Source organism: Caloenas nicobarica, chromosome 1 (assembly GCF_036013445.1).
Source record: "Caloenas nicobarica isolate bCalNic1 chromosome 1, bCalNic1.hap1, whole genome shotgun sequence".
Lineage (NCBI taxonomy): Eukaryota > Metazoa > Chordata > Aves > Columbiformes > Columbidae > Caloenas > Caloenas nicobarica.
Genome location: NC_088245.1, coordinates 29,384,677 through 29,506,572, shown reverse-complemented (window position 1 = coordinate 29,506,572; position 121,896 = coordinate 29,384,677). Strand labels below are relative to the sequence as shown.

The following is a 121,896-nucleotide window of genomic DNA, read 5'->3' as shown; positions in this document are numbered from 1 at the left end:
AAAACAAAACAAAGAAGAAAGCGCCACTAAATGTTCATTGCACTCAGCTAGTCAATGTGTTAAAAACACTGCTAATGGTGCAGTGCCCTTCTCTGCTGCTCTCGACACTGCATTACCACTGACATGCCTGTCACCTCTTGTCACAGTTAACGCTCTGCTTCTCCTCCATTTCCCACCGCAGTCTTCGCTGAACAAGCCCCGGCTTGTTAAGAGTAACGCTGGGACTGTTTCATGAGGAGGGAGTGCAGGAACCCCCTCAGAAGTTGCTGAGAGGAGCAGTTGTGCAGATCTGTCCTCCTCACCATTCTGCAAGGTCACAGTTTCCTCCTGCTGCATCTCCAGGCTTGACCTCAGATGTGAACCCTCCATTAACCTGATCTTACTGGAGGTGACAAGTTTGACTAAATACAAATAGTCACGTAAATTAAGTCTTAGAGTAAGTCTCTATAAAATATTGTCCCCAACTATAAACAACATTTTACTAGCTTGTTGACTAAGTGGTGAAAAAATAACAAGGTGAAAGGTATTAATAATTTAAGCTAATAATTTTCATTTCTATGAAACTACGAATAATCCTTCGAATATTTTCAGTAAGCTCTGTTGCAATTTCTAGCTAAACAACCCCTCTGAAACAAGCTGTACAGAAAAAAAAATCGATGTAATTCAAGAGGAAGCACAGAAATATGGAAAGTGATCAAGGCATAAACAAAAACATGAAATGGAAATGAGCATCCAAACCAGCAAAATATATTTAAGTAATGTCACAAACACACAGACAAAAAAAAATCTATTTACAGATCTAAAATTGGTATGCCCAGTAAAAATTGTCCCACAGAAAGGTATTTATAAACAAGAATATTCACCCAGTCACATTGTCTACCGCTGGCAACAGAGATGCTTTACAGCTAGCATAGCATTAATTAGGCCCTTGCAAAATAAAGGGAAAACTTAATGAAGGTGAAGAAATTATTTCTGGGAAAAACTTGAACTGAAGGCTGGACAACAACAATCACGAGACATACAAAGCAGAAGCAACTGCAAATAGGTAACTCTGGCAGTGCAAAAATGAATGGCTTTTTTCCCCAATACTTGTTCAGAGAAAAACACTGTGAATTTGCAGTTTGAATTCCTTTTAGAGACTTACATTTGTAGGACTTAGTGCACTTGCATGTTTCAGCAAGGCTGATACTATACAGGAGGTAAATGAAACAAAGTCAATATAAAATTACTGTTGTGATATAAATTTATAATAAACTTTGTAACAAAATGCCTGAATATACAGTACAGAGATAAACCTCTAAAAAAAGGGTTTGATTTTCTCCACCAGACAATTAATTCCTAAGCATGTTACTGCTAAAGAAAACCAACTTGTACACAACTGATAGCATATGTAACATTCTTTGGAATGAGACCTAAATTTCTCTTTCAGGTATTGCCCACACAGGGAAGAGCCGACGGGAACTCCTTGCTCCTCACTGCCCTTAGGAGCTTCTGGTGTGTCGTCCCCCAGGTAGGTACCTGGGGCTGGGCAGAGACCGCAGAGGTGCCTGAGCACCAGGAGCCAGGGAAAAACTCCACCTGGGAACACGGGTGATGGTAGGACACCTTGGTATTCATCGGTGTAGAAGCAGGGAATTAATACTGTTGAACTCCTCTGGCTCATCATTCCCACACCCTGGGTTTTACCGTGTTCTGAAACACACAAGACAGTCTATCCAAAAAGGCCTCAGAGGTTTGAATGGCTGTAAACGTTTCTTTTTAGTTTAAATCAGCATTTTTACCATGCCCTTGCTGTTTCAAAAAAAAATAAGAAAATCAAAAGTGGGAATATGTTAGCTCTTGTTAAAACTATTTCGGATTCAGAAAACTAGAATTCTTTAATTGAGAAAACAGAAAAAAAATCTGCAAACACGTGATTAGTTTTGCATGTAATCTTTTTGCTGTATTTTTAGCTGACTCTCTATCTAACTTTCAGCAAACTTCTGAAGATCACCCAGTCTATCCTAGAGAAAATCTAACAGTATTATAAGTAAGCTTGAAACCATATAATAAACAAGAGGCAAAAGATGAGCACCAACTGTTGTGTTTGTTCTGCTCGCCGCTGCCATGCAGAGCAGATGCTCCACTTGAGGCTGCTCACAGTCCCAGGACAGGGTGGGAGACCCACTTTTCCTGTTCCCCTTGATGTACAAAAAGAAAGATACAGGTGATGTCTATAAAAATGTAACAGTAGCAGGGACAGACTAAGATTTACCCATTATAATTAATGGGAAGTGTTATGGTTGATAGTGAAAGTTTTTCCAAACCAGAATGGACTGACTTCTTGACTTTCCAATGTTCACAGGGTGACTATCAGGTATTACAGTATTGCTTTATGGGGACTTTGTTAAAAATTTCTAGTGCTCATGTTGGAACAGTTTATGATGTCATCAAAGGAACTTTTCCTGAAATAGCAGTCAAAATAATGGTGATTTTACAAACCAAATGATAGCCTTTCTGCAATCTTTCTTCTTTCTACTCAAGCGTTGTTAGCCAGAAACGGCTGAAAATCACTTCTGCAGAGGAGGCAGAGCTGCTTTTCTGCAACTTGACAGATGCTTGTTCAGCCTGACTTCAAGTATCCAATTTATGTGCTTGAACAAGGAGCTTATGCACCCAGCCCAGGCTCCAGAGGATGACTTAGAACAGAAGTGCTTTAAGATCATTCAACAGACACAAGGGATTTGTCTGCTTCGCCTTTAGCATATGAAAGCAAAAGCAAATCTAAGAGGCACAATCACAGGAAAATTCATTCTAAAACAGAGATCGAGTCTGCCTTTGGAAATATTTATTCATCTTTGTTAATGAGAAGTGGAGCACTTCAAGTCACTAGCTTTCAGACATCTGAATTTAAATGAGAGGACTCCTACCTCAGGCTCCCAGGTTATGAACTTAAGTTGGATACCTGAAGTTAGATGGTGCGATTACTCCGTCCATACTGGAAACAGCCACCTCTCGAATCTCTGACTGAGCTGCAATCACAGCACTTATCTAGAGAAGACCCAATACAACTGAGTTGTGGTTGGACGTCTCACCTCATCATCTCATCTCCTATTTCTTTATCCCCTTTTCACTTTATGGAAGGGGATGAAGAAAAGCAAAGCGGGATGGGGGTGGTGTCCGGCTAAACAAAGTTCTGTAATACACACTAATGAAGAAACTTGGTGGCTGCCACTTGTAAATCCTACAAAATCACCATTTTGAAGTTGGTGGGTGCAAATTACTCTGGCTATTGCAGATCTCATAATTTAATCACACATTTTATTTTCAGAAGTTACTAATGGGTTTAGTGTTAGCAGATTCTCTAACTTAGCTGGCTAAAAAGTTCAAATGGAATTAGAAAAAACCTTGATGGCAAAGACTTGAAGAGTCTTTTCAGTTATTTAAATACAAAAATTAATAAGTTATCAGCTAATGTCTAATATTTTTATTAAAATACTGATGGAAACAGGAAAAAGTAAAAATCTAGATCTACTGGACTGCACACATAAATGCAAAAAATCCACCACAAATTGTACTGTCTTAGCCACTTAGTTGTTTCACTCCTTATTTTCTGCACTTGAGAAAATGAGATCAGAAAGCTATACAGCTGCTCTGGCTGAAGGTGAAAGACCGGGGCAGGATTTCCGGAGACCCATCCAGCTCTGTAAGTGGAAGGATTAAGATCAGGAGAGAACAGAGTTGTGGCTGGGAGAACAGAGTTGAAGAATACTCAGGATTCACTCCTGTCCTAAGGGAACAATTTATTCTTTCTGAGTAACTTCACTTGTGGGTTTAATAGATAATGTACTCATTGGTCCAATCCTGTACTCAGCATTTTACAGAATCAAGGTCTTAGGTACAGCAACGACCAGAAAAACATGGAAGCAAGGCAACACTTGTATTTCCGTTTTTTATCTGCGGATTATTTTCTTTGTTAAATTCCTTGGGGGTTTTTTTGGGTTTTATGGAGTTTTTTTTCCTCAGGGTAGGTTTTCAAAATACAAACTAGGAAGAACCTGGAATAGACAGAAGTACTCTAACAGGTGAGGGAAAAACTCTCAGTGCACTTTTTATTCCATATATGCATTAACTACTGGGAATATTTAGAGAAAAAAAAAGGATCACCAGCAAGATATTGAATTTTGAAAATAACACTGAAAGTTTTTAAAACTGTACTCCAGAAAATGTTGTCTGAACAGCATCAGAACATTAGAAGGTTGTCTGATTTCCTTGTTTTCTGTGGCAAATTTCCACTGATGGCAGTAGAGACCTGAGGCGGGGGCTGAAGTTGTAAAAGCAAATAAAGGTTCTTAGCAGCTACTTACCCACAATGGCTATTCATTCTCTCTCTTTTTCTTTTTTTTGGCTCAGTACTGTTTTATAATACCCTTGATCTCACCATATGATTTCAAGGACATATATATTAATTTGAATATTAGCTTGGTTCCTTTCCTGCATTTGAACTTTATAGTGGACATACGGCAAATACACATGCTATAACAGAAGCTGTTGTCAATCAAACTGGTGACTCTGAATGAAGGCTGCTTTAAGTAGTGCGTATAAACATGTGATCTGTTTCCAAAATGCATGGTCATATTAAATAAGTCTCTTACATATATACATACAGACCTGTAATAAACCTCAAATTTTATAGTCCTACCCTCTCCTGCTCAAGATTGCAGTTTCTAACTGTTGCATATACTGTAGCTGCCCAAAGAGCTGAATAAAGTGAGCATAGCAGATTTTTTTCAGAGAAAAATAGTCATATAAAAAGTTGTAAGTACAGTAAAGTGAGAAAGTTCCCAGAGCTCTCACTTAATTTCCTCTTTGGTTCGTAATTAGGATTTGACGAGTTTGAAACCCTGCCCTGTGTCCAGCACTGTGGGAAGAAACCAACTCATTTTGAATCTTCTCAAGCACCTAAAGCACGCTTTACAGACCCAGAACAGATTGAGACCACAAAACCAGTTTGCCAAATGTACTAATGGGTAGGTGACACGTGGGAAATACATCATCCAGTGTTTGGCAACATCGCTTCCCGTTGGCAAATGCAAAGTGTAGTCGCTCCAGCGCTTTGACACACCGTACACCGCTTTCACCGTGCGGCCCTTTTCAGACCAGCTGATGTTGTTGTCGGGGTTACAGTTGTACTCAACCCATTGCCTGGTGAAGTCACCGAGCTGTGGAGGGTCTGCTTCCTCTATGTCCACAACCCTGGCCATTTCTGCCCCTTGCACAGCAACATACTGGTCATTTACTTTTCTTACTTCTTTAACCCAAGGCTGAGAGTTCTCACAGTCCAAAACGATGATGAGTCGAGAACAAACAGTGCCGTTCTTTTCTCTCCACCACTCCAGAAGTGTGTCAAGTCGTAAAGCATCACCTCCTGCCACAAGGGAAAAATATTTACGATTAGCAGAAAGAAACAGAAACCTCTGTGGAACTTTGACTGCAGGTTCCAGGAACCCCTTGTTTTAAGAACCTGGACAGAGATTACAGACATTTTCAACTGGTCCTCCCTGCTTGTAGATGTTGCAGATCTCCAGAGGGAAATTAACTGATTCCACTTGACTTGCTGTGGCAGATGATGCTGTCAACTCACCCTCGATTAAAAACCAAAGAAACAAAAAAGTAATTCCCTCACAGGGTGAGAGAAATTACAGCCTGTTGAAGAAATCTGGAAATAGCTAAACAAGGGAAGAAAATCTGAAATACAGTTTATTTTGTATTACATTCTTAATAATCTTAAGGGAGAAAAGGACTCTTTTAAATATGTTTTTATTAATATTAAAAAGGACTCCTCTTTTAAAGAAAGGAGAGGACTTTTGAACACAGAATTGCAGAATCACAGAATGGTTGGGGTTGGAAGGGACCTCTGGAGATCATCTAGTCCAACCCACCTGCTAAAGCAGGTTCACCTAGAGTAGATCTCACAGGAATGCGTTCAGGCGGGTTTTGAATGTCTCCAGAGAAGGAGACTCCACAACCTCTCTGGGCAGCCTGTCCCAGTGCACCCTCAAAGTAAAGAAGTCTCTCCTCCTATTCAGATGGAACCTCCTGTGCTTCAGCCTGTGCCCATTGCCCCTCATCCTATCTTTGGGCACCACTGAAAGGAGTCTGGTCCCATCCTCTTGACATCCACCCTTGAGATATTTATAAGCACTGATGAGATCCCCTCTCAGCCTTCTCTTCTCCAGGCTGAACAGACCAGCTCTCCCAGTCTCTCTTCATAAGAAAGGTGCTCCAGACCCCTAATCACCTTCGTAGGCCACCGCTACTCCAACATACAATACATACGAACAGTTTCTAAGCACAATGAGGAAGCCACCTACAGGCACAAGCATTGCTTTGGCTTGAAAAATTCGTGTAACCAGAAATGTAGAGGTTCACTCTATAGACACAGTTGTTTCAGAGCTTCAAGAAAATTAAAAATAGTTACGGATTTGCAGCTCATTGAAACAAAAATTTCATACAAATTTTTCTACAAAATTTATTTCGGTTTAGAAAACACTTGAAACTAGTGTCCAGCTTCTATGTTCCATCTCAACTCTTGCTCCAACAACACTCTAAAAGAGCAGATTGTAATTAAAGTTACTTACAGTGGGGAGTCCTGCTTAAGTGTAATGGATACTGCAGGATCTAGGTAGCTTTGAAAAGCAGGCCACTGCCTAAGGAAACATCTTACAAACAAGCGAATAAATCTCCATTGGCTGCACAGTGACAATGTGAAGAACTGATACATCTAGGTGTTGGCAGGTTAGAGCTATGATACAGACTCACAACAAAAACACTCTAGTTGGAAAATGTCAACTTAAAAGAAGAAGATTTGTAGATGAAAAGTAGAAAAATGTGATTTAAAATAACTGCATTTTAATTCCACAGTGATTTTCATTGTGGAATGTAAGTACAATAAGCAGTGTTAGTAGGAATTTAACTGCACAGATGAATCTCAAACAAAATAGCTGCATATTTCAGCACTCACGTTTCTACCTAAAACGGATGACAAAGAGTGCTTCAAATTAATAGTTCACAGTTAAAGCTTTGAGTAAGCTATCACATTTACAGTAAATGCAAAATTACTGGGCTACAACTTTCTCAAAAAAGTACAAACCTGGAAAATTTTTAAAAAGTATCAAAGAAAATCTTAAGAATATACAAACCTACAGTAATTGTCTTGGTACATTCTCCCCAAATTGCCATAGTTCGATGTATTTACAGCAGAGACTTGCACAGAAGCAGTTCCCCTTTTCTATGTAAGCCTTCTGTGTCAATAAGCATTAAAAATTTCTTTATTTGTTCACATTTTAAGGGCTTATAAATAAATTTTGCTTTAGTGTTAACTATGCAGGGGTACAGGTGATTTCAAAACAGTGCTGGATAGAACTGTCCAAAGAAAACGCCCTCATCCTTCGTACGCACACACAAACACGTGCTCAGCTTCTCAAACACACACATTGGCCAGCACAAGATTTAGGCCCCAGGACATGTAAGAAATCTGTCTCTGGCCACATCTGCCTCTTTGGCAGGTTTCGCAGGCCGTTCAGCTGACAGTTTCGGCAACAGAGACAATGCTTCATTAGCCCAGCACTTGCCTTTGCCTTCACTCAGAGACCACAACCTCCCCGCTCATCTGACTGCTCATACTTTATGCATGACTTGTTAACAGCTTGTTTTACACACCACTGTGTTACATCTCAGCTTCCAACAACAGAGAAACATCATTAGTGAACTAACAAATCCAGTAAGCTTCCTTTAAAAGGTGTCATTAGAGAGCAAAGACTACACTGTTACTGCTGTGCCGTATCACAGCGTAAGCCCACAGTGAGACACGGCTTTTCCTATTAGATCCTGATGTTATATTTCATTGTAGCCATCTCTCTCCATCTCCTCCAGAGGTCGGAGGACAGTACACATTACTGATGACCAAATGTTCCATATCTCATGAAATGCCACTATCCAATACATGCGGTAGAAGCTCACAATCAAACAGCCTTCATCGTTTCAGTTTATACTCCAAGTTACGTTCAGGAGCAGCGCTATCTCGAAGGAGTATCAGGTTACGTTCCATGATTTATCTAAAATTAATCACAAAAAAGGATGCAAGACATGTGACAGCTGCCTGTTCCTCTCGCTTATGTGACTAACCATATCTCCAAGTAGAAGCTGAAGATGTGCTTGGAAAGAGAACTAAAAGGAGCTTTGAGAGAAAGCTGACCACAGCTGCGTTTACACAATGTACCTTTTAGCACAGAAACTTTTTTTTTTTTTTTAATGGTTACCTTGGCTCTTATCCTAAAAGTGAAGACATAGTTTAATTTAGGCTACAGCTACCTGAATGGGTACACAGAGACCTGAGCTCCCCTGTCACACTTCAGGCTGGCCAGATACAAGCCAGGACTGGGCTGAAGCTGCCCAATTTTTGCAGGGATATTTGGCTCTATATATGCTGGTAGGCTAACTGTGCCTTGGCTGCTCACTGGCACATTAAACTGGCCCTTTATCTAGCAGTTTGTAGTCTTGAGGATACACTGTGCCCACAGTCACTCCCGAACTCTAGGATGTCAGCAAACCATAGCTGTTTTCAGGAGACAAGGTTTGCTAAAAGTTTGAAGACCTGCTTTTCTAACGTGCATTGTACACCTGCCTCCTATTTCTTTCATTGATTTTATCTTTTACAAAAGAGCACATCTTAAGGCCAGGAATGCAGTCCTTCCTGACAGCCTAACTGATGCAGTGGCACAGAACACTGTATAATTCACTCTGCCACATCCAGGGAAAAAGAAGATATTATGCTTGTTCATTACAGTGAACAAATAATTCTCAAAACACATGGGAAATCTGCCTTTAGAGCAGTAGCGGGTCATTTCCACTTGACTTTTCTGGATTAAAAAAGTGATCTTTAAATTTAACTCATTGAATTGTAAGGGGAATATGAAATCATGTTTAAACTTGTAAGCATACATTTGAGGTCAACAATATTTACAGAATTGTGAGAACAAGTGTAACATTAGTTAGTTGCGCAAGGGTTTTTATCAAAGTGACTAAACACTAAAATGACACAGAAGCTCATGAAGTAACATAGCTGACTGTCATACAGAGCAAGGTAAGGAAAGAGCTGCTTCTTTACAACAAGTTAACTGCATACAAAAGGGGCTTCTGCATTTCTCCATTCTCTCCATGAGCAGTGGTAGTCAGCCTGCAACCCTGCCTATTTTGATGATTCCTTTAGCCCCTGAATCTCTGAAGAGCCATGTTCTGTATATCACCCTTTCCTTTCTTCCTTCCCTGTCAGCAGCTTGTATGAACCTATTATCCAAAGATTGGTGGTTCTGCACCATTCTGGACTAGCAGATAATAAATGTGATGAAAACTTCCAAGTTTTGCAGTGCAGTATGATTTTTAAAGAAAGAATTAATTGACTTGGAAAGTGTATCAATACCAAAACTGTTAATAAAAAAAACCCCCGAACCAGTTACCTGCCAGTGCCCATTCGCCAGTGCCATGTGAGTGACCACTGTAATATAATATGTAGGTGTCATGTCTGGGTCCATCTGCTGTCCGAAGTTCAAGAAAAGACTTGATCTTGGAGTGAAGGGTATCAAAGGTCAGTCCGCTTGTAGAGTAGTCGCAACCATATGTCTCAATCATGTGATATGCAAAAAATCTTTGGATAGCATTAAGCATGCCAGTAGATCTCAGATTTAACTCTTGTACATGCTCAGGTGGAAGAAGAGTTGGTTGGCCATCAGGACTAAAGAGAAGAAAAAGAGCTATGATTATGATTTATGATTATTTCATGCTTAGTGGACTTCTAGTAATTGGCGATTTTTTTTTCCCTGTGCACATTTTCTCTGCTATGAAGTAGCACTGTTCTAAATTCAAATTGATTTGAAATGTATAGTTTATAAACAATTTGAAATACTGTGTTTGCGTGAGGGACCACTATCTCCCTCTCCCTTCTATCACACTTCACTTCAAAGTGTAGTCCTTACACAACCCCATGCTATTGCGGCTGCTGCAAGACAAAGGGAGCATGAGAGGCGAGCTGGGATGTGAACATGCTGGATGGGATTCAACCATTTCATTAAACCCAATGAGAGAGCGCTGCCGTCAGACACACAACTGGAAGGAAGCGCAGAGAGAATGAGTGTTAGGCTGCACAAACCATCATGCAGACTCCTTTCCAACAACAGAGAAATCTAAGTACACATTTTGCTCAGATATTTTGAATTAATTTCTCTCTGTTCCAAACAAGCCATTATTCAACACGCTACTCAGGCAAATACAGTAGTTCGTACTTGTGTGTGCTGTTCAGCTGCTGATCTTTCAGCATAAGAAATACGTTTCAGATGATGGTATTCACCACTTAGAAAATGAAAGTTCTAAGAAAATGGCAAACTAGACCTGGAACAAACCACATATATATAGATGTGCATGTGTGCGTATAGATACATGTCTGTGTGTGTCTATATATTGATATGAATATGCATATATAATAAGAGTCCCTGGGTTCCCAGAGTAATGGACAAATTTTGTGGATGAAAACACAGAGATGGTCTTACTCTACTAATACAAAATACTCTACTAATACAGAAATACACATTATAAAGTCATATTTTGTATCTATGTATGTATTTTTCGTGTATTTTGCTTGCAAGGCAGTGTGTAAAGCTACCTGCTTTCTTTTTCGGTCTAATTAAATTTTAGACCTCCTCGCCTGCCTAGTGCCTTCATGAAGGCTAATGTTCTGCTACTACAGTTACACTGAATAGACCAGCATTAGTGTTTGTTTTAGCAAGTGAAGAGTGGGCCCATTCCTGAAACAGTCAAGCTTTGTTAATAAGGAAGTTTAGTTCTGTCAGGTCCTAAACAGTCACTCAAGAGTATGTAATTCACTCAGAAATTAGAGGGACCTGCCGCAGCCAGAATAATATAATACAATGAAAGAATTAACTTATTGCCATGGAAACAAAAATAATTTCTATTGTAATGTAAATTTTGAAAATTCTTTTTTTTAATCCCTAACAATAATTGACCACATAGATTTTTTTTAAAGAGTGTACAGCTGAAGACCGTAGATCGAAGTTCAGAAAATTTGTTTTTACAGTATTTTACACTATTTAAAATACAGTGATTTGCCCGTTATTTTTTTTCCCTCTTTACTGAATCCATTACATATATTGCAAGTTGGGCAGTTTTCACAAATTGGGCAGTCGTATTTTTAAGCCTCTCATTTCAACTTACCATTCTGTTTCTATTGTAACTCAAACAGATAACTTACATAGTTCTTGTTTATCATGTACAAAAAAAATGCATACACAAGTTTAATTATATGGCTAAAGTAGTATTCGCAAGTTTAAGGCTTATAAGAAGATGGGCAAATACTAATAGTACAATCCCTCCACCCCCAAGCATTTCTCATATGCTAACATTCATATTGGAACAGAAAACACTCGTAAATTCACAATACCGATAACTGACATGTAGCCCAGTTCCAAATCTAATTGCAATGTCCTTCAAATGTAGACATGAGCTCATTTAATATAATTCAAAATTGGTTTAAACTGTTCTGTTTGGTTTATTAAATCTGCTGTAAAATATCTGCACTCAGCCAAATGCCTCAATGCTCCTTTGCACAAGGTACGGACTATTGAATCTGCCTATGCATGACTGGTGTGTAAAGCATTCACTGGCTTTCTAAAAGCAAATTAAATGCATATAAAAAGGTGGAGTTGGAGTTACTAATTCTTTTTGGAAGGTAAGGAAAAGGATAAATACAAAATCTATCTATTATTGAAATTTGTATTTAATTATTGAAAACTACAAGCAACAGCACTGCGTTGTCTCTATAAGCCAACAGTAAACTTACACTTACTGTGAAGCTGAAATACGTGGTAACTATACCTGCAAAAGTTTGTGGGAATCACAACAGCATACCCAACACATGTTCCTCCCAAGCAATTTCCCAGCTCATGGAAAAGCCCATGAGCCATGGACTCCAGAGGTAAAACGATGAGAAATGCACTCATGAAGATCCCATTGGTTGGCTGCAAAGAAAACAGAGAGATTTAAGTATTGCATGAAAAATCCTTCCTGTCTGTTGGTTATGGTTTTATGACTAATTCCCTGTGTCTGATCAAACATTACCAGGTCCTGAAACATGCAAGTTATTACATGTAATGTATGCTTATTTTTCCACATATTACACAGTGAAGTACTCTACAGACAAATAAAAGGCTTGGGGAGAAGGTAGCTGGTGAGCAGCTATGACTCTTCTGAAAGGCTGCATTTGAAAATACTAACAGCACAGGACTTAGGTTTAAAAGCTCTGATCATAGCTTAGATTTACCTATTTAAGCAGGAAAATCTGTAAAGTACAACACAGCATAATGGGTACTTAGCATCAGATAATAGTGTACTATACTTCATCATTAAAAATACAGATTTAATTCTTCTTGCTTTTTAACACAGAGAGTTTTTAAAATATTCTTTGTGGAATACTATGTATCACACGAAAGATGACTTTTGGGAATATTTATGAACATTACTGCAATTAAAGAAGGGACATCCACTACAGGACTTGGTAGCATTCACACAGCTAATATCCTACACTGAGCTTTCCTGTTTCATGAGTGAAAAGCAGTTTTGGAAAAGATTACACTCACTGATACATAGATGATGTCTGTAAAAAAAGAAGTTTCAAAAGTTAAGTCTCAACTGCCAGTACTACTAAAATAAAAATGGACTTCTGAAATGCCATATGTCAGTGAGAGGCAGAACAGATACAGATAAATTTTAATTATTTTAATATGACCTGAATGGGTTTAATGAGGTATTACATGCTTTAGGAAAGGTAGAAACAGTACTATAATGTATAATTAACCAAGAACTTTTTTATCCATGGTGCAGTTATTAATGTTTGTTATATAGCAAAGGAAATAAATTCATAGCTACAAATTTCTGTCTTGAGAAGAGTCCTGTGGCTTCTGACTACATCTAGGTTTTATTCGACCTCTTTGCATAAGTCTACAATATATATGTATATTTTTAAAAATCTGGATATTGTTTTATTGTTTAACACTCAGTGATTTGATGCGAAATGGTAGTTCAGCTTAACCCACGGACAACGCTATTAATAATTTAGAAAGTAAATTATACTGAAAATATTACACCTAAACCAACTCAGTTCTTTTTGGCACATGGCACTAACTTAACTGTATTCAATTTTTAAACACAAAAACATTATGTGACTTAGTCTGAAAGAACAATTTTACCCCTCAGATGTGCTTCCTGCCCTAAGGAAGAACAGTGTTTGCTACCTGTCCCTGTTTTAAAGTGTCCCATTATAGTTCTGATAGAAGATTTTCACCTGTGTGTCCTCGAAATAGTGACAGCGATACTTCTAACCACAAATAAACACCAGAATCTGATATTAACTGATAACTAACCGATAGCATTATCAACCAATAGCCCTGTTCTCAAATAACTGGTAACTGCTAACTGATACCATTATTCTCAAATTCCAACACCTGAAACCACTATAAAACTAAATCCAGCTCCTCCTATGCTTTGCATAATTCATGACAAATGAACAGTTTGTTTATTTAGCTTCTAGCTCTCAAGGACATGAGGACACGACATTGAGCAGACATTAAATCACTACAGAACAACCACGAAGAGCTTCCCGTATCGCAGAAGTGCAACTAATATGCTCATCGACTTGCTAACATTCAAGCTACAAAACTGGTTGGGATGTACCACGTCCATCAACAGTTGATAAAGCCAGTGTTCATACTGCAAGCCGATTTCACGTGCTGTAATGTAGTTTGACGTTTTGCTGCTAACAATTTGAAGTTACAGGGAGCAATGTATACCTGTGAAGCACACATACATCAGGGGAGGTTGACAATCACTTTTATGTACATCATTTTCTTCCCCCATCTCAGGAGGTACTTTGCATCATTGCAGACAGACACTTTTCCTGCCCCAGTTTTGCCTGTACCCAAAGGCTCAGGATCTATGAGAACACAGAATGTATTTAGGATGAGTACAGAGAGGCATTCACATAGTTTCCGATTCTCGAGTTATTTTCAGAATAATCTTTTTTTTCAGAATAATCTTCCCCAAATCCGTACAACTACCTGAAATCACCAGAGGACAGGAAAGCTTAAAAATTGTAACAATTATGCTGCAACCTCAACTTGTTTTCTGGTCAATAAGGAGAAAAAAAATCCTGTAACTAAGACAATATAATTTCTGATTCAAATGCATCAGCAGAAACTACATATTTTTGTTGCTCAGTTCCCCAAATGCATTCTGAAAATGAAAAGCACTCAGAGCAGCAGCAATAAGAATTTACAAAGGTTTTGTTAGTTTTTGTTCAATAGAAACCTTGTAAAATATAAGACATTGATGAAATAGTGGAACTCTCTAGTTAAATTAGTTGCAAGATTTGGAGACTTACTTTTGCAACTGTAGACACCAGAAAGATAACTTGATTTGAAAACAAACCAAACCAAACAAAACCAAACAACGACAACCAAACCAAACCAAACAGGAAGACTTGGATCCTGCAGAAACTGAAGGGCTTGTCTGGAAAAGCTTCCTATTCATGATCAGTTTAGTTTGAGGATTTTATAAATCTTGGAAAGACGGAACACATGGACTGGGAAGTATTATAATGCATTTTTATGATTAATTCAGGTTTTTAATCATATATAAATATGACATACATAAACATGACTTTTCTTAGATCTTGTTAGAGCAAACTGTTCTTACATTGCATTACTGTTTTGATCACAGTGAACATATTACAAAACAAAAAACGCACTTGCCCATAAAAACTACAGCTATCATAATATCCTAAAGAATACTACATTATTACTTTAAATGAAATTTATTGTAGAAGTGTTCTTACAACATACGATTTTGCTCTAAACATTCCCTGTATTTCTCCAACCCCCTAAAAAACCAAGTTATTAAGCCTATAGAGCGTTCTGCAACCACAGAACTTGATGAAGATGGATGGTTTTCATGAAATTTCTGATCTAGTCTAACTTCTAAAAAAAACCCACCACACCTACATTTAATTGTAAAAAGACTCCTACTAATATCAAGATACTGACAAGAAAGTTCACGAGTACTTGTGAGATCCTACATAGGATCCTACATAGAAACTGTAAGGATCACCTCGGTGATCCATCTTGCTCTGCATCCTACCAAATACCAAAGAGGAATGGGAAATATGCTCTATAATGTTATCAATCAACTCAGCTCCATCTGAAGTTTCAACTTCGTCTTCATATAATGGTCACCTTATGCTACAGAGTAGGAAAGTATTGTTAGCACGGACAGTTTATGTGTATACACATCTATCTTATGTAAAGACTTGCTGTCAGCACTTTTTCAACAGTTTTGGAAGATATATATCAGTAAAAAATACAAGAACGTTTCATGATGCTTAGAGCAGCCTTATAGTAAGGTAACAAAATATTTTTAATTCAGCTCTGCAAAAAAAAAAGGCTGGTGGCATTTTATAATACCTAAACTACAGGAACTGGAAATAACAAAATATAATGTGTAAATTAGTTGGCAATTTCTGTAAATCAGAAGATAGGTCCCTCTTTTAAGCTAACAGCCAGGTGGAGAGTGTCAGTGCTTTACTAAACCCTAAAGATTTGACGACTGGTCCTTAATGGAGCAGATGGCCACAGATGCACAGGCAGAGGCAGAAAAGGATTTTGTTCTTTCATCTGTTCAACCCATTTTCATTCTGTTTTCAAGTGCACTGGCCACCTCAGCCTGCAGCACATCCCTGCACTCTAAGTGTCCATTGATGCTAGACAGACTGCTCTAAAGGCACATGGAATCCAGGGACCATCTTGGCAACCCCACTGAAAACATGAAAAGCCATTTTTTCTCTTAATCTTTGGGGTTTTTTCACCTTTGCCCATCTTCTTTATAAATGAATATTTAGGAAATATACAGCGTGTCCTCATCTCAAATAACAGAAATGACAGACAATAAAGGCGGGTGAGGTTCGCTAGTAGTATTATCTTTCCACTTTTTTTAGCTTTTCAAGCAATGTTTATTGTTAGACGTAACTGTTAAAAAACCAGAAGAATTTATAGGTGTTTTACAGCCAAGATATATCATTTTATGTCCATGGATAGGACAGCTCCAGTTCCAAGGAGTAAACCACTGTTGGAAGTGGAATGATTCTGGAACTGTATTTAACAATGGAGCATTACTGATGTGACTGATGAAAATAATGAGGAAGCAAAGAAATCAGAATCATTAGTTTAAATTGGAAGCCAGTTACAAAGACCTATATAAAAGCCACTCTGATTAAAACAGAAATAAATTCCTCAACGGATGTCAACTAAGATGGTCATAGAATTGCCAAACGGTGCAGGCGGGAAGGGGCCTCTGGGGGTCATCTGGTCCAACCCGCTGCTCAAGCAGGGTCAGCTACACCAGGATGCCTGGATTATATGTGACAAACCAACAGCTGAGGAGGCTTACAAAGATGTCTTTGCATATTTCTAAGCAAAAATTCTGCCCTGCTTTCCATTATCCAAGCTGAATAATATTTACCTATTTTTATGTAACCATGTACACACACACGTGAGTAAATATAAAATAAACAGTTCTGCTCAGCTCCTCTGCAGTGATTTTGCAAAAACAAAGTATACACTCAATGACTGAGAAGGCTCAGGAGAAAAAGGATAACGTGGCAACTAATCTACAAATATTTGATGGACACCTTATTCCAAATGAAAACAAGATATGTGCATTACAGGTAAAAAGAAGCCTAAAGACAAAATTTGTAAAGTTACAATGCAGACCAACTACAGAGGAAACAGTCTTACAACAAATTATTGAATAAGAGTCTCTGGAGAACAATAAATAATCCATTACTTCTAAATATTAAAACGGCACTGGGAAATGTACAAAACAGTTTGCAGAAAACAGTCATCACATTCACTGGCCCAGGATAGTGGGCGAGTTTGAGAAGAAATGACAAGCGGTGAGCAAGTGGGATTTAGGATCCAGCTTAAGAGATGACAAAACAGTAGGGAAAGAGGGAATAAAGGTATTGCAAAAGAAACTGAACAGAGAAGTCTATAGATAGTGAGACAAAGATATACCTGTAAAGTTGTCAAGGAGGGGAAAAACTGACAGGGAGGAAAAGAAAGGAGTGAACTAAAAATGATCAGAAAGATATGAGAGAAAAATAAAAACAAACCAGGAGTGGCACAGCTATTTGAGAAAATATGGAGAGGCCAGAGGGTGCAGCACGTTCTCTGAGGAAAACAAAACACCACCACAAAAAACACCTCAACAAACTAAACTGGACAATCAAAGCCTGAGGACTGAATTAAAGATAGAAGTCAGGAAGAAAAGAGGGGGAAAATGAAGGAGGAAGACTGGATACGATTTGCACTCAAAAAAGTTTTTTAAGCTGTGATGTTAACAAAAGTACGTGCAGGTAAATATAGATGTTACTTAGGAAACTTCTTACTTTTCAAAAAATAATCATGGTTTTAGAGAAGTTCAAAAAAGCCACCATATTCAATTTTATTGAGGCATTGTGAATTGAGCTTTCAAGAAACACCAGCCAATCACGCCTCAATAAAGACTGCAAAATCACTAACTCTCCCCAAAACAAGAAAATACTCATACATACAATAAACTAACATTTCTTCCATGAGTAATTCAAGTTCAATAGTACTGTCCATTTAAGAACTCAAGCATATCGTCATACTATTATTTTACTAACGCATAAAATTCACTAAAACCAAGAATAATGTACTGAAAGTACTTCATTCTGTTACTCTACCTGTCTCTGACATAGTTCATTTTTCTCTTGGTAATATTAAATACAGGTCTTCCAGGGATAATAATTCTCTTTGGCTCATAATTCAGAAAACCTGTAGTTACCTTGGCACAGAGCACTTCACAAATATCTGATTTCAAGTTTCTGAGAAAAAGAGTCCTCCAAGCATTTCTAAGATCTTTGCTTGCAAATTTCAAGACCTTCATCAGAAATTTTTCATCATTTTATTGGCTTCTGAAAGAAGTAATGCCTGAGTCATTTGCATCACTTCTGCTGGATCTTGTCCCACCCAAGGGCCTAATTATGGACAGGCACGTGAGTCATTGCTGAAATGAGTAAGTTGGAGTTAAAGAGTCTATTGATCTGACTGAAATTACTCACACAACATAAAGGCAGGCGCAGAACACTTCCTGCAGATTTCGCAAGGAAAGTGTGAATGCATTTCTACTGACAAGGCAAGGTGTTTTTCCAGCTAAAGCAGGGATTATTCTCAGCAGCAGACCATGGCCAAACCGAAGCATGCCCCACTGAAAAGCTGTTACTCCATTTTTCAATGTAACCAGCTTTAACAAACTACTTTTACACCTCTCGTGCTTCCTGAGCTCAACCTCCAGGTTCAGACAGACCTGATGACTCTGCTTTTCACATTTAAAGCTTGATCTGTTGGGGAGAGATTCTGCTTTCAGGAGCCACAGTTCTTCTCAAGCACATACTGAAGTACCAGGAACAGAGACTTTCAACCCTCGGCTTATTACAAGGGCTAAGATCCCCTTAAAAAAAGGTCCTTGGCTAACAGGACCTCCAGCCTCAACAGTTCTGCAGGAGTCAGAAAACCACTGTGCATACAACAGCAAGTTGTCTGACCTCGCTTTAAAAGTCTTTCCACAAAAGGAGATTTGAAATTCTTCTGGCAACTGTAATCAAGTAGGATACTTCTAGCTACCAATTAGCAGACAACTGTCTCTTTAGGTCTTGACCTTTCATACACTTGAGATTTATATGATGCACAGATATTACAGTTATTAAAAACGTTAAAAGGGCATATATAATGTGCCTGTAACAAAGTTTTCCATGACACAGCACCACCTCCCCTCCATTACCCCATTTCTGTCTCTAACCTAACACACTCAGCTGAGCTAGACCTTTTATATGCCAGGGATAATTATTTACAGCTGACTGTTAGGAAGCATCTTTCCAAGGCTCAGGTTTTTAGCCAATTCTATTCATTATATAGGAGGTCAAATCATAGACCATGAAGTGATTTCAAGCCACCTCTCTTATCAAACGCAATATCATTAAATAAGCTTTCAGCACATCTCCGGAGTGAGGAAAGGTAGGAAAAAAATATGCTTCACCATCCAGGTGACACTTCACAGATTTCAAATATAATTAGCACTTACTAAAATGACTACAAAAATCCCAAACTGAAGCTGCAAAGACTGAAAATTGTTGATCTTACACATGCAAAAAATGTTTTACACGATTTTTAAAAGAGCAAACACATTTTCAGGAGCTGCTGACTGAGCAATACTTGGCATTCCTAAGAAGGAAAAAAATACATTGAAAATTTCAGTTAAAAAAATGCAATAACATAAGATGTAAGAGTGGCTGTATTAGGCTGCACCAAAGTCCATCTAGAAGAACGCACCGTCTCCAAAGAGGCCAAATGGATGCTTAGGAAAGACTGTAAGGACAGACCAAGCGCATGGTTCCTGAGTACTGCAACCACTGTTGGCTCAAGGACCTCCTGAAACAGACATGGTTTTCATACAGTAGGTAAACCTCAGTGAATTTCCTCCCATGAACTTGTCCAGCTTTCTCCTGAGCCTCTGCCACTGCTGGGCACTCCCCAATACCCAGCCCCAGGGCTGACCCAGCGCTGCGCGAGGAGCTATTCCCACCTGTCTGGTTCCAGCCTGCTTCTTGCCAACTTGATTCCCCTCAACTTTTGCACTGGAACTGATCATTTATCAGCTCTTACTGTTTATGTTCTCCGCATCACACATAATATTTTATATGTCCATCATATTTGCACTTAGTTTTCTCTTTTCCAGACTGAAGCATCCTTGTTTATTCATTCCCTTCATGTAAACTGTTTCATGTCTATAATGAATTTCATTGCCCTTCTCTGAACCTTCGCTTCTTTTCTCATCTGTAGGATGGCAAGTAAGAGTTGCACAGTTACTCAAAATACAGAAGTTATGAATTTATACAATGCCATAATGATACCTCCAGTCCTTTGCTAATAATTCCCAATATTTAATTTGCCTTTTTTGACGACCACTAAACATTAAGCTGATGTTCTGATGGAAAGGCATCTAACACATCCCTTTCTATCACACACTGATGTCGCCAGATCTTTTCTGTAGCAAAGTTTGCTTAAAACAAAACCAAACAAAACCCTGAAACCCCAATCCAGTAAGTATTTAGCGATAACTATTACATTTTAAAGAGGAAAGACAGAAAGCATTTTGATTGTCTCTTTAACTGTTACAAAACATATAAATCACCATAAGGAAAACACATATTCACTGGCAAAGCTTGTTTTCTGCATTACTGTTGAGCTTGTTAGGTTTCCTGAAACAGCAGACTCAAAAATCCAGCAAAAGCTTCTGAAGTAGAGTCTTGATGCCTTGAATTCTCTCTACAAAGAGAAGACATTAGGTTCCTTAAATCTCTCTAAAAAAAGGACAAATGCCCTGTAAGAGGGTAACTTGTGTGCTCATGCATCATCGCTTTCTTACTTCTAATTATTTTGAAACTTGACACTATCCAGAAAAATACAGAAAAGGCCACAGTTTTCTGCAATCACCGTAATAAATGATACGCCCATTTACTAAATTATGTTCTGGCCAGGTCTGATAAAATATTTCATTTTCTGACAACAGATGAAATAGGCACAGTGATCTGCAAGGCAAACATCACATCATCTTCTGAAGTAGAAGTTATTTTAGCTGGAGACAACTGCCTTCATCATCTCACTGATTACTATAAATAAATTATGAAAGAAACATAAATATAGTAAAAGAAATGTAAATGTAATTATCTACTTAAACTAAATTATTATAATGAAAACCTGAATTTCCTGACAAGTAAAAAGTATTTGGTCTGATGCCTTTCACTTTTGCCACTACAATTACTCCTTTTCCCACAGAATAGGCAAATACACAACCCATCAGACAGAGGTTATGAGCAACAGCTTATCTTATCTACACACAGGATGCTAGAAACTGAAATTAGTCAATAACAAATATTATGATTTTAGACACATTTCCAGTTTGCTTCTTGTGAACAGCCCTGCAGAAGTCATTCCACAGCACAACCACACTTCTTCAGATTTACAGAGGACTGAAAATGAACAGGCATGCAGCAAGTGGAGTTCTTTTGGGGCAGAGGACAGAGACAGAAAAAAATTACAATGAATTATCAATGCGATGAGAAAAAAGAAGATGGGCGAGAATCCAATCCTCCTTCTCACACAGCCAGCCTGCAGTAAGGAAGCAGCGTGATTTTAAGAACTGGTCTTCCAGAGGACATAGCATGTGGTGCATAACCAGATTTTAAAATAAGACACTTAGAGCACATGCTATACCAATAATTCACCAGTTAATCCGCTGATCTCTAACTCTACATTAATGGTTAAATGCAAAACAAAGTTAGTGAAAAATACATTCTTAAAACATGAATTTGATTTGATTCAATTAAAACAGTCAATAAGAAAAGCCCTCAATATAGCATGCATTATTAGCGTTTAACACTATGATTTACTTTCAAAACAAATTTTATGGCACAATTAATTCAAAAGCAAAATAATTTCATAAGGAAGTAAACTTAAAATACTTGGCACACTCTTGCCCTGGAAGTATTAACTCTTCCCATTCAACATAAGGAAGCTGGTGACTTCCAGCTGCCTTAACAGGCCACAGCCAAGGCAGCACAAAGTGTTAAATTTGAAGAGCACGCTGGTGAAACCAAAGGTTCCAACACTGAATTGCTGAGCCACAGCACACCATCAAGTGTCATAGGAATTTTCAAGTGCCAATAATTCTCAGGAGCATTCTCAAGAGAGAGATGAAGATTAAAAAATTATTATTTACCTGCCAAGAAACGGCTCCCAAAACAGCAGTCGCAACAAGGCTGAAAAATACTAGCCGTTCCGAAATTAAGCAGAAGTGACGCATTCCTTTAGATGCCATAACTCTGTCAAGGCTGCTGTTTTCTGCACGGTGGGTATAGTATACCTTGTGACAGTCATTCAGTTTTGTGTGAAACCCCCAAAGAGTTATAAAAAAAATCACATGACAGATCATCCAGAAAATTCCAAAAATAGAAAACCCAGGTATCACAAAATACCAGAGATCCAAATCACGGAGTTTAAAGGCTGCAAGAATGAAGAAGATTAGTTCAATGACTCCAACTGAGATGACAGAAAGCCTTCTGCAAATTTTACCACGGTACAAGTAGGGCTTCCATCGTTCAGTTACTGAAAGTCCACTGAAGTAAACATCAAGAAGGGGATCTGAAATCAAGCAGCTGAAGAAACACGCCAATGCAAATGGGTTCGTGGGGATTTGCAATGATGGAAAAAAGAGTAAGGATGCAATGGCTCCAAAAATTGCCAAATTTGGAATTGCCAAAAATGACTTCATACGTAAGTCAATAATCAACATGGCCAAAGCGATGACCAACAGAATAATACTCATAGTTCTTTCTACCACCATAGTTGTGCTCGCAATTGCAAATCCAACTAGCTCCAAAAATTCAACTGTTGTCAGCAGAGTTGGTCGATGATGGACACAACCACAAATCCGCTCAATCAGTGCACATAATATCCTTAAAACAATGGCAGAGAGGAGCAAATATTTAGTAGCTTCTTCTTTCACATCTGTTTTGAAGGCAGAATTGTTTAGAAAACAGAGAAGGCCAAGCAAAAAACCAAACCAAAGATTGGAGAGACTCAAACTTGCCGTTTCCATTGAAAAATAGTAGTACAGGATGCTGGCAATTCCAAGAACAAAAAGCCCCAGAATAAATATTACCAAAATCAGTGCATCTGCCGTTTTTTCCCATCTGACATAAAGGCCCATGCAAATGGCAACCAGCAAGTTGATTCTGGCAAGATAACCAAGGTATCTGACTGATGAGTGCATGTTCACTTCTCTGTTTGCTTCTTCCAGCTTTGTCATTGCTGCATAGAGACAATGACTAACACAGTAACGCAGTGACCTACACATGTAAACTGCAGTTAGGGGGTTTTACCCACTTGACTGAAAGTAAATATTTGGGTATCATCCAATAAATGCAATGCGACCACCGCCTTTTGTAATATCATTTCAGTAACAGTAGTCCAGAATCACTGAAGTCCTGGAAGAAGAATTTAAAAAGTTTTAGTGGCAAATAATTCCTTTTAATCATACACAGCATAAAACATGACACGTCCTTTCTCATCAAGGAGTTTAGCATCTAAATTAAAAAACCACATAATAAAGACCAAGTAAGTGTGTTGTTAAAGGTCATTCAAACTGAGGTCATTATTAAACCAATATAAAATGGGTTCTGCATAAAGCTTATTTCATAATTTGGATACAAGGAAAAGGTAAACCAAACCTGGCCTGTGCAGTTTTTCCACAAAATCCGTCCAATATGTATCTGTATTAGACATCTACGGTACCCAAAATATTGCTATGATACCCATTATCTTCTAAAATAGTTTAATACTGGTTTAAAACATTGTTTTACCTCACCATTACATTTGGTAAGTTCTCACTTTATACCGAACCTTTTCAATATGCTTTGAAAGACTTCTTTTTAGTAGTCAAATAGCTACAGGATTTACAAAAAGAACTTCTTAACCAGTTAACGGGCTTAACCCGCAGTAGTTAATGAAAAAGGGTATTATCATTACCTCAGTTTCACAGGAGTGGACACGAAGATGTATCAACTGATCTAGCAACATTTTCAGAGACTTTTCTTGATGTAAAATAAAAGCCTTCATTTTCACCCCTCCAAACCACTTCCCCCCCCCACAAAAAAAAAAAAAAAAAAAAGCAAGAAAAAGAAACAAACTGATCAGGACAAATCTTATATTTAGGACATAAGTGGCTCCTACTCTGATCCTTTTAACCACTCTGCTTTTCTTAGTAAGACAGTTCAGGAATAGATAGCAGTATTTTTAGGAGAATTTTGTAAGTAAAGGTGGCCAGGCGGATTTCACTGGAGATCGACAGTGTTTTATGGGACAAGCTTCTTCCTGGTCTTGAAACACAAGGGCCACTGTAATCCTATTGGTGTTTCACCTTACAGAGTTTACACATAAACAATACTACTAATTGCTATAATTAGGACAAAAACGTTCTTAAGGAAATTCTGTTTCCATGAAAATCTCAATTTCACTGTATTTATGTACTTTTCTACTTATCACAAAGTTGTCAGGGGCAGAGTTCAGAGCTCTCTAGTTAAAGGCAAAAGAGATTGATCTTTTGAAGTCACAACCTTGCTTTGTATGCAAAATGTGTTACAAGTGACAAACTGATAAGAATTACTCAGAGAACAAGCTTTCTGTGAAACTACATATAAAGAGAGCCACACGTACTTCTGATTTTTGATCTTTCTGTGCCTAGAAACTCTAAACCCAGAGTCACTGAATTAATAAAACAGAGCCTATGCCTCCAGAGAAGATAAAGCAGAAACCAACAGGTAGATCACAAGAAAGTACAGAAACAAGAAAATCAGCATCGATATTTTTTCATCTCTGATTTTCTTAAGAAGTGCCACAAATTATGAAGAGACCCAGAACAACCAGTTGTCCAAATTCCCTTAGTTAAAACTTACTGAAATCCTGTATACTATTTATATTTATGTATAACTTTTGCTTTTAAAGTTACTAATGAAAAGTTTATTTAAGACTATGATTACACAGATTATGGGCAGAGTCCCCAACGCACATACTCTCTGATAATTTTTTAAGTAATTACCTAACTGCCCATCTTACAGAGACTTTTGAAGAGTTACTGGTACGAGCGAGCAGCCAATGTATCAAGAAAACTCTGAGCTAGACTATGGTTTACTGCTTTTATTCATAATGCTCAGGGAAGTATGAAAGGACACCTCGACTGAAACTAAAAGCTGAGACTTTATACTCTCTTGATTTTTAAATTCTCATTTTTTAAACCAGTAAACAACGAAAGAAAAAGTGAATTGACTGATTTGCCTATAAGCTTTGGCTGATTTGAGGACCAACACCCAGTGTAAAACCAGCTTGAATAACTGGTGTCAAGAGAAATTAAGCCTAAGAAATCCTGGTTTTAAAATTGCGTAAGTTTGGTAACATGTATTTTCAAATTACGTTAAATACCTAACAATGCTGCAGATAATACTTGGAAGAACTCATGCTAAAAATCTGTTTAAATGAAATAGAATACATACCATATACTTAAAGCAAATGGTTATTATGCCATTGCAAGTTAAAGTTATTTGGATTTCAACTGTGCATTTTCATAGTACTCATTATTATTAATGTTTTATACATATAAACTTAATTCTGAGTTGCCTGGATGCTTAAGATCTTTTAATATTTCTCCCCTCACTTGTTAACAGACTTCTTTAGCTTACTGAATTATTTGGTGTACTACTTCTTATGGAACTTGCTTAGCAACTGCCTTTACCAAATTTGCTTAGCGTAAGTTTGTTTAGCATAACTTCTGCAAGCTGTGAACCTTAGAACTTTCTGCTTCAATAAGTAAAAAAACCCTCAGAGTCTCCACGCTAGAAGATAAGGGGAGCTGCGTCCCTGGAGATAAATGAAGGGACAGAACAGCATCTAAAAGAAAACAAAACAGAAGAATGTTTCGGTTTGGCAGGAACTTATTTTTCTCCAGCTGCAGGTGCAAAATAGAAACTGAAGGTCAGAACTCTGACTGACAGCCTGCCTGATGAAAACGAAGAGAACCAATAATAATGGGAAGACCCCGGATTCTAATTTTGCAATTGGCCCAGAGTGGGGCCCACATGTGGCAGGTGGGAGCTTGGATTGTGGGGGCATCATTGTCCAAGTTTTGGCTGGGGGTCCCTCTTCAGGAGGCACCCAGCTCAAGCTGCTCTACGCTGTACCTTGCAAATAAATTATTTCAGAAGAATTTCTGGAATCCACGCCTGAGTCTCCGTGGCGGGAAACCTGGGGAAAAGAAGCTTCCTCAACAGCGGGCAAGCAGCCACTCTGACAGAAAACTACTCTGACTGGTTCAACTCACGCCAAGTGGAGTTTTGCTGCTATCGCGGTGTGAGAACCACAGAAGAGAAGGTCCTGCCGCTGCTGCCCCACGTGCTGTGCTGGGTGCCGGGGTGGGGAACGCGCAAAACACAAAGTCTGCTCGAGTACCAGGCATTCGCAAAATGGGAGCACCGGTTGTGAATGTAACTTTCTCTTCCTGATCTTCTAGGCAATTAGCAAAAAGGTGCACTACTAAACTGCACTGTTAATCGGTAGTATTTTTCTAACCAAAACACAGGGTCAACTTTTGGGTGACGAGAGGAAAAGGTGGCATTTTCATGATTAACGTATCCCTTTATGCAGCTATTACCAAATAAATGTAACACAGCAATTACGACAATTTTAACAGGAAATGTTGGTATCTGATTTATTCTTTAAAACATTGCTATTTGTTACTAATTTCTGTAAAGACTTTGCCTGTTCAAAGACTGTTAAAGTCGGAGAGTGGGGGGGTGTTGTATTTGTTTGTTTTTTACACTAATAGTGTTTCAGTTAGCAACATCCAAGTTACATATTTGAGCAAATCACATTTAGATCCAAACCAAACAGGATGAAAGAAACATTCGTCAAGTTTTTCGAACACAATTTTAAGCAAAACTTGGCGTCTAACTATAGATTTAGAGAGTTTTTCTCCAAGAGTTTTTCTATACCTAAAGGAACAGTGTTGCCCAAGTAGTTTTTACCGCAATTTGTGTAAGAAAGTAGAAAAAGAACCAAAACCTGAAGATGGTTCAGTAGTTTAACCGCAGCTGATTAAACACCTCTGTGAGGCCTATCTAAAGCACTAGACCCTCCTTCTGTTTCACCCCTCCAGTTTAGTGCATTTTGTTTTTTTAAAGATGCAACTCCATGAGACTTTGAAAACAAAGAGTCTCATTTCGCCAACGCGTTAATACAGGGGGTTTAAAGCTCCGACGAACCACTCTGTCGGTTTTCAGGTGCTCCCAGAGGCGATGCCGGTGAGCGGTGCCAGACAGCCGGCGGGCGGCCGCCCGAGGCACCGGCCCGCCCGGGGAAGTTTAATGACGGCGCTCGGCTCCGCGGCGCGGGCGCTGCAGCCGCGGCTCTGCCGGGACAACGCCGCTCACCGCGGGCTGCCGGCCCGGGCAGCTGCTCCGCGCAGAGGCCGCGGCCCGCCCGGGGCTGCCCGCCAGGCCCCCGGCTCCATTCGTCCCCGCCTCGCCGCGGGGACGGGGCAAGTCCAGCCCAAGCCCCGAGGGGCCCCCGTCGTGCCCCCCGCCCGCGGGAGGTGGCCCCGGCCCCGGCCCGCACTCACCTCAACAGGCGTCCCGGAAACCTCCCGCCCCCCGGCGCAGCGCCGCCGCCATGTTGAGGCCGAGCGAGGCGCCGCGGCTACGGGCCGCGCCGAGGCTCAAACGCCGCCCGGGCGGCGGGGCCCGGGGCGCTGCCGGAGCGCAGCTCGCCGCGGCGGCCGGGCCGGGCCGGGCCGGGCCGGGCCGGAGCCGCTGACGGGGCGTTCGGCGGGACGGTGCCTGCGCCCAGGGGCCGCCCGTCAGAATGGGGACAGCTGCCCCCCGCCCGGGCTCCGGTAACCTCTGCCGAAAGGATGCAAAACCTCCGCGCGTTTAGCGGGAATACGAGATTTTGTAACAGAAACCGTGTTTGTATTTCAAAATACAAACCGGCAGCGGCTGGATCCTCGGACATCTCAACTCTGACAGTCTCTCCTGCCTACTTTTTTCAGACAAGTGACTCACAAGAACCCTGGTCATCTCCAAAATTCATACCCCTCTTCAAATTTTAAATAAAAGCGGCCAACAGGCCTAAAAGTTACATGAGGGAAAAAAAAAAGGCACTAAGGGGTTCTCCTTTAACAAGCAGATCGGAGCAGAAATCTGAGTTGCTTAATAAATGTCACCTGCTCCAGGTGCTTTACCAGCATCAGGGACAACACTTGGTGCTGCATCTGTCCAGCTGTGATTTAGGAATGCTCTTCAAGCAACTATTTGTTGAATTTCTTGGAGAATATTTTACTTTAAAAAGTAAACGAAACGAAAAAACCCCACCCAAGTTTCTGTGCAAGTTTGAGAAATGCAACCCCTCTAAAAACAAACAAACAAACCAAAACACCACAAGCAAACCAACCAACACACTTCCTGCTATTCTACAAGTAAAAAACAATGAATCGAGTAAATGAGGAAAAATGAGCAGAAAACCTGAAGATGTACATATCCCAAATGCAAGGAATCAAAAAATATGCTGCTGATTCCTGGAGATACAATTAAAGAGCCTTAGAAGGATCACTTTTACAGCGAGTCAGACAGCCTCCCTGATGTAGGAAAAGACAGAAAGATTCTGCAGGAACCAATACTGCGAATAGCTGTGAAATCAGGTTTTCTGGTGTTCACTGTCCAGTAAGAGGCGAGAAGACAGCAGCTAGGCGCTGCAGTGCCACGGACACACCTCCGTGCTGCTCAGATCTGCCTTGTTCCTTGGGCTTCCTCTTCCCATTGCCATCCTTTGCCAGCCACTCCAGTACCCAAAATCACCATGTAGAAAAACACCGCAATGACCTCAAATGGCAAATATTCAACAGGTGCTGCAATGGTTTTCAGGGAGATAGAGAAGAAATTAATAACATCTAGAGATAAAAGAGAGGAACTGTGTTAGAAAGCGGCTGCATCCTAAATGGGCAAAGAAACATGATACAGGATCAACTGGAAGAATTCCAAAAATCCTTCCGTAAAGCAAAGTCCCCAACTGAGATGTATAAGTTGAAACCCAAGTTCCAAATTTAACATCTTTACTATAATTCAGTTGTTTATAAAACAAACTGAACACAACTATTTTCTTGACAACAAGGAATATAACTATGCATTGGTTTCACTGGTGTTCAGCATAAACCAATTGCACAGGAAGAAAAAAGGACATCATCTCCAAACTCAAAGAAACCATTTTTAAAAAGGTTTTCAGTTCCGTTTTTAATAAATGTGCTTTGTTCACAAAAAGTAGTGACATAAAGACAACAGAAATGCGAATACACATTTTCTTCCACTTTCTCTCCAGCACCTTAAGAACGAGAGATCTCTTGCACAGTCATAATTTTCAAATATAACCTAGAAACATTCTTCTTGCACCAAAACCAAATATCAAACAACTCCTGATATCACCACTTTATTGTTCAGGGAGGTATAAGTATTTCTGTAAATCCCATTTTCCTCCTCCACAACAGTCTACTGTCCCTTGTAAAAAAAAAAAAAAAAACAAAACACAACAAAAAAAACAAAAGCAACAACAAAAAGCCCCCCCAAAACACAAACAAAACACTTCCGGTATTTAGAAAGAGCAGCAAGAAAACCAAGCTGTTATGAATCTCGGGTCTCTAAACCACAAATATAACAGTGTCACCAGCCTGCCAAAGAGGCTTACATTTTAAGTTTTGGGGAGATAAATCTTGGTCTGAATTGATTTTTTTGTATGAATCACAAATCAATTTACATTAACCAATGCCAACATACGTTAGCTAGCATATAACTTTTTAAAAAAAGGAGTATAAGTTAAAATGTTTGGTACACTTTGAAGTATGCACAGATTAAGTTTCCATAAACAGCTGAATTTATAGCACCAATATTTTACCTTTAACTTGAGCACTGCTGCAGTCAGTGGTTAACTGGGAAGAAGAAAGGCTTTGACTGACAAACATTTTAGTGAAAGCAAAGCGGTAAAGCATTAGGTACAAATACGGACTTACAGACTTTTTTTTTTTAAACACATCAGAATATAATTTTTTTGTTTGTATATAGTTATATCATTCAGATTGAATAACAAATTTGAATCGGGTATTAGGGTAAGCTTTAAATTTGAGAGACACAAAAAGCTTATGTTAAAAAATAAAGCGTGGCAGCCCAGATCATGTTTGAGTGTAAGCAGGACCGATGTGGAATGAGACTGTAGGAAACAATATGAAAGAAAAACAAAAACAGGTAAGTCAAACTGACACAGTGCAAAACTTCAATGGAAGGGGTAAGTTTCATTTTTGTAGCAAGTGCTGTAAAATCCATGCTACAACTTCAGTTTATCTGGTAGCTTCTGTATTATAAATACAACATGGTAGGTTAATATGGTGTAAGTTATATTTCATCATAACCATCTGCAAAACTATATATTAGTATTTTTCTACCATGTTGCTGAAGTCAGTCTTCAAACCATGATGTGGCACCTCATTCAAATCATTTATTATTAGGCACTTACATACAGATTTAACAGCCTAACATTCAAATCTGAAAATTCTGGCCATTATTTTTAAATGGAAGGAAATCTAAGCTAAACTAATGCTGAATCCTCTATTTTTACCACTGAACAGAATTGGTTCTTTCCTGCAAAACACTCAGAAATTTATTACACAAGTTAAAAAACTTAAGAGATACAAAACACTTCTGTTCCATCTCCTTACAGTGCAGACCAGCTTTCAGACAGCTGTGGAGTTTTTATTTAGCCAGAAAATGTTTCGGTCCAAAAAAGCAAACAAACAGTGTAAGTTGGCTTCACTTGTGAGGTGTGAATACACAGCTTTGTGCAAATATGTTATCCTTGAAAAACTTTTTACAAAATCGGTCTGTAGTGACCGTGTAACTTGGGAGGTCTAAAAGTAAGGACAATTAAAGAAGTTGTTTGTTTTTAAAAGGCATAAATAATTTACTTTAAAACATGACAAAACCCACCCTGTCCCCCAAAAAACACAATTTGAAGACAATACAGACAACCATCATTGGGAAAATACTGATATCTGTTAGTGCTTGTACACTCGTAAAACGGCAAAACTATGTTCCAGCTTTGAAGTGAAACACAATTGTCTAGACGTACCCATCCTCTGAGCGGGGAGATAACCTCCTTCGAAATCTCAAGTCTAACTACTACTTATCCATACTGTGTAATTCCATTGCGTAACTATGGATGAAAATATTCCAGTATTTTGGTGTTATTTCGATTTGATGTTATCTCAAGAGGGCTGCAATGAACATAAAATCAAATGTGCAAGCATTATAGTTCCTCCAGCCCAAGCTTAACCAGAGCGAAACAAATTTTGGAAGAAAAAGTTTTGTTCCATAATTAAGAAGAGACATGTGTAACCAAGTGTCTTAACCTATCTGCACGTTTAATTAAAGTGCAAATTATTTCTTCCTACATATACTTCTCAGAATCCCACCAACTCCAGTGCCTTAAGCTCAACCACATTGAGTTAAAATATTGAAACAACATTTAGCAAATTAAATAGAATTCACACTTCACAGCACTAAAGAAAAGAATGGTACCTTTCTGGAAAAAAATTAGTGATACAAATCTAAAGAAAGTAACAGCAATTTATGCTATGACATGAGTCATTTGCATAAAACTTGTATTTCTTCACTTTCATACAAGAATAAATTTTAAAATTCAAAAGTAGAAAAAAATAGCAAACTCTGTAAACCTTTGCATTTTCTTTATGCAAACCATTTTTGTGTGTTGAGCCCATGTTAGTATAGCAAAATTAGTTTAAGCAAGAGGTTTGACTGAAAGGGCGCTTCAATGACTACATTAACTTAGAAGCAATATAGGATCTTCTAGCTCATAGAAAGGAATTGAACTAGACTGGCTTTCTCCAGAGTCCGAGTCATAAGGAGCATCAGGTAGCTCCATAAAACCGTAAGCGAGCTGTTCATCTTCTGTATCCGAACGAATGTAGCAGGAAGTGTTGGAATACTCCTCATCCTCTATACTGTTGAAATCCTGTGGGATATACAACATTCCTGGGTAGTTCCTGCTAACTAAGTCACTTGTTGTTTGCAGGGACGTTTTCCTAAATGCCATCAGGTGCATGTGAGAAAACTTGGAATACTTGAAGCGCTTAAAACCCAAGGACTCTATGGCAATTTTCCAGCTTTTCATCATCATAGCCCGGCGATTCTGATGAGATGAATCAGGAGTTATTACAAGCAATAAGCCATTTAATACGAGAAGTTCGTGTGCCTTCTTGCAGCATATCCATCGCTGATAAGGCGACGGAAAGTAAGAAAGGAGGAGTGAGAAAACAACAACGTGGAACAGTTCTCCAGGCAGAGAATCAATGGGATTTTTGAGTTGCTTAAGAAAGGCATCAATAGCATCTTGTGCCAGTTGGAGAGGTTGCTGAATCTGAAGATTTAAGAAGTCACATTTGTATACACTCTGGTGGAATAAGAAAAACAGAAAACCAAACAAACATCAAGGTTAGTTGAAAGAGCAAATACAAGCCAAATCCATAGAAAAAAAATCAATGACAACCTCTCAATTCCCTTGAGGAAATGTCAAGCCTGCTGAACATTCCTCTTGCTATTAAATCAAGCAATCCAAAATAACAATAACACATATTGCTATAATAGCTTTCACAGTTGCAAAGCAAAATTTTAGATGTGCAGTAATTTACTAGAGATTGATAGTCTAGAACTGCTAATTTAAAAAAAAAAAAAAAAGAAAATGGAAATGGAAATTAGGCCAAGTAGAACAAAGTATCAAATCAACTATCTCATAAATGATTTAAGAAGAACACATATAAGCCTACATTGCTTTTGTTTCTCCAGATGCTGGAAACCTTTTACAGGTTTTTAAAAACCTGAAATTAGTAATTAGAAACTAAATTGGATACCTCAGTATTTCCACTAGTTCTTCAAAAAGAATCGAAGAAACTTAGCTTGGTCATTTGAGAAAAAAAGTGTCATTCTTTACTGGTACAGAAACAAAGCAGCTATGTCAAGGCAATATGCACTAGAAAATTACCATACACTAACTGCTTTGCAGCAGGGGTGCAGGTCCATGCTTTAACCTTGCTGTAGATGTGAAATGTAGTGGTACACATTTGTACAATTATCAAAGTAATGTAAGGCCTATAAATTAATCTGTTGATCATTTGTGCGCTCAAGCTGTCTATGACAGGAAATGACACCACAATACAACGTACAGAATAAAATTCTTCACATCCCTAATCACAGAGCCTTCAAAAAATAAGAATAATAGTATGCTATTCACTACATTTAAGTTTTGACACTTTATCAAAACCTAAGACTGACTTCATTAAAAAAAGGTATTGAGATACAAGGTTTTGACATGACAGCAACAAAAATTGTTACTAATGCCTAGAGAATGTGCAGTGAATGACGGACACTCTAAACAGGTAAGTGAGCAGACACAAAATATTCTGCAGAACACATGTGAAACATGGAGTTAAATCTCCTGCATTGTCATACAATGAAAATATGTATAGTGTGTTTTATGAAAGAAGATCCAAAGTTCACTAGAACACTATCGTAAAGGTATTCATAAAACAACTGATATGCACAATTGTTTCCAACTAGAAAAGAATGTTATTTCTGTTTATTTTAAAATCTCTGAGAGTATGCAGTAAATTAGAAAAAGTAATCAATGTTCAAAAAAAACTGTGATTCATTTTTTTCAGTAGCTTTAATCTTGGCCTCCAACATACAAAAATGAAGAAAGAGACTTGCATTACGTGTCTATAATAAAAAAAAAAAAAAATTGCAATCATTAAACCCGCAGGGCTATTTTCTGCTTCCTTGTAATACAGAACAGGAAATTAACAGTAGTAATTTCATGATATCTTCTAGTAAGTTTTTAAAGAAAGAAGTGCTTTGAAGAATAATTATTCAGAATAACATACTAACTTTACTTAGAAGCAAGACTCAGAAGTTATGCATATACAGTTGAAAAAACGACTCAGACTGCAAGTATTTGTGCGTAGTGGAAAAATACTCATAAAACAGTTATGTAGAAATAATGTTAAAGACAATTTCAGAACTAAAGTGGAATGTTTCAAGTGGAATCTGAACTTTGCAGGCAGTTTTAGGACAAAACTGGAGACTGCTACTAAACTGTAGATATACAAGTCTTGAACTGATGTTACAGTCCTCCTAGACACTGAAACAGCGCTCGTATCTCTGTGCATCCACTGACATTTAAGAACACAATCCTATATGTATATTCTAATTTTTAATTCCAGTACCCATGTAGCCTCTTTATTTGTCTCAGTCTGTATTTACTCCAATACTACATCTGCTGCATATTCAGCATGTTTCACAGCAGTATGAAATTGTATTTGGATTTTCCAAAGTGGAGATTCTCCCTTCATCCCAATTTTTGCCTTTTGGTTTTTTTTAATGCAGACAAATTAAACTAGTCTAAGAAAATAACCATTGCTAATTGTACTCTGGAATATCTGTTATAAGTAGAACATTCGAAGGAACAGCCAACAAAAACACTGCGCCAAGAAACCTGCTCTGCTTACTCCAGTCTCAGTTTCTCTTGTCCTAGTTGCTAATAGTGCGTGTTTCCCTCTGTGTACCTTACACCAACACACTGAAAACAAGTGAACAACACCCATCTAAAGAGAATACTAATCTTTTCTTTGTGCAGTTCCCCTGCCCCATAAAAGACAAAACCTTTCAAAGGAAATATATTTCTATAATCATATCTCTACTGTTTATATTCCCAGTATATGAAACAGGGATTCTAAACATTTTCAGGACATTAATTTTTTTATTATATAATTAACATTTCAGTTCGTCTCCTAGTTTTTCTACAACTACATCCTTCTTATTCCTCAAATTAGATGAAGCATTTTACTCAGCTAATTAATCTATATCCAAAGCATTTCTAGATGCAGAATATGGATTAATCCATTTTTATTAAATAAGAAATGATTTAACCCTCTATTCAACATTATTGAAGAAACCAGCTTCCTAAGAAGCCCTATGCTTCGATGCGTTTCAATAAGTATTTTGGTATCTTACCTAAAAAGATCTGCTAAATCAGAAGATTTTACCAGTTCATCTGTTTTCCAGTTATCAGATCCACTTTTCAAGCCAGAAGACGACATTCACTACCCTAAGAGCCCTCTGGCTGTTATTCTGAAATATTAAATCAGCCCAGGCCAACTGCTGGCCTAAAGATAAATTTAGTCAGGAGGTTATGGTGCTGATACAGCTCAAAAGTAGAGTAATCTTGAATACCTCAGGGCTTATTAATTCCGTTTTTGGAGGTGGGCCTAAGCTTATTCTAGCAGATGTTTTTGAGTGCACAAACCGCATTTCATGTCACCCCAAGAACACTTGCTAGTAGGGTTTCAAGGTGCCCTGAATACACCAAGGTATCCAAGCCAAGAGGATGGAAGTAAGAGAAGCTGGTGAGCCCGAGACACACCTTACAGTAACTACGTTGGTCTGTACTGTAGCACACCGGGGAGTTCCCATCATCAAGCCAGGGTACTAACGATGTCAGGTGACAAGAAACCAATTATCTTATCATTCCCTTGTACTGGGAGAGAGCCTGAAAAACTGGTTAGCACACAGAGATTGCAGCTACCTGGCTGCTCCCTCTCCTGTTGTCTGGCCTGGATTACTCATATTCCTCCATTACATCCATACAAGTAACTTTTCTGGGACTCTTCCAATAATGGTTTTGGTCACTGTACATTTAAATTGATTTTCATGAGAACAAAAGTAGTTTTCCTTATGAAAACAGCATGACAGACTAGATAGCAAAATATTAACTATGTATACCCAAAAAATTACTGGTTAGATTCAGCTCATGTAATTTCAGGTGCCTGGGCTCCCATTAGTCACTGGATAAGCAGCCAGTACAGCCCACGGCGTCAGAACAGAATTCACCTCAGCGTGGAACAGCAGGTGTTAAGGTTTCATTGACTGTTTTTAACACATCTCCACTGACTGTAACTAGAACTTAGAACCCCAGATGCAAACACCCACGATCTATGTATCCTAGCCAGAAATTTACTTGCCAGATATTACAATGCCATAGGCTGCCACTTCGGTGGCATGTGTCTTCTTTACACCCCGTGTCACATCCAACAGCCCTGTGCAGGTGTCCTACAGCCTCCTAAGTGGTGGAAGGCAATCACGTTTGGACAACTGATACCTATTCTTCAATTCAGGCAAGATGGAGTCCACTCAAGGTTTCTTTGTGTTTTAGATGAAACCAACATTGAATTGCTTCAGAAAGCAATTTGTCAGACTCATTTTTTTTTTCCCCTCAAGAATATCTTTCATTATCTCTAAGCACATACACAAAAGTAGAAATTAGGTGTTAGTGGACTCAACCTGGTAACCACAGCAAAATAGCATGCAAACCACACTGCAGCAAATAAGAGCATTACTTTCAAGTTGACTGTATTATTGTACTCGTACACTTCTTCTCATCTCTCCACTTCTACAGAGGGTTACCTTAGGCCACTGATTTTAATAGAGCCTAATTTTAAACTGTAAGTGGTCAAGATGTGTATGGTCAAAGGTTTTTCTGTTTTCTGTCAGAAATGTATTCCTTTCTGTATGTTTTCATTTTCATTCCACTTTGTCATTTTTCTTGGTCGATAAAATGCTATTAGGACTGACAAAAGTTGGGTCAAGAGCAAGAGACAGAAAGAACATATGATTGCAGCAGAATTAATGCGTTTGAGAACCTTACTACCTAGAGAAAATAAAGTAATTTACCCAAAAAGTGCTGATAAATTTGTCCTCAGGATTGTGGAAGTTCAGTAATATTTCTAGCAATAAACAGAAAAGCCCCCTTACAGCACACTTCTGCTTACTAAAACTCCCCCGAAAATCTCACCAAGTACAGTCACTGGTCATTTCCTTGTGTCAACAAATGTGAGTTTGGAGAGGTTCACGCCTAAATGTAAGCCTACTCAGTTTTTATTTATGCCTTTTAAAGATACAAGGACTCAACTGAAATGCCATTAAAAGATGGTTACTAAAATTTTCCCATTTTAAGATTCACAACTGCATTATAAAGCCATAACTCTTAAAAAAAATTTAAAAAACACATGCAGGCTAGAGATTGTTCATGGGAAAGGATGTTGTAGGAGGGCCACAGCTCCTATTAAAGCACAGATACTTAGGATACACACTTAAGCATTAAACATACTTTTTTTTTAACAGTCATTTGAAGCATTCTAAAATATCCAAGAATCAAATTTATATTCAGTTCAGCAGACATTACATACCTCAACAGCTGGAACAATATCTATGCCGACTGTCAGAAATTCTTCAAACTTTAGAAATGGATTAAAGCAGCTACCAACATCAAGTAATCTGATCTTCCCCAAGGAGTGGAGCAATCTGAGAAACAGCAAGAATTCAGTTTTATCAAATGTTATTTTTGAAGCTATATTCTGAATTACAATTTCAGATAACTCATGCAAAAAAATTTCTCATAGAACACCACAGGAGTGACTAACAGAAGTGAATGCCTTACTTTAACTGCTGATACACCTAAAGAACAAAGCTCTATCACTAAAGCAGATGGTCCTCAAGCAGAATAATTATGTTCTACTATGAACTTGTATATTTGTAGCAAGAAACTAAAATGGCAACTTATGTGTTCACTAGACAGGCTCTCTCTATTGCTTTGTGTTTCCCACTTACCTTCTTGTGGTATTTATTGGTGTTGAGGTCACACAAGTCAGAGTTAAAATTTCAGGAGTTTAAAAGAGAAATTGGCAACACTCTATGATCTATCTACTTGTAAGTCACATTTTAAAGGGCATCTGAAGTTCCATAATTGGTTTAATAAAGAGAACACATAATGGTCCTCCAAGGTAAATAAACAAACAAATCTAAAAATAAAAACTTTTAGTTATTCCCTACAAAAAATTTAAAATATTTTATTTGCTTTATGTTAGCTAATATTTTTTTGAAAATGGATGACTGCTGGAGGTTCACTCGAATTCTATTTTCAATGAATGCTGTGAAAGAGTTACACCAGTCCAGCCACAAACTTAAAAACTAGCTCCTCAGGTTGTAGGGAAGTTATTCTAAACATCTAAATGAACAGAAGTATTCCCTCAAAACTACTGGGGGAAAAACAAACAAACAAAAAACCAACCAAACAAAAAAACAAAACAAAAAACCAAACTCCAGTCCATGCCATGCAATTAGTTTTCTTTTGGAGTATCCAAAAGCTATTTAATGAGAAACAGTCAAAAATAGCCATCTGGTTTAGGAAAGAGTCCTAATCAGAGTACTTCTGAAGCACTCAAAAATTAAGATCTATCTCATAAGAATTCTGGAGAACACTTTAGTGAGCCAAAAATCTATCTCCTTATCTGCCACTGTGTGATGACCCTACTATTCAAGGTGAAATTACAGATAAGAAGGCCAATGGCTGTCATGCTAAATACTTAACTACGCTACTGAACAATAAAAGGTGAATGATAAAAAAAAGGGGGAGGGATTAACTTTAGAAATCACAATTTACTGCTTGGACTGATAGGGGTTGACAGATTGCTGAGGACACTTTAATATTTTAGTTCCAGAATGCTGCAGAGATGGATATATACCCTGCCAAAATGTCACTGAAAATGAAAAAACCTCACACTGAATAACTGGCCCATCACCTTTTCAACCACAGTCCAAAACCTCCTGGGGTAAAAAAACCAACTTTGCACGAGTGGGAGATCAGAAAGGAAACAGCAGACTAAAGAAACAACAAGAGGACATTCTTGTACTGTCTGGCAAAGTTCCCTTTATAGCACAGCAAAAGATATGTTAGAGGCTGGCAGATGAGATTTGCCTTTTCTTGGGAAGTTCTGACATCATCTGTGACCAACTGCCAAACCAGTCTGAAATGCCTTTGTGAAGATCAAGGTATAATTGTTCTTTTAAGTTAAATATATAGTTTAAAAAAAAAGATAAGATAAAAAGATGCCTGACGACCTTTGAGGATAGTGACTGCTGCCTTGCCTCTGAACATTTGTGGTCTTCGAGTCTGCAACCATGGGCATTTTCTTCATGACTAAGGTAGTTACCAGTATACATAATGTAGCACCACATAAGATAAGCCACCTGTAGAGAAGTACTAGCAGTCAGCTATCATGTCATCATTTAAAGATTTTGCCTCATCCTGGCACTTAGTTTGTCTAACCTGATATGCTGACCCTCTTAACTGAGTGCAACATTCAAATTGTAATTATTTTATCACTAATATCAAGGAATTTGCTGTTGAATACATCCTACAACCAAAGTCACACTTCTTTAGTTTTTTATTTTCCGTTCAGTCTGAATTTGGAGGCCTCTACTGTTTTTTCTTTCTTTGTAATTGCAACAAACCAGTAAATGCTGGAGTTAAACAATTCTGTTTAAGTCCACTAGTACAGACTTTACATCCACCTGTTCTTTAAAACACAACTTTGAGTGCATCCACGTATCAAAAAAAAAACAACCACCAAAAAAACCAAACCAAACAAACCTCCCCCAAACCAACCAACCAAAAAAACAAACAAAAAAACCCCCACACATACAAAAAAAAAAAACCACCACCAAAAAACCAAACCAAACCACCACAAAAAAGCCCCCACAAAACAAAACCAAACCACAAAAACCCCAGCAGTCAGCAATAACGCCTTAGACTGCTAGCACTCAAGAGTTCAAGCTCTTTCTATTGGATCCTTTACAGGACCGCGTCTCAAAATTTCCAGCAAGATTTTTAAGATATTAGAATACCCAGAATCCATTAATAGAGGCAAACAAACGCGAACTCACAGCTTTCACAGGGAATTCACAGGAGAGAGACCGATAAATTTTCAGTGAGCAAATGTTGCTTTTTGCTTCAAGTTTCTGTAGCCAATTCAAATTAGCATTTCCAAAATATCATTTGTCATCTTTCTGAGAAAGATTCAGCCCTAGAGAGACAACTGCAAAAACTTTCAGGAACAGATCTGCAGGGCTATGGAGTCCAACAAAACCAGACACAATATAGCAACAACAAAGCAGTATGGAATACTGCAGAAAAAAATAAGCAGCAATAAAGAGATCTGGGCTCTCTGTGCTCCTCCTAAACTCCCAGCGTTCTACCAAGGAGAGGATGTTGGAGAAGCAAGAAAAGATTTCTTGTTGCATTTGGCAGAATAATAATGCCAAGTTTAAGGATTTTGCTTCTACACAGGATGGAAGATATCCAGGGGATACTTCTGTCAGCATCACCAAGACAAATAATGCAACAATTTAAGTTAAAACTGCACCCATTACCAGGCTACCCTGTGAGTCAGTTAGCACTGAGTGAGATTTCAGAATGATGATGATAGCAACAATTTTTTCCCAGCTTGGATGCCAATCTCAATGTAAACTGTACATAGGAATTTGAATACTGCAGTGGGACCACTGACATCCTGGTGGCCACAAACCACAGATATGGGCTGAAGTCAGGTAGTGTCTTTTTCCACGTAAGGCTTGTATGAGATTTCTCAGACTAGCATGTCTCCTTGTCTAGCAAATGGAGACACTAATGGCAGATTCTTTCTTATTTGAATACAAAAATGTATGTACACTTGCATTCTACGTAAGAGTCCAATGGTAACAGCAAAAGAATAGAAGACACATGGGACCACAGAAAGCACAAGAGGGAATGTGACTCTATAGTGCAGAGAAAACTTCCCATAAAGAAGAGTGACAGCCCTTAGAGATCTTAACATGTTCCATTTTAAGTGTTTGATGAAATACTTGTACAGATTGAAATTCAGCAGCACAACCCAGAACCCTCTAATCTCCAGAAGAGCCCACTTCACCAACAGTAGAGTGAAAAAAAAAAAAATTCACTGTGATGTATTCTGTCTTCCTCTCTTATAAAACCTGCGCTCTTAGCTGAAGCATTTTTGATTGGGTTAAGTGAGACACAACTTCAGACTACTACAGTGTTGGGGCACACTTCTGGAAAGCTACAACTCTGGATTCCAAGCTGAGCAGAAGCTAGAGACTCCTTCTACACTGATGGTCAACAGATCTAAGGCATTCAATTCAGGGCAAATTCACTCTGATAGGTGTGTCTCATCCAAAGAGCCTTGTAGTCCAAGTTCAATGCAAATGTACTCTGAAACCTTAGAAGTAGCAGAGATTCAGATGCTCACTTGTGTCTTGATTTCCTGTTGCTTGTCAGGTTTCGCTGCCTCTCAGAACACAGGCGCAATGGATCGTCTAGTAACAATTCTCAGGCTACCAGTTACCAGTAGGAACAGCATCCTAGTTAAGTGCTTGAAATAATTTGGAAGCATTTTAGATTCAGTCACTGAACATATACAGAGGGCACAGACCACCAATTCAGATACCTATTTTTTCAGCACTGTGACTCAAGTCAAGATTTCGCAGTGAGAATGTAACTGTAATCCAGGTGACAGCCACTGATCCAGCGACTTTGTTAGAAATGTAGTCTTGCTGAATTCACCCTTCAGCCCCCAGTTTCTTGGTCATTTTTAGTCGAGACAACATTAAAACCAAGGGAAGTACTTTGCCACTGTAGGTAATTGCCAGACACATATTGAATTCACTGTTCTCCAATGCATTAGTGTACAGGTAGGAAAATGAAATGTGAAGTTAAACATCAGGAACCGGTAAAATGTACATAACCTAGGAAATCAGTGCAATTTAAATTATATCCCACACTTGTTTATTTCAGGAGCTTTATTAGATGGACTATAGCTCTTGATTATTAGCCCCCTTAAAAATGCGCCTATTATTCAACTAGGTGCTGTACAGGTTAAGTGACATTTTCTCCTGGAAGTAGATAGAGTAGCTATACGACTGTAAGGAAGGTCACTTTACCTCTAAAATTAATCACTTCAGGTGCTGATCTATTAGTTTACAGTTTTCAATTACTCTATTATTTATTGAGGATACAAGGGGAAAAAAATTCAGAAGCCTTATGCTGCTGTCAGAAGAACAGAACAAAGCTATACATCTGGTTCCCAGCGGGAACACTGGTATGCCTCAAATCTTACAAAACATCTACGCATAAAGATACTCAATGGGAAGTTCTAGCTTGCTGAAACACATATGAAAGAACGAATGACAGGTTGTACCTTAAGAGATAGTCAAACCATTCTGAGAAGAATCTATATCAAAAAGGTTATGATTTTTACCATTAAGGATAAAAAGTAAGACTCTTTTAATCTGATGGAAAAAGATAAACAATAGTCAAAAAGAGAACAAAGCAGGGACCGATTTATTGAAGGGAGGAGCTGTTAAACAGCAGATAACAGCTGCTTTTATCTTGCAAGTCTGAGCCACTTTGATGTCCACCTTCACAAGGTACAGTTGTAATGTTAGAGTTGTAATGTTAGAGACATAAGAACTCATTCTAGGAGGAAGGAAGTGTGGTGAACAATGTTACATTTCACCGAGATGAAAGTAAAAAAGGATTATTCACACTACTTATTTCTGTGAGGCTCACCAATTTTAATCTGGCAAAGCGGTGAGCAACATGAGGAACTAGAAATGGGTTCAAAGTAGCTAAGTGACTTTCTGAATTGCAGTAAATTTGCACTTCTGGTTTCCATGATGTTTCCTACCATCACCTTTCAGTGCTGGCTGAGTGCTTTCTACTTCTCTCCACATCTCCCACCATCTTTTTCACCACCTGTGCAACCTTTTATTCCTGAGCTAGCTTTCCTCCTTACCAGGCAACGTACAGTATCTCTACAATGGCTTGCCAGTAAAGGTAAGCTCAGAAAGAGCTCCTACATAAGGAACATGCTTTTAATCCTACTTGAGAGAGGATTATGTACGGGAAGAACAAAATTACTGTCTTTACCAGAGTAGAACAAAAAGTCACAGGCTTAGTCATACATACGGACAACTACACGACTCTTATCTGTAGCATTACATTACCAGAATGGAGTGACAGTATTTGAACAAGAGTGTGTGTGGGAGGAGGTCTTGTACCAAGACCTCCCCAAGATTCAAAGCCTTCACTAACTGGTCAGTGTAGACATGGTAGAAAAGCATTTCAGGAGAAAGGTACGCTTTGTGTAATATGCAATCCATCTTCACTCTGAAAAACTCTGTCAGCTCTTCTATAAGGCATAAAGGAAGAATCTGAATCTTGATTTCTCTGGGCAGCAATTTGGAAGAGCGATGCCTTGTTGCTTTATGGTCTGTACAAGTACTAAAAAAACCTTACTACCATTCGTTGCTTACTCATGTAAATATTACGAATCTTGTCTTTGCAGGTATGTCTTCATGGATGTATGTATTTTTAAAGTTTTGAGAATGAAGATAAAAATCATTATCACTCACTATATTAACAAATACTTTTAAAGTTATTTAATAAAAACTCCACTATTAACTACTTTCTCTACACACTAGTCAGAACAAAAGATAAGGCTACAGACTACTGTTAACAAGAGAAAACTCAAGTGAAGTGAGCTCCACAACAGCCATTATAAACTCTGTACAAAGTATGTAGAGCACATGCAAAGAGGGCACTAATGCTTTATCACAACAAGGCCTCCCACTGGAAGACAAATCAACTTTAAGTAGTGTGTGATCATGAAACCTATTATATTTAAAAAAAAACCAAAACCAAACAACCAAGAACCAACAAATTGCTATTTATAGTAATGGTAAAATTATGTGTTAACAAATGCCAGCATTATTCGGATGATGTAAGGTATTTGTACGTGAAAGTGCCTGGCTGTTCTCATTAAAAACGGATATTCATTTTGAGGCTGACTTGGCAAAATGAGCACTAAAAAGAGGAGTTGGTAGGGGAAGTCAGCTTATGAGAAGCCACTACCTTCATTTTGGAAGCATCTGTTTTGTCATAATAGGACAACAATGGGGAAAGTGTTTTCATTTTGCAGGTAACTATTCAACTATATACGCATTTGGGATCTTTATGCCTTTTGCAAATTACTCTACAAACATGAGAAACCACAAAAGATGCCAGCTCATTGAGACAGACATCTGCTAATAACATTAGTAACATGCTCATTCCTTTCCTAATACTATATGTAACTTAAAGTAAGTGGTGATCACAGAAGACATGCTACGCAATAATGAGAAAAATCTCTTCACAGAACAGAAAAAACACTATTGCAGACAGTTGTAGGAACTGGTCTATAAAGAATATGAAGCAAGTCATAAGTGTAACATTTAATGATAATATGCTTATGCATTCATTATTCCATTATACTTGCAAAATATCGAATTTTTTCCATTGCACATGGAATAGCCACAAACATGACCCATGTTATTTAGGGAAAAAAGGAGAGTGGGACTGTAACTGAAATAATAAAGCTACTCTTGAATGCCAAAAAGAAAATTCTTATTTGAGTGAAGGTCAAAACCAAAATTAAAACTGTTGTTAGAAAAACATCTCAAGAATACTACAACTTCTGCGGAGCCAGTCATCAGAAAGCTAGCACATTTAAAATTAAGGGTTATAATTCAAAATTGCTTTTGAAGTGTATAATTGGAATCAAGAGTTTCTCTGCAATTATTTATGAAGAGAAAGTTTTAAGTACTCTGATATTTACATTTGGCACTTAGTACTTACATAAGCAATTGACTTTTCAACAATGCTCAACAGCCATTAGATTCTAACTTAATTAATGTCTCCCTTATTTCACCTCAAGGTTTAATATAAATTGCATTGCACACCAATGACATACAAAAGTGAAATTGCTCTAACACTTAAATGAAGATGACTAAGTTGTCATTCTCAAGCAATTTTTTTTTTATGGTGTCCACCAAAATATACTACAATATAAATACTTCTTGAAACATGTATATACGTCCACATGAAAATGCCCTTCCTGAACTATTAAAAAGACATCAGATTGTTATGGAGAGAAAACATCCAGGTAAGTCTTATCACACATAGAAGGGAAAAAAAAAAGTCTGGAAAACAAGTAAAACTTACTCTTCTGTTATAGCTTCATGATTTGTCAAGCCAAAGTTTGGCAAGGGATCTTCAACCTTGGGAGCCTGGGGAACATTTAAAGCTGGAGTGGTCTTGGAAGCAAGAAGTGCTCTTTTTTCATCTTTTTCAAGTGCTTTTCTTTTCCCACCGTTCTGAAAATATTCTCGGCATACACTGAAAAGATAAAAAGAAAAATTCCCCAGAAAAACAGAATGCTATTTTTAGTTATTACTATAAAAAAGACACAAGACAGAGGTTTAAGAGATACAAGTACAGTCAGCTTTTAAACAGATCTGGGTTTTACTACAACTTTGTTATATCAGTTTTAGGAAACTGCACTACACCCAAAGACATAATTAAAGTTGAGCAGTGTTTCATTTCCAAAAGCTAGGCCATAAATCACAGCTGAGTGAACAGATTCAAAATAGTTTTATCTGGATAAACTTTTAGAGCAAGACAACAGAAGTCTTGTCAGAACACCACTAGACGGTAAACGTCGGCTGTCACCCAAGCAGCACAGTTCTTCACTAAGGTGCAAAACAGTTATTAACTAGCTTTCCATAAATGCAAAGGCCTTTGAAACATTTGCCTTGCAAGGCACGTAATGTGTGGGAAAAGAAACATAATCCAGGCTTATGGGCTAATTTACATACGCCAGTTTTTAATTTTAATTGAGTTTGCCTGGGGTGGTTTTTGTTTTTAAGTAACAGATATCTGCAGTAGCTGTATTATTGTGGAAGACTTAGTCTGGCTTTTAATTTTTCCCATACTTAATTATTTTGCTAATAGGAACCAGAACAAAATAATCTGCTCCTACTTGAACAGAAATGTTAACCAGTTTAAAAGGAATGCATGTTATAAAAAAGTTAAATTGCACCTGCATACTTCAACAAGTAGTCAGCATTAGCGTATGAGAAGCAAGAATCATGTTTAAGAATAACTGAATTTTATCCACAAAACAGAACTAGAATTGGAAACAATTTGTTGCAGTGAAATTAAAAAGCCTGACTCACCCTGCACAAAGCAGCATTTTTAATTAGATGTGCCAGCCAAGTATCTGCACAGAAAGTTTAATAGAAATAGTACTTGTTTGAATGTTGTTTTCATAACAATCCATTTTTATGATGCTTTCTTGAAACTCACTCAGTTTTCCTCTAACAGAAGTGCAGAGGTTTGAAGGAAACACTCCAGAAAACATAAGTTCAAGTGTAGTTTAATAACACCTTATACAAAGCAGGACCAAGATAACACCATATTTCACATCACAGATTCAGGGAAGGACATGTTGGTATAATGCTGTATTTAAACAAAAAATAGAGACAAGGACTTTGAATACACAGGCCTTAGATAAGGGTTGGCAATATCATAAGCACCGAACATATCTAGCTTCTCCATCATATAAGATGTGAAGGAAAGAAGAGTCATTGGAGGTGAGCTCCTTAAAGGGAAACATATGCAATCAAATAGGTACAGACAGAAGTTGCTTTACTCCAAGCTGGTAGGAAATAACAACTTTGAATCAGTAAGTGTATAATTACAGTAGCACATTATGTCCAGGTTACTAATTCTTGCTGTGAGGGAAAAAAAAATAAGTTATCCTGGAGACATTTCTGTGCTGACACACTCATAGGACCTCAAGATCAAAACTGACCTGTGTCTAACAAACTCAAAACACAACCAAGTTTCACTTTCTCATGCAGACCATTGGCATTCTTGCACTAAACATAAAAAGTCTATAATATAGACAATAACCTTAGAGCAGGAAAGACAGCCATACGAAAAAAGCTCAGTAAATGTTTTATTTTTAATCAAAAAGTTACAAATTCTCAGTAATCAGAGCTATTTTCAGACCAGAGAGAAGTTACGTGGAATAAAGAAATAAAATCCACATCTTAACAGTACGGAGCAAAATCACATGCAGAGGCATGAATAGCAGTCCAGGCTGCAAAACTCCCAGATATACAAACTGTGAAACCATACCAACTCTACCTATTAGACATTGCAAGTATGGAAAGACAGCAATTATAAAATTAACAAAGTTAAAGCAGAAGGAGCCAGTCATTTAACTTACCAGGGAAGAGATTAAAAACATCAGTAAACAAAAAAGAACCCTAGAAAAACACCTGAATTATTGCTGGTCTGATAATAAAATTTGTATTTCACATCTGTATTATTTGTTTATAAGCATATGATCAATTTGGAACTATTTATTTCTGTGCATCATTTTGTGAAAGAAAGGAAACTCAGGAAGGAAAAAAAAAAAAAACAAACTTTTTCCTCACCATTTATCAGCTACTTTACTACTTTGTTAGAATCTTGCAGTCTCGTTATTTTTATTCGCAGACTTGTTTTCTCATTATATCTCTTAAAACATCCAGAATCAATGGCGGTTTAAATAGTGTTGCACTGCCACAACCTTGGGAGAAAGTTATTTTTTTCTCTCCTCAACTATTGATGTTATCAACCTTTTCAGTCACTAGAAGCTGGTATGTTACCCAGCTTAACACTTAATGATCTGTTGCACAGGAAAACCATGTACTTGCCAAGTGTGGTATAAGCTCCTCTTGTCACTGAGAAGCCATTTCTTCCTCATTCCTGGTACTGGTGCAAATCAGTATTTTTTTCCATCCTTCTACCCCTGTCTATCATGTCAACCGAGCTCTCCTAATTGTATATTCTTCTTAACTGACCTTCCTTGTGTGCACATAAGACACTACCAAAGTCAACCATGAGGAGAAGCATCTCCTAGTCCTGGGGTTCTCTGCTGGTGGACAGAGGGGCCAGTACCACAAGAATGTCCAAAACTCGGTAAAATTGTTCACATTCAGATCCTAGTCTGCATCCCTGTGCACTACCATGGGGAAGAAAAAAAAAACACTCCACCCATCCAAACAAAAAACCTCAGGCAACACTGGACTTTAAAACCACTGAGGATTAACTCAATTTCACACCTTTATGAAGGTACAGTAATTTGGACAGAATTACTACCTGTTGCCCTTTCGGCTCCTGTGGCCTCAGAGGAGCTGTCTATGAAACCCTCCAGCTTCGACACCTCCATGGGGCACAGCAGCTCACCAGAGGTACCACGCTCGGGAGCTCATCCCATGGTCACTTGTTGATGTAGCCACATTTAACTTCATGGCCAGTAAAAGCCATCATTGATCACACTGTGATTTTGAGCATGCAGCTATACGAACATGACTACATTTAACAACTGTCTCAAGTAACAAACAGAACATCCCTGAATTACCCACAAAGAGAAATACAATTAAGGAATCTATCTTATAATTCTGAGAACTGACATGGCTCCATTTTAATTGACATTTAAGCTTTCAGACTTTGATGATCCGATATTAGCTCCACAGTTAACATACTTGTTTGTGCAGAATTATGCAATATAAATGCTACCTGAGCTAACACTACAATTTACATAAACTGAGAAATAAACATTTCAGGTCTAAACTGTTAAAGTTTGCTGGCAGAGAGACAAGTGAGCTACCCAGTTGATGTCTTTGCTTAAAAAAAAAAAAAAAAACAACAAAAAATTAGGTATTTCCTCAGTGAAGCTTGTTTTCCATACTCTGAATTTCAAATGGTAAACAATCCGCTCAAATTGACCCACCTGCTCTGCGATTTGGGCTGGACACATACAGGAAGTTTCAGTAAAAGCCAATATGAATACATATTCAGTAGTTAATATTCTCCAGCAATGAAAGAGAAGTTTCGTTTCTGAATACAGTGACCAAAACCTAGGGTTTCAATAGAATGTATAATAAAAAAAAAAAAAGGGAGAATTGCTAAAGAAACACCATATGAAATTTAAAAGCCATTAAAGATTCAGTAGTTAGTTCTTCTTGTTAAGTAATAATGAACAAGTACATGAAAGCTGGCATGGTCAGCTTTTACCATGGCAAAAAGCAGTTTCTAATAGCCATTATCAACACTCAAGCGTTTCAAGCAGCCAGTTTTACTGACTGCTTGAAGTCAGTAAAGAAGAACTGACACAGTCCATCTCTTTCCTTCTGCTTCATAATGAGGAAAGGTAAGGTTGACTTATGTTCCTTACAATATTTACTAACCAAAAACTAATACTGAAGATGAAGTGCACTGAGGGTACAGAGAAATAACATACTTCCCTTCAGAGCTGAAGGAAAGCCTGGACTTATCATCATGGTTTCTGTCTGCAAAATACTTCTCCCCTCTTCCCACACAGTGAGGAATAAGTTTATTAATGTCAACCGACAGAACTGCTGACCTGAAAAAAAAAAAAAGTGTAAACTCTTCTACAGGTTTAATCCACCCACCTCCCAACCTCCAAAGAAAAAAATCAAAGAGGGGAAAATTCACAATTTCCTTTGTACACATTAATCATATCTAGAAGAGCAGAAAAGTTTCCTCTGGACTGGAAAATATTTTGCTATTGTCATGAGCACCCAGCTATAGGTTAAGGAAATCCTGTATGCAGCCTAAGTGAGAGCACTAGGTTTCTCAGTCTAAAGTATTGTAACTTTTTCTCATCATAACATTAAACTTCAAGTTGAGAAACTTGTATACAATACATTTTTCCATTTTTGTACTTGTTCAGTTCTAGGATTTTGAGATATTTTCCTTTTGAGAAACACAATTAGGTCTGTAATCAGATGTTTCTCTGGTGTGGTGTCCACCCCTCCACCCTAAGCCAGCTTCTGGAAGCAATATCCTTAATTACCAGAGGATTCCAAGAACTTCAAAATAGCCAGCAGTTATCATATGACCACTGCTCTAATTAGTTGCAGTGTTCAACAAACAGATATAGTTTTGTCAGAATGAAGTATTATTTAAAAGCAAAAATGAAGACTGTCATACAAACATGAACAATGAACATTAAGTCTTTTTTTGTATTTTAAATGGTTTCCCTCCTCCTGTTTACATCACTTCCTTCTTAATTCCATTCTCCTGAAAGTGAATTGCTCAGCTCAGTGCATTCATCAAGAAAAGCTGCAAAACAGTGTTGAAAGGACTTCAAACATTCATTCATTCAGTCTTCCAGACCAAAACAGGATCAGCTTTCCAGTTCTAGCAGAGACCTGTTATTCTCAAAGATCCTGTAAGAGATCACTCAGCCTTCTCGTCTTTAGACGAGACAGCTCCAGCCAGTTTCTAGAAAGAATGAGAAAATTTTTGATAATTTCTTTATCTTTCTTGGAGTTAAGCTGCTGTTTGTTATTTTTTAAATGCAGTGGCCAAGGTGATGTTTTGGCTGAGAGCAATGCCAAAGAAAGTCAGAGGAGTACTTTACATATCTGTGGACAATCTGATTAACACACTCGAGTAGGATATTTGCCTTTATTGCAAAAGCATCCCATGACTGTTTTCATATTCAGCTTGTGGCCTGCTATAGAATCCAAATGCTTCCCTAAAGGGACTGACACCAATTACTCCCTGGCCTGTATTTGTATAGTTGATAATATTTGGTATAGTTAACAACACTGTCAAATTTATTCCTGATCTCAGAGTGACAATTCTTTTCTGTTTTATCTCGTTTGCAAATTTAATAAATAAGACTTTATTTTAGCAGACTGCTGAAGAAAATATTGATTAGTAACAGATGCAGAGACAGACACTGACAGAGTCCCCAGTAAATCACATTTTTAATGATAGGCTTCTAGCATCTATTCCCTGCAAGTTTTTCCAAACAGTTCTGCACTCACCTGACAGTAACTTCATCAGTCTGTATTTGTTGAGTTTGCTCATGAAACAGTCAAAAGACTTTTTTAAAAAACTGCAGGTCTAAATAGTGCTTTGTCATGACAGCTGTTTTTATAGTTAGAAGTGCAGATTTTGGTTTTTGTTGTTTAAAAAAATAGCCAAGTCAACACAAGTCTTAACACTGATGCAAAAGCAACAGAAAGAAGCAAACCTGCTGGTCTAGCTTATTTTGTTCTAACAAGAACCAGAACAGGCTGGCATTCATTGTCTATACAAAGGTTCACCAGCCTACCTATGCCAGCAAAAATTAAGAGTTAGGACAATTATTCAGGGTAAACATCATCTTATACCAGTTTGATTTTTGTGTTGTAATATAAATGAAACGAAATAGAAATGTTTGTTTCCAAATACCATTTGCTACTGTATTCGGTTTTCTAAAGATATATAAAGAACATAAGGGAAGGACAGTTGAGTGTTGCAGGTTTTTTACACCACCACTCAGGGGGATCATTAACCTGTATGTGGAAGTGACAAAGTTTTAATCCCTCTTTCCCTCCCTGCTCTTCCTCCTCACTAATTATTATATATGATGTTGCAGTGAACAATAAAACTAGCCCTTTACAACGCAGCATGTGGTCATCAGCATAGGCTATCATGTACTGCTTTTACAGTTTCTCAAATCTGGCTATGTGCTTGTTTAAATCAATAACTAATGAAGAAGTAAAATAATAAGTTTTATCTCATCTGGTTTGAGCATTGATGACAGAACAAGGATTCTTCCAGTGGCTTCAACTAAATAGCTAGAAAGACTTTCAAAATGGGAATGCTGCAAGAAAATATTTATTCTTGGTCCTGAGGCATACGCATGGCTTCTCTAGTGGTTATTCTGCATTCTCTGATTTACTTTATCAGGTGCTTGTTTGTAAGAGAATACAAGAAAAATGAAGAAAAGATTAAAAAGAAAACATCTTTTTTTTTGGTAACTGTTGGAAAAAACATTTCTCAGGTTCAGATCTCAGAAAAGATATATCTTCAATGAAAACCAAAAAAGCCCAGACTATGCTTTCTTCAGCAGGAATACACTAGTGATTCCCAAGTATTTTCAGCATTTCATTCCCAAATTAAACTTCATCTAATAAATCAGCTACCTTCCTGCTGTCATGGTGACAGTCAAAGCACTGAGCAAAAGCTTTCAGTGAAGTCCATGCAAGTCAAGGTCTCTTCCATGCAATCATGCACCCAGACACAAGGAGGAGCAGCAACAAAGGGAGCTGCCATCTGTATGGCACCTCTTGGAGCTTTGAGAAGGAACGAAACATTGCAGAACATAAAGTCAACCTGAAATGTTCTGGTATCCAGGCATCCAGGCCTCGGTTTAATCCAATACACACAGAACTGAAATGTATCCCGCTTTTTCTACTGATATAAAGCTCCTGACCCCTTGGCTTTGCAAACTGAAAAGGTACATTCTATTATAATTGAAGCTTTCTACTGAGACAGAGCATTTTACTGTCTCTTACCGGGTAGATTCTCTTAATATCAGTTCATGCAGCAAGGTCCAAACTGGACGCTTGCTTAAATGTTTATTGTGTAAATCTTGTAGGAACTACAAACAGAAAACAAGTGAGACACAAAGCCAAAAAACTTCAATACACAGGCTATCAACTGTTCCTCCCCTGTCCACAAGGAACATTATCCTGTCCTACAGGGTAATAGAGAACCTTGCCACAAGCTAAAGGGACACTGTTTACCTGAAATTAAAGCACACACAGCTCTACTGAAAAGTTTCACATATTAGTTGACAATCAAACTGTAAGAAAATATCAAGCAATGTTCCATGTGAATCTGCCCTGTGTCCAGTACAATTCATTTTTTTGTAGATAACCTGACCATAGTCAGTACTCCTCTTAACTGGCCTGCAATGCCAAGTTGGGGCAGGGGTGGGAGGAGATGCTGCAAGAAATCACAGTATTAGAATTCAATATGATTCCAGAGTGTAATTTAGTAAAGAGAAATACAAATACCAGCATTCCCACAGAAGTAATGAATAGCACAAATATAAGAAAACAACTAACAACTTAGGAAGCCTATAAAAAAAAGAAACGGGCAATTTGGGATCACAAATCAGCATAAACGAATCCCACATCAATTAAAAAAACAACCCAAACAAAAAACCACAGAAACCCCTCAAATAGGGTCAACAGCATAAACAAGATTTTACTACAACCTCAATAATATTTCTTTATTTTATTTATCCCTGACAAGGCCATTGGAACATTCTGTCCAGTTTTGGGCATAGCTCTTCACAACAGATTCAATTCTCTTGTAACTGGGATAAGGATATACAAAACACATCCAGAAAAAGGTCTATAAAGAAACACATAACTAGGTGTTTTAGTTTTGTTTTGGTTTTTTGAATGAAAGGATAAGAGATTGATATGTAAAGGAATGGGTTTCAAGTATTTAAGAGTCTATGGTAGAGAAAAAGGAAACTAGCTTGTTCTAACTCGCTCCATTTCCAGAAGCCACAGAACAGCTCAAGTTGCCACCAAGATATACTCTAGGTCAACTGTTTCACAGTCATTCCCCCCCCGCTTTTTTTTGTTTTATGGGTTTAAAAGACCCATGTAATGAATTTAAATTTAATGATACCACATCTGCTGTTCTTTGCTGCTTCTTGCTCTGCACTTTGTACTCACCTGCAGGACCTACAGACTGGCACACATTACTTTTCACTTGTCTAAAGTCATTCCCAAAGGCAGGACCACTGACAAATTCTCTTCCCAGTTAGACTTCAACAATATTTTGTTTTATTCTGCTGTACAGATTCCATAGTATACCTTAGATGCCAACTGTATGTAGGAATCCTGAGTGACCAACATTTTGCCTCTTTTAGTTTATTGTCCTCAAGGATTGAAATAGTTTAGCTGAACTCACTTCATGACTTTACAACTAGAATAACCCAAGAAAAATTAGATGTTTATGACTTACAGGAATTTTAAAATTTAAAATCAATTTAAAACAAGTTTCACAGAGGTTAAAATCTATTGCAGGAGATTAAGACTTGAAAATTAAGCACCAGAGATTTGCATTTAGAGATCAAATACTATTATATGCGCAAATCAAACCAAAGTCCTGAAAATTAAACTTGAGCTACAGTCACTGCATTTGCTCGGTTTAGGTTCAAATGCACGGAAAACTACTTCATAGGCTTACTTGCAAACAGCTTCATTATTTGAGGGGGAAAAAAAAACGTTGCTTGTTGAAGATATTTTAAAAAAAAGGGGTCACCTTATAACAAAACACTTCATAAGCTTTATTTTTTTTAGTTAGTTGGAACAGTAAGACAGTATATGTTTTAGGAAGCAATAAATCATTAACACGTTATAGAACAAAACTTTAAAGACCAAAAGAAAAAAAAGCCTAAGCCTTGTATTATAAAGAATTGCAAATAGAAGCGTGCAACTGAGTCTTTCAAGTACATGAAGATTTACCTGCAACACCATTCAATTCGGCCTTCCCCTTCACAAGTTTTTGCCCAGTGATTATCTGCAAGGTTTTTCATCGCCACAGCATATTCACAGAGGGTTTCCTCATCCTCACAGTGCTCACGCCAGATCTTATCAAAGTCTCCCACTAAACAAAACAACAGGGAAAAAAACCTGCACATTAGATACAAAGTGTCTCGTTATCTCCATGGCAAAATCCCCATCTTCCAATTAAAAAGTTACGTAACACACCAAGAGATTACTTTACCTGCATATAACAAAAACAAAGTCCCCTTTCTCTAGTCAAAGACAAAATTCCAGGTTTTGGAGAAGGGGCTATTGGGTACTTGAGAAACTAGCAATATTCACAGTGTCCTTATTTCGTTCAGTTTGTTGTGTGAAATTCAAGTCCCTGGGAAGTTTTGCTTTGAGGTTTCTGTGCATGAGCATTAACATGACAAACGTTTTAGAAATGTATGACTGAAAGGTTTCCTAGTAGCATTCATGTCCATGGCAAATACATCCAAAAATGCCTAAAATGGCAGTTTAACCTAGATTATAGATTGCTTTGGATACATTGGAAAAGGAATTCAAGCCTTCATTGATGTCTGCCTAATCTAGACAGTCTGGATGAGTTAGCTTCTAGCGGACAGTACCGAAGAGTCAAACCAACTACAGTCAGAAAATCACACCTAAATTTGTCTGCTGATCTCCAGGGGCAGATTTATTTTCATGCTCTTCACCTTGCTAAAAAGTCTTGCAGGTTAAATTCTGGTACTTCCAAGTAATTAAACATCATGATTTTCCCTCTTTTGCTGCTAAGTATCCACTTCTCCTAGCTTGCTTTATATAATGTACTGCTAAACAAAAACAGGATAAAGGCTATCATGGCTAGCCACAATTCCTATTGTGGTTTCTACAGCATGCAAACGCTTGGTATACCTTACTAAAAGGACATTTCTGCCCTAATACATGCTCACTGGTATGATCTTCACTAATTCCTCCTGTGTTTCTTAATCACAAATGTGTGCGCACATCTAGTATAAATATATATAAATGTGTAGAATAAAAATTATCTACTGATTCTGCACCTACAAGCCAATACAGCTAAAAACAAGTTTTCAAGAGCAGAGCTACACTTTAAGCTTTGACTAGGGCAATCAACATGCATTTCACAACGTGGTTCTAGAATCAGTTTTTGCAGCACCTTCATCTTACAAAGAAATATTTTAAAAGTGTATGAAGCATAAGCCAGCTATTAATGTCTGCTAAAGCCTGAAAGTAGCTTAGAGTATGACCTGTCCTTCTCGCGTCAGTAAGAGATTCTTGTTTCTAACCGACTTAGGACAAGTTCTTCAATATACTTTGTTTTAATCAGCAGTATTAACAGATTTCTTCCAGTGGCAACCTTTTTCTCTTTTTCCCCTCATGTGCAAAGCAATAACAATCCCTTACCTCACCTGTCCTTCACTTAGAGCACGACTGGGTACGATGGACAAGTATAGATATTTGTATACTGAGAAGATTTAATCCAACCATCCAGGTTACTCCCTATTTAAGTTTGGTTTAGGGATGTCACAGCAATTTTCTCCTGAAAAATACTCATTTAGCACACTCGTACAATCATCAAAATGAGTCATGTTTAAGGTTAGGTGTTTATACTCCCTTGTGCGAGATGGCAGATCAGATGGGACTGGACATGATTTAGTTTTAACAACATAGTGAAGCTATGCAAGAAATCACGTATTCTGCTTACTATTAAACAAGTATATATGAGAAAGTTATTAGACTGGACAAAAATTACAGTATATTTGAGTGGTATCCCTCATTATTTCCCAAATAACTCAAGTTTAGAGACAGATGCTTTATAAGGAAAGGTGCTGGTGTTGTCACCAGGTGACCACTGGAGCAGAGAAACACCCAAGCCACAGCAGGCAGGTCCCGTAGGGGTTTCTGCTAAAACTTGCCAGTTTTCAGAGATTTCAAAAAGGTCTTATGTGGAAACAATCATACAGGACAGAACATACTCTATTGACAAAAGAGAGCAAGAAACGGTATAGACAGTGGCCTACCAGCAAAGGGGGCAAAACAAGCACAACTCTTACAAATCTTTATTTCTTGTGTCAACAAAGCACAGAGCCCATGTAGCACCAAGCCAGAAAGCACTAGTCAACTTCAAAGTGTATTCTCAAAGCCAATAAATTCTGCTGCAATTTAGATAAAGTTTCATAGTTTGTCTGCCACAATACTATGAATCTCACTGTGTGCTCCAGACAACTGTGAAATGCTCGAGTGACACGCAGATGCTAAAGTTTTGTTTGAAGAATACACAGCTAATTAGAAAGGAAAAAGTAAATAAGTGAACACTCACTGATCGAAAACATCATAAATACAAAATCCCAAGTTTAATACCATTCTTCTTTTAGTCCATTACTTCATTTGGTCTATTCTTAAGCAATTATTCTATTACCATATATCGCTTTTCCTTAAAACTTCAGAAATAAGGCAGATGGGGAAGAAGATGTTCTTAACTAGTCAGTCCTTTCTTAGAGCACTGTCAATACTGGGTTTGAGATGATGTCCATTTGTCTGTCCTTTCATTAATGGAAGTTCCAAACCAACTGCAGGTAAGGTGTTTTCTTAAGATGGGCACCATTGGGCAGGGGCTTCCAAAGACGCATCTGAGGTCCAGTTTCCCTTGGGCAAGTTATCATAGTAGTGAGGGTGTTTTTTTTTGTTTTGGGTATGCGTGGGTTTTGTCGCTGTTTGTATGTGTGGTGTGGGGTTTTTTGTGGTTTTGTTTGTTTGTTTGTTTGTTTGGGTTTTTTGGCCACCCCCCCATTCTTCTCCAGGGTGAGCTTTGAGAAGGCACAGACAGGTGCATTACATTTACAGGAACTTTAATTCCAGAATCACGCTCCAATACTGAGCAATTGAAAATGCAAATAATGCTTCCTATCTGCTGAGATTTTGAAGCATTGACTGCAACAGGTCTGGCAGCATCCACTTGCAAACCGATACCCAGAACACAGTAAAGCTATATATTAATTTTTTTCAAACAATACATTATAATCCACTGTGTATTAATTTTTCAAACAATACATTATAATCCATGTGTAAATACTGCATTAATTCTGGTGGAATTAAACATTTATTTATAAATCATTGCTTGTGTAACCAAAAAGGCAGTAAAATACGCAGGCAGGTTTCACCGTAAAACTAATGGCTACTAAATAAATAAGATAAATAAAATCTTCTGTTAAGCATTCAATAATGCTGTAAATTAAATATAAGTTTGTGCTAGGTGAATCTAAAGCAATAAAAAAAGCGTCTTGCATCTTTGATCGCATCTTAAAAGTGAATATTTGATTTTCTGCATTAAACTTTTCCTCTAATGTACTCATGACCATACCAGAATACAAAGTTTAAGGCTACTTGACACTTTTACTTAGAGATCACCTTTTTTAATCTGATTTAAAACCTGTTTTGAGCACTGACTCTTCAGAGATCTTCATACGTTGCAGGTGTCCATCAAGAAGCCAGTTTTGCCAATGTCCAGCTGAAAAGTGTGATTAGCAAGACTGGCTCATAACGGGAGTTTCACACATCTCTCAAATCACTACAGTGACGTTATTTTAAAATTATTTAACGTTTGCTCTCCTCTGTATCTAGAATTGCATAGAAAATAAATACCTTACTTACTTTTCACCTTAAAAATTGACTATTCCTTTAAAAACAAAAAAGTCCAGTGAAAAATGACTAACCAACTTATAGGTTCTTTGTAACAGTCTTTTTCTAATGCAATAACAAAAATCCAACGCTCTTCATCTAGAACAGATGAATCCCTCTAAATAGTTTCTGCCCACATTAACATTGCCAGCAGAATAGCCAAATCATACCCCCAAACTCAACCACAGAGTAATCAGCAGTTGCTGAATCCTGTCACAGAGAGAACAGGTCAGGCATGTAGAAGTTATTTTTAAATGATCCTAATTACAAGATGGTTTTAATTGTGGGTAATAGCACTAGACACATAACGTTAGCCGTAAGTTTCAACAACTGACAACATTTTAATAAAGAAGAAAGAATCACACAAGTTCAGTAAGAATCTCCCTCATTCCAACATCTGTTTACAAGATCTCAAAGGTCTCTGGCACAGTGTGAGAAGAGCAGGTTTGCCATTCTTGGTGGGACCATCCTACACCATAACTGTTCTCTCCAGGCAGTTTATTTTAAGAACAAAAATGGAACCATCCACCCTATTTTTAATTTGCCTATTTTAAAGACATTTCTTTACAGAGTGTTAAATGGAACTGTCATTTAAGGTACATTTATGAAATACATAGAAAAATTTATTAGCCAATTATTCTTCAACTTCTGACAGAACAAATAATATCAGTTGGTATTTTAAACAAAACACAACCCTCTGTATATAAAAGAAACAGAGCTCAGTTTTGCTAAAGGCAGTATTTTTCAATTTGGAATGGGATAAAACTCCCAACAACTAATTTGACTCATTCTGTTTTATCAAGCAATAAAGTAGTTAAGTCATACAGAGTTAAAAGTACTATCTGCACCCACAAGACAAGTTTTGTAATTACTATTTTCCTCAGTTCCATCATTGCTCTTCAGAAAAACAGTGCAGTCATCTCTGACAATCTCAAAAACAAGTACAAAATACTTCATCCATGACTTAACAAGATCCTGCAACCCAGAATTTAGCTGACACCATGCACTTCAGCTTCAGGTGGATTCAATAGGAGTTTAGGTCTTAATCAGCAACTCCCCCCAAAAGAAGCAGTTTTTTAACACTGGAGGAAAACTGGAATTAGAACAGCCATTATTTCCTTTTGGAAAACAACAATTTTCTGAATTCAAAGTAGCTGTAATTGAAAAAAAAAAAAAAACAAAACAAAATAAAACCCCTACAAACACAAACAAAACCAAAATGAAAACACAAACAAAAACCAACCAAACGAAGCCACACAAGAGTTTAAGACTTTGAAGTTTTAGCTATCTACATGCTAATATAAATTGGTAGTCTAAAAAACCAGATTCAATTCACTCCCTTTTCAATATTTCTATTTAACAGCACATTGCCTTACTATGTCTACCTTTGATGGCTCTGGTAGCAGAGAAAATAAGCTCAACACATCGACAAACAATGAAAGACAAGCAAAAGTGACATGTTCATATTTGCAGAATAGTTATTAATAAAGCTCTTTAAATTGCTCATCATAAAAAGCAAACCTATCCTTATAGTTAAAAAGTATCCATGACAATGCTGGATAACTTCAGATGACAGGCTGCTGGCCATAGAAATGCCTAGCAAGATCTTTGAGCTTTCTTTTTTGTTGTTGATGGCAATGCACTGTGGAATGACAAAAATCCAACTCATTTTCAGCCTCTTAAGGGGGCCTCTCACTTACTTGCTGGAAACAGTAAGCTGGTTTCTACAACAGCCTAACAGTAAGTGGGAAAAACAACCCTACACTGTCCACTAGGCCCAAGCTGAAATCAAATTCCTATGAATATCCAACTAAATCTCCTCATTAATGTGTCAGTTGAAATTTAGCTGTACTACTAAATGTCTGGATACTGCAGCAATGATTAATAAAATTAATTACATAAGGAATATCAGCTAATACTATGCTATTTACAACTTTCCATCTATACAAGATAAACTAGAAACTTACTGAACATCTGTCTTACTAAAACAGCATATCCTGTATTTTTTTGAAAAACATTACGTATTTTGGCCTCACTGTTTTCCAATTTTACATGTCTAAATACAGAACATGAACTTCAACTTGGACAAAGTTCAAGCAGTCAGAGCTAATATTTCTCTTCTCTTGTCTGACGTTTGCTTTACATTTCTTAGGATTTACCTGAAATATTTCACAATAAAATCTTTAAAAAAAAGTGCAAGAATTGATTTTCTCTATCTCAAAACCAATGTTCTTCCCTCCTACTCACATGGAAAGGATTCATTTGACCAAATGCAGATTTCTACATCTGACCTGTCAGGTACACTTAGTATCTATCTGTTTACGCTAAACAGACTCCCAGGGTACAATTCCTCTTCTATCTAAAGCATCTAGTAGGGGTCAGCTTCTATCACCCCAAGGAATGATCTGTGTCTCTGATCCACTATAAATCTCCAATGGCTGTCATGCAAACAGCATGGAGCCTATTTAAGCAGTTTAAGTCTAATATAACAGTTTAATATAACAGTTTGAGCAACTACTGCCTCCAGGTGTTGGTTATACCCTACTGGAAACCATCACCCTTCTCTTCCCCAAACCTGACTTTGTGGAATGGACTATGTGCTGCACCTTAAGGACACCAGTGCAGAGATGAACACATTACAGAAACTATTGATTCTGGTAGATTTGTGCAAACGCAGGAGCAAAAATTGGAAGCAGGTGAGGCACAGGTATAGATTTCATCATGCAGACCCTGCAATAAGAACATCTTCCATGCCAAGGCAATAAACAAGCAGGGAAGGAGGTTACATATAGATGTTTGTTCAGTGCATTCAAGTCTGTGCTGTAGCCAGTGGGTTTTCCAAATTTGTCGGCTAGCTAAATGATACCAATTATTAAATACCCCAAACTGTAAAATATTATGGGATTTCTAATGTAAGTTTCACTGCAAAACTGTGGTGTGAAAACTGTATGGGCAATCTTAATACTTACATCAAAAAATAGCTTCAATTTTAATTTTAATGAAATTGAATTTAGTTTCTATTGCTTGAAAAGGTAACGGTTAGTATTACAAAATGTCTCCCTCTTCCAAGAAATGAATGCAGGTGAGGAAAGACAAATGGAGATCTTGAAAACTTAGGTTTAGTTCTACAGTAAACCAGTTATATTTAACAAAAACGTGTAACAACCGTTAACTTATCATGTAGAGTTCAGTGACAAAGTTTTCCTGTCCTGTGAAAAATGCCACTATTTCAAAATGTTTCCTGTTTCACACCAGGAAGAACTTAAGCTCTCTCAAGGTTTTTAATGAAAAACATGAAAGAGGAAGAAACCATAAAGCAACTGACTTCAGAACAACACTCTCACATGAATGTCTAAACCACCCACCTATTCAGGCTACTTGTTATCATCAGGCAGGTCCTGTAAATTCTTCTGAATTTTCTGGATCTGAAAAACCTCTTAATAAAGTCATCATCCATTTCTTTGAAGTTTCAACAAATCTTTCTTTTAAGGAATCAAACTCCCATGTAGAAAGATTTCTATCAGCTTATGTCGTACAGTAACTAATACCAGGACAAATACCAGTTCTTTGTGATTCCAAGCTTGAACAGCCTTAAGAGGTATACTGAAGGAGAAATGAAATGCTTAATGAACACACAGCAAAATATTTCATAAAATACCTTTACAGACACCTCGGCATTTTTTTTCCATTTGGACTCAAAGCAGGATTTCTAGGCAGAAGTAGAGGGTCTTGTAAATAATCTTTCCAGACTACATACAAAACCACCTATAACGAAGGGTCATGCTGCACAGAAAATGTTTTCTTGATAAATACAGCTCTGCATGACTACAAAGGTAATAAACAACTCAGAGCAAAAAAAGGCCACCTCTCTCTCCGGGAATGGGATTTTTATCACGGTAAAAATTAAACCTACTTGGCTGCCACAAGCAACTAGAAACAAACAAACTAATGTCACATAGCAGCTGTTCAATAGATCATGTTTAGTTCCCTACGAACCACTAAATCTGCCTTTATGAGCTTGTCTGTCAGGCTTGACAGACATCAGCATCCATGCCACATACGCAACATACATGCACATACGCAACTGATACAACATGCTCCAGCCCACAGCTGCAGCTGCCTAATGCATAGAGGAAAATCCTGTAAAATTTGGGTCACCTGTGGTACCAAGCAACAGAACCAAGAGCAAGGGGCTAAACCAAAAATTGTTTTTTCCCCCATCTCCATGTTGTAACAGGCTAGTAGGAGAAATTCAAGCCTCATGAAAAACCCTAATTTCTATACTTTGTAAGTGCTTGTGTCAACCATGCAGAACCCTGAAGTTTCTCATGAGTGAATAACTGAGCACTTGAGAGCTGTTTCAGCTTTTGGATTTTACCCTGGTGTGTAAGATAACTAAGATTAAACTAATTCATTTTGGACAGGAACCAGGAGTAAAACTTCAGAAAAACACAAGTCTTATGCTAATGAGAGGCACTCCTAAGCAAACACATTACACCTCAGAGTGTTTTCTTCTCACTTAAGGAAGTCTTCTTCATGAAGACAAAGTTTAGAGGCTAACCTGAGGAATGATGTGTATTTTTAGAAACCACTAGACAGGCTTTGTCTGTTTCTATCACTGCCTTAAAGTAGTCTGAAACAACATATTAATGATTAGCTAATCTAGTTGACACATTCACTCAGTGTGTACAAGGACCAATCACCTTAGTTAAAAAAATACACTATTTTTCACACTGAAAAACCCACACTCATTTGTTAAACTTCATTAAACCATTCTAAAATATGTGGCATATACTACTACTGTAGTATTCAGAGTAGATAATTTTATCTCCCACAGGAGATTAAAACAAACAAACAAAAAAAATAGTATCAATCGCAAAATCTACCATGGCATTTGTGATTATACACTTCCCTTCTTTATTTACTAATTAACAGCAGATAGGATGTAAGGGGAAGGGAAGGAAATCGAAAAGGATGAAAAGGAGATGAAAAAGGAGAACAAATATAAATATTCCCACTAGAAGTCACACTAGATTAGTAATACCCTCAAAAATAGGAAAAGGTAAGTACTAGTCATACCATAAAAAAGTTTAAATTGTTAAAAAAAAAAATGCACTTCAATGCAACCTTAACAGAATTTAAGCTGCTACATTTCAAATACGGCAAGTGCTCATCATAAATACACCGGCATGCTCTGGGGCCATTATAGGACACGAGCCACAGTACAGAAGTACGTAAAAAATCCAACAACCATACTTACAAATAGAACTGGTTCAACAAATGCAGAATTTAAAAAAATAAGCCAAGATTCAGCTTTGATGAATCAAGAGTCATGGTTTTTCACATCAAACCCTTTAGATGACATGATGCTGACTAAGCTTTAGTAATCTCTTAGTAACCACAAATAAATTGTGATGCATTCCTAGTTAAGAAATATTGCTCTTGCACTTTGACAAATATGCAGCTTTTTCAGAAATGCGTTAGCTTGCAGTTTTGAAGCATATTGTCTCTCTTCCACTGGCTCATCTTCAAAAAAGGAGGGGAACCATCGTGAGAAATGAAACAAAATTATAACAATGGTGCCAGTTATAAGCAAGTCAGATAATACCCTGGCTTGCCTTTTCAATTGCTTCTTGAAACTCAAGGCTTGCTAACATCAGCAAGGCAAATGAATTCTCAAATAAATCAGCTTATTAAAATCAAGCCTGTATGATTTCTATCAACAAACATCTCGGTGTGTCAAGGACGTGTCTATTTCCCTTCAACACCTCTAACAGAAGGCAGTAACTTAATATCATATTACAATACCAAGGGCTTTCTTAGACTTATCCACCACATAGCTTTCAGAAGGATACTCAACATGCTTTTCCCTCTACCAAGAAAATTAATATGCAATTCTATTTAGTATCTACAGATAAAGCACCGAAGTCCACGCAACAGCAATTCTAATACTGTTTGCTTATTTAGACAAAATGGAAACTAACTTCACATAACTCTAATAACATAAGAAGAGGCAAAGAAACCCAACATCAAGAATAACAAAAAACCCAACAACAGAACAACAACAAGAAGCAAAAAAATAACAGTACAAGATTCTGCAATAAAAGAGATAGCTCTGTTCCCACTTCACATGGAGGTGGGTACACTGCACTGTGTAGTCAAGAGGCTTTCCCTGAATAATAAGCTGTAAGCATATAACCAAGAATGTATTTTTTTTTCTCTTTGCTTTTTAATACTCAAGTTATAATTCAAATCATACCGAGAAATTACAGATCATTTGTTGCTTTTTTACTTCTCTTTAGCAAACTGTCACCTCTGATTTTGTCCGGGTAACATACTTGTCAGTCATTGTTGCCAAGTATTAGAAAACAAAAATATCCAAGAAAAGATCCTTCAGAGGTCAATCATGTCCTAGTATTACAATTTCAGAATGACATTGAAAGCATTTAGGAAGGAGATTCTCTAGCTTGCTTTCAGAAGCATAGAGAAATGTAGGGAGAAAAGACTCCAAAGATAAAATTCTGAAGCTGAAGGAACCTAACGTATGAAGTACTACAACCACTAATCGCCAGTAACTTGTGAAGAGTACTTACTACTGGATGAGTAGGTAATGGGTGGAGCCCTCCCTGTTGCATAGATGTGATGCGATGAACTGTTTGTTTTTTAACTCTCTCCATGAAAATACATACCATGTTGCCAATTCAGAGCCGCTAAAAAAAAAAAATCACTGTAGAGTTTTCACTAACACACGATTTACAGGACATATGAAATAGAGTAGTACTGGCTCTTTTGCTTAGCCACTTAAACTGAAGATAAAACACAACTTACCCTTGCATACTAACTTGTTCTTTGCTGAGAAGTGGGCTTACATAGACTTCCATGTAATTTAGGCTCTCATCTAAAAAAAATCCAGTTGCTACAGAGATTGCTCGCATTTTTTTTTTTTTAAGTTAACAGTGCCAATGTTTGTCTGTCTTAATCTGCAGGGACTCTGAAATAACAGACAAAAATGAACTGCTAAAACCTGGACTCCTTTGCCAGGATTTGAACGTTTAATCATCCTGTGTTCCTTCACTCAAGCACTGGGAGAACAAGGGAGATCCTCCCTCCAGTGTTGGCTCACCAAGGCTAAAATAAACAGTGACTCTTGATCAGTGCCTCCCTTCTGAAGTCCAGAAAGTAGAACAACCTTGTTACTTTAACAGAGATGTCATACACAGACATAGAGGAGAAGCAAGAACTAGTGCCAACAAAAGGAAGAGTTCCCATTTCATGGGTATCCGTCTTGAGGTATGCAGCAGGTCAGTAAAGAGCTGGGGGCTCACTGAAAGAGTGAACGGATGATTTTTTTTGTAGCCTCTACTACAAAGGTTAGACAGATCATTATAATCAATTTGAGGAGACTACAGACTTCAGCAAACAAATCTCAACTCTGACACTCATCTGAAAGCATTTCTGGGAGGTTTTAAGCATTCCAATACCACTCATAAGAACCTTGCATAAGAGCATTAATATTGATGACAAGGTAGATTTTTTTAAGGACTTATAAGAATTTATTTTCGGTTAGTGCTCCAGCCTGAAGCATTCCTCCACGTCTGAAAGACAGAAGGCACAAATAGTTCACAAAGACCTGTGCCACTCCAGATTGCCATTCAATCTCTCGGCATTCGGGACCTGCTGTCCTCCCCACTCCTGCGGATTTCCAATCTGGAAAACACTGCCGCACAACTTGGAAGCTGCCTGTGGTGAAAGGCCTCGCTGCAGAGCAGCACACTGAGCAGTACCGTCGGGCCGCACGGACCCAAGTCCATCCCCAGGTGCAGCAAACCTCCAGCCAAGCGTATGCCTTCACCTCGCAGCATCGCCCGTGCCCACCAATCCTCTTCTCCTACATCCCACGGGCAAAGCTCCTAGAGATGCGCCGTGAGCCCTCCTGAGCCAAGGGGTCTCCCACTGCCAAGAGCCCACGGAAAGCGCCAAAACCTCGGCAGATCCGACCGGGGCTCCTCGGCGGCAACGGTGCCCCGGCCGCCCGGGGAGAGGCAGGAAGCGAGCCCGGAGCAGCTCCCCGCTGCCGCTCCCCCGACACACCCCCTCCGGCAGCGGTCCGAGGCCCAGCCGGCCCGCGGCGCCCCGGTAGCGGCTGGGGGGCACCGGGCCGCTCCGCCTGCGGGGGGACACCCCGATCCGCGCCGAGACCCCGCGGAGGCGGCTCCCCTCCTCCCGCCGCGGCACGCCGGCTCCCTCCGGGCCGCCCCCCGCTGCCGGCCCGGCTCCCGCCGTGAGGGGAGCGGGGCGGCCCGGCCTGGGCGGCGCGGAGGGGGCGGCCCCCTCCCCCGCGGTTACCTTCCCGGTACTTCTTGCGCAGCCGCCGGTGGACGCTCTTCACCACCCCCGACAGCTTCTCCTGCTCCAGCTTCCGCTCCTGCTCCGGGGGCGGCGGCGGCGGCAGGGGGGCGGCGGCCCCGCCGGGCCGGGGCTGTGGAGCGGCCTCCATGGTGTTACCGCTGCTCCGCCGCGCGCAGCCCGGCTGAGGGAGGCGGGAGCGCCGCGCGCTGCGGCAGCGCGAGCATGCGCGCCCGCCCCGCCCCGCCGCGCAGGGCATGCCGGGACATGGAGTCCAGCGTGCCTCCTTGTCTCCAAATGGAGACACTAGTGGCAGATTCTTTCTTGTTTGAATACAAAAATGTATGTACACTTGCGTTCTACATAAGAGCCCAGTGGTAACAGCAAAAGAATAGAAGACACATGGGACCACAGAAAGCACAAGAGGGAATGTGACTCTATAGTGCAGAGAAAACTTCCCATGAAGAAGAGTGACAGCCCTTAGAGATCTTAACATGTTCCATTTTAAGTGTTTGATGAAATACTTGTACAGATTGAAGTTCAGCAGCACAACCCAGAACCCTCTAATCTCCAGAAGAGCCCACTTCACCAACAGTAGAGTGAAAAAAAATCACTGTGATGTATTCTGTCTTCCTCTCTTATAAAACCTGCACTCCCGCTGCAGCGTTTTTGATTGTGTTAAGTGTGACACAATTTCAGACTGGGGCGCACTTCTGGAAAGCTACAACTCTGGATTCCAAGCTGAGCAGAAGCCTCTGGGGTGCCTGGCGTCTGGTGGCCCCTGTCGGCCTCGCGGGCACGGCGGTGGCCGCACCGCGGAGGTGTGGGTTTAGCTGTTTCCAGCAGAAGTTCCACACTCCACATCTGGAGTAGGTCACACTGCGGTGCTCAATCAACTACTGGGAGAAACCGGGTGAAAAACACATTAAGAAGAGAATACAGGGGCAGCGCATCACCCAGGGCACCGCTGCGGTGGGGGCTCCTCTCTGCTCCTGGCGTTTCCCCAGTTCACACACGACCCCACGGACACCTGTGAAAGATCCGGGTGTGGATCCCCCTGAAGCAGGGTGACAAAACCCGTTCCCCACCTACAAAAGACCTTGCAGAAACAAACCGGATTCAAAATAAGGTAAAATGAACTTTGGTAAATTGGTGTCCATGGTCTGGACAGGTGCATTTGAGGAGCACAGTTTTGTACAGGCTTTTTTCTGTCTTCATGGAGCTGCTGGGCCTGTTTCTCAATGGAATACTGTTTCTGACATTATTTGGCTGGAAATACCCCTCCAGAGCAGGAGCAACACCCGCAGCCGACAAAACTGCCCTGTAGAGGGCAAGACCGTCTGCAGCTCTCCCCGCCTGGCTTCAAGCTTTCACCAAACCCAAAGTACTTCGGTTCTCTCTTTCAGTCCATGTTGGAATTAGGACAGACAAAACCACTCCTCACGAGATCATGGCAGGGAAATCTGCCATGGAGTTCCTTGCTTGTTTGACTTGGCCAGAAACAGCTAATTGTGTTCTCTGAAGATGTTCAAGAACATTAAGGAGGTAATTGCGGGTACAATTAAATGGGTGACAAATCTGACTTGGGTAGGGTCAAGATTTCATCCTAATGAGAAGCCAGTGACACATGCAGCTTTATGCAGTGAGGTGTATAACAGGTCCTGATCAGCACTGTGTCCATCCTGCCAAAAAGATTTTAAGAGCTAATCACAGAGCACGGTGGTGTTCTGCTTTTCTGATAAATTTTTTGAAGGTGCAATTATCAAGACAAAACAGCAACGTCCGAACAAAAGCTTTTTATCGTTATTGACTGCAAAGACATCCCTTTTTCACTTCACTCGGAGCTATGCAGGCAAATACTGTATCACACATTTCCCTGGAAGTAGATTGTGCATTATGACTAAAGGTCCAGCTTTTTCAGTACTATCCTTTTTCAGTAAGTGCTCAAAAAACTTGAGTGTAGTTTGGGTCTTCCATCACTATATTTACATGCCATTATGTATTTTATTGTCAAAATATTTCAGGTTTGGGGTTTGTTTTTCTCAAAACACAGGATAGAAGGAGAATTTACATTTTTGCTACTGACATCAGTACTAAGAAAGGAAAGTATAGTGACCTAGTTATTCTTTTAGTTATGTTTTTCTTTTAATTTTGAAATGGAAAAAAATGAGCATGTGTTAACTAAAAAAAACACCAGTGTATACTAATTTGACTTGGAAAACATCCAAAAATCAGCTTCTCTTATGGGTTATTGTATTTTATATTCACTGAACTGATCCATGAAGTTAAATCTGAATTAGAAAGAAGACTTGGTGCTGGGGTTAATGACAGCTTTCTGAAATATTTCTAGTTTTATATGCAAGTCCACATAGGAAGAATTAAGACAGTGTAAAAAGACATTACATTGGTAACCTTTTGGTTAAGGAGCAATCTAGACGATTGTTAATGTTCCTTTCACTTTTGCATTGTGTAGGATTTGGGGAAGCACAGAATGAAAAGGAAAAGCATGAGTCAATCTTCTGTGTGCGTCATGAGACTAGGAGAGCACTGAGGGAGCCTGATCAGAAGAGCAGGAGTATCAGAGTGACAGAAAAGAGGTGGAGGAATTTGGGGGTTGCCTAACAGATACTGCTGAGGCATCAACCCCTCCCACTCATGAGCCTTCTCTCTCGGAAGTGTGGGGTACACAGTCAAAGTGTATCTGTAGTTTGGAAAATTGGAAATTTAATGGTAGAATTGGAAGACTGGGGGGAAATTGCACTTATGTGAAATACGCTCTCTCAGAATAATAATTGAAAGTTACTATTTTAATGATGTTTTCATTGTTATTTTTCAGTTCTCAGGGATTCTTTCTAAAACTAACAAAGAGGTTTTAAATATGAAGTGGTTTTAATTTATCATGATTATTTCAAAACTTACAGTATTAATCTTATGCATACTTTGTTACCATGACTTCACACTGTACAGTTTTTACATGACTTTTATTTAATAAAAGTTAATGATGCTGATGCTTTATATTTTCCATATTTCAATTACTTTCTGATATTTTAAGAAATATGACAACAAGAGAAAAAATCCAACTCAGTACTTTAGTGTACAGACTGCTTTCATATCTAGGTGTATAAGCTACCATTAAAAACCAGTGAATAGAGGAGTATCAAATTTTTAACATAAGTGGTTCTATATGAAAATAGACAAAGATATAAAATACATTCTTCCTTCTTAAAGAAGTAACTTAGAAGTTTAGTTTCAATAAGCAAGTGAACAGCATTTACCAGATGTCAAGTTTTTCCAGGAACAAAAATGAAAGAGTACCCGAGGAAGAGGCTTTATGCTTTGAGGACACACAGATACTTACCTCAGAATATGCGGTGGGAGGTGGCTCCCAGTGACGGACTTCAAATGCAAAGCGGTGGAAAGAGGCGCTTCCCAGGGCGCTACACGGAGATACCGGGGGGTGGTAGAGCGGGCGGTTAAAGCAGGACCAGTTCTGGCAGGCCTGGAACTGATGACCCAGTGCTCTGTCGAGGCCAAGAAAAACACCTGTGCTCAATACATTTCTTGAACACAGCACAGGAGGAGCCAAGAAACAAATGAAGATGGACATAAATCTTGTGATTGTCCCTGAGGCGCAAGAGCAGAACGAGCGATAAGGTGTGTGCACTTACTCCAAGGGGATAAGACAATAAACTACCTGTGTCCTGATGGGGAAGATGGAGTTTGACCACCTGGGAAAGAATAGTTTTGAGCAGTTAGGCTTACTGTCTTAAGTGTAGAAAATGGCCAAACAATCCTCTATGTATTAATCATTTTCTTAAACAACAACAACAAAAGCCCACAAAACCCCAAAAAACTACAACAAACCCAAACAAACAAAACTATTTAGGGCCAACTAGAGCAGTTTCTTTTGACATTTCTGCAATATTTCAGAGCCTGTCACTTTTCATTAGTAGCTTTCAAAACAAAAGCTTGAATTCACAGGCCAGGAGGAGGAATAACCCCAGCCCTTTCCAGTAGTCAGGTGGCTGGAATATTCACTGAGATTCTGGGAAAACCAGTTCACATCCCCGCTCTGCCCAAGGGGATCCGTACCCACATCTTCACTACGAGATTATACAAAGTGGAAGTGATCTTCCTTCCTGAGGGAAGAGTGACAGCAACCTATATTTTCAGTCTTTCTCCTCAGGGACGCTGTGGAAGAAAAGTAACATAAAAACTTTATGGGCTGCGCAAATCAGCAGTGCTCCACTCCCATCTCTCTTTCAGTGGTACTTCTCACAGCCAAGTCTTCTGAGCCTCTTCATCCCTTGTGTCTTATAGATGCTGGTTGTTTGAAAAGGAACCGAAAAAATGGCACAGCATCAAAGAGAAGAAGCCTTTCTAGACAACACATTCTCTCCAGTGTGGTGACATCATCATAAGTCTCTAATGTAATCTGCAAAAATATTACCAAAAGCATGTAATTATTTTAATGGAATACCGAAACACTGTGGTAATTTAAAATAAATAAAGGGTTCTTTTGTCAGATACAGAACTGTTTTTGCTACGTGCATCCAAAGGGAAAGCAAACAGGCAGCAATAGCATATTTGGGTTGAGTTTAAGATTTTTCTTCTTCTCCTCATTGTAGAGTCCTATAAGCCACAAAAATAAGATAATTTGATTGAAAAAGTGGGATTCGCATTCCTGAATTTGCAATAAGGCAATTATTAAGAGCTGGTCCATTATTACACATTTCTCCAGACTACACACTTTAGTAATTTAGTAATTAAAACTACATGGTAATTAAAACTACTACCCCATAACAATAATTTTATAACTACAGATCCTGGATTGCATTCCTGGAGGTGGACACCTCTAAAAATAAGTTAACATCAGCAGTTCCATTACTCAATCCCCTGTGTATTTTCGTGGAAACATAGCCTTGATATTGGTTTCAGTTTATGTCTGAAGTCCCAATATTTACAGAAATGAGCATTTTGCTTCTGGAAAACAGAGGTTTCTTCTACTGAAGGACCAGTAAAAGTTGGTCCTCAAGTAGGCAGAGACACCCAACTTGGAGAAAGTGGCTGAGAAATCCTTCACACATGGGGGCGTATTGTGGATTCTAATTATGTATCCTCAAGACCACGAGAATTAGATACCAATAGGAGATGTTATTTATTGAAACTGTGTCTTTTGCTTGATAGCTTGTGTTGCAATAAGGTAGGAATAATTTTAACCGTAGCCATCATTTCTGATAAACAACACATTAATCGCTTCCATTGTGGCCAGCAGATACCAACTGTGTCTGTCTGTGGAAAGGAGATGGTTCTTTTGACACAGCAGGGAAAAGTTAAGACTTTGTTAATCCCTTCAGTCTGTCACTTGTTTAATAGTAAAGTGGGAATTAAATTCCATGGAACTAATGAAACGCTTACTGAAAACCAGCAAAGTTTATACTTGAGTTATTCTGAATCTTATGTGTATGTCTAGAAAGTAAAACGATCCTTTAGTGCTGAGAACAGATAAGGCATTTTTCTAATAAATGCTGTACTTCATTGTACAACTTCTTTGCAACATAAGCATCACAAACATACTTAATACTCTATTAATGAAGATCACTAAAGGTAAACATAACTTATTGAAAAGTAATTCCAAATTCCCTTAAAAATCTGTTTTTTTAATTGATTTTAATCCAAGCACTGAACACGTTCCTCTGTTATTTGCCATGTGTGAATTACTAAATGAAGAGAGTCAATATAATTATTGCTTTAAGAAAAACTACTAGGTACTATTTCTAGATTGAGTTTCATCTTAGCTGACTTCTTGCTGCCATAAAAGATTAACTCATAAAATCACTTTGATTTAGCAAGAGATGTCAAAACATCCAGCAGGTCTAACTGGTTTTATTCCAATGTCAGTCAAAATAGTATGTGGTTTGAGCACTGATTCATGTTTCTGTCAGCTGCTATGCTTAAACTTGCTGAGTAATCAATTCAGACGCAGTAACTTCAAGAAAAATCAGTACTAGTAGGAAAGCTTTTATGTTTGATTATTTATGAGTCTGTGGAACCTGATAGCCTTAAAGATGTTCTCAATTCTTGGAATTCAAGTTCCAGTCTTGCTGTATGGGTCAAATATGTATGATTCCAGTTCAGCTCAATAGCAATGTAGCTGTACATTAGGTCATTTTCATCTTGGGAAATCCTGCAGTATCTCTGTAATCTTGCATTGCAGGTATGATAGCCTGATTCATAAACTAAGATGACCTCACAGTCTGATTGGAGTTGTGGGTGCAAAAAAGCACCGAGGGAAAGAATAAACTGCATGTGAATTTCTGAGACAGGAAAAAAAAAAAAAAAGTATGGAAAATACTCTATTCCCGTGATGCCATGGATAGATCAGGGTATGCTGCGTCATTTCACTTTTGTCTTTTTTTCCCTTCCTGAGTCCTGAGAGGGTGTGGGAGAAGATATTTTGGGTATCATTAGATATGACCTATAAAGGAATACATCTCTAGTATGCATAAACTATTCTTGTCTATTCCAAAGATTACCCAACTCCTTTTAATCTCTCCTGCCTCTTGAATACTGTCATGTGGTTTATTTGGGACTCTACTGAAGTTCAAGTCAAGTTTTCAGTTAAGAAGATGAGAGAACAACAACAAAGTCTATTCATACGACATCAAACGGAGCTCTATCTTTGGGACAACATATTGCGGGCGGTATAATATGCTTCAGGAAGAGCAAGGAATGCCAAAGCTCTTACCCTGCATACACAATATTCAGTGCACAGTTCATGTTTAAGGTTTGAGTAAGTCTGGCCTCAGTGATGCTAATGCCTAAGATATTATCAATAAAATTAAAAGGTTTCATACTCTCTTCATTGGTTTGAAGGATCAGGACTTAGGAACCTAAAGAATGGTTTTAGGACAAATGAAACTACGAATATGAATGCTGTTTCAGAATTTTTGACAGTAGGCACACAAAGGTGTACAATAGTTTTCCCATACGAGCACCACAGATAAAGATTATCTACTGTTAGAAGAATGGTTTCTTTTCTCCCAAACATCTAATAAAACAACTGTGACACAAATACCATGAAGTGAGAATTCTCCACACTAGATTTTTAAAATTTTTTTTCTCCTACTACTATGGATTAAGAATGATCTGATAGCAGCTGCCCTGAGGTATGAATGAGACTACAGTCTGCAGAAGAAGAGAGCTATTCTGAAATGCTTATTTAAAGATAGGTAGACTTGTGATAAAATCAAATAACCATTTCAATTTGTTGAGGATACAGTGATAAAGTGTTATGTTCAAAGACTAGGAAATAGAACAGAAAGGTACTGTAACAGTTAATGGAGATATACATTTCATACTGACATTCAGATTTTAGTTAAGACTTGAGGTCTTTCAGATTTCTGGCTAATAAATATGTCTATAACCTTTCTCTATGTGTAAGAGTGTTCTTGGACATTAACCGTTTTGTTAACTCCTAGGAAAACTTTAGACTAATAAGCTTCCATTATTGAGTGCTATAATTATGGTTGAGATCTTAAGCCTTGTTAAAATAATGAATTCTCACACACTGAAAACATTTCAATAATAATTTAAAATATGTGTGTTTGAGCTACATGTAACAGAAATCATTACATTACATGCAGGTGAAAAAAATAAAAATGTCAATCAGCAAGGAAATACACATCTACCTTCAAACACGCTTCTTTCAATTCCCGTTGGAGGTTTCACGCGCGGGGGCCGCAGCAGCCCCTCTGCCCCAGCCCACGCGGGACCGGGAGCTGCCATGCAGGGTTTTTTGCTGCTCTGCCGTGTTTCCCCTCCGTGGCAGGTCCTGTGTGGCTCCCACCGTCTTCTCCACCTGAGATTCGCCCCCTGACAGCAATGCTGTGCCAGCCATCCTCCTCAGGCCTCATCCCCTCAGATCCCTCCAAGCTCCAAGTCTGACTTCTGCCACCCATTCCTGTCACATTTTCCTGCTGTCCTGTAGGATTTCCACAACTCGCATCGCTTTGTCACTGGGCACAGCTTCAGCCTCACTAAAAGCAGTAAAGGGCAGTACCTGTGCTGAAGCCTGAAGAAACATGGAGGTGAAATAGCTGCTATAAACCAATCTGTCCAAAATAGAAGGTGGCAGCCAAGTTGAGGAAGGAGGAGACACATGAGGAAGAGCTGCCATCTGCCTTGTGGCAAGGCTCAAATGTCTGCTGTCAGAAGAGATGGCAGCGCTGAAAACCAGAACGGCTCATTTACCCAGGGAGGATGGGGTGATGTGGAAATGCAGGCTGAGGGACACATCCAGCAAACCGTGGAGGAGACGCACACGTGCAGACACACACAAAGTTAGGGTAGCCACCAGAAGCCATGAAACTCTGCAGTGTGAGACCTACAGCAGTTCTGTGCTTTCTCCCCGGGCAGCTCCAAAACGTTCCAAAGGACGACTGTGATCTCACTGGCATCCTAACAGGAGGGGGAAGAAGCATCTCCAAGCCACATGGCAGCCTGCACCTTCACCTGGCTTTGGCAGAATCCCAGCTATACAATCTGAATGGCTCCATAATTACAGCCACAACATATTTTTCAGTCCCTACAGGTGTCATGTCTTTTTCACTAATTAAAAAAGGGGGAAAGAGCTAACTGCAAATACTTAATTTCTTCAGAGTTGTGGTTGTCAAATGGAACCTATGTCTTTACAGAAAACATAGTTCTGCTTTGCAAAAGCAGCAAAATTTTGCTGGGGATCCAGTACTGAAGTGCTCATATTTGCCATTTCTGCTTGCTCCTTGAAACACATTGCATGCAGATACTCTTTGTCAGAAAAGTTTTCAGACCGATGCAAATGCTCCTTATAAATGTTGATGGCGTCATACAGAAAAATGACATTAAAACGTTTTTATAATAAAAATGTCTGTTTAGGCTACTCACTTTTCTGCACTGGTCACCAAGGAAAAGACATAATTGTGGAAGTCGTAGTGACAACATACGGCAAAATGGGGACAATAATTTGCCAGCACACTGTAACATAAGGAGGACATAAGAGCCAGAGGCAGAGCTCCTGTTTGCTGGAATGTGAAAGGTGGATTTTTGCTGAATGACTCCTTTGAATCCAGGTGAAATGGCTGTCAGCTCCCAGGTCATATGCTCAGCAAGAACGTAATTTCGTATTATAAAGTGATAATATTTGCCTCTTTTTGGAGCCTGACGTAATCAGCAAAATGCAGCATGAGGCTTATCACACAGCCTAACAGGTACTTGAAGCATTACTGTCCTTGCCTTTTCAGAAGCTAGAATGGTCTCCTGGAGGCTTTTCTACATAAATAGAAACAGCCTTTTCTTAGAAGACATAGAAATAATTCTGAAGCATCAAAAAAAGTAATCGTGGCCAATTTTCTTATATAACGCATGACCTTTCAAGCTCTGTTTGTACTCATAAGGGTAAATTTTATCCATCATTACTTAAAGGTCCCTGAACCAGAACTAAAAGCATGACCAAAAATATATTTAAAAAATATTTTTGAAGCCTGCCTTTTAATTATATTTTTTATATTTGTTTGTTTGTTTGTTTGTTTGTTTTTGCTCGTCATTGTTGGTTTTGTTCGTTTGGCTGGGTTTGGTTTTGGTTTTGTCTTTGTCTTTTTCCTGAACAATATTAAAATCTGTGTGAAAAGTTGGAAGAGATTTTTGGTTTTAAATTATTGCAGGTTGTACTTCCCCTTGGTAAAAGGCTACCTCAATTTTTTTACCATTCAGGCTGAAGTCTAAAGACCCATAGATAAATAGAAAGATCTAGCTGACCTTACAGTCATTGGTGCGTTGTCCGTATGTGTAGTTATTTTTACACAATTTGCTATATCAAAAGAAGTTGCCTGTAAACCCAGCTGGGTGGGACAAACAGAATTCTGTCGCTCTGTGAAGGCTCTTTTAGAAGAGGAGCAGCTCAGATTAGATGGTAGAAAGACACTAGTTTGGGTATGGGTATTTGAATCACTTTTGGTGAGGACTCCTGGGGGCACTTGGAATTTCACCCTGTTCCCTGATCCAGCATGAGGCATCGTAAGAATGCTTGTTGACAGTTTTATTCAGGCTACCTACAAATCTCATTTATTTTATGTCCTTGATGTTGTTTAGGATGCCTAGGATTACCTAGGACGAGGTTGCATTCTTGGTCATGTTTTATACCTGATGATTTTCCTTAATTTTAGTCTGTAATTTGTGGCAGCCCAGCAGCTGCTTCATGAACTAGCCTTATAGTGGAGGCGGAAACCCCTGAGCAAGAGGCGAACATCCAGCTGTCAATAGCAGCTTCTGTAGCCACCCCAGTGAAAACTGGTGGAGCCAGACCGCTAAGAGAAACAAGACAAATGGCTATTGTACTTTAAATTCACACCTGACTTGATTGCTTTGCAATAGCTTCTTCATGCAGATGAACACAAATGGGACCCTGGCCAATTTTCTTTTTCTGGAGGCATCTTTTGCTCCCAGGGATTGAATGGATCTGCCTACATTAGTGGTTAAGAGCACTACATAAATATTTCTATGATGTGAATTGCCCTTGCCTGTGAATCTCCTACGCCTGATGTTCTTTAAGTCACTAAAGGCCATTGGAAGACAGGAACTGGATTTCTTCCTGAAGAAGCTTAGCTGGAAATTGCACACCAGGGATTTTTCTAATATACCCCAGAGGTAATGGGAACATGTAATCTTTGGGTTGTTGACAAAGAATACAGAGGTTGATCCTATTATTATTTTGAATTGTAGTCCAGCATCATTTGTTCTTTTATCCTGGACAAGAGAAATACGAACAGAAAGGTGAGCTTTTAAAGCTTTCCATTGCTGAGACTTTTATAGAAGTGCTAGAGTTTCCTTTTTGCAATCTGAGCAATGCGTTGAGATTTTTGAAACTGTAAGGAGAGGAGCTTTCCAAAACGCCTGTGTTATTGGTATGGTGTAAGAGACTTCCAAAAGAGTTACCTAATCCTCAGTGAGTCACATTTTTAATGGAATTTTGGTTTAAATAAATTATCTTCCACATTCTCTCCACTCTTGGGTATATAGTCAGTGACTATAATACTTACTGTTCTGATATTTCAAGTTACCAGGTCATCTGTGAATGTTTCTGAGACTCTTCTTCCTATAGAACCTGACACCCAAACGAAGGTGACAAGCAAATGGCTGTAGTCTGGAGTCTTCTTTTGCTACTGGGGGTTGCTGAATTCACATGTGCTTGCTGGGTCTCAGAGATGACTGACTACTTCTGACAGCAGTTGCTTATCAGGTCTAAATTTGAACCTCTTAAACATAGTGGCAAGGCTTGGGTCAATATGCTTCCATCACATTTTATAACTCGAGTCATGTATTTCATGTCAAGTCACACATTTTGTGTAGTCACTTGTGCACTGTTTAAATACTAAGAAAAAAAGTGACCCTTTGCATTATATAGGATGTTAGACCTGCTGTCTCAGAGGACCATTTATTTAAGTCCTCTGGTTTCTCTTGCCAGCTGGTTTCAATGTGGAGGTGAGGCAAAGACACTGATCCTTCAGCTGTTTTGGCACAGGGCAGCCCCTGCTAGAGTGCCACAGAGATCCTGTAATTCCCAGGACACCCTCTAAAACTAACCAAGGGGTCAAACCTGCATTGCAAGTTTTGAGCCAGCCCTTGTTATCTTTGAAACTTGAGAAAGAAGCTGCTGCCTGCTGATAGACCCTTAAGGCAGAGCAAGGTAATGAAGAACTGAGCCATAAGTACAGTTTTTGTTCTTGATACTGTATAGTTCCTGGCTCCCAGTTCGATATTTTAGTTGCAAAATAATACTTCATAATTGAAGAGTGCATTCTTTGAAATGGTAACGTTAGCCAAATATTGATTACCTTTTAAAAATTTACAAGCTTCATTGTACGTGATAGGAGGTGACCTACTGGATCACAGAAGAAAAATAAAAATTAAAACTTATAATAAATACCTGTCTTTTTAGATTTCACCAGATGCCGATAGGCTTAGTGAAGATAATATCTATGAGATTTCAGTTTCTCAAAGATTGACTTATTCTAGTGAAGCTGAATTGTAGTACTTGCAGATTTCCTGTAAGCAAAAAGTGTAGTTTTGTTACAGGAACCAATTACCAGTAAATGGGAAATGACCAAATAAATACAGCACTTAAGAGACAGAGAACATAACAGAGCATATATAACATTCTTCTAAAGCTCACAATGTGCTTAAAATAACAATAGATATTAAAAGTGCGATCTGCAATCAGAAAAAGGATTGTAAACTGATTTTTAATATGCTCTAAAAATTTAAGAAATAGAATCTATCAGGAGGAAAGGGCACATACCAGGAATACATTTTAATCCAATCAGCCAGTTAGGTTACCAATTAGACAACATAACAAGGGCAAACAGATCAATGGTTCTGTCTTCAAAAGACAACAAATGTGTTTACTTACCATCATTTGCATCTTTAAGATAAGCATAAGCTCCTTTCACGTCAGTTAAAATTCCAAGTCTTGTCGATGTTGCCTCTTTTTTCCCTAAATAATTACTTTTGCATTCACTTGTTTTGCCCTTACCTGACCTTGAGAAGAGACTGGCTGTCAGAAAGGAGTCAACTGTTGCAATCATGCAGCTCTCCTCAACATCCTACAGCAGAAGATTCACTCACAGAACTCTTTCTCCTTCAGCCTGAAGTCACAGATTAAGATCTAGCCTAATTGGAATTAAATACAATTAATTTCTCATGACTGCTTTTCAGTAGCTTGTTATCTGTCAGGGACAGTTCCTGATGGACAAATGCCTGTATGGCAGCAACATCACCAACAGCATCTGTGGATTGTTTTAGGAGTGGTAGAAGGAGCCACCGCCTTCACCAGGATTAATCCATCACAGTCACAGGAGATCCTGTGATACGTGTGTACTTCACAAGCATCCCCAAATCATCCTATTTCACGTGCAACTGTGAGTTTGCTGCACTTAAAACTGAACTGAATTAGACTTGAAGTAGGAGGTCAGAAAGCATAAGGGAGGAAGAGACTTGCAGTATCTAATGACTTTATTCTCTAAAATAAAGGAGTAAGACCTCAAGAAAGGGGAAAGTGCACTGCCACTTCCTGAGCCATTTCCAGAACGTGGTCAAGAAGAATCCGTTCCCAGGGGATGAACCTAAAAGCTTCCATCAGCCCTACATGTAATATAAACCGTCGCTTTGGTCCTTCTGCTGGTGAATTCAACAGGAAACTCTTCCAGTCATAAAGCCTGTGCAATGTGGAGGTGGTTCTTTTTAGCCTCGAGCTGTGCAAAGCAGGCATAAGATGCTCTTGTTCTGCCTGGTGTACGAGTAAGCAGTAACACGTTGTATATAGTAAAGACAAGAAAAAACAGGTTTGTCATTCTGGAGCCTGAGAAATCTGGGGAATGCTTGTTAAACCATACTTCTTGTGAAACAACTTCTTCCAAAACAAAAAGTGATATGATTAGTGACTATGATGATATTGTCTACAATGAATTAAACTCCCCTCAGAATCTAAGTGCTGTGCTGTTCGTTTACTCCAGGGAAGAAAACCAGCTGGAGCCATGGCTGCACTGGCAGCAGATGTCACAGCCATAACGCTCATTGTCTTTAGGTGTAAGATATAAGGAAAAACCTATTTGCATGGAGAAGCAAGAAATTAGTATAGTGCTGTCTGAGCTATGGAGACTAAAAGCTAGTATCCATAGCTGAAGGTCAAATGAAATACAGTTCAACTTTCTGGGTCTAATAAATATAATATTAAGTTTTGCTGATATACAAAACCATTGGCTCTGCAAAACACAAGTGGAAGTTTGAAAACAAACCTTTACTGCAAGACTTTGTCTTCCCGTTACTCTGGAAGAGCATGAACGGCCTTTTCTGGGTATATAAGCATTGTGAAAATGCGTGGCATTCTAAGTGAAATATGCCATCAGTACCTTGGTGCTTATGTGCAATTACAATATATAGTAACTGGACAAAAATAAGTTAATTGCAAAATCATCCTCAAATTCTGTTTCTGCTCCCCACATGAAAAAATTGCCTTTGTTTAATCTTTATGCTTGGTTTGTAAGTTAGAAGCCACAAGGAAAACTACAATTTTTGGTGGAGTACTTAGCTGAATGAGAAGTACAAGAACACGTTTCATACATTTTCTGGCTAGCAGTAGGTAGGTGTAAAGGTTAATGGGATCCAAAGACACTCTGAGTTCTGGGAAGAAAAGTCTTGGGAGAGATTCAGCTTGCTGCGATTCAGAGCAGCTGTGGCATGTGAGAGTGCTGAGATTTTCTCAACCTGCTTTCCCGCCACTTGGTTTTTAGCTGCTTTGCAAAGTCTGACTTTCAGTGATTGCTGTCCTCAGCATTATGTCTTATTGACAAAACTGCTAGGAAGAAGCCAGGTTCCCTCTTTCTGTCCACAGTCGCCTGGCCCAGGTCAGGGCTCAGAAGGCGAATTCACTCAGCGCTGACAGGAGCAGTGTGCAGAGAGTTCATTACTTGCTGTGAGTCACCCACCCAAGCTGCCAGAGAGAAAAACATCTTTTGTTTTTTTTCTGTCTGCTCCTGGCTCTTGTTGCTGTTGTGAGACAGGAAAAACAAGGCATCCTTTGACTCCGTTTTTATTTTTAGATGCATTTTCTCCTCTTCCCTTATTCAGTATTTGACATCGAAAAAGCACTGAGATACAACTGACTTTCCTGCTGCTTTCACAGACCAGATTCCCAGAAATGTTTGGAAGGAACCTGTGGACGTTATCTACCCGATCTCCTGCTTGAAGCAGAACTAAACCAGATCAGCCATGGCTTTGTCTAGCTGAATCTGGAAAACTTCCAGGGATGAAGGTCCCTTAGCCGCTGCCACTATGTGCAGTGTAATGTCAATAGAACCAGAAGCTGACTGTAGGCTTTCCTTTTTCACAAATTTGCTGCTTGGTAGGAATGCAATCAGCAGAAGAGAGACCAAGGAATGTGTCTTTCAAATTAGGAAGTTGATTTTGCAACGATGAGCCTTATTGATGCAAAAGAAATCATGCTGTAATGTAGTCCTTTTTTTTTCTCTTTTTGTTATTTTGGTGATTTTCATGAAGCATCAACTTTTATAATCATATCAATTAAGAATCTCATCTTCCTCTGCTTTATGTGGGAGTTTATAGTGATATTGATTGCAGAAATAGAATGTAAAATGTAACTTCAGCATACTCCCATATTAAATAGCTTAGAGCCCCTTAGCCATGCAGAAGAAAATGCCCACTTGCCACCAAGCAGGAGTTTTCCAGCTGTGTGGGGCTTTGAGGGAAGCCAGAGAAGGTAGAGAAATGCTTTAGAGAGGTGGAAAGACGCTGGAGCAGAGATGATTATAACGAAGCAGCAATTCTTATTTCCACCCTCAGGCTGAAAGAGTGGTAGGTTCACACCAGGTGCTGGAAGGAACACTTACCTTCCCCTAACAGGACTGGAGCCTCTGGCACAGTTTTTTATTTTCTTCTCCATTTCTTCTCAGTCCATAGCAAAGGTTTTCTGAGAAGTAATTGTAATAGGATTAGTGTGTGGTGTGAGTAAATGTGCTTATTTGCAGTGTGACTAGGGAAGATGGAGTTAGGAGACTAGAAGAATATTTGGTTGGATTATCTGAATTCTCAAAATTCTGGGTAAGGGCTCATTGAGTTGGTTATTTTTACTTAAGGCCAGTTCTCTAATCATAAGTTTTAAAATGCAGCAATGCAGAGGAGGACCTGAGGGTGATGGAGAGCAAATGAGACAGGAGTGCACAGTATGATGAAGTTGCAAAAAATGGCTACTGTACAAGATATAATAAAACATGACTTTTAAGGACAGGAAAATAATTCTGATTCGTGCAGCTTTGCTTACCCTTGTGAATACTGTGTCCAGTTTTAAAAAGATTTTGGAAATTTGATGGTATCCTAGACAGCCAACAGTAATCCTAAGGTTTAGAGGACTCCTGTGGATATAACAAGGGAATTTAAGTCTAGAAAGAAAAAGCTGAGGCTATGAGCCATTCTTCAGTCTGGAATAACCCATATTATTTCAGTTATGTGAGATAATTGCTGCTATAAAACAAAGGGAATGTCCTGAAATAAAAATGACTGCCCCACTATTTAATTCTAAATGAGCTTTCAGTGATTTACCCAGTTTCTAGAGTGGCCTTATGTACCAGTATAGGCCAGTGAGATATTTCCTGCATCACAGGAAATTGTCAGATGCATCAAAACCACGATGGTGGTAGGCACTAGACTCCCCCATATCAGCTTATCTGCCAGCATGTCTTTAACAAAAAAAAAAAAAAAAAGGTCTTTCTGTCTTTTCCAGAATTTTACAGCATATGAGTTACTACTTCCGAGCATACATAAATGAAGAATACATGTTTCTTTCCATGTATAGCCATGCACAGAGATACCAGTATATCAATCATGAAATGTGCTTAGAAACAGGTTTTAGTAGACTGGTAGGTTACTATGGACCCATACGTTAGCTAGCTCAAGGTATCTGGTCATTTCCTCAGCAAAGTAAGAAGTGAACATTGTGGATTAGAGAGGCAAACAACTGATGATGTAATTAGGAGTTGTCAGAGTGGATGCATCTGCTAGCTCCAAACAGCCTCAAAGTTTTCACATGTTGCTTGTTCACAGTGGTTTTAGTATATACTGCATAAAAATACTGGGTTTATCTGTAACATGTCAGCCCCCAGAAAAAGCAGCTTTACTTTTTGTGTACAAACTGTCTAATCTTTATGTTTGTCCAACTACTTTACAACTAGTTTGGGAAAAGCAGACCCCTACCTAGTCTGATTTCTGTCCTTGGGTGTTGCTCCTCTAGCTTATTTTCTGTAGATTGCAACCTCATCGATGTCAAAGAGCAACAGGATGTCAGGTACATCTTGATGCTGCTTTAATGTATGAGTAGAGGCTGGGTGGCTAATGCCAAGAAAAATATACAGTGTTTAAATTGCATGATATCGTAACCCAGTTTTGCTCCAAACCAGGTGGACTAAAAGGAGTTGATAACTGAAAGTAAAACTTTTTGCTTCTAGGTGTAAGTAGTTAGCAAATAATTATTATGTCTTATTAAATATCTATTACAAGGATTAAAAGACACTATTTTTATGGGTCTCTACATGAGAAAAGCAGCATGTTTCAACAAAGTTGAAACAAAGTTGAAAACCTGAACTAAGTTTCAATTACTGACTGCTCCTGTTGAGGTGGATGTTTTTTTTTTTCCCTAGGAAACAAATATTTATGAACATAATCAGACATAAGCTTTCTTTTATGTTATTCGTAGAGAGAAGCAACATTAAGTTAGGTTAGATGCATTCGAGCTCTACTGCCATCCTTTTCCTGGCGCTTCATCTGTTACACAGAAGCTGCAAGAAAGCTGGGGATAATGTCGTGAAAGATCTGTTTCCAGCGATGCGAGTGGGAGTGTTGCTGCTCTTCAGTGTTTTGTGCCCTCGAGGTGCCTTTCCATCCCTGCCGAAGGCTGAATCCCAGACAGGGGGTGCCTTTTATAATGCACATTGTGTTGTTCTCCTGACTTCTTCAGTGCTGTCACAAATGCATCTCATCTAGTACAGAAATTTCCATGAGCACGTGACCTGTCCTGCCTTCACAGTCTCAGCTCTCTCTGCAAAATAAACACATTATGTTCAAGATCACCTTCCTCTTCTCTAACCCCCTTAAAGACATTTTATGGTATGCATTTGGGTGAAGACAGCAGCTGTCAGCTCAGGTACAGTGAATCTGACTATGATAACAGAAACGTCAGGGGATGAGGCAGCACTTTCCTAGAGACAGATTCAGGATCACTTCAGATTTCATTACTCTCCATGCCAGGTAGAAGAGGAACTCGAGACCTGCCTTTGTGTATAAAAGCTCATAGACTTGATTATGAATGAACGCATACGCAACTTTTATCAGGAAAAATAGGATGGACTCTGTACATGACAGATACTGTGGAGTTTTTTGGTTGGTTGGTTGGAGTTTTTTTCTTGTTATGTTTGTTTTTTGTTTTTTGTTTTGTTTTGTTTTGTTTTGTTTTTTATTGCTGTGTTATGATTTGAAAGCGTGGCATGAAAAATGGCATGGAAACCTGAATGCTCCTTCATGGCCAGGGCTATGGTTAGTGCAAATAATCTTTTTCCAAAGGCCTCGTCCAAGGCAGAATTAAGGGGTTTATACATGCATATATATGTATAAACATCTTCTATGTATGTGGATGTATCTTTCCCCCCCCCGCAGTGTTCATTTTTAGGAGGGAGAAGACTTTGTGAGCCTTGTGGTCTGGAACCCAGTTCAGATCAGTACTGCCAGGTTCTGTTTCTTTGGTTTTGTACCTTTTCATATGGATTTTTTTCTGAACATAAGCCACATAGTAATTTATTGTCCTTTGTCACAAATGGTTTCCCAATATTTGGAGGCTCTTCTGGCTTCTCTCTTTCAATAACAGAATTTGATCATTCTTGGTATTTATCTGTTGCAACTTCATTTGCATAATTGTCCTAAGAGAGTATACAAAGAGAATTTAATGACCAACTTTTTAGCTTATGGTAGCCAAGTCTGACTTTCCAACTGGCCCTGTACAACACTAACCCCTGCATTTGTTTCTGACGAGTACAATTTGTGCTGTTCGCTGGGTTGCTTTTAGCCCTATGTTTGCCGTCAGCACATAATAACACAAGGCTAAAAAACATCTATGCCTCAACCCATTGCCTCGAAATCAACTGAGAAATCAGAGAAACCTATTGACCAAACTGGCTTAACTGCTTACCATACAGGCTTCAACCTTGGGCAGGAGTTTCTGTTTCAGGTGTCGTCACACATGGGAATATTTAATTACGCCTTCCTTTAGTCTGAATGAAAGGTACTTACCAGACCTATGTGAGTAATAGATTTTGTTGTGGGGCAAGCATAAAAATCAGATGTAAAATTGTTTGGATTTACTCTGTGTTAAATGTATCATTCTGACTGGAAATGAAATTGTAATTTTGAATGAAACTTGTTTTAATTTAAAAAGCATTAAAATTATTCACTTAATTCAACCCAATAGTAATTCTTTCCGGATTCGTCTTTCCTCAGCATAATTTCTGATCTCTGAAAACACCTCTAGTGTTCAGTATATCTGTTTACTTTAACTGTGCCTGATAAATTAGTGGCAGCCTTTTTTATGAATACTGAAAATAGGATTTGGGGGATCATAGCTTGAAAGTGTCTTTTCGCATCTGATGTTAATTTTCAAAACCATTTGTATTTTGGGGGTTTATTTTCCAGTTCTTCCTTTCACTGATTGCTCTCCCCAAATACTGAGCAGTGCAGAAAGCTGTCTATGCTCTTTCCCAGTGCTTCATCCAAATGTGAAGGTCCTCATGTTTTTCTTTACTTGCATTTATCTGCTTACCTTAGTGGCTCATCTTCTCTTACCATATGCTTGGACTTCCAGACTGTGTTCAATATCATAATAATTTTTGAATCATTGTTAATTTCTGCCCCAGTCCTATACCTACTTTTTCACATATGTACTTGGTAAAGCTCTTCATAATCCTCTTACCCATTTGCCCAGTATTACTGGCACAGATTTTTTTTTTTTTAATGTTCTTACTCTTTCTGAAATCCTTGAAATTTGCTTCTTGGAATATAGCTGCTTACATTCTGAAAAAGATCTTTTCATGTTATGCCAAGAAAACGGTGATAATTCGGATTAGATCTTCAGAAAGGTGGATTCTCTTGTGCTTGAAATCTTTGATTTCAGGATCATAAAATTGTAGCCTGTGTAATTTAGTCTTCTAAAAGCTTTACATTGGCTTTGACTCATGACCAGAAAAAAACATGCAGTTGGAGAGCCCACACTTAAATCCAACTTTCACAAATTCCCAGGGAAAGATGTGGGTTTTGCATATTTTAATATACTAGACTAGATAGTACTGACTCATGCGCTTAAGGCCTATGATGATATAGTTATGTTTACTGGTTTCTGTTGATGATTAGTCAGTGGAGCCATGGAGCCCTCCTGATATATAGGAGAACTCCTTGTATTTTCCTTTTGGAAGCTTTACATTGTTTCTCTTTTTGTAAATGGTATAGCTGTATTCTCTGCAGATGTAATCTGGCACCTTTATTACGCACTCAGCAAGACAGGCTTTGGGTCACTTTGCATGCTAAATTTTGTATAATCTTAATGTACTCTATAAACAACTCATAATCTAAAAAGAATTGAGATGTATAACGTTGATGTATAATTCATGCATTCATTTATAGAGGGTGCAATATGCACATGCTAGCAGTTTCCTCTGGGGCCTGCAAACTGAACTAAAAATTGTTTTGACTTATGTTCAGTGTAGTGTATAGAACAGTAATTCTCTAAGATATATCTTAATTGTCAGAGGAAGAAGTGAATTACTATCCAAAGTAGAAAGTAGGACAAGAAAATCTGTCATGTCACAGTCATTAGTCCAGTCAGAATAAGAACAAAGAGGAGGGACAATGAAAGTGCTAACCTTGTCAATCATAAAGGAGAACAACCTCAAAATTGAGATTAATCTCATAGCGATTATTTAAAAGTTATTAATATCTTCTTTTATCAAGGGTTGTCAACTCTTAAGAGTGGTGTCTTACAAAATATATTACAGATTCTAATGGATAATTGGTTGGGAATTAGAAATAATAAAATCATTACATATTGAAATAATATTAATTTATTCTTCAAATCCATGGGGCTAGAGGGAAAAGCAGATACCAGTCCATTCTAGACCTTATATGATATTTTTCCTGGACTTTTTAGCAAGAAGGATATCCATACTATACTCAGATTTGATTAATCAGTTCTTGTGATCTTAAAACTAATGTGCACGAAGTGTTAAAAGGAAGAATCAAGAGTAATGTGGGAAAGACCTCTTACAAATGTTTGGGGAGGTTTTGTTAATTTTTAAAAAATTATTTTATACTTTTTTCTTTTTGAAATTGTTTGAGTGTGTTGATTTTCTTCAACCTGTTTGTTTGTTTATTTTTTTTTATTCGTTATTTCCCCTCTAGAAAGGCTTCCTTCTCTTGGCTTTTTTTTTCCTTTCTCAGTTAACTGTTCGTACTTTTTTTTCTTCTCCCTTTCGTGGTTTTGTCTTTCCACTGTAGCTACATTACCTTGAAATGCCCTTGTCTCTGTAGCATTACCTCCTTGAGGTCAGGCATAATCTTTCTTTTCACTGCTCAGTATTTGTAACAACTTAGAAATACTTAACTAATTTCCACTATGATTCACACCTCATCCATTGATGCTGAAGTCGGCGATTAGGGTATGACAAGGGTTTACACTGGTCCACCGTGCTGTAAGTATCACATCAGCCCGATGCGGGCAGGTACCTGTTTTGTAGCTGAGGGTCCTGAGAAAGGAATTTAATTCCTTCAGTCAATGGCAGAGTCCAGTCAGATCTGGGCTTGGTGTGCAGTGCTCCCTCACCAGAGTATTAGTCTTTATTCCTTTAGACTGGGCCACGTCTTACCCTCTCCTGGTCACAACAGAGGTCATGTACAATCGCGAGCGGCTCCTGGCAGCTTTAGCAGGGAGCATGTGGTGGCAATAACAGCCCTGGAAATTTTAAAGTTACTGTCAAGCTGCCTCCAAGAAGCAGAGAAACTGTGGCCATAAACTGCCCTTCCTGCCTTGTCTGGCTATGTGGAAAAAACACTTAAATGAATTTTCCAGACATCTCTTTGTCTATTAAGTACAGAATATTATGAGAAGACATGTGAATGTGCTCAGAGTGAATTTCAACATTTCTAGCAACTCCAAAGCAGGAGAACAACTGGATCCCAAAGGTCAGCTCTGAAACGAGCGGTCTGGCTTGGGGAAGCTTTGGGACACCAACCTCCTCTTGTGTGTGCTCAGGTGAACTGGCACAAATGCCTCAGGCATCAGCCAGGTTTCCTACACTGCAACGGAATGTAAAAGAATAAATCTCAGTGCTTTGGAGCCGTATCTCTGGGGAAATTTTGTCCTAGTTCTGCTTCTGTTGTCGTTATGGGGCATCTGACTGCAACCACTACAATAAGCAAGGTGATGACGTTTAAGAAATAAGATCCCCTTTGTAAACTTTTCTATAGGGTTTCTTTTGACCATAGGCTTTCTTCTTCCTGCTCATGACAGCATGGGCAGCATGACGCTACCAGTATTAGATAAATATGTTAGTATAATGGATTAATTTTAGTGGGATGGTGAATTTAGGGCAGCATATGACTACCATAATTCGGGCGCGTTTGGAGATCTGAACCTCTTTGTTGGAGCCCTGTCTCAGACTGTCACTGTGCCCATGTTAGTCAAGGGCATCCAGACTAATGCCAGAGCTGTGCTGGCTCATGTCCAGCTGTGTCGGCTTTTCCTACTCTCTATCCTATGTGCTTCTGTCGCTGGGCTAAGCATGAGGGGAGTGAATGCAGATCTCCCTGTACCTCTCCAAGCAGGCACAGTCTAGGTGAACTCTTGGTTGTGCTAACTGTCCATTCAAACATACCCCGAGATAGGTCCACAAACCCTGTTCTCCAAGGGGAAGCATCTGAGTACGCTCCCTTTGCATAAGGAGTGGTGGATGGTAAAAACAAGGTATTTCATAGCTGTAGATCCCTTAAATCTGTATGATTCAAACAATATAAATTCAGTCTCTGTCCCATAAAGTAAACAGCTCCTGTGTAAGATGAGGCACAGCACAGAAATAAAATAAAAAGGAGCAGGGAGCACAAGCTGACAATGAGAAAATACTAGTTAGCATGATGGACAATGGTGTGACTGCCAGCCAAACCGGCTGCCTGACCGGGTCCTGCAGGCATCGCTGTGGAGAAGTGTTAGGAGCTTTTAGAAGACTTTGCAGACTTTTATACTGACGTGTACTTCACTGAGGAAGAGAATTTTCAGAGGATTTTTAAAGACTGGGCAGACTTTTATACTGAAATCTACTTGCGCATGAAGGAGGTAGGAAAAAAACCAAAACGAAACAAAACCTACACTAACCTGAGACAGAGCTGCACAAAAACTGCTTACAAAGTGAAGAAAGGTGGGGAAGTAAACCCCAGGCGCAGTGGTAGAGCAGAGCGGTTCAAGAATTTAGCGCAAAAAGAATGTTAAACAGGGGAAGAGCTGGTTTTAAATCATCACTTGTTGTCTGCCTCTGTCATAAGGAGGGCAGCAGGCTGCCAGCCCTTGGTGGCCAGAGCTGCCCCGCAGGTGTGCTGGGGACCGCTTTGTGCCCTATGTCAGAGCAGCAGAGGAGCGGGCAGGTGGCGAAGGGCTGCGTTTCTTCCCTCTCCTTCTCCTCTGTGCTCTCCACAGCAAGGGCTCAAGCACCTCTAGATTCTGCTCCCACCTCGACTCTGCTTTTTCCACCCTACAAAGCCAGTATGACAGGGCCACCACCTGGGAAGGCTTTGGCAAGGTATTTTTTTCACTGTTTGCAGCTCTGCCTCCAACAGCAGTTGTCAGATGCTCTCTTGCTCCTTTCGTGATCCTGCGTACATCCCTGCAGCGTGGTGCGAAATACTGTCAAGCAGAGTAGCACTTTATACCCGCTTTACCCAGATGTAGTGACTGTGCAGAAGTCACTAAAGTCCACAGAAGCAGAGAACAAGTACACAGTGTTCTGAAAAGCAATTAGTCACTGTATGCGAAATATCAGCAAAGCCTTTAAGGGAGAAATTGCTAAATGAATCAGTCTTGAAAAAGTACACCCATTTAATCAAGTGGATTTAAAAATCAATCTGGTTCATCTGGTGCAAATCTCTAATGTAGATTTCCGTTAATCCTTTTAACCCTTGTGTATATCAATTTTGCTTGTGTCAGTAAGTTACTGATGGACAGCAGATATAATAAAAGGCTTAGTACCCATCAATTAAGTGCTCCAGTGCCCGAATTCTAAGTGCTTGGAGTAAAGTGCAATCATACAATAAAGCATACAGGCTCCCTGTACAGACAACGTGAAGAAAAAAGTGCCTGAGAAGGGGTTTGGACCAGCCCTTGTGCAACAGCAATCTCCTCTAAGTGGTGGGGGCTGCTGAGCACAGGAATATATCTGAACATTTGCCCCTTTTTGGAGTTTTAGTGCCTAGCCTGAAAAAAGGGATGAGAACCTGAGTCAAGAACTCCAACCCATTCCTGGATGTCTGCAAACATGCATCATTTTAGAAGCCTTACCTTCCGTCTGGATGTTCCTCCCACCTTCTGCGTACCAGCCGATCAGATGGAGTAGGTGCCTGGGGCAGGGGAGCAAGCCCAGGCTGTCAGCTTTTCCTGGAAAACTGCCTCTGGTAACTGCCCATTGCACCAGGTGAGGTGGATGTAGAGTACCAGAGAGCAAGGACCACAGTCATCACACCTCTGTAGAGCAGATAGGTGACAGCCTGGGGTAGTGGCTTAGGAGTGAGGTGTTTCCACAGAGCAGAAAAATTCTTGTTCCATAGCAAAGTCATAAGGTTTTAGCCAGTCAGTGTAAAACAGCCTGCCACACATCAAGTTTTCAGGGAAAAGGGTGACTGGGTGATGCTTTGGAGACACCTGCCTCTCTCCATGTACTGCACTGATGCTTCTGTGCCTTATCCTGGGCTCTCTTTAGAGGCAAGAAGATAAAGATTTGTTTTAACATAGCCCCAGGTTTATTTGGATTGAGGTCTGAAACCTTGTCTGTGCAGATTTTTGGAGCTGCCCTTTTTGTACACCTCCTCCATGTTCATTTTGTGGTTTTATATGTGAAATAAAGCCCTGATTCTGCTTCCAAACAGCAGAGAGGGAGTGTGCAGAAGATGAAACACAGGGCAGATTGCTGGAACACAGCTCAGGATTGCTGCTGCCTGATCTCTTGAGCTTCATATATGTGTCTGAAGAGCAATGTCTGGGAAAAAAAAACAGGACTGAAGGGAAACAAGGCAAGAACAAGGTCAACTTCATACTACAGCAAGCAAATGAGCAGAATTTCTGGGTCGGAATGGATGAGATGTCCAATTGCTGAGCTGAGAGGTCTGTAGGATAAACAACAAGGCAGCATTTGGCCTTCAAGGAGAAAGTTTAACTTTTGATTATTGTAGGCCTATGCTATCTGATGTCAAAAAAGCAATCCTAATGCTATTTTCATCAAGCTCATGGAGAGTTTTGCTTAGAGACCCACTTGGAGTGTGCTGTGTTAGGCTGATGTCTAATTGTGTTACCTGAGTCTAATTCTGTTGTCATAATTGCCTGGGGGAAGCAGAAGGGCTGGTTACCAATTAAGATTTTAATGTTATTAATTTAAGAGAGTTTGAAGGGTATATGTAGTCTAAGGAATCTACCTAATTGACAGGAAAACAAGTTAAATATCCTCCTGCCTCAAATTCTAGCTGTGTTCTCTGTCCAGGGAATTCAGTTTTCTATTTTTACATCAGAAAGGTCAGGTCTTTGCAGCCTGCGGGAGGGCTGGCATAGCCGTGTCATGAGAAGCTGAAATCCTAGCTGCAGCTCTGCCTCCCCACAATGGGGGGCCAAGTGATGAATGGGGAGACACCCTCTTCTGCAGACAAACAGCTGTAACTCATGTTGCAGGCTGGTGTGACATCAGCATTTGGGTCTTCCAAAGATCTATAATAGCTGCTGTCTTCTAGCACAAAGAGTGACAGAAGAAAACAACCTGTCAGAAAGGAACAGTAAGGACTGAAAGACTGCTTTTTGCTTTGTATCTCCTTATTGAGCAGAGATGAACTCTCTTCTAGCAATCATACGAGAAATATTATGCAAAATTCTTGCTCCAAGACCCCATCCAGTTCTTCTTTGTGAACTTCAGCCCACGACTGACCTGAAATATGAATACTACATAGTTACAAGGAGCGCTGCTAAAATTCGGGAAACTTCCTGTGGCAGATGAAGATTGTCAAGTCTGCAGGATGAAACGGTTGCTCTAGATGTTTGTGATAATTAAAAAAAAGTAATTAAATATTAACCAAGCTCCTATTTTTTTTTTTCCTTTTTTTTTCTCCTAAATTTTTAAAATAACAGACAGGAAACATTTCATTTTGAATAACTGACAGAACATGTTAACAGTTCTATATAAAGTGCAGCCAAAAATTAATCCTGCAGTAGGTTTTCTGTTTGTTTCTGCCAGCTCTGTAAAAAGGTCCTGTGTGGTCAGTGTATTCACTGAGCCTAGTAAGTCTTTTCCTGTCTGAGATGGCTTTTCGGATGCTGAGGCTTGTTTCAGTAAGGTAGCAGTGACTTTCTAAGGAGCAAAATGAAAGTTTATAATAGAAACTGCAGAGCTCAGTTTCCCAGAGCTTGACATATGGCAGATCTGTCTTCGCAATCTAGAGGGACTCCACTCGTATGACCTGGAGGGCAGATCATGCTCCTCAAGAATGAGGCAGTGGTATCAAAGCAGAGCTCCGTGTACTTAACGGGCTCTTTGAAGCTGCAGTAGCAGAGGAGGCAAAGTACTGCAGCTCCCTCCCTCTTTCTGAAGAAAAGCCAGCACAGCACGGCTCTCTAGAAGTTACCTGAGTAGAGGTAGAGAAACTCAATACAATTTTATGGAATATGCTGCTCTTGGCGAGTTCTTGTTTCTGTTGAGTTACCTTATTTGTCACTGAAGCTTTAATTGGAAAGCTTCACTCTGCTTTTTGATAATGCTTCCCTAGTCTGCAAGTGGAGAAACCTTCCGTTGCCTTCTCTACTGCTGCAGTCCCCACGTAGTAACTTGTACAAACAGAGCGATACCTCCATTGGTACCTCCATGATATTCATGTAAATGAATACACAATGTGGAAAAAAAAATTACTCTACAGTGAATAAAGACTGGGTGAGGCTTTAGCTACCCTGTTTGTTAAGAAGCATATTTAGCCTATTTCTATGCTGCCTGGGCAGTCGCATTCTGCAAGGGTAGCAAGTAAGATAGCTAGTAGGAGTGATTGTCAAAATGGAGATTAACTGAATATTGCAAAGTATTTGTTAAACATAGTACTGAATTCTTGTCTTCACATAGGCAAATTTGTTGTCTGATTTACATCAGTGCAATCAAGGTTTGTTTTTTTTTTAAAAAAGCCCAACAAAGCAACATGACTAATCTATTGAAACAGTTAATTTTTAATAGTGACTACTGGTGGCAAGCTACTTACTAATGAGGTTCAGGGTATGAATTATTGTTGAAATGTGTTGAAATGAATCCTTGAATAGTTTTGTATAATGTGTTGAAGAAAATCACAGTCTGTTTGCAACATATTTCAAAGCAGAAAGAGATTACATTAGTTTCACGTTCTATTCCTTGTGAATAAGCCCCTGGCCCTAATAAGGATTTCCTACTGGCCTTTTTTTTTATGACAAGGGAAGACCTACCTAAAATAGAAATAGAATAAGCAACTATAGTGAATATTCTACTAAGTATGCAATCATAATCAGCCAGTGACAATCCTGTCACCAATTCACCATTTTTTGTGGTTTTTCGGTATCACTTTTACTCATTGACGGTAATTTATTACCTGGTAGTTAAATTGTTAGATATTATTTTCAGAACTGTGAAGGAAAAAAAAGACTATTCGGTTTTCTCTCTGGTCACGTTTCAGCCTGGTACAACTTCCTGATTTAATATAAAAATGCATTGCAAGTTCAAAAGAGCCCTTCAAGTTGTATTTATGCCTGCAGACTTTATGCTGGATGAGATAACATTTGCCTGTGCTCTGTAAGTCTGGAGAACAGCTCCCAGCTTGACTTGCAACCAGACTTGTAAAGTTATCCCTTCAATTAACGGCCAAGGAGCCAAAGTGCCTTTGGGAATTTCACTGCCTGCCCAATGGCATCACCAAGCACTCAAAGTTTACTTCAAATATTGTGAAATGTGTGTGCCAACGAAATATATAATATTGCTGTACTTTTTGTAGCTTTGTAAGGGAGGAATCTGATTCATTAGGATACTGTATTTCAGACTGGAGCTGCTAATGTTAATAGTGATGGGGCACACAGATTTATAAATCACTGAACTGCTCTGACGGTGGGAGCTGTGGCAGGTAAGTGCCTTGGAGTTGGTTGCTTCCTAGAAGTCACCTTCATTTAAGTGTCCATGTTTCTTGCACACAGGTGCTTTGCCTCAGAAAAGATATACAAGCCCAGTGCACAGGAGTGTGGACGTGCCTAAATCTTCCTGTTAAAAATTCATAATTTTTTGCTTTCGTCTTTGGCTCAGAGAAATTCATATCAGTTATTTCTCTTCGTATCAGTTATTTCTCTCATGGCAAGACAGCTCCTGTATCTCCAAGCTGAGTGGCAGGGGCAAAAGAAGCTTTGGCCTGCTCGGCCAGCATGAGCTTGGCTCAGTGATGACTTTGGCTTATTCCTTGCCTTCATCTGTCATTACTCAAGCAGCTGCAGGTGCCATCTGTGCCACCCCAACAGGGTGGTGCGCTCTGGGTAAGGACTTCTGCCTGGCCGCTGTGCCCCTCAGCTTCTCTCGGGGTGATACCAGTGATGGGCTGAGGTGACCAGGCTCTGGCAGGACCCCACTAGCTCTTGCTGGTGGGAACAGGCCCATTCAAATGCTCCTTGTTGGAGGACCCCGATGTGGCAACTGTCCAAAGAAAAGGTAAAAGGAGATGTCTGGAGTTAATGTTTAAGGGAAGATGAAGAAATCCAGCATCCCTGATCCCAGAGTGAGGACGGGGCATGGGGAAGCACAGCAGGATGTGCACACACCTACTTGGGCAGGAGGGCTGCTGCCACAAACCCTGTGAGATCTTCGGGCTGGTGTGTTGTATTTAGGCTGTCTCTCTTATTTGGGTCATTTAATGCATTTTGATTTGGCACTAGAAATCCTTAAGCCAGCTTGATCAGTGAACTGCAGCCTGACTTTGCCCACCTGTAGAGCATCTGGGCACCAACTGCAGGGCCACTGACAGAGCAAGAAGCCCAGCTCATGACCCAGCATCCAAAAAGGAGGTGTTGTATTATCTGTCTTTCTGTTTACCCAGTACCCCAGAGCTCTAGGTTTCCCCTGTTTAAAAAAAGCCAGCTGGTTTTGTGCAAAAACATATTCAAATATCTAATACATTTTCTGTCCTTCATTATTGAAGACTGAATGTGAAGTAACCCCACTCTCATTATTTCGTAATGTAATATCTTTTAAAAAAAATTAATACTTCTAATTGTGCACTGAAAACAAAACTTACTTGTAATTTTTTCTGGCTTTTGTAATTTGTTATTGACTCTTATAGATTATTCAGTAAACTCAATTTACTTTTTCTCTTAATTGGGTCTTGTCTACATTTTGCTGTGGCGAATTTTCAGCCTATCATCCAAATTGCTTTGTGCCCAAGTGAGATTGATGAGTTGATACAAGGTAGTACAACATTTATTTTATACCTCATATTCCCCTCAGCTTGTGTAGAAAAAATAATTTTAGAATTAAAATATTTTGCAGTTGGTTCTAGCAGTCACCAATTTTCCAGAATACCTCCCTCACTAAAAATAAAAGGGAGAAGACTGTTTAGTCAGGCTTTTCCTTCAAATATTTTTTTTTTTCAGCCATCACCCATCTCATTGTAAACTTTTCTGAAATTAGCTTTTGGTATTTTAATATGTTTCTCAAGCTTGAACTGAATTTGTCCAGTTTACAGACTGGGTGGGTTTTGTTGGCATAGAAATCAGAGGTTGCTGGAGTTTAATGATTCTGTTTATACAACAGTTAAAAAACAAGTGTTCAAATACGTCTCCAGCTAAGACCTCTCCTACTCCTGGTTTTGTGTTGCTTGTTTTTAATGGAGTTAAGTAACCTCATATATTTTATCCAAATTAAATGTTACGTCATGGGTAGTAGGCACTTTGGACAATCCTTTTTCAATGATAATAAATCTGCTGATCCTTGTTTCTAACTTCTTCCAGTTCATATGACACAGTAATGTGAAACACAAAAGTAATACGTCAAACTTTTGGTATATGGATATTACTGGTTCCATTTAACTTCCATAAAAATGATACAGAGAGAATTTGTGTGTGTGACACATAAAAGTTAAGGTATTAGAATAGTAAAATTATTGTTTCTTTGTTCTCAGTCATCCTGGAAATCTTGTGAAAAGTGTTTTGTTTTTCAAATGAAATAAAACTATAAGTTTACCTCACAAACGAATGTTAAAAATTAAATATTTATGGGAACAGAGGGAGTGTGAGGTGTGTTACACCTTATTTGCTCTGGAGAGGTGGCTTGGCTGCTCTGCTTGGCCACCTCCAGCCCAGCTGGGTCATCTCCATAAGTGCTATGAGTGTGAAGGGCCAGTTTTAGATAGCCAGGTGAGAGGTTTCAGGGCCCTCTGGCACTGGCCAGCTGCAGTGCAGAACAGATTAAGCCATACTGATACCTCCTTGACAAGGGGAAAAACCTGCTACCCAGACACCCTCCGGTTCTGTGTGTGAAGAGCCCCGTGCAGCAGCGTCTCGTGTCCTCCACATCCAGCTGTGCTGCACAAACCAGCAACCGGCTCTGCAGAGTCAGCGCGCTGACGATGTGTGAGGCACACGGGGGTTTTGGGGATCATACGGAGGTTTTCTGTTGTTTCTTGCTTAGCAGCGATTCTGCTCCAATGGGGAAGATAATCAATATCGCGTGTGGTTTCTACCTCCTGACAGTTCCCGTTAGTCGGGACCAAGCTGAGCCTTTACTGGGTCTTTCAGTTCAATAGAAACCTACGTGTGAAATCTCTATTTGCCAGCCATGATTACACGGTAATGATCTCATATCTTTCCTTACATTACTTTCCCTTACTTGTAGGTGTCAGATTCTCTTTTTTCACCTTTGTTTCTGCTATTAAACTGTCAGAAAAAGCTAGTGCTTTCTTACAGTGATGAAGCTGCATTTGTGGTTTTGTGTGAATGTATTTGTTTTATTTTTTTTTAAGTGTTAAAAATTGCAACGTGTAGTTTTTTATTTCCATTGAGTTTTTTATTTCCCTTGCAGTAGCTTTTACTACAAGTGAATAAATGGTTGCATGACTGCATTATTCCACAAGCTTATTAGGAAACATAAAAAAATGAAAATTTTACAGTAATTGCTTGTTCATGAAAAGTAAGTTCTAATAGAAGAGTAAGAAACATATATATAATTTACTTAGAAGTACTATCAGCACAGTATATTAATAACTAAGAATAGATACATCCTTAAATTGGTGTGCACAATGTACTTAGGTACATTTTTTCCTATTTATATATCCCTACAGTAGCAAAATGAAAAGCAGAAAGTGTCATTATTAATGACTTGTAAGCAAGTATAAAGGTTATATTTGTATGGCCCAGAAACAGGATTTAAAAGGAGACCTAATTTTATAGTGCTGATGCAGAAGAAACTCATATCTATTTTTCTTTGGCAGCGTACTATCTCTATGTAGGTTCATTATGAAGTTATTAAAACAACACTGTTATCGAATAACCTTAAAAATAAGGATATAACTCGGCTTTATTATTACTACCAGACACTAATAGAATATAAATTTCATATAGGATGTCATAACTGTACAAGAAGCCAGCCATTCTATAAACCAGTGTAACACATCAGGGTGTTACATCTGTGTATTTGAAAGGAATTTTCATATGCAAGCTTAAATTAATATAACTTGTCTTTCTATCATTCGTATATCAAAATATGTGAGAAACTAAAGTGCAAATCTAAGAGTAGAATTTTAAATATTATTTTAAATTTCTGTCACTATTCTGAGAAAAATTATTTAATGTAAATGTTCCTTTCCAGTCCTGCCCCCCCCACCTTTTCCATTTTTCCTCCTAGACCTGGGAGGAGCAGCTATTTTGAATTAGTATCTTGCTTTATTGTGGATTTTGTGCAAATATGGATTCTTCTTCCACACTATAGGAAATTTGCACTAGTGTAATAAGGAGAATTTTGAACATCATAAGCTTTTTCTGCTGGTGTCTTCCTCACCCTTTTATGCAAGTACTAGGCAAATACATTATAAATTTAATGCCCTGAGCTGGCCGAAGCATTGATTAGATGATGAGAAACTATAGGCCATATTTTTCCTCCCAGTTCAAACTAATTATAAAACTTCATATTAGAACACACTGATAAAGTGGTCCTGCCTATGAGGGAGGAGAGATTAGATGTGCTGTTGAATAGGTTGTTATGTGACCTCAATATTACAAGAAGCTTCAGAATCCATGGAGAAAAGGTGGTTCTACCCCCGTCTGCATGGAAGCTGTGGAGGGAATATTTCCTAGCCTGTCCTTCTAAATTCCTTTCTCAGACAGTTGTATTTAGGAGTTAAAGTTGGTGTTGTTATGCAGAACCTTCCTGTGGAGAATAAGATACATAATGGTGACGCATCTGAAGATGAAACTGTTTGAACAGCTTAGGTTTCAGCTATTTCTCACCATTCGGAGTTTGTGGGGAAGCCAGTGACTTTGACCAGACCTGTATTTCTGCTCAGTGTGTTAGAAAGGTCCCCCCCAGACCGAGTCTTCTCCTATTTCTACTTTCCATCTTTAGCTCATGCACTTACAACGCCTTGTTTCGTATCTCAGACATGAAATGTGGCAGCATGTAACTATCTGGTATTTTAAGCCCAGCTTTGGCTGTGCTGAGCTTAGCATAGCCACTGGGACCCATAGAGCAATTGGTGCAGCTCATCCTGCCTCATCCTCTTGGCCCCCAGGGACCAGCCTGCACCTGCTTTGGGTTTGCAGGGCTCCTGCTGATTTGCAGGTTTTGCCAGTGTGTCTGTGTCTCTGTTTTGCTTGTCCAGCTTCCCTTGGCTGCTGTTGGCCCTGTGCTCTTTAAGGAAGACTATTTCTGGGCTATTTACTTAGTTGTTGATCACTAACAGCAAGAGAATTTCCTTCTAACAGGGATATAAACTGATGTTTGTTTGACTAATTTTTATCTCTTAGTCAATGTTCTATACTTTTCCAGTGTGAAACTAGGTGTTTTGTGTGTTGTTTTATTGAGAAAATCACCTTTTTTTTTTTTTTTAAGAAAAAAAGAAAAGCCCAGAAAGCAGAAGTCATTAATGTGAGTAAAGTAACATCTGTTGGTGGTTTACAGTGGGATTTACTGTTCCCCTGCCCCCTCTTAGCAAATTTCAGCTCTGTCACCCACTTTTCTCAAGCGTATAATGCTCAGTACAAAATCAGTGTGGCTTTACTACTGAAGCAATGAAAAAAAATCTGCCCTATTTAATAGCTGTTCTGTGGTTATTAATTTTTCTGTACACTGAATGAAGAGGTATTCCCTTGCTGCTTATTCACATCATTCTTTATTTCTGATTGAATTGCTCCTGTCCACTGAGCCTCATAAAGGATTGAACAAAATTTAAATATCAATTGCATCTAAAGTGTGTAAGGGTATTTGAATAAAAGAAAAAGTACAGAAATAAACACTGCAGGATCTACAAGGTTACTGGAGGGAATTTTTGTAAAGGATCTATTTTTCTATTGAAGATTACTGTACAATTGTAGCTAATTATCCTCAGACATCTTTATTTTCTCCTCTTTAATGACAATAAGTGTGGTTGTGTGTGATGGTGTTAATTCTCCCTTTTTTTCCCCTGTGAATCTCAACCCCACAGACTTTCTTTGGCTTTCATCCATTTTTTGGTATTCTGTAACTTCTTCAGCGCAGGTTCTCAAATGAAAGGTTCTTCTTTGGCCCCTGAGGACTACAACACAATATTGGAGGTGGAGGCAGCGGAGACCCGACAGATCTTGTTCTTTGATCTGCTGGAACTGGTACTGACTTCTCATCCTTTCCCTGCCTGACAAACTACTGGGGGTAGAGAAGAACCACTGAAACAGAGGTGTGAAAGAAAGTATTTATAGTGCTCTAAATTCGGATGTGCAGAAGCACAAGGATACACCTTTTGTTAAAGGTAGCGATTGTACTAAATAATAAAAAGAGATCTTTCAGCAAAATAAAAGGAGAGACTAAATAATTGATCAAGAGGATAACCTGTTAAACTGCTGGTGTACTCAGCCTCCATTGCTCCAAACAATAGAGGTCTTTGAAAGCAGCTACGGGACTGCTCGCTTGTCTTGCTTGAGGTCTTGTGCTCGTACACCTTGTTGTGGCATGTGAACTCCAATAAAATTGTTTTGTTCAATTGATTTTTTTTACATTGTTATGTCTTGCTTTGCAAATAAATTAAACAGAAAATAGCTTGGATTTTAAGAGTTGCACATCTCTCTGCAAGCAACTAGAGCAGAAAATCTTTGTAGTTATTGACCTGCTGAGACTAATTCAAATATTCAGTGGCTCTAATGTCTTCTGCCTTACTTCACCAAAAGCTGAATACAACAGTCTTCAGATGTAACTACAGGCACCGCTCATTTTTCCAGGCATTTTTTCGGGGGGTAAAGGTAGGGAGACAGGAAGGAGAGAGGCAAGAAAATACATTGTACTTGAGCAGATTTCAGTCCGAGAACCATTGTCAAGCTTGCTTTCATTATGATGCTTTGGGGCAAATCCAGTTTGTGTTTGAGAGCTGCTACTCCATTTGTTTCACTTCAACTTCCTTCATAAGAGGAAAAACCACGCTGGAACACTTTAGGATGGCATGCTGCTGGCACCTGCTGTACCTACTTTTATGACTTTTTACAAATTTTGACTAGAACATGTTTTTTAAAACTGTTTCTAGAAGCCTAAACTTGGTTTTATTTTTCTCCATGGCCAACTTTTCTTTTTAAGGAAATTACAATGGAAACATATTCATTGTCACCTCCCTGGCTGATGGTTAAAAAGTCCACTGGGACATTTCTCAGAGCCTGTGTTTAGGAGCTTTCCTCCCCTAGAAGTGCAGTGAAGCATAGGAAAAGCACAGCTGATGAGACCTGCTGGTGTGGTTTAACCCGAGCTAGCAGTACAACCACGATAGCTGCTCACTCATTCCTTCCCCCCACCTGGCCCCTCAAATAGGGGAGAGAATTGAAAGGGAAGGGAGAAACTTGGATTGAGATAAACACAGTTTAATGAAATAACAAAATATTAATACACTGCTAGTAAATATATATATATAATAGAATATAAAATAAAAGGTACTCAATGCAATTCCTCATGAATTCCATCCACACTGAGCAGCCAGTCCCAGGAAGCAGCACCTGGTCCTGAACAGCTGATCCCAGAGGAAGAAAAAATGAAAAAGGCAGAAAGGCCCAGAGACCTCTGCAAAACAGCAGGATGGCAAAAGGCCAAACTAACAGAAGTTCCAAACAGAACTCCTCCAGCTCTAACAAAGAGAGTGAAGAAGAATGTGCAAAAGAGCAGAAGATCCCAACTCTCCTTAAATATGAAGCATGATGCTAATGGGATGGAATGCTCTCATTGATCAGTCTGCATGTCAGTCAAGCTCTGCCCCATCCATGCCCCCCTTCCTCACTGCCTCACACCTGTGGGCAGAGCTCAGAATGTCCTTGGCTCTCAGACCAGAGCAACTAAACAACGTGAACTCTGTTGGGGTGTTATCTCTTGTTCTCAAACTAAGTCCAAATAATGACTGTGCTAGCTATGAAAAAGCAAGGTTTCTAACTGCATGAAGAAGAGTGTGCTGGTTTGACTGAAAATGAATTAATTTTAAATCCTGCTTGCCTCTGGCCCCTTCTGCCTTTTTCCTCCTTTTGAGATCAGCTATTGGGACCAGGTGCTGCTTGCTGGGACTGGCTGTGTGTGGATGGATTTCATGAGGAATTGCCTTGAGTATCTTTTATTTTATATTCTATTTCTATTTTATATGTATATTTAGTAGTAGCGTATTAGTATTTTGTTATTCTGTTAAACAGGGTTTATCTTAATCCAAGTTTCTCACTTTGCTTTCGATTCTCTCCCCTATTTGGGGTGTGGAGAGTGAGTAGCTATCATGGTTGTATTGCTAGCTCAGGTTAAACAATGACAAAGAGTCAGCTGATTTTGCACTGACTCAACTGTATTTGTAATCAATTTTTCTTTACTACATGTAATTTTATTACTTTTGTTTCTGTATTTTTATCTCTCTGTTTACCTCGGGTCCTCTCGACCAGGTTTTGATCCATTGGACCATCATTAGCCGCAGCTGGCAATGCAGTTGGTTTAATGCTGTTTAAGGGTGTTGAGTTCCTACGAGGTGCCATGATACACCACCTGCTGCTCATGAAGACTTCTCCTCCCTGGGATGAGCAGAGCAGTTCTTGGCTCTTGCAGACATGCAGGGGCAGAAGATCCTCAGTCTGTTGGTACCCACTCACGCCCCCAGCGTCCCACATCATATCAAAGTGCAATGAGTGAGAGATATAAGAAGTAACAGAAAGAAGGTAAGGCTAATGCAATTCCATTATGAGACAAAAAAAACCCCCCAAAATAAAAGAGAGCCATTCATTCTGCTGCTCATAAATGGTTTCTTTTCATTTTGCCTTTTAAGAAGATCTCACTTCATTTTTTATTGTCTTCCCTGGCTCCATGTGAAATCCACACACACAATAATCATTCCTCGTTTCTTCCTGTCAAACAGAAGTTGACATACCGAACAATTAAGGTTTTTTTGTTCATAAGAAGCTACAATGTCTAAAAGAAGAGAAAAAGACTCAATTTTAAAATAGTCTGGAAAATGAGAGGACAGTCTGCTGTCTCATAGAAACCAGGTCTTAATTCATTGTATAGTAGAAGTCTTTTCTTCTTAAGGACTATGAAACAATTTTTACCACTCACCCTTTTTGATTTTCAGCATTAACACTTGCTGTGGGAGTTAATCTACTTTCCATTGTTGCTATCTGAGGTGATTAGTAGTGTATCATTAGCTAAGACATTTTTTTTGCTGTTAGAAATCCTCTCCTCAATGAATACAACCCTTTCTCAACGAAGCCAGTCTCTGCAGTGCCCCAATCCAGTCTGCCTGCGCTGTGTGTCACTCCAAAACCAATTACAAAGCTGTCATTGGGAGACAGGCTGGAAAGAAAACCGACATGTGTACAGGTAAATCTCTGCATCTCGGAATACTTTGTAGGGCTGGCTGCTTCAAAAACACCCCACATATAACTCAAAAGGTCAATTTTACTTACTGTTCACTTACTTGAAGTCTTAAACAGCTGAACACAGTGGCAACAGTTTAAATGAAGCTATAACGTATGATATATAGGAAATAATATTCCAGTGAACAGATTAGTCCTCATTTTGTTTTTCAGCTCAGTTATGAACATTTGGAGACACGTCTCCCTCTCAATTTGAGCATGAAAAGGGGAAAAAAAATCACTAAACTTGAAGTAACCTTGTATGAATGGCAGATGAGATGCAAGTGAAACATGTTGCAATAAATAAGTATAGAGTTTGGGTTCTATAATTTTCCATTGCATTAATTTGTCTGCATATATTTAGATCAGTAATTTAGACTGGAAATTAAGGCTGTTTATGACAACTGCTGTATGTTGATGGAAATATCTTTTGATGTGCTATATTTTAAACCCATGTCATTGACTTTTGGAAACTCCTTCAAAGTTAAATGCACAAAATTACTTTAACAAAATAATGTTTTACTGTACAATTAAAACATAAAAGATGAAAAGTTAAGGTCTTGCATATTTTATGCACAAGATTTAATTTTTCTAAGAGCAGGTTAACTGACCTGGAATTACTTTTATAGAAAGACACTGTCTGATGTAGTCAGAATATCTTAGCCAAATCTTGCTTTCTCACAATTCTGTCTTTAGTTTTTAATTCTGCATTTATTAATATATGCGCTAACTTAGTGTTTGGTGTTTTGATTTTTCAGAGCCTAGCTGAACCTTCCTATGGTTACAGAATAAAAACAGAGGTCTCAGGAAACTCTCCAGGAGCCCTGAATTAATGTTCCCTTCCTAGGGGATCATACTGAAATTACAGATTTTCCTTTGTAGTGTCCCTGGACCACTTTTGAACGAGAGCATCCTTTGCCTGTGCACCTACATTTTCATGATTTTTGTTCTCCTGAATGGCTGCCTATTTCATGGTGAGTGACCCGAAAGCCTTCACAAAATCTTTACTTCTTGGAGCTGCCAGTGTTTGTTCCAGTTTTGTCCACGTCAAGGGTGGATAGCCTTACATGAGTCAAGCTTTGGCCATGTCCTGGGTGTCCAGAGCAATCAATGGGAACAAATGATCACTTCCTACCAGGATATCCCACCTCAAGCACTGTTGTTCAGTCTCAGGAGAAGACAGATGTGTTTTGCCTGCTCCTAGAGATGAGTAGCAGTGGGGAGGGAGGGGACGGCAGTAACAGGGATGCTCGTTCCTGCAGTTCGAGCTGCTGGAAACCAACAGGCTCCAAATGTTGCCCATGGTGGCAAAGGGGTGATTCTGGAAGGGAGGCTGGGATTGTCTCCAAAGGGAAGAGCAAATGGGTGGGTATCTGAGGGTAAAGAAACTTAGCACAAGTAGTGGGGGAAGAAAGCCAATAATAGGAATAATAAAACAGTCAGAATGAAACTTTGACAGCTGTAAAATTGAATACTGTTTTTAAAGTAAGAAGTGAGGCTTTGACACACTCAAAGATTTCATTTCACTGGGAAAGAAGAGTAGAATGGAGAAAGTAAATTTTCATTAAATACAGAGAGCCCTCATCCTGTATTTTCAATTGTTGCCTCTGAAGGGGCGCTCAGAAGAAAATGAAAACCTGAATAACTATGTGAGTGCTTCCAGAATCCACATCTCTTCCTTCTAATTGAAAATCATGCCTGGCAAAGCCCCTGCTGACAGGCAACACTTGGAGAAGTAGCCACTGATTTTGAGTGTCTCTGCTGTTGATTGTCTCTTCCGATGTGCCTCACATTGTGAAATAAAAGTAAATACATAAATAGGTAGGACTGTTAACTGGCATGTAGATCCACAAGATGCAGTTACATGGCCTTTGCACTGTTTGCAAAGACACTATTTGTAATTGTTATCCATTATAATGAGCACTACAGTATTTACGAAGAGGAAAAAGCAGAGATTGCTGTAGGCAATTAACAAATATGCCATTTTCAATGCTTCCATCCAATTCAAGTTTAATAGAGACATTATTTCTCATCCTACAGATTTGCTTTTTTTTTAAACTGTGAGAAGTAATCTATTTTTCTGCTCTTTTTACACCCAAAAGCACTTAAAATTACTTGAACTTGCTTGAAATGTGGTTTGAACTTACATTAGTGCTTTGAAAATCCTTAGGAATGAAACATTGCTTTCTAACAGATTAAACCATCAGATTCTGCTCCCTACACTTAAAAGCAGCTATATTATACACTTCCTTCCATAAACTGCATTTTAAAAGCTTTTGGAGCTCCCTTAAACCATGATATTCCAGTCAAAAGGTTGTTCCAAAAGTTCAGTGTTGTTTTGATCTTTCTTTTAATACTTGGATCTGTGTTTAGATCATCTTCCTTCTAATTTCTAGGATGTGAGCAGTTAATACTCACTTGTTTTTGTGTCAGTTTGTTTTGTGACTTGGTAGTTCTTTTCCCTTCCTGTTGTTAATCACTGAGTCACATCCTCCCTAAGCCTTCGGTCTAATTAATTACCAAACCAATTGTTTTCTTGTATGATAAGCTGGACTTCCCTACCCATCCAAGCAGTCTCCTCTGCATCCGTCTGGTTTGAAACTGGTGGTGCTGAGGAGCCAGTGCCCGCACATTTAGGAGGTTTCTCTTTTGGACTTCATCTAATTTCTGTCTATGAGCTGAGGGCCCATTCGCAGGCAATGCCCTTTCAATGTGCCTGTGGAGTCTGTCTTCCAGTTTAGTTTCTCCTGAACGAATCTGGTGCATGTGCCCTGTGACCCCGCTGTAGTGTGAACCAAGGTGTCGTCAGCAGTGATTCACCTAAAAACCACCCTCCTGGCCCAGATGCTGCTGTAGGCAATCACCAGTTGCAGGCAATCAGGGCACTTCTCTGAGAAACTGGGATTTATTGCAGCGTCCTTTTCCAAAACTCTTTCTTCTCATTCTCTACACTGAGGATCACACGTGATAATCAGTTGTCACCCTCCACTGCCATCCATTATAATGAGCACTATGGGTTTTTTATGGAAAGGAAAATGCAGAGATCACTGTAGGCAATTAACAAATATGCCAATTGTTTCTAACCCAAATATCTTGATATTAACTTCTTCTCATAGGATAAGTCAATTAAAAGAAAATCCATTTTTAATAGGAAATAATTTTAAAATGCAAGTATTAAAAGGAGTGATCATTTATATACTTTCAACAAATCTGCTTCTGAGTTTTTATTTTAACAGTTTCTTTGTATTTTTTGGCTATTCCAAAATGGTGTGATTTGACTAGCATCTAAATGTGTTGAAAGGCACATTAACCAAGAAAGGGGAAAAAAGGGAGCTATATATAGTTTTACTGTCCCTTTAGGGAACCATTGCTTGAGCTTCATTAATATGCATTTTAGTACAATCTAATTTACTCATATGGCTGGCCCCAGGTGTTTGCAAAGGCAAACGGGAAAATCAGATCATACTAAAATTAGAGACAAGAAATATTGAATGCCTTCCCTTTTAGGTCCTTGAAAGGCACATAGTAATTGTAACTGGATGAATTTATGAAACTAATACTATGAGCAGTTCCAATAGTGATTATTTTTGAAAAATGATCTCTACCAATAAATGCATTCTGATCAAAGTGCACAGAAAATGTTCTGTTAAAGAAAATATGTAGATACCGTCCCCTCAAAACATTAAATATTTAGTGCAGTGCCTCCATGACACCCTTTTGATGTGTTTTTATTTACTGAAAACCACAATACAAAGGTTAATTTCTGGTGTGCTGTCTCTTGAATGGCTTCAAACAGGGCAGAGTATTAGAGTTTGATGGATTTGCCCCGTCCTGCTAAGGAGACTGCATCTCTGCTAGGTTACAAGAAGCCAAAGCCAGTAACACCAAGGAGGGAAAAGGGACAAGATGTGGAGAAAAAGATTTAAAAACCTGTCTGTATGGTTCGATTAAGCTCTCTGTGCTTTCATGAAGTCAATAGGAGGCTTTGGCAAGCAAGTGTTCGCAGCTGCTCTCTGAACTGCTAATGGGATGTAGTGGTGCAATAAAGGGCTTTATACATTAATTTCCTAAGTGTCGCCTTGATTTGCAGCGGGAAGCGTAAGCAAAACAATGTCAAACGCCTCAGCCCTGAAGGTGCTTCTGGAGCAGCACTCGGTGACCTGTCTGCCCTTGCCTGGCTGCTCTGACCTCTTCAACTGGGGAGGTGCTTGCCTGGGGAAGAGACTATTTCAGAATAAGACTTCAGGGCTGAAACAGCCCAAATTATAGCGATAGCAGGCTATTGAGGGATGCATATGTTATGGAAACATTTAGTCATCTCTGGTGAGATTCTCATCTGAAATATCTGACCTTCCTATAAATCAAAAATAGCGAGACGCCAGCAGAGAGGAGGGTGACCACAGGAGGAGTAGCACCCGTGCTTGGCGAAGCAGCACTGACTACCATGGTTGCTCCATCCGGTCCTTCCCACCCAGGAGCTGGTCTAGGAGGCTTCAGAGGAGCTCAGCTCTCTCCAGGCTCCATGAAGACTGCGAAGGAACCGGGAGGGTGTCTCTCCATAGGGTTCCCTGCAGAGTTGCAATCCTCTTACTAGAAATTTGGTGAGAGATCCTGTTATCTCAGCTTGGAGCCAAGTTTGCTTATTCATAAAGAAGCAAAGTTAGTTCTGTTTCAGATAGGGTGTGATTTCAGGAGAAATTGCTCGCATGCAAATTATCAGGTGTTTGTCAGATATCCTGTTCATTACAACTCAGTGAAACACTATGGGCAGAAGTTACTTGGATGTGATAAGCAGGGTGACATTTAAGGCGAATACTGGAGTGCGCTATTAAGATGGAGTTTAAAATGTATTTATAGAAAGGAATAGAGTCTCCACAGAGGGTGCCATTTAAGAATAGTCTACCTAAAGAACATTCTCCTAAAGCAAAACATCAAAAAGGGGATAGGAAATATGTTTTAGGCCAGGATTCTGGAAAGAAATCAAAGACATACGAATTTCATTAAATCGCCAAGGAGTTTAAGAAGAAATAGATTCAAAATGTACGTGGAAAATATTGCAGTCAGTGAAAAGGGAAAATAAAATATCCAGAGACTGGAGAAAAACAGAGAAAAGACGATGAGGAAAAAGGACTATATTAGAGAAACAAGTTATGCTGGTAGATGGAAAAACATACACATGGAAAGCAGATTTTGCTCCTATCTGACCACAAAAAACGAGCAGACTGTTCCCAGAACCAGCCTGTACATAAATATGATCCTGCAAATTTGATAAACTAATGATGGGACCTTTTATAAAGAAAAAAAAAGATGGTTGAAGCCTTCTCCACTCTGTACTCATTGTTTCTCTTAGACAGATCCAACAAGCAAGTTTACAGGACAGAAAACATTATCTATAATCATTTAAATACCTGTTAGCAAAAGTACATGCTTTTGCAATATATCAATAAGTCACCCTCTGCCGAGTGTCTCGATAACGTTGCTACATTAGAAGGAATGCGAAGTTCGCCCTGCCCTGGCTCTCCAGCAGCCACCCACTCACGTCTGCGCCCCACGGCTCTGTGTGCAGGACGAGCAGCAGCTCGTGGAGTTAAAAACCCGGCAGCGAAGAGGAGCCTGGGGAGGGCAGCCAGCGTCCCGGTGCCAGCCTGCAGTGTGCCGGGGGACCAGGCTGTCGGCAACATGGACTGGACAAAGCCAGAGCCCTGACAAGTCCCCCGTGCCCCCGCCTGCAAACCCACCGCCAGACCCTTCCCCTTGGCCGGCTGTGCTCGCGCTCTGCGCACTTTCCCGGCCGGGCCACAGCTCGTGCCTGAGGGAACAGCAAGGAAAGAGAAGGAGAAGGGATGTGGGGGTGAGGAGAAATGGGCTGGGGGATAGAAGTAGCTGCTGGGGTGTAATGTGACAAGGTTAGTGCTTCATTCCCAGGGAGAAATAAGCATTTTTCAACATACGGGCTTCCAGCACACAGTAAGTGTAACAGCTGCAGTATAACACTGACTCTGTCTTATTTCCTGCTCAGTTCATCCCTTTCTCATTTCTCTATATCACAGGTTTGAATGCTTTTTTGTGTGTTCTTGGAGCCCGTACTTTGTTTCGCCTCAGTTGAAAGCATGGGGTATTTTGTACTGCATGTGCTCCAGCCAGTGCTGCTGCAAGGCTCCTTGGGGGCGGCAGCAGGACCTCTCGCAGGGAGAGGAGATGGGCTCTCCTCCCTCCTGGCTGTGCTGTGCTGTTGGATTCCGCAGGGCTTCTTTAGTGCCTCTTGGTTCCACACTAATAAAATGCTGTGAATGCCGTAAGAAAATACATGAGCAATATTAATTATATCTATTCCACATCACTTTTTGATGATTAAAATCACTGAAGAACAAGGGTATCACCCAAATGATATTCTACGTGTCTTCATTACAGTTATATGTTTCTGTACAAAAACTGAGATTCGCTAATAAGTACTTTTACCCAACAGTGTGTTGACAGCTAATGGCTCAGCGAGTTGTGTACATAAAACCCCAGATGAATCAGGATGACTAGGTAAGTGTATGTAATCCTGAATACTGCAGTGAGGATGCACCACCAGTGTATATTGTATTTAAAAATAGGGGTATTTAAGGAGGTCATGAAATGAACAGTAAACAGTTATGTTTTCTGTTCGTTCAGACAGTTGAACTCAGGGAGAGTTTCAGAGAGGAGCTGCCTGTGAAACATTCATGGTAAATGCTGAACCGGTTACTAGAGAAGCAGATCAGGAAGAAAAGGTGGAACAGATTTGCTGTGGATAATTTGTATTACTCAGCTACGGAAAAAAGTTTGTGCTTGAGTTATACCATATTTAAACCTGAGTTGTACACATTTACTGCTTGAGTAAGACATTATCTTTCTAGAGTTAACTGTGTATCTTGCAATACATAACTGCATGATTTTGCAGCAAAACTGGGAAAATTAGTTGGGTTTTTGACCTCATTGGCCCTGAGGAACCTCTGAAAATTTACATCCATAAATAAACTATGCAATTGTTATTACTAGATAGTTCTGCTCCACTGAAGTCTATAAATTCCCTGTTGGTCACATACCAATATGCTATGAATGGATATTACTGTGCTCGTCTGTAAACTTTGTGTCCAATACATCTTTGCAGAGAGCACCTCTGCCTTTGCCTTATCCTGGAGGTGTTTGCAAGGTCAGTCTGAAAGTGCCTCAGGCACCTAAATACAAGCAACGACTTCACTTGGGCATGTGCAGGACCTGTTTCCCGATGAACATCTATGGCAGTCCAGAGTTTGGATGCCTTTCCACCTCAGAGGTTTACTCCTTACATGTGCTCTGAGAATCCTGACACCTGGAAAAATCACGGCATCACAGAATGGTTGGGTTTGGAAGGGACCTCTGGAGATCATCTAGTCCACTGCAAAAGTAGCACTGAAAGTGAGAGCTGAAGGTCTTCTAACCCTCTGCCCCATCTAGATGAGTTTGTATCTGCATCTGACCTGTTGCTCAGGACTTCTGGTGATGAACACTCTGCTGTCCTCCCAGGTGAGCTGTTCTAGCACTGTTGTGGTTTAACGCGAGCTAGCAATACAACCACGATAGCTGTTCACTAACCCCTTCCCCCTGTTCCCCTAAGAGGGGAGAGAATTGAGAGGGAAGGGAGAAACTTGGACTGAGATAAACACAGTTTAATAAAATAACAAAATACTAATACACTACTAGTATATATATTTATATATATATAAAATAGTAATAAAAGTTACTCAAGGCAATTCCTCACAAACTCTGTCCACAACCGAGCAGACAGTCCCAGCAAGCAACACTTGGTCCTAAAGCTGATCTCTCTCGGAAGAGCAGGACCAACCGGAAGGCCCTGACTCCTTAAATATGAAGCATGACGCTAATGGGATGAAATACTCTTATTGATCAGTCAGGATGTCAGTCAAGCTCTGCCCCATCCATGCCCCCCTTCCTCGCTGCCTCACACCTGTGGGCAGAGCGCTCAGAATGTCCTTGGCTCTCAGACCAGAGCAATTAAAAACATGAACTCTGTGCTGGGGTGTTATTTGCTTGTTCTCAAACTAAGTCCAAATAATGAGCATGCTAGCTATGAAAAAGAAAGGTTTCTGACTGCATGAAGAAAATTAACCCATTTTCAGTCAAACCAGCAGAAGTACATAATTACCTTGTTGCAGGAAAATGTGTCGTATCATCCAGCCTAACTATCCTTTCTTTGATTAAAGGCTACTTTTTATTGTCTTACCACCGCAGACATGGATAACAAATCCTTCTTACTTAGCAGCAGTCAGTCATTGAGGTACCCAGGTTTCTAATCATGACCTCCACCAACATCCCGAACTCTTCCATAACCTTCCTTGTAAGTTACAGATTTGCATCGTTCTAATTGTTATTCTGTTTTCTGTTTGGTTCATGTCATTCACAAAGTGCAGCATCAATAACTCAACACTGAACAGAGCAGTTCAGTTTAGTGCACCCCAATATTGAATTCCTGAGACAAAACCCAGAGGTTTTGCAGGCAATATTGCTGTTTAATTCATTAGCTGACATGGTCCTACTTAGACCTGATATTTGGGAGCATTTACCCAGGACACTGATTTCTACCCTTTCCAGAGCCCCTAGGTGTCTGAATCCACACTGTCCCCATAGCAGGAGAACGCTCTGGTTTTCAGCTGATTTAGGTAGCTCTGCCATGAGCTGTAGTTGATCCACTCTGTGGCTAGAAAAAGAAGATTCACTTGGGCAAAGAAAAAAAATCTCTAGAGGGGGAAATGCAGCCAAATTGTTATGACATTGGGATGAGAACGGCCTCTGGTGTTAATGAATTTTTATGGTGGGCAGGCCTCATTCTTTTGTATTATCATTGTCAGTCTACTCTAAGAAGCTATAATACAGGGCAAACCTAAACAGGGCAAAAAGTGTTGCAAGGGTTTACTCTTCTCTCTCAGACAGGGACAGGACTGGTGTGCTTCTATTTGTACCCTTATTCTGATTCCACATCACCGGGGCAGACGTGCCTCCTTTTCATGGGAGCTGCAATAGGTATGATTCAGCTAGAAAAATAAAATTCAAGCATGAAAAGCCCATGCATAGGTACTTACAGGATAAAGACCAGAGTCTTAGTCATAAGGAATTCACTAGGATCACGTAGCCAAAACTACCTTTCTTCAGAAGAACAGCCTTGGAATAAGAAACCACTGGACAAAAATTTCCATTCGAGGCAATGGAAAATTTTGTCACATATATTGTGTACGTATATATAGGCAGGGAGGTGTATGTGTCTGAAAGAGAGACCTCAATTCTAACTTGAATTAAGATGTTAAAAATAGTAGGACCCTGTTTAGCAGAGGTGACATAAGAGGTCTCCTTAGTCTCCCGGTATCCCAGTAGTGCACACAGAATTCTTTAGTGGCAGGCTACTCTATTTTGATCACCAGCACATCATCATGCATTACAGTGCTTCATATCTCGTTCTCCTTTCATTCCTCAGACATATCACAGTATCCTTCTGCCTTTTGGACCAGTCATGCTGCTTTTGCACATCATCCTTATGTACTCAGCTAAGATGATTCATTCATGACAAGGGAAGGAGTTACATGTTTGGTGTGGGTATGGAGTGTGACTTATCAACACAGTGAGTGCCCTTGTGAAAACCCCTGGTACTGATCTTTGTAAGTAACAAACAAAACACAGTTGATTTGACAGCAGGATAAACAGAAATATTTTTGTCTTTCTTTCAGCTAGTGAGTTTGATGATAATCACTTTTGCTTCAAAATCTGTAATTTCTCTTGCTTGATATTTTTTGCTACAATTGTATTACTTAGTGAAAGCGAGGTCAAATATGCACAAGGAAGGACAAGTTGTAAGTGAAAAAACTGCAATGCAATGTTTATAAAGGAGTTTAGCAGCCATTAAAGTGCCTTAATTATGTAAGATCATTTTGGTACCGATCAGTTTTCGTGAAGTCAGATGATTGGACCACAATGGGTATCCTGTCATTGAATTCCTGCCACATTTGGATTTTGGTCACACAGGGGCTGTCAGGCTTCACTGCTATGTGTCTGGGCAGCGGGTAGTGGGGTCTGGCAGCGATGGCAGTGGACGGCAATTCTGTCTCCAATGGTGGGAAAAGAAAACCCTTGGAAGAAAAAGTGAGTTAGTACACATTGAGGTTGTACCTTTATATAATCGGGTGGTGTAAATTGTCTCAGGCAAGAAGAAAATCCAGGTCTAATTTTCCCAACATGTCACTGACTTCGCATGTAAAACTGGGCAAATCGCTTGTCTCCTTTAGGCCACAGCTCCCTATTTTCGGATTTGTGATGCTGCTCTTTGCTTCAGCAGCCTGCCCTGGTGCAAATCAGGAGCGTTTGTGAGGTGTTTGTACAGCGGTGGGCTACACGAAAGGAGAGTACATAAACCAGAAATATTATTTCTTTTACAAAATATTTATTTAAATTAACTTTTTTTTTTTTCTGTGGTCTTTTAATTATGGAGACTTAACAGTAGCTTGTTTATTCAGTTGAATTGCTAGATATATAGCAAAAAGTAAGAAAAAGAGATCTTATAACTCCAGCAGAAACTTTAATTGCATTTCCAGTGCCTGGATGAGCTGAGACTCCACCAACGTGCCACTAACCCATGCGTAGCATCAGTAAAAGAGAGGGAAGATGCCATTTGGCATCTGGGATGGAGAAGTTGCCACCAGAGGGAGTCGTGGGAATACAGTACAAGTGGGTGCATTGGCACAGGAAAGGTCATTAGATATTTTAGAGCTAAGGCTCAATGATCACAGTTTTCCCTTTGGCCACAGACAATTCTATAACAATTCAACATGTAATTAAAATCAGCTAAAAAGTCTGGCTTTTGGCTAAACGTGCCTGGCTGCAAAATTTACTTGGTACTAATGCTACCTTGATGCTTCATACTCAACCTTCATAATTTGTGCAAAGTATGCACTTGCTCAATAAACGAAAATTGTTAAGTAAGCCACCCAGATTTTATGTTTGAAAATACAACTCTGAGACTGAAAATCAAGATATGTTTTGAATACCATGGACGCCTTCGCTCAAAATCGCAGCAATATGAAATTTTCCTGGCAACAGCTTTGCTGGTGATAAAGCAGATTACATCTGACTGCTGTAATGGCTCTGCATTGCTGATAGCAGAACGAGCTGGAGAGCATCACACAACAAATACTTTGGCTCTGGCGATGAGTAGAGGGTGGAAGAAATACAACGCTGTTGTTATAGAAATATTCTTTTGGCTAGATCCAATATTTAAAGAGGTATGGGATCTCTTCCAAATAATACTGAAGTCCTTTATCCTGCCAATATGGTCTAAAAGTGCTTTACACTAAGCAAGAACAGAAGCTGGTATGATCTGATGCTTCAGCAAGAAAAAATAAGTCCTTTAGAGAAGCCTGTCTATTCAATGCCTACTTCGGTCTTGCTACACTTCAACTCACAGCACTTCTGATATGTCCTTTAATATGGAAATACATATACACTTCTCCCTGAAAGTAATAAACCTATTGAAACTTTAGGAACCTATCCATCAGTCATTAGAAAACAGGTTCCCAAAGCTGCACAGGGTTAGACACTCTATGTCAGAAATATGAAGAAACAGCAAACTCAATAAGAACTCAAACAGCTGCAAAATAGCAATTTCAAGCCCCGGGGATGCCCACAGATTCTCCACAATGCTATGTGGCAGGTAAGGGGTAGGATTATATTATTTAATTTAATATATATTATATAAGAAATATTTTATATATATACATAAATATATTTTGCCTTCACTTTCCCTGCCTGCTGCCTATTCCCCTTTCCTACTAACCCACTCACTGCTGATCCTCTGTAGCAGTTTCACAATTTTTCTGCAGCTCTCTGTCCAAAATAAAGTTCATTTTAAGGCTAGATTATGTCACAGAAGAGGTGCTGCTGAGTCTTCACATATTCTTCTTTTTCAGTGTGGGTGAATTCTGTATAAACTTACAGGTTTCCTGCCTTTCAGCAATTGTGACATTTTTCATTCTACAAACCCAACATCCTTATGACCTTTTCAATTTCCATCAGTGTTTTCCTAAATTTCCTAAATTTGAGGTATAGAACTTGCAAAATCCAAACCCAAAGCATGAGGATCTTGCTTTCTACCTTCCTTTTCATAACTAGCAGAATGGAGCTGCTCTGGCAACAACCTAGTAACTCTTTAAATTATCCCACATGTAAAATACCACCTGTCCATAAACACAATTATAACAAGTAAAAATATTTATAACATTTTTATTTTTACAGTCTTCTCACTTGCGGGAAAATTTTAAAAGTAATTAGAAAAATACTTAATTTTAAAATGAAAAATTAAAGTGAACTATATAATTTGGATCAACTAGGTTATTAATATTTGAGACTATTGATACCCTCCTCGTTCATTTTTTGGGGGGGGTGTGAACGTGGAATTTCTCATAAAGGTCTACAGAGGAAGTTTCATCACAGTTTGCAGGACTAGTAGTGAATCTATTTTGCCACTGATCCACTACTATAACTCAACCAACCTTTGTAGGTGTTGCTTTTCTAGCACTTCATACTGGAGAACAGCAGAACCTACAACAATTCTATGATCCTACAGTACATTCTTCTGTATCCTGCTTCTTGTGTTTCACCCCAACAAACTCTCACAGGATGTACTTATAGACCACAGCTCCTGTGCTTGGTGTTTGTGGGGGCTTTTATAGGACAGATGTAATGGAGCTACAGTGTTGTGTCTTCTGGAGCTCTGGAAGGCAGATCTGCTTGTGGAGGGAAGGAAAATAACTTCACTTTTCTTTAAAATCAGTTAACATCAGTTCAACACATTCAACAGTGCTTACACGGCTCCCTAAAGCAACATTGGGTATAATTATTGCCCTTAGCTGCTGCCCCTTTGGAAATGGAAAGGGATAGTCTTACCATTTTAAATTGTCCACATAAAAAATTGTGGCCTATTTCAATCCACATGTTCAAAATATACCGTGAAACTTGCAGCTGAGCAGTTATTTTGATGATTATTTTACTTTTACATTGATCAGAAATTTTTTTTATTAAACACCTTCTGGCTATAGTCTTATTAATTTTTAAGTGTTAGTAAAACATGTTTCTCCATTTTTAACAGATAATTTATTTAAATGGGTTAAATTTAATTAAGTACAAGTGGAGAAAAATGTCTCATTTTTATGAGATAAAATCCTTTGTTCAACTGTAATTTTGATTCGATCTAGGCATTAATGCTAGAGTATGTTTGAATATGATATTTTTCATATACAGTACTGTGTAATGTCCTTATGTAAAACATTGTGTTCCAATATTAAAAAATCATAGTACTTCAGAATAAATACAACCTGATTTTATGTTTTTATCCCCATTTGGAATGAAACACTGTGAAATATTACATTTTCCACAGAAATTAAAATTCTGGTTTCTTACAAGTTGTATTTCATTTGTTTGAAAAATGCCACTAAAACCAGTTCAAGCCTGAAAATGTTCCATATCATGAACAAGAAGTTAATAATGATACAGTTGGTACCTTGTTAGCTTGACGATAATGAATCAGATTCTGTAAAACCGTTTGTTTTATAAGAAGTCCTTAAAAACATGACTAGGCCAAATTCTTTATTTTTAGTAATATTTTAGGCAGCAGAAGAATCTCAGCAATTAAGATGATGTTCCCAAAGCTAGTTATTTCCCCAATTCAAAGGAGAAACATACAGATTAAGGGTTGGGTTTTAAATGCATTTCCTTCTAATTTAGCAAGCAAAACAATGTGGAAGATGAGGCCATATTCAGAGCTGATTAAAGAAACCTCAGATGTCAGGGAATACACATCTCTTTTAAGAAAAGAAGAATATGAAATAGCCTTTGAGCAGCACTGCAATGTGACATTTTTACAAGGAACTCATTTGGAAGAAAGTAAAGAGCAGATACTCAGAAGAGATGGGAGAATAGTGCAGCTGCTTTGCTTCCCTATAGTCTATAGAAAAGGTGATGACTTGTTATTCATATCCACAAGAAATTATCCGTCAGCAGAGCCAAATCCCAGTAAAATAGATATTGTTTGCTACGCCTGTCTTCTTAATTCACCCCCTTTATATTCAGCAGCATTTATCATTGTTAAGGCCTTGCTTCTAATCTCCTCAGAAAATTAACCAAGTTGTTAACAGCTGAGAAAAGACAAGAATGCTCAGGGGAGGAGATAGGAACATGGTCATAGATCCACTCACAAACAGCTCTTGGATGCTACGGAGCAATTCCCACAGGCAATGAGGTGAATACCAGTATGTTGAACATTTTATGCAAGAAAAGCCTCTGCAGTATTTCAGAGGTATTTCTACCCAAAAAACTGATTGAAAATAAAAAATCTCCACAAAGGTGTTTTTAAGGCACTCATTGTTGGCGTTTCCTATGAGAGATGGATTTTGTCCGGCTCTGAGGATCCACAGGAGCCACCTCCAATTCCAGCAGGTCTGTTGGGGCACGCTGACACCCACGGAGAGCTGGTGACTTACCCCAGACCCTGAGCTGCTGCACAGAAATGCTGCTGTCGCCCCTTAGAGAGGTTCATCTGGATCCTGTCTCCTATGAGAAGGACCTAGAGAAGGGCAGGCTGGACCTGCACAGGCATTCCTGTGTAATCCCCAGCCTGGCAGGGGAGCAGGAGATGGGCTTGTATCCACCGTACAAGTCATGTCACTCACAAGCACCACCCATCATAATACCTTCTCTTACACTGACCGAAGTCATGTGGAGGTATAACACATATAGGGCAGCTGCATAGGGTGCCTTGAAAAAGCACACCCGTTTTCATCACTGCTGAAAGGCAGATCAGCTTAATTGGATTCATTACTGCTGTGTGAAACAGAGGGGTTTGATTCTCGTTCAGGGTGCTCTAAGGGGAAATCCCACTGGAATTCATCTGAAAACTGGGTAAATGCGAGAAGAATCAGTCTCATTTTATGCAGTTATTTCCTGAATGTAGATAAATGCAGATCACCTCATGCTCTTTATGAACTGCATTATTAAGCTGATGTATAACTCCCTCGTGGAAAGCTGCAGCCTGCTCAAGTGAACCGTGATACAGTCTCAGCTGGTTTAATTTGCCTTGCATCTATTTACTCACAAACATATTAAAGGACAAAGTTCTACAAACCTGAACATATTCTTGATAGCTTACGGAAGAAAACAGTCCCTGGGTCTATTTGCCTAACTGAAGTGGCAACATCTTCTGTCTGCACACAGAGGGCTTTATATCAGGGAAATTGCCATCCCTACTGGAGTGCAAACCCTTTTCTGGTTAGGTACCACCAGAGTTACTGATGGCAACACCTTCTTCCCTTTGTTTGCCTGTTTTGTGTCCTCTCCATGATGCGCTGTCTGAGCAACGAGCTGTGAAACTGCATTCTTTTTTCACAAAATGAAACTAAAGCGTTTTGGTCCCAGTGTAGCAGAGATTCAGACATTTGCCTTTACCTGTAAAAGAAGCTTTGTCCCAGGAGTTACAAAGTGAGATAAAAATAAATGGCAAACAAATAGCAGGTGCCAAATATCTGGAATCCCAGTTTGGTCTACAGTAGGGCTTTGTAAAGCTTTTTTGTTCCAAAAAAACCAAACAAAAATAGAGAAGGTAGTCCCTGAATTTTGTGGTGCATGACCAAGAGCAAACAACAAAACCCTTTCCATAGATATTATCATATAGCAACAGCTGGAAATCCAGAAACAGCTTGCTGTCCACATTAGGAAAAAAGAATATGACAGAACCCCAGTTAACAGGGCCTGGGATCAGAATTGGTTAATATTGCCTTTGAGGTGAGCACAGCAACACATCAGAAGGCTCCTAGCCTTGGTGTAATGCAGGCCAATAAGCCACAGACAGTTAACTCTCTAAGAAGCCAGCCAAGGGACGCATTAAATACCAAGATTTGAAAACGAATCTCCCAGCGTCTTTATAAGACGACTGTTCTTGCAGCCTCGCTTTCCAACCCAGCAGTTTCCAGGGATTCCTTTTGTAGGGGCTTCTCTCAGTGCCCTGGGAAGCTCCCTGCTTTCCCCCACCCGGAGGCCGACATCGTTTCTGCGCCCTCCTCCTTTCAAGCACCTCCTGGATTGCGCTGACTCCCTCCCACCTGCCCCATCCTGCAAACCCAAAGCTTCCTCCAACTGAGCAAGAACAGCCGCCTTTAGGGAAAGTGCAGTTTGGTTCCATCTTTCTCTCCCTTCTTCTGGTCCCACCTCACCATCCGCAGTACTTTCCCCTCTGCCACACAGCCACTAGATTATTTCATATAAAACATACAGTATATGGTACTATTTACTGTAAACAAACACAGATCAGACATCACAGAGGGCAGAAAGCAGGACAGGGGAGTCCTATTCATCGTTGTGAACAGCCAAGTATCCTGCTCTATGGAGGGAGAATGGAGGTAGTGAAAATGAAACAGCATTTGAAGGAAAAACTTCTTTAGTCCTCCCGCAGAGTTCGCCATTGCCCAGCCACAATCCTCAGCTGGATGCACCAACTATTTTAGCCTGAGGGAGACAAAAAAAATAAAAAAGGAGAAAGATTATGGAGACACCATGCTGATGGAATATAAAGATTAAGACTAAAATAGCTTTCTAATCCAAATATTTAGTCCTTTTAATTTCCTGAGAAAAAAATGTATTTTAGCCTGAGTATGTCTCAGGGCAAGCCAAATGAGTTTGTTGTTTGATCTATAAAGGCAAAGGCTAAGCCATGTAAAAGCCTCTTGTTCCCTCCAAGATACCCACCAAATGCTGTGCTCTTCCAGGATCGCCAAGCACAGACGTGCGGTGGTTGTGGCACTCTGATGTAGATGAGCAACTCCCACACACGGTGCTCCTGCATCATTCTTGCTTGGAGAGTAGGTAGGTGTTTGGGATTACATTCCCCTGCAAAAGAATCCTTCCAGGAACGGAACAACTTGGTTGATGGCAGAACTGTGTCTTCACGTCACGCTAGGTGGAAACCTGCCCTTCACATGCACTTTATGAATGAAGAGAGGCACAAGGCTATATTTGCAAAGTTAGATGTCAAAAAACCAGGACCCAAGTAAAATTATGCAAATGACCCAGTTTTCCTAATCATTAGGAACCTACATCTCTGATTGCTCTGGTGTATTATCTAGGAAACAATCCATGGTGAAAGCACTTGACCGGCGCCTTAATTAGACATGTTGTATTTAGGTGAGTTTTGGCAAGCATTCAGCTGGAATAATTTTTTTGCAAACTTCTAAGCTTGCCGAGGTGGCATTTAGTTAGGAACATTTCATCTGCTCTAACACTTTTTAAACTCTCAGCGAAGTTTCTCCCTTATTTTGTTGAAAGCTGCCTTGGGTAGTGTGGAACAGAGGATAAAATGTTAGCGTGGTTGGCTTCAGACCCAGGAGAACCAAGTTCAATTTTCAGCTCCACCATAATCTTCACGTATGACAGCTCATTGTTTCTGCTTCAGTTCATCATTTTTATTACTTTTGAAACAGAGCTGAATAACTTTCTCAATTTCTTTTCAGACCATGAGTTGTTCAACTTAGTCTAAGAGTCACTAAATGAAACCGAATGGGCTGAAAACATGGGAGGCCACAATGAGAAGGTTTTGTGTCTCTGGGAAACAAGGGTGATGCTATTTCCTTACTTAGAGCTGTAAAACCTATTGAGATATCAGTAGCTTGGCCATTAAAGTACAATAGCTAAAAATAGAGTATTTGCTTAAACATCTGGCACAACAACAACAACAAATTCTTTTAAAATGTAAATGTTTAGTATTTGCTATGGAAGGGAGAAAGTGTCATTTTTTTTTCAATTTTTGAAGATACTGTGTCAATGGCAATAGAATGCATAAGGCATACGAGTACATAATTATATAAAAATACAAAGACTGATTAATTGCAGAAGCTTGGTCCAAATTTGTTTTTAAGAAAACTCTCATTTTTAACATGCTTTTGTGGACTTAATATTAATTTTCCAGCACAACCAGGTAACTAAGAAAACAGCTACTCATGATGCAAAGAAAATAAAAAATATTAATAATCTCAGTGAATCAATGACAAATCATATGTTGGCTCAGTGGGGCCAGAATTTCACTGACAACATTTTAATTCTTCTCTGGTCTCTGAAGTTGTAAGTGAGAATGGAAGTGTAGCAGACACGGATAATGCATTGGACAGGTTTTCATTTACTCATATCAGTGACCATAAAAAATTGACTTAGAGTCTGATGTTACAGTTTCTGGGTTTTTTGGAAGGGTATAAAATGTTTCAAAGCCTTTAACACATCTAACATTCACAGGGTTAGTAGGTTCTTAGATGAATTTCACAATCCATTTCACACTTTATTTTCCCTTACGTTAGAGAAGTGATACCAGCACGTTTAAAAAATATTAAAAGTTATGTCAAAAACATGATTACTCAAAAAAGAAATCAATGACAATTTATCTTACTAAGGCCTGAGAATGGGCTACAAAACTGAGTTTATTACAGCACAATTCACAACAAATAGATTGCTTTGGATTAGAACTGAGATCCCATTCTAACATTGTTCTTGGAAGAATACTTAACATGAAGGTGCTCATCACCCATCAGTTGGAGAGAAATGTATTTCTTAGTTTTGAGATGAGACAAAATATGCACATTAGGTGCCTTGTATTTCCTAGGGCAAATCTACAATAACAGTCTCTTTGCCTGTTGGTAATAAGTGAATGGATAAAGGTGCACCAGTCAGGCTCCTTCCTCCCTCTACTGTCCCTTGGCCAGTACTGTTGTTCAAACTCTTGTTTGGAGACCTTTCGATGATGCCAAGTGAGTGG

At 39.2% G+C, this 121,896-nt stretch overlaps 2 protein-coding genes across 2 annotated transcripts; both read right to left on the bottom strand.

The window, feature by feature from the left end:
- Positions 1-765: 765 nt before the first annotated feature.
- TMEM168 (transmembrane protein 168) lies at positions 766-27,475 on the bottom strand. Its single transcript, XM_065658671.1, has 5 exons — positions 27,406-27,475; positions 21,958-23,224; positions 11,926-12,068; positions 9,498-9,772; positions 766-5,407 (listed from the first exon to the last, which is right to left on the bottom strand). The coding sequence occupies exons 2-5, from the start codon at positions 23,092-23,094 to the stop codon at positions 4,860-4,862; spliced, it is 2,103 nt and encodes a 700-aa protein (XP_065514743.1). The 5' UTR covers positions 23,095-23,224; positions 27,406-27,475; the 3' UTR covers positions 766-4,859.
- Positions 27,476-29,248: 1,773 nt separating this feature from the next.
- Positions 29,249-66,306, bottom strand: BMT2 (base methyltransferase of 25S rRNA 2 homolog). The gene is given in 6 exon segments (XM_065645392.1): positions 29,249-32,294; positions 37,141-37,255; positions 44,829-45,002; positions 54,011-54,152; positions 66,080-66,254; positions 66,256-66,306. Coding segments are annotated over 6 exon segments (1,287 nt in total). The 3' UTR covers positions 29,249-31,664.
- Positions 66,307-121,896: the final 55,590 nt, after the last annotated feature.

Excerpts from the sequence above, each read along its gene's own strand:
- TMEM168 (XM_065658671.1), bottom strand. The coding sequence starts at position 23,094 with ATGTGTAGGTCACTGCGTTACTGTGTTAGTCATTGTCTCTATGCAGCA. Across the intron at positions 12,069-21,957 it reads TGGGAGCCGTTTCTTGGCAG|CCAACCAATGGGATCTTCAT; the intron begins GTAAATAATAAT and ends TTTTCTTTGCAG. Across the intron at positions 9,773-11,925 it reads ATTCCCACAAACTTTTGCAG|TCCTGATGGCCAACCAACTC; the intron begins GTATAGTTACCA and ends TCTTCTCTTTAG.